Raw genomic sequence first — 121,896 nt, 5'->3', positions numbered from 1 at the left:
TACTGTCTCTTGCACTACTTGGAAGAGAAAGATCTCATCTATCACTTATTTTTTCAAAGAGCAAGGGTCTATTTGCAGTTATGCTCAATGCTCCATATGATCTACAGTATGTGGGGACATCAGGCACCTTTGTGTTAAATAGTATCAGAAAGCATGGCAAAGGCCAAAGAGACAGCAGGAAGAGTTTGCAAATCACAGCTTTCAAAGATATTTGGTCCATTGCGCTGAAAAAGGTGAACCCATTGTAAGATATGTTTGGGGGAGCGGGGAGAAGTTTACTTCTGCTGCAATATTCCCAAGAAAGCAGGCTGTGGCAATTTACACCCATCTGATAACCATCAAATCTGAACAGGTAAAACATCCAACATCCCAAAACATGGCCCATGGAAACAGCGACTATTATAATAATAAAAAATTATCTGTGCTTCTGACATTCTCCTCTCAAATCTGCATGGCTGGAGGAGGAGGAGGAGGAGTAAAGCATGTTAAATCCCTCCCCCCTCCTGTACCCAAGGCTTTCCTCCTTTTCACCAGCTCTCTTGAGCTCCCTGCTTGCCTAAAAGAACAGTAAACAACTGTGATGATTGTGATGCTGGAATCAGGCTGGAAGCGAAGGATGCTCTAAAAGCAAGGTGGCCCAGAGAGAGGGAACTTCACACCACCTTTATTTTGAAAAAGGAAGAATGGGGGGTGGAGTGAAGCAACTGTCTCTTTAAGAAGCATCCCGAGGCTTCCAAATTTGGGTCAGGCTTGTGCATTTGATGTAAGAGCAAATCTGCTCTCAAAGCTATTCAATTAAATAAGCCGCAAAGGGATTATTCCATCCTTTCTTCTGCCCTATTGTTCCCCATCAGCCCCCATGAATCCACATCTGGTGTTTGCCTTGCAACCAAAGAACTCCTCTGCCTTCTCCAGTTGAGGAAGGACAGGAGGAACTAGGCAACTGCAAAGCCGGTCCTTACTTTTAAGAACATCCCTGAGGTCCAGCCTGGGCCTATTTTTAGGAGGGGGGGTTACTCTGGATCCCCCCTGTGAGATGGGGCCCTAAAATGCAGCTTGAGCATTTGAAATGCCCAGCTGGATGGTGATGTTTTGTTACAGGGTGATACAATTTAATGTGAGCCAGTTTGGTGTAGTGCTTAAGGCACCAGGCTAGAAACCGGGAGACCTGAGTTCTAGTTCTGTCTGAGGCATGAAGCCAGCTGAGGGACCTTGGGCCAGCCCCTCTCTCTCAGCCCCAGAAAGCAGGCAAGGGCCAACCACTTCAGAAAACTGCAGGGACTTGTCCAGCCAGTTGCCAGGAGACAAAATCTGACTCAGAGGCACTAAATATATAAATAATTAAATAATAATAATAATAACAGTTACAGTACAGTAATCCTAAAATGCCAGCATTTGGAGCTTCCCCATGCACGTTCCTGTTGATTGGGCTGGGGCTTCAGTGGAAGAGCAATGGAGAAAAACGAGATGGATGGATGCTGTAGGAAGAGGAAGGCCAGTCCTCAAATAATTGTTCTGCCCTGAAAGTTTTAAAGAGTCTTGTTTCCAGTAGCAACTTCTCTTCTTCTCCCCTGATGTGACAACATTTTGAAAACCCCAGGACACCTACTGCTATGTTCCTCAGTGCAGCCAGACAGCTTCTCTCCCTGTGGATTCCTTTGGGTGCAGGACTGCAGCCTGTGCATACCAGCTGCCAAGTCCCTTAAACATAGGAACACGTTTGCACCCTTTAAATGTTCTAATTTCCAGAATTGCTTGGTCACGCCCAGCCCTCCTGCTGTTAAAAAGGATGGAATATTTGGCTAGGTAGTTGCCAGTTTCTTAACTGGTCTTTGCTGCTACACCTCTGATAGCGGACGAAATGATCTTGTCTGGTTGAAAAAGCTTTCAGCCTTGAGTGCAGAGAGCTGTATTGCTCTTTCATCAAAGGCTGACCATTCACTGAACCGGCAAATGGCTTCTAAACTAAGGGGCATAATTTCTTCTACCCTATTGTCAATTGATTAGCTCTGTAAGTAAAGATTGTGCATCCTAGCACCCTAGAAGTTGGGGAAGGGGATATCCTAGAAAATAGGAGATATAGTAGACAATAGGGACTGTTTCAAGGAAGTAGGCCCGATGGGGAAATATGTATATGTATCCTCCTCAAACCCCAGCTGTATCTTTCCACCCTGATTTTGCATCACAGTCTCCTATGGACATTTTGCTCTAGCATTGTCTTTGGCCCACAGGCCCTATGAACAGTTGGGGGAAAAGATGCTTTAGGGTGCTGAACTGGAAGGCAGCCTCTTGATTGGCTGCCAGTGATGTCATAGCCCTGCCCACATTTTCTGGGTGGTCTGTGGCCAAGCTGCTACTTAGATTGCATTCAGGATTCCCACTGCAGCATCTGCCTCATCTCCTCCGTAGAACAGCAGCAAGGGTTGGACAGAGAAGCAACCAAGGCTTGCTTTGGGAGTCTTGCCTTCCGTTTCTACATGTCCCATTTCTCGGCCTTAGGCAGGGAGGGGGAATACAAACCTCAGGGGTTTTGCTTTTTTTAAATCTCCAATACTGAGTAAATGATAACTATTTGCCAAGGCAGGTTTCCCCTGCCTGGAACCCTTTGCATATATTGGGCAATGGATCTCATGACTTAAAACCAGCAGAAAATCTGTAGTCATCCTGTATAAACATCTCATTATGGACCCAGCTGGCTTCTATCTCCCTACAATGCATTGCACAATCCAAGGCAGGGCTGCGAGTCTGTAAAAGGCAAACTAATATTTCAACAGTATTCATTTCTCCATGCTCATTCATATCTGGAAAGTCTACGCACGAGTTCTGCCCAAACAAAATTTCTCCCCACCCACCCTGAGCTTACCTTTCTGTTCTGGGACTTGGTTCAAAGATTGTTTTTTATTTTAATTAAAAAAAAATAACTTTTTTTTTTAAAAATGATGGAACTGAAATCAATGCACATAACAATGTTTTCCTAGTATTGAATTAGAACGGTCCAAAATATTAAGGTTTGTTCACACAAAGTGCTAAGCCCTGGTTGATTTTAACTATAGATTGCTGAACAGAAAAAGTTGTTGGGATTTGAATAACACACTAAGTCATCAGCCATGCCTTCCAAATCACAGTATCTAGGTTCACACAACACGCTAAGCCAACACTAAATGAACTATGGATTACAGCAATATATGGACCCACTCTAAGAATTTACATTTTCAGGAAGTATTCGATCCCGAGAAACAGTGGAATATGGATAAATCCATCAGTCAAGTTATTTGAAAAGTATTCCATGCTGGAACAAAAAAGCAAATATGTCCCACAATCAAAGACGTTCCAGGAAATGCCCCTATCCAAAGTTTGTTTAGTACAAACTGAAACTGGACAGGAGTGACTTCCAAAATTCTCCACCAGATGTGTGGAATTTCTTCAGGGGAGGAATAAATTATTTGACCATTTCTCAAGGACAGATACCCCCTTTTGGAATTATGGTAGCTGTAAAGGAATTCTCTGAGCCTGGGAATGGGAATCACAGCTTGCAAAAAATTGCAGGACAGGAACATCTGTGCATGCCTTCCTGTCAGGTGAACAGGTAGTAGCATCTCACCTGTGTCAAGAAGCAGTTAGACAGGGGATCAAGGAGGCTTTGCCTTAATGTACTTGTGGCAAGATGAAGTGCTAAAGTTACATCTTTTCCTTTCAATAAACCTGACTAATGAGAATCTAGCTTTATTGGCTGTTAGAGGTTGGCAGTAGCATAGGTACTGAATAAAAGAACCCCCACTAGTTTCCTCCTCATGGTCTTCCATGGGATCTAGGGAGGCTGTAGATCCTGTAGCTCACCCCAAAGACCATGCCTCTGAAATTTACCAGTAAACTGCAAGAAAAGGAAGGAAGGAAGGAAGGAAGGAAGGAAGGAGGGAAGGAAGGAAGGAAGGAAGGAAGGAAGGAAGGAAGGAAGGAAGAAAAGACTGCACAGTTTTCTGCTTTGGAAAAACTCAAAATAATAAGTAAAATTGATATATTAAGCCTCTAATAGGATTAACCTTATTTTAAATTAAAAGTAAACAAAAAATATTCAGATTTATGCACCACTTCAACCACAAACCAACTGTAAGTAGTGTATACTTTCGTGGACAGGTTTAAAAAGTACAATAACACAACATAACAACACATAATCAAGTCATATTGTGCTACAGAATGATGATACCAAAATAACTAACTCTCACTTAATACAGGGGGGATATCAACTCTCAAATCAAATGCCAAAGACTGGAGTGGGGGGAACAGATCCTAAAGAGTGTTCAAAGACCAACAGGATTGACGCTGACCTGATCCTGAAGGGGATGTTATTCCACAGAAGGGGGTCAACAATGGGAAAGTCCTACTTCATGGACCCTGTTGGCAGCACTTTTTAAGAGGGGACCTGAAGGGAACCCTCTCTTCCAGATCTTGTTGGATGGGCAGATACTGGCAATACTGAAGAGATCTAGGCCAGGCTTTATGAATGACAACCACACATTGAATTGCCAACTGGTAACCAATGCAGCTCCCACAGTAGAGGTGTTGTCCAGCTAAATAAGTTGCTCCCATGACATCTTGAGCCACTGCATCTTTGACTAACTGTAGCTTTAGGTGGCCTTCAAGGGTAGATCCATATAGAATGCATTGCAATAGTCAAACCAAGAGCTGCCCAAAGCATGAGTGAGTGTGAGCAGGGCCTTCTTATCTAGGAATGGTTGTTATTGGTGCACTAGATGAAATTGTGCAAAAGCCATCCTGGCCATAGCTGCTACCTGCTACTTGATGAGCCCAAGTTACCAAATTCTGTTTGGTAGGGTGCAACCCTGTCCAGAACCAAAGATGGTGTATCTGCACCCTTAGTTGGTTTCCAACTCAAAACCACTCCATCTAGCTACAATTAAGCCTGAATCTGTTCCTCCCCATCCAGATCTTCATATCCTCCAGGCACTTGGATCACATATCCCAGGCTTGAGATACACAATTGAGTATCATCAGCATATTGATGATACTTAACCCTGTGCTGATAAGTGACCTATACCAGCAGTTTTGTGTAGAAATTAAACAGGAGTGGAGATAAAGTTGAACCCTATGGCACCCCCAGTAGAGGGTCTTAGGCTCTGACCTAGTCTAGAACTCTCCCTGGAAGAAGAAGGAAGGAGAACCATTGTAGAATAGTGCACCCAACTCCCAACCCTCAGAGACAGTTCAGAAGGACATCATGATTTATTACAGTGAAGCCACTAGAAGCTGAGCAGGACTAGGAGAACTGCACTGCCCTATCCTAGTCCTGCCACAAGAGCAACCAATGTGATCTCAATACTATATCCTGGCTGGAATGAAAAGGCCATAGACTCATAGTATAGTAGAACTGAAAAAGACTACAGGAATCATGTAGTCCAGCTCTCTGCACTGTGCAAGAAAATCAATTAAACCATCCAGGATAGATGAATGTCTAGCCTCTTCTTAAAAACCTCCAGAGATGGTGCATCCATAACCTCCATATTAGACTGTTTCCCTATTGTACATATCTTACCACCATGACATGGTTTCTTATATTTAAAAGAAATCCAGGTAGTTGCAACCTGCACCCACTATTTCTAGTCCTAGATTCTGTGGCAATGGAAAGTAGTTCCTGACTATCTTCCCTATGGAACCCTTTCATGTACCTGGACATTGATACCATCTCTCCACCCAGTTCAGAGAATCTGTTTCATCCAGGGTTCTCTGTCTTTGCACAGACAATTCCCTCTTTCTCTCTCCCTTTACTTCCAGCCCTGTCGCATCTCTGTGTCACTGCCATGCCCCCTGCAGTCCTTGGAGAAAATAAACAAATACATTTTTTAAAAAAAGGTTTGATCATAAAATGTTGCTCACTCCTCTTCCAAATACAGAGGTCATGGTGATAATGCTAAGTCTAGAATCACGTGGAACTTCTCTTTCTCATTCCTTACCAGTGCTATGTAGACTTCCAGAATCAGAGCAATCTAGGCTCTTTCTGCATCAGGATTCCCTTGGCTTCAGCTGCTTCCCGCTACCCATGGCAAAGGCAAGACTGGTTCTAGCTGGATCTCCAATACAGTTCCCACCCTCTGCAGAAAGCTACCAGGTCAGCATTAGAGCTACTGTTTTAATGATGTCCTTTGGGCAAGATGGAGAAATGGTGTGTGTGTGAGAGCAAATTCCCCATCTGCACAAGCCAACAGAACAGGGTTTCTCAACCTTGGCAACTTTAAGATGTGTGGACTTCTACTCCCTGGCTGGGGAATTCTGGGAGTAGAAGTCCACACAACTTAAAGTTGCCAAGGTTGAGAAACCCTGCCACAGAAGCATGGAACTCCATCAAGTATTTTCTCTGCCACTAGAAAGTTGAAAAGAGAAGTAGGAGATGAGGGGGGTCAATGGAACAGTTAAAGTCCCCACTTAAAGTCACCCACGTGTGTGGCCATGGTACTTTCTTTTGATAAGTGAACACTATAGATTAACCATGCATTGTCCTGATCACTAACCATTGTGCTTTACTGAATTGGTTCTAACATTATAAGGAATGGAGAAAAGCACATTTCTATCTTCTTTCTCCTCTATATACTTTATTGTATACACTTCTATAAAACTGTCCCTTATTCACCTTTTGCTGGGGGGCAGGGGGCAGGGATGATCTTAAAAGCCCCTCTTATTGTAACCTGATAAGGGAGTTGCTCTACCCTTTGTTCATTTTGGTAGCATTTTGGGAGGGGGAATAGCTGTACCTGGGGATGGCTAGTGCCCTAGAGTGACTTCTGATGGACCTACTAACAGTCCGATCACGAACTCTTGCCCATCTTGATTCCATCACATTCTTACTTTTATTGTATTTATTGTATTTATAACTGTTTTGGTTTCTAATTCTATTTTATTGTAAACCACCCAGAGTCCCTCCTTGGGAGGGAGATGGGTGGTGATGAGATTTGATACATAAACAAATAAATAAAATATATTGTTTATTTAAGAATATTGTTTTATTGTATTTTAACTACTATTTATTCTTGTTTTACTGTAAACCACCCAGAGTTGCTCTTTGAGTGAGATGGGCAGGGACTAAATTTGAAATACAAATATAAATATAGCCTTAAACAGGTTTTGACGTGCCTTGGTTGAATATGAACCACATCACATGGGTTCCTATCTTATAGGCATGGACTCGCTCAAGCTAAAGCAAGGTGGGAGAAGAATTTGGATTTGCAAACAATTCTGTGGATTTGTGCATGGTGTAGCATTTAATGACACTTCTAAAAAGTAATGTAAAAAACTGATCTCTGAATCACTGTGAAAATGCCCAGTGCAAAGTGTAAGCATATTAAAGGCAAAACTGAAATACTTTGGCCACACAATGAGAAGACAGGACACCCTGGAGAAGATGCTGATGCTAGGGAGAGTGGAGGGCAAAGGGAAGAGGGGCCGACCAAGGGCAAGATGGATGGATGATATTCTAGAGGTGACGGACTCGTCCCTGGGGGAGCTGGGGGTGTTGACGACCGACAGGAAGCTCTGGCGTGGGCTGGTCCATGAAGTCACGAAGAGTCGGAAGCGACTAAACGAATAAACAACAACATGATCCGTGTATTGACTGGGAACTCTCCATGGTACTGAAGAACTGGAGTTATTCGTCGTATTTTCTGTTGCTCTGGGGAAAGGCAAGAATGGTTGATGTTTCTGTTCCTGGCTCTATTCAAAGATTGGATTAAGCCCTGCTTGAGTTTAAACCACACTTAAGAAATCAGCTTTGTTTACATAGCACGCTAAGCCATAAAGCACTTCCTTTTTTATTATTATTGTTAATTTTTATTGAAGAGAGTTTTTACAGAGCGAAAACAATACAGATTTGAAGAAAATAAAATAAAAGTGATGTGAATAAGAAAGAAAAGAGGAAAGAAAGAAAAATAAAAGAAATAAGAAATACAAAGAAGCAGCTTCCAATCTTCTTTACAGGAATTATAAATGCATTTATATTGTATCCTCTCTCTATGTACTGTAGTTATATTGTGGCTCCCTCCTTTTCATATTCTACCCTTTCTAATTGTCAAACCCATAAAGCACAAGTTCATTTTTTTCTGTTTTCAGCAAAAAGTCCATAAAGGGTTAAGCCATAAAACAGTTTCTGAGTTTACAACAGCATACTAAAGTAAGTCACAAGAGGTTTTGGTGTGTTGTGTGAATCCTTTCAATAATATCTTGTTTGGGTTAAAAGAAAAAACTTTTTTTAAAAGGAAGATGGAGAAATACTGGATTAAAGGAACTTTGGCCTGCTTTATGAACCATCACAGCTATTGGCAAATTCCTATGCTGTAAACGGCAAGGGGATTCAACTATATAGTGTACCTTTTCCAGTGTGGTGTGTTATGGATGTGTTGGACTACAACTGCTGTCATTTTGAGCATGCCAGTGAGAGGCTATGGGATTTGTAATCAAATCTATCTGGAAGCTACCACAATGGGAAAGCTGATGTCTTATAAATTAATTTACTGCTTAATTTGTATTTCTAATGTTTCCTCTGCCTATATGCATTTAACTTGATGAGAGACCATGAGATAGAGCTTCTGACATGAGAATGAGGTGATCAAATGGAGTGAGTTCCATCAAGCTTTAGGGAAAGGATTTAATGTATGCTGCCCCCCCACAACTAAATGCAAGTTTTAAAAATGTGCATCATACATAAAAAAACAGACAGAGCTTCAATCATTCCATTGCAGCTGCCATCTTGACTTAGACTTCTTCACTCAAATACCCCTGAGAAAGTGAGTGGGCTGAAGTCAGAAATGGGCATGGCCAGAACCAGAAATTGACGGAGGAACACTTTTTCCTATCTCTTTCCTCTTCATTTCTTTTAAACCATACGTGTGCATGCACATTCTTTTCCTGCCCCCTCTTCCCCCCGCTCCCTTGATTTCTAGGAAACAGCCTCTTCCTACTCCATGCTTTGAACCAAATTCTATACTTGTGGTAAAGATAAATATATGTACAATTTCATGAGGTAAAAATGCTTAAATTATGGTATCCATTCAATTACAAGGATAAAATGAGGCTTGCATCTGCAGCTGTGAATATGACTCGGAGCCAGATGCCAAGAACAAGCCAGTGGAAAGGGCCCAGTGGGCCTTAAAGTAACCAGGCCAACCAAAGCTGTTTGCCCCTATTCTGATCATCTCCCACCCTCTGGGAAGTCATTTGCCTTTCCCCCAAACTGATCATGTGAGGAACCTGTGGGACAAAATTCAGATGCATCAGCAATGCAACCCCACTCTTGGTTCAATTTCATCTTTCCATCTGCCTTTTCAAGTTGACTTCTAGGAGCCTGACAAAGAGGAAAGGAAATAGATGTGGGTTGCAGTTGACTCCCACTTGCAGAGAAGAACCATCCATGTTTTGGGGGCTTGGTTGCAGCCTCTCAACTTCCTTGCATGTGCTTGTTCTATAGAATTTCCACCCCACCCAGGTTTTGCTCATCATTTTCATTCAAGGTCATTTTTTGAAGTAGGGTGGCATCTGAAAGAGGAGGTGTGGATCAGAAGGAGGTGGGGTGTGTGAAAATGGTTCTTTTGTCCCTCTTAACAAATTGTTTTAAAGGCAGTCTTTGGAAAACAGGACAGTCCAATTCAAGGCAGTTATGTCAGTCCTTCCCCACATCAGTACTGAAAAGATGGGACATATGTATAAAGTCTACATGAAAGAGCATAAATAGGGATCTACTAATCAATGGTTAAGAGCAGCTGGGGTTTTCTGCCTCCCAATCATTTATTAGTAGCACAAAAGAGGGTTTTTTTCACATTGCATCAAACAGTCAAAAGCTGGTCATGACAGGGTTTTGAGTTTTAATTCTGGTACTAATAAACAGTTTCCTAGGCTGAGCATGAACTTCAGTGCACCCTTATTCCTTCTTTCCTCTTTGCTCTTTGCTTTGGTAAAATCTCAGGGTCTAGTCAACCACAGAGTAGCTTCCTGAAGCCTGCCCACCCCTCTATGGAACAATGGGACTCCTGGGATGAGATTGGAGTGGGGGTGGCATTACTGACAGAATGCGCCAAGTGGGTATCAAATGCTGCCTGCGCTGGTGGTGATGCAGAGTCTCTGGGCTTTGCTAATAAGGAGAGGAAGGACAATGGAAAAATTTCTCCTGGCATCCCAGGAGCAAGCTGATGCTAATGGTTGGAGTGCAGAAGGCATGCACAAAACTGGGGGTGGGGGAAAAGAGGAGGTGGAGTGTTCACACGGATAAGAATGCAAAGAGACATGGGAAAGCTGCAGGGAAAGGGTGCAGGAGGAGGACAATAGGTTTCAGAGGAGGAGCTATAGGAAGAAAGGGCTGTATGGGAGCCAAAATTGGCTCCTTTATCCCTAGTGCAAGCTGACTGGCTAATCTATCTAGATGGAAACTGATCTCAGTATTGATGATGGGGAAGGGGGGGAGCTTAGCTGGAAAAAGTATGACAATACATGCAAGGCGGGTGGGGGTTGGGTATCAGTCCTAGAGATAAAGCAATTGCTTTCGTTACTGATATATTTGGAGATGCCAAATCTTTCTAGAGGCATGCAGCTACTCCTGGGTGACACACAGGAAAGCATCTATCACCATACTGTGTTGGAGCAGCCAACATTTATCATTCAGTGCAGCTAGTGCTGACCCTGTAGCATGTCTGTATGTGCACACACAGATTCTGTCCCTTCCTTTCTCACACACACACACAGGTACTCTCCCTCACTAAAGGGCTATCAAGAAGGCTCTCTCATCCCTCCGCCAAGTCCCCTTTCTGAATCCCCAATTTATAGCTGAAACAATAGGGTATTCATTACAGGACAGTGTATAGCCATTTCTCTCTCTCTTCTGCCCCCCCACCATCATCTCTGGACTCCCTCTCCCCCTTCTTCCACCCCCCCCAACAACCGCTGAATCATAATTACCTTAATGTTTGAACTGCAGAACACTCCAAGCTGTTCCTTCTTGGTGGAGAGGGGAGAAAAAGAGAGAGAGAGAGAGAGGGAGGGAGGGAGGAGACTGGCGCACAGACAAATAAAACCCAAGTGAGAGATGATCTTAGCAGTGAGCTGATGGGTGACACCCGAGGTGTCAATGTCGCCTTGCCTTTCCAACCAAAATGAGGCCACTGCTGTTGTTAAGTGTGCCCCCCCCAAACTCATGAGGTCTGCCTGTGTGTAAATTTAACACCTTTATGATAAAGCATGGAAAGCATCTTCTGCCAGCTCATACCAAGAGCAGATGGAACAGAAGGTATACCTGAGACTATGGGTGGCAAGCAACAGAGTCAAGGACAACCACCAAGATGCTACTGGGATTCAGATCAATTTCTGATCAACTTTCAAGCAAGGATGGGGTCTCTACTTGTTCTAGTTTTGCTACTGGAGATGGGATTCCTTCAAGGCAGTGTTTCTCAACCATGGCAACTTTAAGATATGTGGACTTCAACTCCCAGAATTCCCCAGCCAGCATGGCTGGCTGGGGCATTCTCTGAGTTGAAATCTACCCATCTTAAAGTTGCCAAGGTTGAGAAACACCACTCCGTGGTATCTCAGGGTTTGGGGAGAGGGTGTATGTGTGGGGGGGGGGGGCATCATCTGCATTACCTGTTGACTGACAGAGAAATCATATATCATGAATTCTTCTTCCCTTCACCAACAGCGTCAATATTATCAATATACTGCAAGGATTGCTGTCAGCATTGCAGAGTCGTCTTGTCATAGCTCTGCTGCAGAGAAATGAGTCAAGGCCTTCGGATGCCAAATCCTATGCCCAGTTCCACACAGCTCTGAAGGGAAAAGACGATAGGAAGATGGGTAAAGAGCAGAGGATTTTTTGTGTGCTTGCTTTTAACAGATCAGGCATTGAAATGACAGCTAGAGAAGGTATGGGGTGGGGTGGGGGAAAGGTGGGGTGAGAAGATGGGCTGACGTTCAGAATATTTTAAATGTAAAAATCAACTATTTTTAAGCAACTCTTTTTCAGATGTATTTCCAGTGTGTGGGTCTGTGTGTGGGCAGGTATGTGTGAGAGAGAACAGACATGATCAGTCGTGCAATAGAAGACTCTGCCTTCTTAAAATGTATCGGTTTTAGCCATTTGTTTGGGACCAAAACAGTTGAAGGGGGGTTAAATTTATATAACAAATTCAGATTTTTTTTTTAAAAAAAGGTGGGGAAGCAAACTCTGCTTTTAACAACAATCAGGTCTGAGTCATACCTTCTGCTGGGCAGATGTATGGTTTTCATGTAATAAACACAGGACATCGTTTCTGAAAATGGTTTAGCTTAGACTACACTCTGAGAGCCCCTGAGAAAGGATCTCAGAAGCCACTGGATATTTTGAGTCTTCAAGGGTGGAGACAGAGGTCCAACCTAGAGGGAAGATCCAGACCCTGAAGCTGGTTTATGTCAACTTCCTTCTGATGGAAGCAACGAGAGACAAAATTCATATTTTGATTTGTAAAATCTTAAAAAGGGACAAGAGGGGGAAAAACTGTTTTTCCTTTCCTTCTACCAACTGGCCCAAGTCCAGCAAGGCTTTAGATAAAATAGTCCTTTGGCTTCCAAGCTCCCATCTACCTATCCTGGTCATTCTGGCTAAGGTCATACAACTTTCTGAATTTGAAGCCCAGGTTAAGTATAATTAACTTGATTCACAGAACCTGCTATGCTCACAATTGAGCATGTTATGGCTGAAAAGAGATGGCCTGTTCACCCAACATGCTGAACAGCTAACTACCCAACTCTATTTTTGCCTAATCTAGTATATGAATCCAACTAGTCTGTCTGTAATGAAGAGCATAAAGTGACTGGTGCATAGCAAAAAATTACTTCAGGTTGTGTGAATAAGCTAAAACCATAAAAAATGAAACACATCTTTATGGTGAGATATATTTCCCATTTCTTGGAGGAGTGAAAAATTCTTAAAGGCAGCACTTCCTCAAAGACTGCCCAGATTTAGAGGTGAAATTCTTTGCAATACTGGTTTGTTCACAAACCTACAGGATCATTTAATGGAAGCCAGAAGTGCAATGCTTTCTTCAAGTGATCAATCTCCCAAGGGGGATATCTTGTGATCTAGATTTTTTCCACCTTTCAGATGCCAGTAGACATGTCTGGGTACATTCCATTTGGTGAAGAGACAATCAAGCAGTGATATGATAGTTTGAAAGATCTGAAAGGCCATGGTGGAGGTGATGCAGCTCTTCAAATGGCCTTGAGATATTTCTTTAAACAGGAAACAAACAAACAAAACCTCTTAAATGTTTTCCCCTCCCAGCTTAGGAAAAAAAAAGGATCTTGAGTTAGCCAGTGTATGCAAAAGGTTTATGCTTTGCTGCCCTGTTGCTGAAACTACTGGTTGCCCTAAAAGTGTTCAATGCAACTGATCACCAAAAGGTTCCCACTTCTGTCTTGTCTTGGTTTGAAATGGAACCAATTGGTTCAGTGACAAAGGACTTAGACAAAATGTGACCAAGAACAACCTGATATAATGAGCAGTACCACAAATTGCCTTACAGGATGGTGGGCTCAGATAAGCTGACATCCTAGCAAAGATGCTAGAGCACATAATTTCTTGTACCAACAGGAAATTGGCATAGAGGGCTTTAGGGCTGAAACATTGCACTAAACCAAAATGTGGTTTTCTTAATTTTTGCTTAGGTGTCTTGGGTAAATCCAGATTTTGCAGCCTGACAGCTAAGGTTTATGCCTTAGCACAATGGTGAACATATTCATTGTGGCTTACTAAACAAATCATGGTTAAGTAAACCATGTCTTAGGGCAATGCTGGAATCCAGACCATGGATAGGCTTGTATATTATGTTAAACTTGCTAAAATGAGGTGATGTTAAGTGGTTTAGGGTTTAGGGTACAGTGGGAAGCCATTGTTTTGATATGTTGTGTGAACCAGACTTCACATAATACTATAATATGGTTTATTTGTTAAGATATAGCATGCTATGTAAATCTAGAAATTGCATGTGGTTGACATAAATCTAGTTTGTTCCATGAACCCAGCTGTTAAATGGCTTTCTAGCCATCCATCCATCCATCCATCCATCCAAGCCAATTTCTGCCAATACAGCATTTTGTGCAGAGACCTTGAGAATGGATGATGAGGAAGAGGATCAAGAAAACTGAAGGAGCAGGAAGGCATTTTGATTAAGAGTTTAAATCAACTTGCTGCCCTAATTTTCCACCCACTGAGTGACAATCTCTCTCCTTTGAGTTTGGTGCCTTCTTCCTTCCATTTGTTTTTTTGTATTATCATTTTCTGAACATGTTGATGGTGACCTAAATTGCTTGCACTGGGATTTTAATTCATTCTCAGCAGCAGTAATCACTTGAATTTAAGATTCTCTTCTCCTCCCCTCCCAAACATACAGTTTTCCCTTGCGATTTAATCTACAAAGCCATTTCCCCACTGATGGATCCTTTTAATGACACAGTTGCTCCTGCTACAGAGCAGCCCCTTCCTCCCCCATGGAGTTTTCTTTATACATTTTAATGATGTTTCAAATATTGTTGGAGAACCTAATGAACTTGGAGCCCTCTAGCTCTGGCTGGCTGGCTGTTGTATGGGCCACAAAGCAGAGCATCACACTGCTGATTCTGTGCCACTTTTGGGGGGAGGGGGCGCTAAACATTTTTATTCGGCAATTGATCTGCTCGACTTTTTCTGTCTGTCTTCCAGTGCAGACTGATTTATTTCAAGCAAAACAGTGGATCACCTGTCATTTTGAACAATATCAATGCAACTTTGGCGTAACCCCTAAGGATTTGAATCACTGCCAAGCTGGATCAATCTAAGTAAGTTGGATTTACTGGCCTGTAACAGTAAAGACTGCAGCTATAAAAATCAGTCCATACCATGGCTGGGTTCTCTCAATATGCTAAGCCATAAACCCTGGTTTGCAGATCGTGGTGTCTGGGTTCACACGTCATGCTATAGGAGTCCCTGCAAAGCTAGCTTTCAAATTCAAAGTTTTACTGACATTTCTTCATAGGACAGCACTCTAAATTTGATCGCCTACTGCAATGGAATAGCCTAGGCCAGTGCTACTCCATTTATACAGATCTGACTTTTGATCCTGGGTGCAATCTAACGCAGGTGGCTCTTGTCATAAAGCATTCCAACCACTTGGGTAATGGAACGGTTCAGCCTTGTATTTGGGCAAGTCCCACTCATTTCAGGGCTTCCTTCACTTGGAGACTCTCTTAGCAGATTTCATTCTGGGTTCCCATACTCATAATGTGGTTTCTTTGGTTTGGGATTGATGTAGTACAACGTTTTTCAAACTTGGCAACTTTAAGATGTGTGGACTTCAACTCCCAGGATTCCCCAACCAACCAGCCAGCTGGCTGGGGAATTCTGGGCATTGAAGTCCACACATCTTAGAGATGCCAAGTTTGAAAAACACTGGTGCAGCATGTGTAAATCAGGATCTATTGCAGTCTAATAACCTCACTGTGGCTTATTCCACAAACCATGCTTAAAACATTGACTTAGGATGATTTGCAAACCTTGTCATTGTCTGTACATCAGAGTTGGGGGAGTCTCCATCTTGTGTTCCAAGTGCCAGCCTCCAATGCCTCAATTTGTATGTGCAAAGCTCCGGGCTGGGCTTTTTTCCTCCTGATAGGGGTTGCATTCCCTCCAGCATTATCTCTGTGGCCTTGCTTGCTGGTGGTGCATTGCTCAATCCAGCATTGGGCAAGGCCAGAGCAGGGCAAGGTCTTCTGCCCAGGGAGCTCCTGGCAAAAGAACAAATCCCTTTGCGAGAAATGTGAAGCAATACCTTGCAGTGGGCTTTGAAATGTCTGCCAAGTGGCAGAGGAAATGAGGCTGAATGTCATTCAGAATTAGACTGAGGGCCACAGATTACTTAACCTGACATACATCCTCAGCAGTGTATCTCAGGGCATTCTAAACCCTAAATCTGGATTAACAGAACACCACTGCTGTCTTTGCTTAACACACTATGGTGAAGCAACCACAGTATGGCTTGAGTCTAATCGCCTGGTTCACACCACATGGTAAGATCCTGGCTTGGTTCCCATGACACTGAACACTAAGCTATCAAACCCAGTTTCATCTGGCCTACTGTGTTGTACAAATCCAGCCAGCCCATGTAACCAAGAACTAGGAGAAGGGGGACTGAAGTGAGCAATGGAACAGCAGCTCTTTTAGTGGGTTCTGCACAAGCTTGGGTTGATTTTATTCTGTTGAATTTGAGAATTCCCCAGTTGTAGTCCCAACACCTCTGTCCTTGAGCAAGGTGAAGAACTGGGCAACTGTTTAGCACCTTCTTCTCTGAAGTCTAAAATGCGGAAATGGGGCAGTTTTTATTTCCTTACCTCATTTAATAGATTACTTTCTGGTGCTGGGTGCAGTCCTTTTAGTTTTGATACTTTTGCTTCATGTTTTATGCTTTGATCACTGGACAGAAAAGTGGCAAATGTATGTAAATGTTCTGATAATCCCAGTCAAATCAGAAAAGGGCCAAGGTTGATTCAATTCAGAGCCACAGCAGCGTAATGACTTTGGGATGGGATAGGCAGTTCCCGGGAATCTGGGCCAGTCTTTTTTCTCTGGTCATATCTCTCTCAAAGACAGAGGATAAAAATGAGGGTTGAGTTTATGATGCCGTTTGGCCCCACAAGGAAGGCTTCCTATAACCAGACTTGATTGCCAAAAAATTGGTGGCTTGACTTCTTACCCTATGCAGGCAGGGATCACCACAACTAGGTCTACATCAGTGTTGCTTAAACTTTTTTTCTCTCAGGACCCTTTCCCACTTTTCAAAATTAGGGAGGACCCACAAAGAGCTTTCGTTTGTATGGGTTATATTGATCAATATTTACCGTATTAAAATTAAAATTGATGCATTCGGTGCCGCTACCACTTCTCACAATTGTTTGATGGGATTTTAATATTGTATTAACATAGGCTGGCAAACCATTTTGATTTTGGTGACCCCTGACAGGGTCTTGGCAGACCCCCAAGGGTCCTAGGATGACACTTTAAGCAACACTGGTCTACATCAGCTCAGCTGCAAAAATCTGGGCAACCACTAGATGAAAGCAAAGCAGCACAGAAAGCTGTTCCTCTTTTCCTCATCTAGTGATCCCCTGGAATTAGGAAGGCCAGATTTGGAAGCTCTAACTGGCTTAAGACTCAAGGAGGCTTATGCCTGATGAATGGAATGGGCTTCCTCCCATCCCCACTATTTCATTGGTGACAAAAGTTGCAAACCTCAGCATTTTTATTTGGGAGAAAACACCACTGAATCAAGTGGGACTTAATGCTGAGGTGGCCTATATAGCAGGGTTTCTCAACCTTAGCAATTTGAAGATGGGTGGACTTCAACTCCCAGAATTCCGCAGCTAGCTTGCTGGCTGGGGAATTCTGGGAGTTGGTCCACCCATCTTCAGGTTGCTAGGGTTGAGAAACCCTGCTATATAGACTTGCAACTGGAAGCCTCTCCTTGCCTAAGGTGGAGAAATTGAGCCTTGCCCGTGGCCAAGGTACCAGCTGCATCCCTAGCGTCACGCAGGTTTACAAGGAGCCGCATGGGGGAGGGGACACACGGGGAAGTTACGCGTGCGTCGGGATGCCAACAGTGCGGACTAAACTAAGAGTTACGTCGCGATCGCAGGCTTTCCTATTCCTGGGTCGCCCCCTCCCGCACCGGAAAGGCCAACAGCCCCGCCCCAAGGGCTTACGTCACGCCCCTCTGCTCGGCCCCGCCCTCCCCAGCTGGCCCGCGCAGCACGCCGGCTCTGCGAAGCGGTTAAAGGGTCGCACGTGGACGGCGGGGGGCTTCTTCGTGAGTCGCGTGCGCCGCGATGCCTGGGCAAACGGAGTTGCCGAGCCGGGAGGAGGCTCTGTCGGGCAGATCCGAGGCCATCGCAGTCCAAGGTACCCCGCGCCGAGGGCCCTCGCAGTGTCCGCGTGGAAGAGTTGGGGAGTCCCGGGCTGGTGCTTGAGAGCTCTGTTGGACTTCAACTCCCATCGTCCCTCGCTGACTAGGCACGGTGGGCGTTGAAATTCAGGGCAGCTGGAAAACACAAGGCGGGGCTGGGTGCGTGTGAATGCGCGCGCTGAGTTCGGGCTGCGGGTCTCGGGGACCCGTGGGGTCTCTGCCTCCGAAGACGCGCTGATCCGGTCCCAGCTTTCCTCGCTTGGCGCCCGCGACGCAGCCCCTGCCCCGTTGGGCGCGGGGGGTCCGAGCGGTTGGCAGCGAAGTCATGCGCCGAGAGGAGCAAAGGCGAGGCGACTTCCGGGGGCTGCTCGCCCCTCGCTCCCCGTTTTTTGCTCAGCAGGACGCTGGCTCTCTTTCCTTCCCTGCCCTCCTCGAAAAACCCCTGTCCCCAAAGAATGGAATGGGCGCCCCCAAATAAATGCACGCCCCACCCCCCGACGTGCCTTGGAGGAGTTGGGCCAGTTTCAGTTCCTTCTGTGCCCGTGTTGCAAAAGGAACCGGGCGCTCCGAATTGACTTCCAGCAGTGCGACAGCTTCTAGGTTTGCAATCCTAAGACCTTTACACTTTGTGCAAGATGCCCTGCTGCCCCCGAACTTGGGACTTCGGTCTCCCCATTCGCAGCACCGGCTTTTCTGTTCTTTTGCCCATATTCCCTGCCCCACCTCCGTTGTATGTTCCAGCAAATAAGCAAGACTTTGAAAAGTATTAGCCCTAGCAGGAGGGAAGCTGATTAGGAGGGGAAAAATATCTCCCTCCTCTTCCCAAAGAACAGCTTTAGGCAAACTTAAGATCCACTCATTTACTCATTTACAAAAGCCTTTTATTCTTGTACTTTATTCACAGACCAGTGTGAGCATTGGCTTTGTGGTGTATCCCCAAGTTTGTACTTTCAGGGGATGGGGTGTGCACTGTTTGTAAGCCATTTTGGGAAGATCTCCTGAAAGACAAGTTATGCACAATCTATATACTACTAAAACTCTTGTGTCTGTTTGATACTTTGTAACCTTTAACTGAGTGCAGTGGTGTGTCATAGGCCAACCATTTTTGAACCAAAGTACTTCAAATGGGCTAACTTACCGAATGAGTCCAAAATCCGGGACCCATGACTCCTGTGGAATTGAAGTTTGGCAGATTTCATAAACCATTTTATGACATAAAAAGTACCATAAAACATTTTATGACATAATACAAAATGACATAAAACATTTCCTGTGGTCTACTCCTGATGTTTGACTGTGTATGAATGACATGGGTTTTTTCAAGGCAGATACATCTCTGAATATCTCCCTGTATTTTTAATAATGTTTCCAGTGAAGGCAGTACGTTAGAAGCTCTGCCATTATGGAAGGCCTTGAGGAATCTGGTAAGGAAATATCTCTGAAACTATGACCCCATGGGTCAGGGTTGTCTAGTTTAAATAAATAAATAAATAGGTCTATGTCCCAAGCCAAAGTTTTTATGCTTTTATAAACCTTGGAATTTATTTTCTTCCACACAGGTTGGAGAAGTCCCACTTTGTTAGACACTCACCTCCCTGTCAGCCAAGCCTGCAACAGAGCAGGGCTCAGCAACACACAGCCCCAGGGCTGGGTCCAGTCATCCAACCCCCCCCCCTTTTTTTTTTTAAGTGGCTCTGAGATCCTCCCCTCTCAACCACCGAAAACCACTCCAAACGTACCCATAATATTGGGGCAGAAAACACAAACTCTGTAGGAGACCTCAGTGGCTTAAGCACAATGAAGAACCCACCCCAAGCTTCTGAGAAAAATCAAACATTCCTGATTCTGCCCACTTGGTTCACTACAAACCTCCCTTCGAAAGACATGTTAAATGTGGTATCTCACCAGCAAAATGTGGTCCATCCCTGCACCAAATGGTGATTTTTATTGCATATGGCACTGTTGTATACTGCCCAGTGTCTAATATAGATTGGGGCAGCTTATAAATAGTGTGAAATAAATAAAAGTAAAATAAATAAAATAAAAATAAAATAAAATGCTGTAAGTGCATACAGATACACCTGGGAAGGGTGAAGATGCTGACTCTGAAGAAGAGGCCTCTGCCACTGGACTTTGAAAGCCAAATTGAGTTATTTGCTCCTCTTCCCTCCCCCCCCCCACTCTAAAAGGTTAGTGTCTTGACCTTCAGAGAATACACCATGCATTTCACAGCTATCGGCTATTGGGAAACAGTGTTACTACCCCTGCATTCCCTCTGCAGTTGGCAGTCTCTTGCTCAGGAATGAGAGCTGTGTGTACAATATGGTGTGCGTGAATGTCTGTGGTTTGCTGATTTCCCAGCTGTTCTTCCTGACCCAAAGTCATCTCTGTTTACATTCTGAACATGTGCCAAGAGCCTATGCTATGGAATGATACCCTAGCTGCTCCCCATGTGCTGATTGGGATGGAGCATACTGCGCTTTCCATGGCAACGGATACTGTTGCTAGGAGACAGAGGAATAAAAGACTTGGAGGGATGCCCAGCAGCCTTCCTCCCCCTCCTTGTCTTCTGCTGTCTCCCCAAGTACCTTTGGAACAAGATGATTCCTGAAACATGGCAAGCACAGTTATGACTATGAGGCAGTAGCACCAGGGCGTGGAGGAGTTGGGAACAATTAAAGGCTGGGCATATTTTTGGCCCATTTGCTGTTCGTATGAGGGACCAGCTGTTTTATGCTGAGTTTATTTGAAGCAAAGGCGTGCCCATCCACATTGGGGAGGCATTTTGTTTTTGTTCAGATCGAGGATTTAATCTAAAAGAAGTCACTAGGCATGGATATGGCCGTACTGGGCTCTAAATGTAAGAAGAATCTTGCTGGATCAGATCAGAAGTCTTAATAGTCCATCATCTTGTTTATCTTGGTGAGAAGCAAGGTGCTTTGCGTTCACATGGTCCTGAATTCAGTTCCTGGCACCTTCAAGAAGGTGAAAGCATCTCTGGAATCTTGAACAGGTCATTTCCACTGAACCACACTGAGCTAGGTAGATCAAGGGTTACCCTGGTATTAGTTACCTTATTCACAAACAGGGCATTTCTGCCCCTGAGCAGGTGACATTTAGCAATATGTGCTTTCAGAAGCTGGAGAAGCCAGCCCAAATGGCCAGCAGAGCTATCCCATCTAATGATTTTTCTCTCTTTAAACCGTGACTTATGGCAGGCAGTTGAATTTCCATTTATAAATTAATATATAAAGAACTTTTTTCTTGTTTATCCTGGCTTTGATTCTCATTAGCCTAGAATTATGAAATAGGGATAGATTTTCATGTTTATCCAAAGCATGTTCAATTTGATAAACTGGCTGCAGGTCAGCAAGGGGATGTCAAACATACTTTTGGAAGTACAGTATTTGATAAAGTGGGGACCATCACGAAGAACGATTACCTCGGGTCCACACCCCCTTGACTTCCCATAAGGGCAGAACCCTGAGCATCTCCTCCCTGCATTCCACACAGATTCTGCTTGCAGGAGATGATCCCTGAATGGAGCTAGGCTTTACAGGTCAATGGATGACCCAGTGACACCATGTAGATGTTGAATCGCAGTAGAAAGAGAGCTGAACCATCTCATTGAAGCAACCATGGGTTTGACTGCTCTTCACTCATTACTAAACTTGGAACCACCCACTAAAATAGGAGTTGAACCCCTGTAAAACAGTGCCCCTGATTTCTGACCCAAAAGGCTGAGAGGTCTCAGGAGGGACACACTCCCACCCTCTAGATGTAGCTCATCTATCACAGCAACCCAAGCTGTTTCTTTCCCATGTCCATGCTTGAATCCAGAGTAGAAAGGATCTCAATAATCTCCTTCATCCCGGAGCCTCTGAGTGCATTCCCACCACCTCTCCTTTGGGAAAGAGACAGTTAAATGGCTCTTTTCCCACCCCATTAGAAAAAAATTAAGTTGTCATGTTCCTTACTAACACAGGAATAGCTAACCCATCAGTGTTTGCCAAAATGGCATTTTCTGTCATTTTTAGATTACAGGATTACATGCTTGCAGTATTCTGGTTGAATCTATAGGGTGCTGTGGATGAGAATCTCTGGGACAGCAGACTGGAAAATGTTGCTTTTAATTTCTCAGCGACTTAGCATAATGTGTGAACACAAAAGAGCATATGAGGACAGGTGAGTGAATCAAATTGTTTCTGTTAGTGATTTCCACTGCTTTGTCTTGCTTTTTGTTGCTATGTTATGTCAGTTGCTGAGATTGATTATGGGCCATCAAGTCGGTGTCAACTCTTCACAACCACATGGATAGATTTTCTCCATGAGTCAGTTGATGTAAGCTGCTCACAATGTGTGAGAAATAAGCAGCATGAAAAAGGAAACAAATAAATAAAGGGATAGGGTGGAAATTTATTCAACTAGCCATAGGTTGTTTTACAATCCATTGCTAAACATGATGTGCTGCAATAGGAACCACCAATGTAACACTTCTTCTGGACTTTGGAATCTTGTAGCAGATTGTGTGGCCTTTGCTCAATTTATCTACATCAGCCTTTCTCAACCTTTTGACCCTGGAGGAACCCTTGGAATATTTTCCAGGCCCCGGGGAACCCCTGCACATTCAGGCTTAAACATAGGCCAGAAGTTACAAAATTATTGTATTCGTTTCATGTGTAGGCCTGTATAGATGCACTAACAGAGTTCTTAAACCAAAAAATAAAGAATGAAACTTACCTCTTTAATGTGAAGATGCCTGAATTTGAAATAATTTTTTAAATAAATCATGATCTCCCAGGGAACCCCTTGGGACCTCTCATGGAACCCGAGGGTGCCACGGAACCCTAATTGGGAAACCCTGATCCTTCCCCCAAGCTGTGCAATAAAGGACAGTTCTATAATATCTCAGCCTTTCCTATTTGGCAGGTTTCTCTTGAAGAAAGTTTTTTTTTTTTTTAACTTCCTTTTCCTCTCTTCCTTGTCTTTCAAACAAGCAGAAATCTTGGTTAGCAGCACTGAATTCATTTCCTTCCTTTGCACTGTGGCTTGTTCTCAGTCTGTTAGATACTCTGCAGTACAATCCAGTCTGGAAAAGTCTCTGCCTAGTACAGCTACTGTTATTATTGCAACAGGTGTCTAAAGAGGAACTCTGGGCGTATGTTGAACATCAACAAGCAAAAAATGTTTATGTCCATGAAAAGGAAATCTTTACCTTAGGAAAATTTCCAGATATAATCTGATTATTCACTTCCTTATCTGGGGTAAGAGGTGGGAATTTTTCTTGCACATTGACTACTACCCTCCCCTATTTTTTGTAGTTTAAAAATGCATTGATGCATAGATGTAATAGTCACATTACAAATAATACAGCATCGCTCAAACCATGCAATTTTTTTATTTTTTTAATCCCACCTTTATTATTTTTATAAATAACTCAAGGCAAGGAACATGCTTAATACTCCTTCCTCCTCTTTTCCCCACAACAACAACCCTGTGAGGTGGGTTGGGCTGAGAGAGTGACTGGCCCAAAGTCACCTAGCCAGCTTTTATGTCTAAGGCAGGATTAGAACTCACAGTCTCCTGGTTTCTAGCCTGGTGTCTTAACCACTAGACCAAACTGGCTCTCAAACTGGCTCTCGATTGGAATGAGTGTGTGTGAGAGCAGCTGTTTATAGCATACAAAATGTACATGGCATAGTTTTTAAGTAAAAAAAAAAACTATGAGTTTCCAACCATGATGTTACTCTTAAATAGTGTTTCTCAACCTTGACAACTTGAAGACGTGTGGACTTCAACTCCCAGAATTCCCGAGCCAGCAGGGGTGGCTAGGGAATTCTGGGAGTTGAAATCCACACATCTTCAAGCTGCCAAGGTTGAGAAACACTGTTCTTAACATTTCTCTGTCCTTTATAGGGAGAAAGTTGCCCTGGAAAATCATTTTGGATTGGCAGAATCTCTTCTCTGGCAAACTCCCTCATGGTTTTTTTTACCAGTTCAAGCATGAGGATGGATCAAATTGAGTTGAAGGAATGCAAGAAATAGTTTCAGGCCATTCATCTTGCAGTATGCAAATTGGACTTTGACTGGTAGATAATGGCCAGGCAGAAGAGAAGAGAATGTAGTCATATTGACTCTTTGTTTAGAAGAGGAATAAAGGTTGAGTGCAGTTAGTTGATATGTCTGGAAGTAATTCTCTCTTTGCAGTGATAATCTTACCTGCCTCCAGTAGTTCTTTTTAAAAAGTATTTAACCAAATGCTCTATCAGCAAGACACTGAAAATGAAAACAACATAATTAGAATAAACAGCAAACCAAAACACACTGGAGCAGATCTTGGAAGAAACAAATACTGCATGGTTTGGGGGTTGTAAGTTTATGACTTACTCCATGGCTCTGATGCAATGTTTGTCCTAAGGTGATCAAACAAATATTTTGTTTCAAAGCAAACAACCACTAAAGAAAGTAGGGTAAGGTTTTTTCAGAAAACTTCCCAAGCTGTCTCCCAGTATCAATACCATACCAGATTCTTCATTTCCCACAATCTGCTGCTGGCCAGGAGGAATGTGACTGGTCTGCCTGAAAAGAGCTGGTATAACAGCCAGAAGGTGAAAGTGTTGTCTTGAATTTTCATAATGCGCTGCTATTGGGAGAAGAACACTTCATGATTGGCACTGGCTAATTGTTCTTTTATTTGTTGGTTAGATTTATATCCTGCCTTTCCTCCAAAAGCTCATTTTATTCCCCCAAGCGCAATGCTGGATGGGAGGTTGGGCTGAGAGAGAGGAACTGGTCCAAAGTCCCCAGTGATTTTTTGTGGCTGAGGATGGGTCTCCCCATTCCTAGTCCAACTGCTTCATCACACTGACTTTTAGGCTGAGAGAGAGGGACCAGTCCAGCGGTTGACTTCAGTGGCTGAAGGTAGACGTTGAACCTGGGTCTTCCTGGTCTTCATCAAACACTGATTGGTTCTCATTATTGATGCTTTCACCTGTTTTGCTCCAGGGTTCAGGTCACCTGGTAAGGTTAGCTGTTACTCCAGCAGAGGACTACATTTCATGCAAGTCACAAGTTGTGTGTTGTTGCCTGCTAGGCATTTAACATTCATATAAGAAGCACAGTTCCCGTGCAACCAGTGAAATAGGCAATTTATCAAGTCCTTCACAGGTCAGCATCCTTGGTTGATTCTGTCCAGCATGGCAGTCTTCCATTGTACACAACTTATTCCAGTATAACCTGTTCATTCCTAGCTTGCTCCTTCCAGTCCAATTTTGGAAGAAACTGCATAGAGAATTGGGGTAAAGCAGTTAGCAACTCCTGATGTTGAAATGAATTTCCATTTCATCTGAGCCAAGAAATCATAGCAGTTCTACAGCAATCTGGATTATTAAAGCAAGTTTAAAGTTGGGTAAATAAACTGGCCTGTTCCTAGGATATAATGTCCTGGCTTGAATTGATTGGAATATGAATGTTAATGGAAGATTTCCTAGTTCATATGAAAGAAAGAACAAAAAAAAATGCAAGTGTGAGCTGATGTCCATTCATATCCTAGCTCATGAATGGAGGTTCACTTTTTAATCTTCCATAGAAGCGGAAAACTTGAAACGTGAGTTGTATTAGAAGGAATGGTTCTTTAATTTGTACTGTGTATATTGCTGAGAGGCAACAATCTGGAATAAATAATGTGGCCATTTTTTAGTACAGGAGAGTACAATCTTTGAGTGGCCCCAAGCCAACACGTAACATTTTGGTGGTGGATAGGGAGACTGCAGTGAGCTTGGGGGAGGGTTGCTGGATTTGGGGAGAATTTTGACATTTTTTAAACACAATGCCTACTTCAGGCTTTACATTACAGGTGGTCCTCAATTGACAACCACTTGTTCAGTGACTGTTCAAACTTGCAATGGTGCTGAATAAGTAGCACTTACAACTGGTCCTCAGAGTTCCGGCCATTGCAGCGCCCCTGCGGTCACATGACCATGATCCAGAGGCTCAGCAACCAGCCTGGATTTCCAACAATCTCAGCATCCTGTGCTCACATGATCATGATTTGTGACCTTCCCTGCTGGCTTCGGACAAGCAAAGTCAATGAGGAAGTTGGAAGTCGTGGTCATGTGAGGTCCTCAATTAATGACCCATGGTGATTCACTTAATGACAGTAACTGGGGCTTGCCAGAACTGCTGTTGCTAAGCGGAACGGTCATGTGACATCACACTTTATGACTCAGTTTGGGAAAAAAATGCTTGATTGTGAAATAGCACGTAAAGGGAAAGAGTGGAGGATCCAATTTTGTCTCTACTTTGAGCTATTTGGGGAGTTAAGTTTCTCTTGCTAATTTTTCGGCTAATTTTGAACATGGATGTTTGTTTTAAAAAATAATGGAAGGAAATTGGCATCTTTAAAGGTAAATTTGTTCTCTTCTCCCTTCTATCTCCTTCTCCCTCCTCCTTTCTTTCTCCCTGTCCCATGATGCATTGCACCTCAGCAAGCTGATGCCATATAAAAAAACAAGGGGTTGTTATGCTGCCCATTCTCCTGATGGCAGAAGGGTGGGAAGAACCTGGCACCATTTGGAGACAAAAATCTCCAGCCTTCTGACAGTAGCCTCCTGGGCATGCATTGTCTGACCTCCTCCATCCCCTTCCTCACACCCCTGAGCCTCCTGAAGTCAGAGGGCACAAAGCGGGCATCCAAAAAGCCCGGGCGGGTCCTAGTCCTGAAGGGAACCGAGAACCGCCTACCCAAGGGGGTAAGCTTTTACTTGGGCTCTGTTCTTTCTCCTCTTCTCTCCTCTCTCTTCTTCTTTTTTTTGGAAAAAAAAATAAAGTAGTGGCTGTGAATGTTCGGCTCTTTCAACATTTTCTCTCTCATTTTTGGCTCAGTTTCTGGTTTCCGACAAGCAGCAAAGAAGAGGGTGGGGGAGAGGATCGCGGCCGTTGGGATGGAGGTTGGCAGGGAGGCTGTGAGACAGAGGGAGAGAGGGAGGGAGAGAATAAAACTGGTACAGGCTGGAGGCTTGCCAAGGCTGCTTGGCAGAGATGCCATGGAAAGCTGGGAGAACATGCACATGGCCATGTATATTTCAGAGGAGAAATGCAGAAGACCAGGGGGTGGGGGAGTAGAATGAACTGCAGATCCTTGATTTGGGCACCTGTTTGTTTTGTTTTAATATGGCAAACTGCTTCATCCTGGATTTTCCTTTTCTACCAAATGCAGGGAGTTGCATTTAGGGAGCACAGCACTTCCTATGCTGATTGATTTGAACCCGGGCCAAGGAAATAATGTTGACTGCTATCTTGCCTGGAAGGGGTGGGGGAGAGGGAGAGGGTGGGAGGAATTGGCCGCGAGCTGCCAAGCTGCCTCGCCGCCTCGCCACCTTGGCAGTGAAATGTCGACTGGATCGAAATGGGCCTCCGGTGCCTTTGGACTTCTCTTGGACATTGGTCTGGGGCCCCTGGATCCCCCACGTGGCTTTTTCATGGGGACCCCTTCACACCTGGAGGCAGGTAGCCCAGGACAGGTAGGAAAACTCAGGACCAGCTTTGCTCCCTTTGTCTGGATTAATTTTTAAAAGGGTGCCAAACCGGGAAACTTTTGTATCCAAAGTCTGAGTCTGTGCATGCGAATGGGCTGGCATGGGGTTTAGGATGGGCACCGGTGTGTTTTTAGGGGTACCTGTGCGGTTTTTATTCTCGCTTTGGAAAAAGAACAGTCAGGAGTCGGTGCCTGCTTTGTTGTGCCTCGTTTCTCATACCGTAAGGCATGTTGAATTTAGCAATGCGTCTATTTCCTTGAAATGGCCTTTTGGCCTTGGGCAGGGCAGCCTCTACCTTGCTGACCCCGTTTGGCACTTTCTCGTTGGTCCTGGGCACCCAGAGGCTTAAGAAAGAGGCGAGGCGGAACTGAAACATGGCTGCAGCTTTGCTGGTTTGGGATTGCCAGCCTTTCAAACTGCCTTTGGTGGGTGTGGTGCAGAAAATGAGTTAGAGCTGGCAAGGAGCTCCTGGATGTGGGCAGCTTGCACAAGATGGAATTCTCTCTCACATGGACTTGGGGAGAGAAAGAACTCCTGCTATGTCTTCACTATGCTGCTCATTTTGAAGCCTGTAATATATAGCTGCTGGCTTGCTTGGCTGCCTGTGTAGGTGTGAGACATCCTGGGAGACAAAGAAATTACAGCCTCATTGAACTGCGTAAGGATTTAAAGAAAACGAACAGGGACTGTGCTTGGGTGACCAAATTACCTGTCTGACCTTTTGCCTTGGTCATAGCATAATGTATTTTTAAAGACATTTCAGGACCATCAGCACACTGAGGTTGGAGATAGCATTCTTCAGGCTCCGACCCATTTGCCTGGATTTCTGGAAATTAATTTATTAGGTTAGGTGGGGGGTGTTTTTAATCTGAATATTAATGTGCAGTGTGTGTTGATGCATGCCTTCTGATAATTGAGATGTTTCAGGATGCACAGTGCAGCATTTTACACTGCAGCCGGCAAGCTCCGTTTTGAAGTTGAGGAAGAAACACAAGCAGAGACCTGATCTAACATACCTGTAACCTAAAAGAAGGGGACATATCCTTTTTTGAGAAAATGAGTATGTTCCATGGTGCAGACAAAGGCAACAGAAATTATTGTAGGGTTTAAAGGAAAGACCACAACATTTGTCTGTGTAGCTTAGAGCAAAGGTAGGTAAGAAGAAATCAAATAAAGATATGCACAGGTAGTCCTTGTTTAGCAACCACAGTTGGGACTGGCAACTAAGTCGTTAAGAGAAGCAGTTACTAAGTGAAACCACATTGTGCTTTTGATCTTACTTCAGCTTTCCTTTGCTTTACAGACCTGCAAAGGTTGTAAATGCGAGGATTGGTCATAAAGTTACCTTTTCATCACTGTTGTAACTGCGAATGGTTGCTAAATGAGGCAGTTTATTTATTTGTTTGTTTGTTTGTTTGTTTATCCAATTGGTTCCCGCCCATCTCCTCCCTTCGGGGGACTCTGGGCAGTTTACAGGAATCAATTAAAACAACAATTATAAAATCCACAATATAAAATTAGAATAATAATATAAATAAAAGTAAAAAATAAAAAGTCCAGGTGGCACAAGAATCTAAAGCAGTCCAAGTGTGGGAGGAGTGGTCTATAGCAGCCATCCCCATGTAGATCTATTCCCCTCTCCGCCCCAAGCGAGGCGGCCCAAGTGAGTTGCTAAACAAGGACTGCTTGTAGTCATATATGGTATGGAAAATATGGATAGAGATATTTTCCCCTACCCCCAGGGTCATCTCTAACTCAGAGTCATCTCTAACTGTATAACAATTCAGGACTAATAAAAAGAAACTCTTTACACAACATGGCCTTAAATTGTGGAATTTGCTGCCATTGCATACAGTGATGGTCATCTTGGTTTCAAAAGAAGCCTGGACCAATTCATGGAACGTCAGACAATTGGTGGCTGTTAGTCTTGATGGCCATGCACTGCCTTCTGGTTCATAGGCAGATTGCATGCCAGGCTGTTTGGCACCGCCGAACCAGAAAGTAACTCTTTTCTGAGCACTGTTCTCACAGAGTTCTCTTTAGCAAGATTTATTGAGAAGAAATTTGTGGAGTTAAAAGAATTGCAGCAATTGAATTATTTTCCTTCTAGAACCAATTTATCTCAAGGTACACTAGCAGGAAGACTTTACTGATATTTCTAACTGCCTTTCTCACACGGGGGAAGGTGAATCTCCTTGCTGATAACACAGGAGCTTTCAGCTTGTTGTGTATATAAGTAGCTCCTGAATCTTTATACATCTGAGAACTAATTAATATACCTCCTATATAAGCTGCTGGAGAGGAACTGTGGGAGAAGGTCATTCCTCTTGTCCATGTACATGACTTATCAGAATGGACCTAATTCAGCCACGAAGTGTCTCCAGATATCCAAGTTCACCTGCCAATCTACACAGCCTTTACTGAGAATTTTAGGAGATGAAGTCCATGCATGTAGGGGACCCCTAGTAACAGAATGCTGCCATAGATGGGCTGTTGGCCATACCGAAGATGGCTTATCTAAGGTTATGCTATTAAAACTAGATAGGGGTGTGCTAAATTGAAATCTTTTCAGTTAACCAAGCACACAATGGGAATTGATCACTTTTTAAAGGTTTGTATGTGATTTTTTTCTCCCCTTTCAGTATTCAGTTTATTTTTGTTACTCATTTAATTACGGATTTGTAGAAATTACATTTGTTTCCTTACTCATATATATTGTTACTGTTTCTTGAATTTGTTTTTTTCTTTTTTTTTTACTGTGATGGTGGCAACAGGATGAATGTTGATGGTGTTCTCTGTTTTTGCCATGGTAAATGTGAAGCTTGGTTTGGAGTTTCAATTTCATCAGAGCTCTAAATCTAGATCCAATAGCCTTCTGAATCAAAGCAGTGGAATGCTGCAAAGAATTGAATTGAATACAGTTGAACTGGATACATCCGACAATTGGTTAAAGTGCAAAAAGTGTTTTTTCCTAAACTGATTTGGAAGGCTGAATCACAATAACCTGCTTTGATGGTTAGATTCAGACATCTGAATCAGATGAGACCAATTTTCTGAATTGGATCATCTATTTGAATTGGATTGTTTCAGTGATGATCTGCATCCATTATTTGAACTGGAGCGGTCCCTAACATTTACCCACAATGCCCTGCACGTTGCATTGTGCCAGAACCTTGAAAAAAGTTTTTCCACTGGTAGTTGCCTCCATCTTACGTTGTGTGATGGTCACCTTTTAATTGAGCTAAAATGGCCAATTAACAGTGCAACTGATGATAGGTCTTCCAGTGCTGTTGATGTGGGACAGCTTTCCTCAGTGGCATGAATAAGGAACAAATCAGTACCAACTGGAATAATGAAAATTTTGCCTGCTGGTATCTGTTGCTGCCTCAATACATTCCTTTGGGACTGAATGGAAAAGCAAATCAATTGGTCCATGTTGATTTCAATTTTTCACTTATTCCCAACCGCTTTGCTTTCTACGCTCCAATTAAAAACTTTGCTTAAAAACTGTTTAAAATTGTGTTGGTCGAGGGGCCGCTTCAAAAGATGCCTTGGGCTGATCTGTGTATGGGGCACATAATGCATAGCGTGTGCCCTTGGTCAAAAGAACATCATCTGCGAAGTGTGTTTGGGGGGGATGTTGGTGAAGGGTCACTGAGCAGCAATTCCCAGTGGGTGCAAAGCCAGCACAGGAAACAAAGAATCTTTCATTTCTGAAGCATTGGAGGTTGTAGGCGATGGCAACAGGCTTCTGAAATTAAATTTTGGCTTTCTGAAAAGAAAAAGGAAAAAAAAAAAACCTCCCCAAAGCTAGGTTTGGTTCAAGTACATTATGCAAGTTGCACAAAAGATGATGAATGTGGTTCATTTGCATTTGTGTATATGCAGAGTATGTGCTAATTCCGAGTGGAATAATAACAGAGGAGGCTGGATGAGGCCAGTGTACCACGTACGGATCTGTCCCTTATTATTTTATGGAACAATGTACACCCCAGCAATTTATTCTTGTTTTTAAAAATATTGATTACAGTTGACCCCTGAAAAGAAGTCGCACAAAGCAGCTTTCAAAATACAGAATCATAAAAACAATAAAGGCACATTGACTGGCCAGTGCTTTATTTCATCTTCATACGGACAGGCATGTACACACAAACATACTTGTATTTTCCCCTTTCTCTTCCCCCCTCTCTCAAAATGTATGTTCTTGCACTTTTTCACACAAAGACACCTTACTATTGCAACCAGTTTCAAAAACTGAACAGATCCTCCCAAACCCTGGTAGTATAGTGTTTGTGTGTTTAAGTGAGAGACGGACAGATGCATGGATCATCCATTGCACTAAGCCACCATTTGCAGGGCTCTCCGGGTGTTTGATGGGATGCTGTAAAGGAATGTGGAAATAACCTTCATGAAAGGATGGATGAGCTGTTAAGAGGAAAAACGAGAATTTCAGGCTTGGGAAACAGAAAGCATGAGAAAAACATTGAGAATAACCCCACCGTGACTCTATCTAGAAAGGGGGCAGAGAGAAACTGTTGGCAGGCTTTCAAGACTGATGTCAGCTCTTTGAGATAGGCCAGGTCAGGAAACAGATACCATAAGGATTCCAGGAATGCTAATTTGTTGGGGTTTTGGTTTTTTGTTTTTGGTGCCTTCAAGTCAGTGTTGACTCCTGGTGACTGCCTGGACAAGTCCCTGCAGTTTTATTGGCAAGATTTTCAGAAGTAGTTTGCCATTGCCTCCTTCCTAGGCCTGAGAGAGAGTGACTGGCCCGAGGTCACCCAGCTGGCTTCATGCCGAAGGTGGAACTAGAACTCACCGTCTCCCGGTTTCTAGCCTGATGCCTTAACCACAACACCAAACTGGCTCTCTTTTACTTTATGGTTGTAGGGTATAAAAGAAGCTTCCCATTTCACCTTAAGAATGGGTTCCTCCTTGACCGCAGCTCTAAACTACAGCATTCATCTGATCTTTCAGTGGCTGTCATTTAGCCAGCTCTATTTACTAAGGTGGGGAGAGAAAACGGAGCTTTTTCTGTATGTCCCACAACATGAACATATGAGATTAGAAAGATTAATTAAAATAGAATTCTTAATATAGAGTTGTGGGTATGGGAGGAAAACAACCAGATTAGGGTTTATGTGGCCTTAATCTGGGAAAGGGAGAGATGTTTGTGAATCCAGACTTGTGGATGATCAGATTATCAGACAGTGGAGTAATTTATCATCTGGAGCTAGTATTTCTGGGTTGCCCTTGGCCAGTTTAGTATTTATTTATTTAGCTCCTGCCCTCTGGAACATCCTTCCCCCAGAGATAAGACAGATTCCACCTCTTGTGGCCTTCCAAAAACAACTGAAGACCTGGTTTAGCCACCTCACTTGGGGCGGGAAGGGAAGTAATCACCTCTGGAGACGGTTAGCACCCTAAAATGGCCCCTTTAGATACATGTGAGTGATATTCCAACTATCATCGTCATCTGGATTTTCTACTGAATTTATGCTCAATATTATATTTGTATTTATATTTATTTATGGTATCTTAATGCTTTTATCTCTGTTGTAAACTGCCCAGAGTCCCCCTTTGGACGGAGATGGGCGGTGGCAAAATTTAATAAATAAATAAAAATAAATTTAGGAAGCCTGTGGAGAGGAGCATTGTCCATATGCAAACTGACTTGTTGGCATTATTGGTACTTGGGTGCAGTGTGTGTGTACATAAAATAAAGTGGCTTAGAGATCTTTGAGAAGACTAACAAGGGTCTTGTCTTACGAATCCTTCTGAATAAGTTCCCTCCCCACACATTACCAATATTATGTCTGGTTTTGATAATATAAAGATTGCCTTGACTCCTTTCCCCACATAGCAATGGATATGTATATCCTGCAAATGTATACTGTTAACACTCGGAATTCATGTTTTTTAATACAGAGGTCCTATAAAGAGCGGACTGTATGGTTAGCAAACTTTGGAGGCGGCTGTGTGGCCAAACAGTACTCTGTATTTAAGAAACTCATTTTTCATAACTGGGGACTTCATCTCAGAATGTAACCTGGCAACGATGTGGGTCCAATAATAGTCACATTTTTCCTCCTCCTCACCTTGTTTTCCTGGCTTCTTTTTATCTTGCCTGATGAAGAATGCTTGGCTACTTGAAAGCTTGCAGCCATTTTGTAAAACTCTAGCTGACCACTCAAATGTATTGCTTTGGTGACCTCCTTTCTTTTTATAGCAATACATGATGTAGTTATGTTCCTGCAGAATATGTTGCTGTACTCTTTAAATTCAGAACTATCCAGGATGCTTGTGTTTCACAGGGATGACTAAATATGTCAACTGCAGTTTTTGTTTCTCATTTTTTGATTTGTAAGTTCATTTTGTTCATTGTTTTACTAGTTTGGATTTTTTTTTAAGTAATGCTAAAATTTGCATTTGTTTTTGTGCACGTTTTTCCCGTCTATGCACTTTTGTTTACACTATTACTTAATGTATAGTTTTTATGAACAATTTCCCCTAATATAATGTACTTTTGTGTGGGGTGTTTTTTGTACAGAATTTTCTATAACATAATGTGAGAAATTGTGGGGAGACTGGTAGAATACTGCAGGGATCATTAGATGTAACCTACCCTGTGTCATGTTCACTGATTCAATGTAGTTTATACATCGTAATGTTTCACATGCCATGGCGCTGACGCGTGTTTCTGTTTGGGAGGGAGCTTCTGTGAGACCTTGTACCAAGCTCTGTATGTGAAATCAGTACAACGGAATGTATTTGGGTTATGTTATCTGTTCAAGGCCTTTTCCTGCACACCATCAGAAACCGTTAGGAGCACCTGGGATTGTGAACTTGAGAAGATTCTATGGGGGGAGGGATTTCATTTGCACTGAGGGTTTTTAGTTTGAATTTGGTGCACTTTCATCATTCTCAGTTTTCTCTGTGATCCTGCATACTATTCTTTAATAAATCAGATATCTTTGAATTCCTACTCATGAGTCTGATGGTGTTTTAGAATAGGCAACCATTACATAAAGCTGCGAATCCCCAAAGTTGTACCGTTAGCTCCTACCAAGATCAGTCCCTTGTGAGGGAAAATAGTTAACGATGGCTGAGTCAAAATCCATGACTGAGGGACTCGAGGAGATGGCTAGCTTGGTGCCTGAGTCGACGGTCAAGAGCAGAGAACTGAATCTCACCACAGAACCTTCAGAATCCCGAGACCTGTCAAGGGATGAATCGAATTCCAATTCTGATGCAGAGGAATCTGAAAACGGGGAAGAGCCAAAGCAACCGGCACCCAGCGAATTGCTCGCAGAGTTGATCACCTTGGATGAAGTGGGAGAACCCCAACCAGGGATGTCGGGGGCGTCCTGGAAGTATCAGTTCCCACTAACCCCAGACAAAGGATCTACTACAGTGCCAACTGAGAGGAAACTGGGCACGTGAAGGAGAGGGGACTCTTGAAACCCTGAGAGACTAAGAGAGGTGGAAGCCATGGCTACCTCCCAGCCCTCAGTGATGCCTCTGGAGCGCCTATCAGAGACCAACTATTTGAATTGGGCCCTGAAGATGGAGATGTATCTTCACAGAGAGAATCTTTGGCTGCCAATTGGTGAGCAAACCCCCCCAAATCCCAGTGCTGAATGACTTAGACAGGATGAGCGGGCTACAGCCACCATTATCCTGGGTTGTTGTTGTTTATTCATTTAGTCGCTTCTGACTCTTCGTGACTTCGTGGACCAGCCCATGCCAGAGCTTCCTGTCAGTCATCAACACCCCCAGCCCCCCCAGGGACGAATCCATCACCTCTAGAATATCATCCATCCATCCACCTTGACCTTGGTCGGCTCCTCTTCCTTTTGCCCTCCACTCTCCCTAGCATCAGCATCTTCTCCAGGGTGTCCTGTCTTCTCATTATGTGGCCAAAGTATTTCAGTTTTGCCTTTAATAGCATTCCCTCAAGTGAGCAGTCTGGCTTTATTTCCTGGAGTATGGACTGGTTTGATCTTCTTGCAGTCCAAGGCACTCAGAATTTTCCTCCAACACCACAGTTCCAAAGCATCGGTCTTCCTTTGCTCAGCCTTCCTTATGGTCCAGCTCTCGCAGCCATATGTTACTACGGGGAACACCATTGCTTTAACTATGTGGACCTTTGTTGTCAGTGTGATGTCTCTGCTCTTAACTATTTTATCGAGATTTGTCATTGCTCTTCTCCCAAGGATTAAGCGTCTTCTGATTTCCTGACTGCAGTCAGCATCTGCAGTAATCTTTGCACCTAGAAATACAAAGTCTTTCACTGCTTCTACATTTTCTCCCTCTATTTGCCAGTTATCAATCAAGCTGGTTGCCATAATCCCAGTTTTTTTGAGGTTTAGCTGCAAGCCAGCTTTTGCACGTTCTTCTTTCACCTTCATCATAAGGCTCCTCAGTTCCTCTTCACTTTCAGCCATCAAAGTGGTATCATCTGCATATCTGAGATTGTTAATGTTTCTTCCAGCGATTTTAACTCCAGCCTTGGATTCCTCAAGCCCAGCATGTCGCATGATGTGTTCTGCGTACAAGTTGAATAGGTGGGGTGAGAGTATACAGCCCTGCCATACTCCTTTCCCAATCTTAAACCAGTCCGTTGTTCCGTGTTATGTTCTTACTGTTGCTACTTGGTCGTTATACAGATTCTTCAGGAGGCATACAAGATGAGTTGGTATCCCCATACCACTAAGAACTTGCCACAATTTGTTATGGTCCACACAGTCAAAGGCTTTAGAATAGTTGATAAAACAGAAATAGATGTTTTTCTGAAACTCCCTGGCTTTTTCCATTATCCATCGGATATTGGCAATTTGGTCCCTAGTTCCTCTGCCTTTTCTAAACCCAGCTTGTACATCTGGCAATTCTTGCTCCATGAATTGCTGAAGTCTACCTTGCAGGATCTTGAGCATTACCTTACTGGCATGTGAAATGAGTGCCACTGTTCAATAGTTTGAACATTCTTTAGTGTTTCCCTTTTTTGGTATGGGGATATAAGTTGATTTTTTCCAATCTGATGGCCATTCTTGTGTTTTCCAAATTTGCTGGCATATAGCATGCATTACCTTGACAGCATCATCTTGCAAGATTTTGAACAGTTCAGCTGGGATGCCGTCGTCTCCTACTGCCTTGTTATTAGCAATGCTTCTCAAGGCCCATTCAACCTCACTCTTCAGGATGTCTGGCTCTAGCTCACTGACCACACCGTCAAAGCTATCCCCGATATTGTTATCCTTCCTATACAGGTCTTCCGTATATTCTTGCCACCTTTTCTTGATCTCCTCTTCTTCTGTTAGGTCCTTGCCATCTTTGTTTTTGATCATACCCATTTTTGCCTGGAATTTACCTCCGATGTTTCTAATTTTCTGGAAGAGGTCTCTTGTCCTTCCTATTCTATTGTCTTCTTCCACTTCTGCGCATTGCTTGTTTAAAAATAATTCCTTATCTCTTCTGGCTAACCTCTGGAATTTTGCATTTAATTGGGCATATCTCCCCCTATCACTGTTGCCTTTGCTTTCCTTCTTTCTTGGGCTACTTCTAGTGTCTCAGCAGACAGCCATTTTGCCTTCTTGGTTTTCTCTTTCTTTGGGATGTATTTTGTTGCCGCCTCTTGAACAATGTTGCGGACTTCTGTCCATAGTTCTTCTGGGACCCTATCTACTGAGTCCAGTCCCTTAAATCTATTCTTCACCTCCACTGCATATTCCTTAGGAATGTTAGTGAGCTCATATCTAGCTGATCTGTGGGTCTTCCCTAATCTCTTTAGTCTGATCCTAAATTGTGCAAGAAGAAGTTCGTGATCTGAACTACAGTCAGCTCCAGGTCTTGTTTTTACTGACTGTATAGATGTCCGCCACCTTTGGCTGCAAAGGATGTAGTCAATCTGGTTTCGGTGTTGTCCATCTGGTGAAGTCTATGTATAAAGCCGTCTCTTAGGTTGCTATGCACATTGAGTTGACTTGGCAAAATTCTATCCTGCTTCGTTTTGTTCACCCAGGCCATGCTTACCTGTAATTCCTGGTGTCATCTGACTGCCCACCTTAGCATTCCAGTCTCCCGTGATGAAAATAACATCTCTTTTAGCCGTGTTGTCCAGTAGGTGCTGCAGATCCTCATAGAACTGCTCTACTTCAACTTCTTCAGCATCTGTGGTTGGGGCATATATTTGGATCACTGTGATGTTAGATGGCTTGCCCTGAATTTGAATTGAGATAATTCTATCGTTTTTTGGATTGTATCTGAGCACTGCTTTAGCCACTTTACTATTAATTATGAAGGCTACTCCATTTCTTTTGTGGTCCTCTTGTCCACAGTAGTAGATTTGGTGGTCATTTGATGTGAAGTGGTCCATTCCAGTCCATTTCAGTTCACTGGCACCCAGAATGTCTATCTTTAATCTTGACATCTCACCAATAACCACATACAATTTGCCCTGGCTCATAGATCTTACATTCCAGGTTCCAATGGTATGTTGATCCTTAGAACATCGGATTCACCATTCACCACCAGCACCGTCGGCCGCTAGCCGTCCTTTCGGTTTTGAGATAGCTGCGTCATCACATCTGGGGCTAGCTGAACTCATCCTCTGTTCCTCCCCAGTAGCATTTTGACCATCTTCCGACCTGGGGGTCTCATCTTCCGATGGTATACCGACATATCTCTGGTTGTACTGATCCATTTAGTTTTCACCCCATACTGGGGTGGGTTGCCATTACCTTCCCCAGGGATCGCATTTAGTCTGACCTCTCTGTCATGACCTTCCCGTCTTGGGTGGCCCTTCATGGTTTAGCTCATGGCATCATTGAGGTGCTCAAGCTCCAGCACCACGACAAGGTAACGATCCTTTGCTGAAGATTATCCTGGGAGTTGAGGACAATCAGCTAGTCCATGTGCGAGGCATGCAGTCTGCAAAGCAACTTTGGGACTCTTTGAGAGACTTATATGTAAAGGCAACAGCAGGGAGTACAGTTACCCTGCCAAAAAAGCTGTACAAAGCCTATCTTGCAGAAGGAGATAGCCTTCCTGAGCACCTGCATTATATTCAGCAGCTGTTTGTTGAGTTGCAGGAGAGAGGAATGGAATTTACACCTCTCACAAAATCCTATATCCTCCTGTCCTCACTGAATGAAATGTGGGACATGCTGATTTGTACCCTGGAGGCTATGCCTGAAGCAGACCTCACTCCATCGTATGTTACACAGCGCTTACTCGCTGAATGGGAGAAGAGAGAGGAAAGATCTCCCCCCCCCCATCTCTTCTGGAAAGCTGCAGTACCAGAAAACAAGGGAAAAGAAGGGAAAGGAAGCTGAGGCCACAGCGCTAGCCAGCCAGCGATGCTTCACTTGTGGTTCAGCTGGACATTTGCAGAAAGACTGTGCCTTGAGACCCAAGAGTAGAAAGACAAAGAAGAAGAACACAAGGGCAACACAGAAGAAGGCTCTTCAGACAACCCAAATTGCACAGGTTGCTGAGAAGGGTAATTCTGATGTATGGATGTTAGATTCTGGGGCCAATTGTCATTTATGTAATTGTAAAAGCTCTTTTGTGTCACTGTCTAAAACTGAAAGACAAAGTGCATCTTTGGCTGATGGGTCTGTGACCAAAATTATGGGACAAGGTGACTTGTATTTATCCTGCTTGGGAGAAACTGCAAAAGGTGTGTTGTATGTGCCAAATTTACAATCAAATCTTTTATCTGTGGCACAATTGGCTGCAACAGGGTATGTCATAACATTTAAGAAAAATGGCTGTGAGATATGTAAAAATGGAAAATTGTGTGCTACTGGTATATTAAAAGACTCCTTGTACATTGTGCAAAATGCAAGGAAGCCAAGCTGCAAGGCTGCAGTTGGCAACATGCCATATCATGACCAATGTGTATACCTGATGCACAGGAGATTTGGTCATGCTAATTTCAAGTATATAGCACAAATGCCACAGCTGTGTGCTGACCTAAAGATAAAAGCCTGTGACAAATACTTAGATTGTGTAGTTTGCAAAGAATGCAAAACACTAAAAGCTCCTGTGAGTAAGCACAGTGACAGAGTTACAACTAGACCTTTGGAAATTGTACGCTCTGACATTATTGGTCCTTTTGCTCCAAGTCTTGGACAAGCAAGGTATGCAATGACTATCATTGATGATTTGTCAAGATACACATTCATCTACATCTTAAAACATAAAGATGAGGCATTTGAGAAATTTAAAGGTTTTGTGACATGGGCAAATGGAAAATTCCCTAGGCCTGTATCTGCACTCCAATGTGATAGAGGAGGAGAGTACCTTTCTCACAAATTCAAAAGGTTCCTAGCAGAAAAGGGGATAGAACAAATTCTTTCTAACCCTTACACCCCTCAGCAAAATGGTATTGCTGAAAGAAAGGGCAGAACCTTGCAAAATGCGATGGAATGCATGCTTAAAGATTCACATTTATCTTTTAAGTATTGGGGAGAGGCCATATCTACTGCCTGTTATGTACAAAACAGATTGTATAACTCTGTGATTCAGGACACTCATTCCATTTGTTTTATGGTGTGAAACCAAAGGTAAACCATCTTAGAGTGTTTGGTAGCACTGCTTGGGTTCATATTCCAAAACAACAGAGAAGGAAAGGAGGCCCCACAACAAAGAAAGCCATCTTTGTTGGCTATGAACAAAGCCAGAGGAGCTACAGGTTCATAGTAGGAGAGAAATTGATAATTAGCAAAAGCGCTTCTTTTGCTGAACAAAACTGGGGGAGATTAAATTCTAGCTCTCCAGTTGATCTGACCACCACAAGAGAACAGCAAGGACTTGCTGATGGTGATCTTTTGCCTGATGAGGACATTAAACCAGAAAAGCAAACTGAAGATCTGTCCGATGAGACAGGTGCTTCTCAGGAAAGTGATTGGAGTCAAAATTTAAGCCCTGTATTACCTCGCAGATCTCAGAGAAGTAATCCATCACGTTTTCAGGCTGAAACAGTAAAGGCATTTCACATATTCACAGAACCTGAGTCTTTAGAACAAGTGAATGCTTGACCACCTGAGATTGCACAAAATTGGCATTCTGCAATGAAAGAGGAGTTAGCATCCTTGAAAGAAAATAAAACATGGAAACTGGTAAATCTACCTCCCAATGAACGCTGTTTAGGTTGCAGGTGGGTTTTCAAACTGAAAAGGGATGCTGATGGCAAAATCCAAAAATATAAAGCAAGGTTGGTTGCAAAAGGGTTCACTCAAAGGAAAGATTTAGACTTTGACAAGACTTTTGCACCAGTTACTAAAGGTGAATCAATTAGATTACTGTTAAAAATTACTGCACTGAAAGGAATGTCAGTTCACCACTATGACATTCAAACTGCATTTCTCTATGGTGATTTAGACCACAAATTATACATGCAGCAACCCCCTGGCTATGAAAAAGGGGAGAATCTAGTCTGTGAACTGCAGAAGTCAATCTATGGGTTAAAACAAGCTGCTAGATCCTGGAACCAAAAATTAGATGAAAAACTGCAGAATTTTGGTTTTGAAAAAGGAAAAGCAGATCCATGTGTATATATGAAGAAGGACAAACAAGGCTGTATGTATCTGTGCATTTATGTTGATGATTTGCTGCTGTTCACATCAACAGAAAAACAAAGGCTTGATTTTGAAGCTTGCATGAAAAGCCATTTCACATTAAAAAGCCTTGGAACTGTAACAAATTACCTAGGTTTAGAAATACACAGGGAGAAGGATGGTAGCTTTCTGTTAAACCAACGTAGTAAAATTCAAAAGCTCCTAGAGGATTTTAATATGCAAGACTAAACCAGTCTCTACTCCGATGATAACAGATTTTCAGAAAGATATAGGAGAAACACAATTAACTGAGACAGAGAAATATAGATCTGCAATTGGAAGTTTACTGTAGATTGTAAATCACTCTCGCCCATATATCTCAAATTCTGTGGCCATTTTAAGTAGACAGGTAGAGAAGGCTACATCTACTGGAAGAGCAGCACTGAAGAGGTTAATGAGGTATTTGCAAGGAACAAAGAATTATTGCCTGAAGCTAAATGCCTCTGGAACCGAGAAATTGCAGGCTTTTGCCGATTCTGACTGGGGAGCAGATGTCAGTGACAGGAAATCCACTTCTGGGATTTTAATTCAATTTGCTGGGTCTAGCTTAGGCTGGCATTCTAGAAAGCAAACACTTGTTGCTCTTTCCACTGCAGAAGCAGAGTTTTATTCTCTAACACAAACCTGTAATGAGGTTATATGGTTTAAACATTTGTTAAAAGACATAGGCATGGAAGTGAACCAGCCTATAACTGTTTATGAGGATAATCAAGCTTGCATTGCTATGGCAAAATCTGAAGCCTGCAAAAATAGGACAAAACATATTGATATTAGAAATCAATATATCAAAAATATGATAAGCAAAGGAGAAATAATGTTGAAATATTGTGAATCAAAAGATATGATTGCTGATATTTTAACCAAACCTCTTGCTGTACCTAGACACAAAGAGTTAACAAAGCAAATTGGTTTGCATCTTATTCTGTAGTATAAAAAGGGGAGTGTTAATATGTTTTCTACTACAGATTAAGGTTACTATGGTAACTAATCATTTTGGCCGGGTGAAGAGGCAGCATTTGAGAAATTAAAAACCCTTTTCACTGCTGAGCCTATTCTACAGCACCCTGATCCTGAGCGCCCCTTTGTGGTCCAAGTTGATGCTTCTGACTCCTCTATTGGGGCTATTTTGTTACAAAGGGATTCAGAAAATCGCTTAAAACCCTGTGCTTATCTATCCAGGAAATTTTCTGAAACAGAACGCCGTTGGCATGTTTGGGAAAAGGAGGTGTTTGCTGTAAAAGAAGCTTTAGAAACCTGGCGCCATCTCCTTGAAAGCGCTAAATGCCCTTTCAAGGTTTGGACCGATCACAGGAATTTGGAAGCCCTCCGCACCCCATGATGTCTCAGCCCTAAACAGATTCGCTGGGCTCAGTTTTTCAGTCACTTTAACTTCCAGTTAAAATTTATTCCGGGAAAGAAAAACTTTCTGGCCGATGCTTTGTCATGTTTGCCTCAGGACCTTGACCAGGTGGCAGATGTGGTTGGGACTGTTCTCACTGAACCACAACTGGGCTTCGTTGCTGTCACTCGGAGCCAGACCCGTGCGCAGGCAACCCTGCCCCCAGCCCAGTCTGGGAAGCGGAAAGTGCAAGTTCCTTGTCAGTTACAGAAGGACTTTCTCCAGGCACTGAAATCTGACACTTGGTTGCTAGCTAATAGCGACAATGTTTCTTTTGAAAACGGTCTGGTGTGGGTGGAACACCGCCTTTATGTGCCTAAAACTTTAAGAGCTGATGTTTTGCAGCGTTCTCATGATGATAAACTTGCTGGACACTTTGGTTTTGTCAAAACCTTGCATTTGGTTCACCGTCAATTTTGGTGGCCAACCTTAAGATGTAATGTAAAAGACTATGTTGCTTCCTGTCCTGTTTGTGCCATGTCAAAACGAAAAGGGGGGAAACCACAGGGGCTTCTACAGCCAGTGGCCAGCCCATCCCGCCCCTGGGACAAGATTTCTATGGATTTCATTGTGGACCTACCTCCCAGTCAGAAGAAAACTCTCATTTGGGTTGTAAAGGATTTTTTCTCTAAACAAGCTCATTTCGTTCCATGTGCATCCATCCCATCAGCCCCACAATTAGCGCAGTAGCCCCTCCCATTTAATTTCTGACCGCGGCACACAGTTTACTTCCCAATTTTGGAAATCATTTTTAAAATTGATTGGCACTAAACAAGCACTGTCCACATCGTCCCATCCACAGACTGACGGTTCTACTGAGATTTTAAATGCCACTCTTGAACAGTTTCTTAGAGCATACATTAACTACCATCAGGATGATTGGGTGGAGTTGTTACCTTTTGCTGAAGTTGCTTACAACAATGCTGTGCATCAAAGTACCGGACAAACCCCTTTTCGAGTGGTTTCTGGTCACGACTTTGTTCCCATCCCTGAACTGCCACAGCCCCCTTCCCAAACATGTTCTGCGTCTGACTGGGCTGTTAAACTGTCTAATTCCTGGCCAGTAATTCAACAAGCTTTGGCTGATGCCCAGGCTGCTTACAAGTCTCAAGCTGATAAGCATCGCTCTTTACAACACGACTTCAAAGTTGGGGATCAGGTGTATCTATCTACTAAATTTATCAAATCACCTCAACTCTCTAAAAAACTTGCTCCCAAATTCATTGGTCCTTTTCCTGTTGTTCATCTTGTCAATCCAGTTACTGTTAAATTGGACCTGCCTCACAATTTGAAATGCTTGCACCCTGTTTTCCATTGCAGCTTGCTTAAGCCTGTGCACCACTCACCACGTTGGCACCCTCAACCACCTCCTCCTGCTCCAATTATGATTGATGGCCAACAACACTTTGAAGTCAAGGACATCGTTGATTCTCGCAAGCTTCGAGGCACCCTGCAGGATCTGGTCCAATGGAAACACTTTCCTCATCCTGAATGGGTGTCTGCCCACCATGTTAACGCTCCTGATTTAGTTAACCGTTTCCACCTTGCTTATCCTTTGAAGCCTGCTGCTTAATGTATTCTTCATTTGGGGGGGGGCAGTATGTCATGTTCACTGATTCAATGTAGTTTATACATCGAAATGTTTCACATGCCATGGTGCTGACGTGCGTTTCTGTTTGGGAGGGAGCTGCTGTGAGACCTTGTACCAAGCTCTATATGTGAAATCAGTACAATGGAATGTGTTTGGGTTATTTTCTCTGCTCAAGGACTTTTCCCGCACACCATCAGAAACCGTTAGGAGCACCTGGGATTGTGAACTTGAGAAGATTCTATGGGGGGAGGGATTTCATCTGCACCGAGGGTTTTTAGTTTGCATTTGGTGCACTTTCATCATTCTCAGCTTTCTCTGTGATCCTGCATACTATTCTTTAATAAATCAGATATCTTTGAATTCCTACTCATGAGTCTGATGGTGTTTTAGAATAGGCAACCATTACACCCTGAGGTAGAAGGAGAATGAATTGGTAGCTTATTTCATGAATGACAACTTGGCCCAGGTGGTGAGAAACCTGGGAAGAAAGTATTCAAAACATTTCAAAAGACTCTACCTTAAGGAAGTCAGGAATAAAGGAGGGTTGGAAATCCCCCCTCCAATTTCCAAGTTTCAGTATTTACCACTAATTCTAGCGTTAAAGAGATCTTACTGAAGTCTTTAATTCTTGCTTCCTTGATTTTGCCCAGTTGAGTGGTGCCTGTTATATATGAGTATATTGTTTTCTTAAACTGGTGAACGATATTGCAAAATTCAGAAAAATGTTAACCTGGAAGGATAATCATGATTTGGTTTGTGTTTCCATCTGAAAATGTGAAATTAGAGAAGCCTGCATGTGCATGTGAGTTGAATGAATTTCTTCCTATTCTTACTTCTCATGCAAAAACCTGACAGGGAAATTACGATCATGCCTACACACTCCATTAACCGTAAACCTCCCTAGAGATGTTTTTTTTTTGAGTAGCCAGATTCCCTTTTCTTGACCAGTAAGATTTTTAAATATCTGTCCCTAAATTTAGGAAAGCCAAGCACATTTTAACCCACTTCCAACAGCCTGCCTTGAAGGAAAGCTCAAGAAAATCCCTTATTCTTGTTCCTGTAGTAAAGGGGAAGTTGAAAATACCATCCCTGTATTGGTGCACTGCCCATTTTATAAAAAAGGCACAGCTACATTTTGTATCCCCCTTATTAACTAAATTTCTGGGTCATTCAGATTTATTGTATACATAGCTGTTATTAGCTAACCAATATGATTTGGTTTCTTGGAATGTGGCCAAATTTTGTTTTATTGTTTTCAAAACCCAAGGCAAACAATAATATTGATTATTTAGTTGTTTATTTTTCTCTTATGTTGTATATTTTAATTTCTAAAAAGACAAAATTCCACCTTGTTTAAGTAGAATTTTGGACATTGACTGTAATAAAGGACTGGCTGACTTGTGTTTTGCTCTCATAGAAAAGAGGCCAGTGGAGGTATCTTGGTGCTTTGTAGTATTTTTCATTTTATGTATGAATATGAAGGCTAAGTGTAAGTGAAGGCCAGCCTCAATACATTTGAACCCTTGAAGAGTTCAGAATACAGCTAGTCCTCAGTTAATGATGGTAACTGGGAACAGGAATTCCATCACTAAGCAACACGGTCGTAAAGTGCAATGTCACATCACCGCACCACTTAGCAACAGCAGTTTCATCAATCCTGGTTGCTGTCGTTAAGCGAGGACCTCATGTGACTGCAACTTCCGACTTCCTGCCAGCTTCCCCATTGGCTTTGCTTGTGGGAAGCTGGCAGTGAAGGTCATAAATGGCAATCACATGACTGCGGGGTGCTGCGATTGTCGTATTTGTAAGCTGGTTGCTGTGCACCTGAATTGCGATTGTGTGACCGTGGGGACACTGCGATGGCCACAATTTCAAGGACCAGCCATAAGTGTCCTTGTCAGTGCCATCCTAACTTTCAATGGATGCTGAATGAATGGTCATTAACCGAGGACTACATCTAATGACCTTTCTTTTGCTTTTTTCTTTCAGCTGTCCATGCTGTCAATAAAAATCCAACATATCCTCCATTTCCAGAAGGAATGCAGACAGCAATATTTGGTGAGTGATGATTTGTTCATGGCCAAATTTAATTACATCCCCACCCCCACCACTCGGGGCTACTATCCTAGATTCTAATTTTAAAGAGAAAGTAAACTTTCTGGAACCACCAATAAAGAAATAATGCCATTGATGCATTAGAAAGATACTGGCCTTGCTGTTAGTTGCTTATTTGAATGACTATCATCATTTTATAGCTATTAATAGCCCATACGGGTCTGGGGCCCCGAGTGTGGGAAGGGCCCTGTTTCATGGTTATGTTAACACCATGGCTTTTAGATTGCTCAGCTGTATTTATATTTATTTTTAATTTTTGTTATTGTTTTTATTGTTGTTAGCCGCCCAGAGTCACTAGTCTGAGATGGGTGGCAATATAAATTGATTAAATAAATAAATAAATACTGACACACATCGGAAGGAAGGAATGAATGAAGGAAGGAAGGAAGGGTTGAGCTATTGAAACTTATCAGGGGGCAGTTTCCAAAGCAGGAACTTCATAAAGAGTGTCAGCCCCACTGTGTAGACCAAACCAAGAAATCAACTCCACAGAAGGCTAGAACTACTTTTATTAATATTGGGTATAGTAACCAAATCTTGCAAGTGTCTGACTGTGCTTTACTCCCCCTCCCCTCATGTGAATTAGGGAGCTCTCTGCCTGAGTCACTTGTGCATGCCTTCTTCTTGTTTTGACTTAAGCCATCTTTTTCCCTTGTCACTTTGGTAATGGATTTGGCCTATCTCTTTCAAGATCATCTTTGTTACTTTCTGCAAACAGAGTGTGACAATCCAACTTTCCATTCTATAACGTTTCCCATGATGAGAAATACACCCTCTATAAGATCCCAAACAGGCATTAGTACCTCTTCCAGTTGTTTTATGATGCCTTCAGTGGCTCATCCATGGACACCAGGTCTACTTCAAGCTGAATCTGACTCCAGGTGACTTCACAGATACATCCATGTAGGTTTTTTGACAGTAGCACAGAATTGATTTAAACTTTCCTTTTCCAGGATTTTTTTTTTACAGGTAGTCCTTGTTTAGAAGCTGCCTTGGACAGCGCCCATTTGCAGTTATGATGGTGGTGAAAAAGAAACTTTATGACCAATCCTTGCATTTATGACTTTCACAGATCTGTAAAGCACAAGAAAGCTGAAGGAAGATCATAAGCACAGTTGTGGTTTCGCTTAGCGACCACTTTGCTTAATGGCTGAGTTGCTGGTCCCAATTGTGGTTGCTAAACGAGGACGACCTATACTTCAGTCTGGCCTGCTTCCTTTGTATTCCCTGTTAGGCTCCTATCTGAGTACAGGTAGTCCTTGACCTACAACCATTCAGTCAGTGACTATTCCAAGTTATGACAGCGCTGAACAAATGGTGGTTACAACCAGTCCTCAGAGTTCCGGCTGTCCCAGCACCCCCACTGTCACATGATCTTGATCAGGGTCCTTGGCAGCACATTCACACTCGTGACCAGTTGTCAAGTGCCCCGAGATCACATGATTGCCATTTGCAACCTTCCCTGCCGGCTTCCCCAGAAACTCAGTGGGAAAGCCGGCAGGGAAGGTCACAAGTCACTGGGTAAGTCTCCTCAACCTGACCCTTCCTCACCCACGTGGCACCACTTGCGCATCCCCTTGCACCCTCCCTGACCTTCCCTCACACCCCCGCACACCCTCCCCAATCCTTCCCTGCACTCACGTGCACCCTCTCACTCACTCCCCCACCTGCTAGCAGCCACTTACCTCCTGTGGGCTGGGAACTCGCATCTTCCTGCTGGCTTCTCCACTGAAGTTGGTTGTGGGAAGCTAGCAGGAAGTTGCTTTGCCTAACAACCATGGGATGCAGTTAACGACAGCAACCAGGACTTCAGGGATTGCCATCACATCGCTTAGCGATGGAAATTCTGGTCCCAATTGCTGTTGTAAGTTGAGGACTGCCTGTATTAATCAAGCCAAATGCACTTGCCTGGAAGGAACAAAGGAGCCCTTTCATGCTTTACGTTCAATCTGCAGAGGTTTTGAAACGTATTTTACTCATATATAAAGGTACTGCTTTTCAGTTCAGTGAGGATGTCCAGGTATATGACCATTTAACACCTTTAAAAACTGAAAACACTGCATGCAGCAGGTAGAAGGTAATCTTTAAAAAAGAAAACAGGCAGAAGAATGAAAACATTTAAATTAATCTCGATCCATGTGGAATGAAGCAACTCTTCTTATGGACAAAGAAAAAGAAGTGAAAGAAGGTACTAGTCAAAGCTCCATAGCATAAACTTCCACCGTTGAGATGCCACAACAAGTAAGTCCTAGATAAAGTTGAAGAAATATATTCCTGTATACCTCAATATCTGAGATGCAACTATCTTCATCTTAGGTTGTTCTCTTAACTATCTCAAAAAGAACATCCAAGGACATCTTAGTTATTCATTCGTTGAGTTAACTTTTCTTTTTCTCTGCTTCCTTCACAGGCATGGGATGTTTCTGGGGAGCAGAAAAAATGTTTTGGAAGCTGTTGGGTGTCTTCTCCACACAGGTGGGCTTCTCAGGAGGCTTCACCCCCAATCCCACCTACAAAGAAGTCTGCAGCGGTAAGTCTCCTGCTTGAGAAGAGTTCTGGGTGGAATCTCGTTCTCTGTGAGGTTATATCCCGTGGGAGGACTTCTGCACACAAGACTCAGTCCCATGTAAGGGTCTCTTTATTTTCTCCCCAACTGAAACAAAGGAAATAAGTTGGAACTCAGTTGCCTTGATTTTCTGAAAGTTTTTCAATTTTATATTATATTGCTATGACCCACTACATGCTTAACCAAGTCAGTTACAAAACAGGATTGTGCAGAGCTTTGGCTTCAATTCCAAAAAATATGCCACTCAGCTTGTAGGAGTGGCATCCACCTGCTACTTCTTAAAGCAGCTGCATCCTTTCATGACATGAATCTGTCCTCACAATTGAATAACACACTAAGCATGTTTTGTTAGAACTTTGGTAGGGTTTTATGTTTATATGTGGTTTAACTTTTTGTGCAAATCCAACCATTTGGTTAATTTAACATTTAAGTTCAGATCTTTATTCCTATTATAGAACAGGGTAATGGTTAGTTTATTGTTCACTGTGTAAAATTTAAGGTTTTGTGTGAACACAGCTATTTGGTGATTTTATTTTTATGAACTTCCCAAAGTTCACCCATGTCCAGGACTATGCCAAGAGTTACTATGGTTCACTGTACCAGGATGCCAAGCTTGTCAATAGATGGTGCACTCCAGACCATTATTGAGTACTCACTGGAGTTTCCATGGTAGAATTCAAGACAGGGTGGCCTGTAGCCCAGATGTGGCCTCCCAATTCCTCCCAGTGAGGAAAGGCTAAAATATTCCCATTTTTATCCATTTTCAGAACTTTGGAGGGACCAAAGGAGCAAAATCTTTATAGTAAGTCTCCTTTAAGACAGTTCTCCAGTTTGGGGGAGTCTTCAGGGCCAAAATGGCTTGAGGTACCAATTTCACCCTTTAATCTACCCTCCAAACCTGGCAAAAAGGGTTCCTAAATATTCACCTGTCTACTCCAGTAAGGACATCATATTGCTGGCCCCACTGAATGGAGGTTCCAGGCAAGGCAACCCTGTGGCCTGGTTCCCTACCTACCTCTGCTATCAAGCAGCTACAGGATGGGCAAGGGAGGGATTTGCAAAATGCACCATTTGGGGAATGGAATGTTCCGTGGAACTCTGGAATGATCTGGAGAACTCCGGAATGTTCCATTCCCCTTTGAAATATGATGGACCTCCTCCTAGACCAGTGTTTCTCAGCCTCAGGAACTTTAACATGTGTGGACTTCAACTCCAACATGCTGGCTGGGGAATTCTGGGAGTTGAAGTCCACACATCTTAAAGTTCCTGAGGCCAAGAAACACTGTCCTAGACTGTGCTGTTCCTGGATCAGTGAGTTTTGAACATCCTTAGAGGCAGCTTTGCCTTTTATGAGCATCAGAGCGGAACACTTGTCTCTTCTCTTGCCTTCCACAGGAGGCAGATGCGTTTATTGGCAAAGCTAATCCTCCCTTCTCAGTCTGGACCCAGCAGAAATCAGAGCAGACAGTTTTGCAGCTTAACTGCAAAAGCATTTTGAGTGTGGGTGTGGAAGATTATCTGTCTGAAAGAAATATTCACCACATCTGTCATCTATATTCTGGGTATTAAGACAATATTGCAGGAGGGGAGACAATCTCTTTTGCTTGCTGAATGACACGCACACACACACACAATCATTTACACATCTCTCTTAAATAATTAATCTGTCCGATCGGCAGGTAGTACATATCTCCCAACCTTTATCTTGCCGCTTATATTTTCAGGTAAATCAGGGGTATACTGATTGGGGTGCTGGAGGCAACAAAGGAGGGGGCCAAATCTTTCCCCATACAATGCTATTATATAAGGAGGGGGCCACTGTGGAATAAACTCTTGTGAAGGGAGCATGATATTCCTGCACTTAATTATAGAGCGGCCAAGGGGTGTGCATGTAAATGCCCTGTATGATCTTCTCTGAAATCTGCAGCTTCCTTGGATTCTTGTGCTTCATCAGGACAGATTCCTCCCATTGAGCTTTTTCAGTAGCTCCTACTGGCACCATCAAAGGGAAGTCCTGCCTTTGAGAAATTGCTGGTGAACTTCTCCTTCCCCTGGACAAATTACAACCCCACCCCCACCCCCCACTATTTCTCTGCCCACTAATTTGAGGAAGAATTTTGAAAGGTCTTCTGCATTCAGTGTAAGTGGCAACAAGTTGTTTAGCCAATGCAAAATGGTAAAGGGACAGTTGCCACCAACTTCCATTAAATAAGGATAGCAGGGATGATTTCTTCTTTCATTTTTCTGCTAGCATGAATCCCTTTTAAGAGCCTTGTTATTCACTGTTTGCTGAAAGGGGGAGAAGGAGTGGCTTTCAGGAAAGCAGAAAAATGCCCCAGCAGGTTTGAGTTTGTCCAATGGAGGCCATGGCAACCTTTCTTGACTCAGTACTTCTTGGACTTCAAGGCAGTTCTCGTCTAGGAAGGACACTGTTGGTTGGCATCACGTTATGGGAATTTAACTGTCTGCCCAACTAGGTAGACCAGAACCAGGAACTCAACTCCCCAGGAAGGCTACAACCACTTTTGTTGAGATTGGCTATAATATCAGAATCTTGCAATTCTCTGATTGTGCTAAACCCGCTCCCCCCTTCTTATACTCCAGTGAATCAGGGTGGTGTCTTCCTCAGCGGGTTCCGAATGTTATCTGGACATTCTGGACACAGAAAATGTTTCAGCCCCTTTTGCCTAGGTAATGGTTCTTGCATATCTCCATCAAGGTCATCTTCCTTACTCTCTCTACGTTAATGGATCTGGAGAGGATCTAGTTCAGGCAGTTTTGGGATGGAGATACTGAATTTGTGACCTACCTGTCTTTTGACCCTCATCCTTCCTGCTTCCAGCTTCTTATGCCACTTTGCTAAGATATGGGATAGTTGTCATGCAGGTGTGCAGTTCCCCCTTGGGTGCAGCAGAGGGCAGAGATAACGTAGCTGTGCAAGTTGGCATGTTTGAACCTGATTGAAGCAGGCTGACTTGGGGGCTGCTCTTGTTGCAGACCTCTGCCATAGAAGAGCATGAATGCTCCCCAGGCCTTCACTGATGCAGTCCCTGGATTAGAAGGCCAAGGTCATACCCAGCGACCAGGGACTGCATGTGATGGGTTTAGTAGTCCAGCATACCTGGAAACCACTACCTTGGAACATCTCCAGTAGAATTTGGGGGGACGGGGAATGCATTACATTATTGCTTCCAGTGCATTGTGTTTTGGAGAATCAGACAGTCCTATGTCACCTCCCTCGGGTGGTCCCCTTTTGCTTCTCTTGTAGCAGAAGAGCCAGTGAGTAGAAGCCTTGTTTTTCCCACCCACCCACCACCAGTCTCTTCTTTATACTGCCTGGTGATCCCCTCTCCACCCGCTTCTCATTTGCCTGCGTATAGGGCCCAGCATAGTATGCATGGATTGCTCACTCAGCTTCTTGCCTGGTTGCCTATGGAATTGAACATCAACCCCGCCACCCCCACCCCTTTTTCCCCTCCTAATTACCATGGGAGGGTCAGCAGGCGTGCTTGAGCAAAATTAACTAGAAACCGCTCCAGGGAAATGCATCTCTGATGAGAATTTCTAAGTCCATGGGGGGATGGGGGTGCCATAGTGAAAGGAGAAGTTCCTCCTTTAGACAGGAGATATTAATCTAATGGGAATGTGTCAAGTGCTTCCAAGTGGGATGAAGGCTCAAGATTAACCCCTGCAGTGCTGCTTAATATGTGGTATGAATATCATCTGCTTAAACAAAAAGAAGAAGACACGTGGTCCATTTGGGCTTTTGAGTGACAACATTTTGGAAGGGCAGTGGCTGACAGTACTGTGACAAGACTCTGTATTTGCTGACATTAATCCTGCTTTATAGATGAGCTCCCACTGAACAAGTTCACTCTAGCTTGGACCACATTGCCTTAAATGGGGAAAAAAATGGCGTCAAGGCCTTTGGGAAGAAGCAATGGGAGAAATGGTCTTCAGCTTTCCACCTAGTTCTTATAGCTTCTCATGGTCCCTCCTCTTCCAGTACTGGGGACTGATTTGTTTAGTTAAGAAATGTGTATAATGCTGCCCTACTCATGATTTTGGACTCTGGGTGGCATATATCAATCAAAATAAAAAGAAAACAAAACATATAAAGCCAATACACTAAAGCACCATCAGACACATAGCTGAGCTCAAGCAATCATTCGCACCGTAGGATGAGCTCGTGTACCATCCAGCCGAGTGCATGGGTAAAATGCCAGGTCTTCGCAGCTCTCCTAACAGGGTCAGGGCCACCCAAACTTGGTGAAGCTTATTCTGAAGGGGAGGTGCAGCAAGGTCCCATTAGATGACTCTGCCTCAAAGCAACTCCTGCAGATATAGGCAGTCCTCCAGATAACCTAGCCCTGCACCATGGAGGGCTTTATAGGTGACAACCAGCATCTTGAATTTCACCTGGAAGCCTCCTGGGAGCTGGTGCAACTCATGGAGTAGTGGTGTTTCTGGGCATACTAGGTGCACCCTAGCTTTTGGGCAGGGTTACCACCAGCTCTTTACCTTTGCTCTAACTTTTGCAGGAAAAGGAGTCAAAAAAGTCAAGATGACAACTGCCACTGTCCTTTTTTACAATGGGTATGGAAGGGGCGGGGATTCAATTGTGCAGTTACAGCCATCACCTTGATGCTCCTGAACCTACCTTTAGTCCTGTGTGTGTTGGCCCTAATTTGATTTTTGGAGTTTACCTCTTGAGTTTTGAAAGCAAACCGATGGACTCTTTAGAGCAGCATGGCTGGCTGGGGAATTCTGGGAGTTGAAGTCCACCCATCTTAAAGTTGCCAAGTTTGAGAAACACTGCTTTAGAGGATGTTAGCCCTGCCAAGTTTCAGCTGGATATCTTTAGGGCTTTTGCCACAATAAAACTTTGAAATATGCCCCCCTTCCCCCTGCTTTTAAGGCAGAGATGGTGGAGATGAAGAAAAGGCCACAAAAACACCAGCCTCCAAATTATCCAAAGTGCAAAGAGGTGTTGAGCCAGTGCAGAAAGTGTCCTACTTTAGCTTAACAATATAATAGATCAAAGACAGCAAAAAAGAAGTTCTTTCGTACTTGCTTTTCAAGAGCACCCACTGTGCTAATAACCATTTACTTGTCCTTATGGAGTCCCACAGCTTTGCTGACTCTGATAACTGGGTTGGCAACTGTGGTGTAACTGGTTGGCAAACTTGGACCTTCCTTGGTGTGTCAGGGTTGTGGCTTGCTATCAATAGTCTGTGTTGCTTTTGTAGCATAGAATATCATTTGCAAGACAGAAGGCTCAGCAGCATCAATAGGACCCAACAACTGGGTGAACTTCCATTGGTTATAACAGCTAACAAGGCTCAAGGAAAGCTCTAATTTCATGGTTTTCTCCATTCTGTTTCCAGGGATGACAGGACATGCGGAGGTGGTCCGAGTGGTGTTTGACCCACAGAAGATCAGCTATGAAAAGCTCCTTCGATTTTTCTGGGAGAACCATGATCCAACCCAGGGTAAAACCTAGGGTCAGAGAAGGTGTAATGTGGGAAGTCAGTCTTTTGCAACTATTTACTCCTGTTGAATTATAAGCAGTATAAGCAATACTCTAGCAAATTGGGAGGAATTATGTTCGGAAGCAGTCCTAAGGCGGCTTTGCTGGTATGGTACCCTCCAGGCATCTTGGACTACAGCTCCTATCATTCTTCAATCAGCATGGCCAATTATGGGAGACACTAATTAGAAAAAGGTTGGTCTATTAACAGCCATAGTGGCTGGGAAGGAAGAGAACTATAGACCAACTGTTTCGGAGGAAATGAGGCTGGGCTGATTTTATAAGAATCTTAAGTTATCAATAGTTACTATAACTGCACTGAAGGAGGAAGAACATAATTTAGTATGTGATGAGTGTGTGTGTGTGTCTCTGTTCTCATATAATGGTACATTTTTGTCCTCTTTTCATATTTGGTTCTTAACTTCCTATTCCTCGTGTCTTTTGAACCTACTGATGGAGTTTTGCCTTTCTTAGTTCTATGATTTTATATTATACAGGATCTTAATATTATATTTTTAGATGCTTAAGGACTGATAAACACTGCTATACCTGGACCAATCAAAGACCTGTTTAGTTACGTTTAGGCAACTTATGGGTCTCGGACCACATTCTGTGGAAACCTTCTTGTGTTGGCCTTCACCAGTGAGTTTCAGTAGCACAGTTGCTGAAAATCGGTGTCATGGTTTCCCATGATTTTGAGTAGGTATGTATGTGAAATCTGTACCACACACCCCAAAATATTTAAATGCAGCTTTAAAAACCAGATTCAATCCTAACAATCAAGATTGTCCTCCGGAAAGAAAGAAAAGGGATTTCTTGTCCCACCTGCACGATACTGCGGAGTAGGCAATATTGAGCTGAATGGCCCAAGAGCAGGAAGCTTCAGAGATTCCAAGATTGCCTGCCTCTTGTTAGCCTGAAAATCTGCAATGCAACAGACACCCAGTTCTAGATAGATGCAATGCCTGAACGGAAAGCCACTTGGATCATTCTGAATACACCCCATTGAGTTGGGTCAATCTTCCTCTTCTTCCTCGTCATACCATTTTTTCATTATTATTATTTTTTTGCTGAGCTTCATTGATGGTTCTAGCCAAAGAATACCTAATTCCTCCAGGCTGACTTGCTCCAAACACCCAAGGCAGATGTTTTCTCTTAGGAAATCACATACCCCTCTTGATTTTATAAGCCAACCTCATTTTTCAGGCTACTGTGTCTCTTTAAATGGCTTCTCCCACCTCCCCACCAGGGGCCAGGAAAGGTGAAGCTCATAGTGGAGCTTCTGCTGAGATAGGAGAGGTTCAGTTGTAAGAAGAGGGTGATGGGGATTTCTAATGTTTCTCTCCTCCCCCCCTTCTTTTTTTAATAACTAGAGGAAGTGGAGGGGTGGAGGGCTGTTTGTAACCCACCTCACGTCAACACTGAGCAACAGCGGGGGGAGGGTTGAAGGCCTTAGGAAGACCGAGCATTTTTGTAATGAAGTGTAATTTTAATGAGGAAATTAGCATTCACTGTGTGTCACGGCTGGGCCCTCCTTTGGGTGTGTAATGGTGTGTTTGTGTTTTAATGAGTAACGTTGCCAGTGTAGATGGCATATTAGGGAGTGAGCACGTGGGGAGGAGAAGCATTGTGCCCCCCGCAGCCATTGTGTGCTAGATTTCAAAGGAGATGCCCTGTAGCTGGGGAACATTGGTGACTGCTCTCCCTAGTGACATTGTCAGGCACAAAAGAAAAAGGTAATTTTTTCTTTAAGTCAAGCTTGACTCCTGGTGACCTACATGGCCCCATCCGGGCAATCTTCTTGCAGTAGTATGGAAATGAGTTGCCACTGCCTTCTTGTGAGCTTTTTTATTTTACTTTGGGACTGTCTATCCTACAGTCCTGAAGCTTCCTAATGGTCTCCCATTTGTAATGGTCTCCCATCCATATCCAACCTTGTTTAGCTTTTTGAGGTCCAGGGATGTGTAACCTGTAGCTCATAGACTCACGGGGAGCAATTGATCTAATTTCAGATGTCCTTTACAAGCCATCAGTGATGACCTCTGGCAAGAGTAATCTGTTCCTTCCCTGGCATCCAGCTGTTTGGGAAGGAAAAACATCACCCACTTTTGGCTCTATCCCTTCCCACCTCTTTAGCCATACCACTGTTGGCAGGCAGCCCCATCCTACTTACCAAGAGCCCCACTTCAGGCAGGCCTTTTCCATTTACTGCCTCTGAATTTGGGATTAAGATTTAAGACTCTCCCAGTGATAGTAAATGGCAATTTTGTTGCAATGCTCTATCTGAGGATGGATCAAGTGGATTTATGAGTGAATGATATCAGTGGTTATAATTTTAATTTTATTTAATTTTATTTATTTTCTATCCTGCCTTTATTGTTTTTATAAATAACTCAAGGCAGTGAACATACCTAATACTCCTTCCTCCTCCTATTTTCCCCACAACAGCAACCCTGTGAGGTAAGTTGGGCTGAGAGAGAGCAACTGGCCCAAGGTCACCCAGCCGGCTTTCGTGCCTAAGGCGGGACTAGAACTCTCATACCACGCCTGATTGGCTCTTGGGCTGAGAGGGAGGGACTGGCCCAAGGTCACCCAGCCGACCTATGTATTCTGTTGCATTTGAGTGATTCCTACTTTATTTTCTATTTGCTCTTGAAGGAAAAGCTTGTGCATGTTATTGTATGGTACTGATCCTTTGTTAGATAAGTATACTGTATGTTCATGTTCATCTTTTGCAGCAAAAACAGTGACATCCTGTGGTATCTTATTATTGGGGAACTTTTTCTAGATCGGAGTTCATCAAATTCAAGAGTGGGTTGATCCAGAAAGGCAATAATAAATGTGTAGTCTGTAAGATGTCACAGGAAATCTTTTCTCTTTGATATTTAATTTTGGTGAAAAGCTGCAATTTTTGCTGAATTCATAGCTTTCTAGCAGATGTAGGAACTGTGCATGTTGCCACTTTGGAAATGGTCATCCTGGGTTTAGTGGTCCCTGATATTTTTCCAGGAAAGAAAAATTGGATATGGATACAGAAATCAAATTTGTGAAATAGATGACCTTTAAAACGTTAGACCCTAAATTCAGGAGGAACTTCAGAATGAAAAAAAAGTTACTTTCTATTGAGTCAAACCACTGATCCATCTAGCACTACATTTTCTGACTGTTTTCACTTATTTTACTGATACGGATAAAATGGAAATACGGATAATACTTTTTTCCCATGGAGCTGTTTATTACACAGGTTGAAGTGGGATGAAGAAAGCTCAGCAATGTGAATCTGTTGGGTCATCTTCTGTCTGATAACATGCATTGTTGTGGCCTCATTTTCTTCCAGGAATGAAGCAGTACAAAGACAGTGGAACACAGTATCGCTCAGCCATCTACACTATTGGAGCAGAGCAGTTGGAATCAGCCTTAAGATCCAAGGCAACATATGAACAGGTATAGGAGCATTATGGGATAGGTGGGGGCAGGAGATGGAGGCATTGGACTATGGTGCTACCTTTTATATGATTGTGGTTGACTCTGCTTGGCATCAATTCTGTAAGGCACAGATTTATTCCAGCATTCTAAATTGGAGATGTTGGAACTGAACCTGGGACCTTCTTCATGCAAAACCTGTGCTCTACAACTGAGTTGTAGTCCCATTAGGAAGGCAGTGTAGTTATTCCTAAAGCTGGAGTTCGTTAACAGGGGTTGGTTGTTAGAGTTAGGAAATTAACTATACAGTTGTGGTGACTATCTTCTTATCACACAGCTGGCCCAGTTAGCAGCTCTTCTGCAGAAAATATCTTCATAGACTGGTGATGCATGATCACATATGCCCCAAGTAAATGGAAAATTGCCATCTTTGATTGGATCTCAGCTGCCACACTTTTTTAAACTGTTTGTTGTTGTTGTTTATTCGTTTAGTCGCTTCTGACTCTTTGTGACTTCATGGACCAGCCCATGCCAGAACTTCCTCTTGGTTGTCAACACCCCCAGCTCCCCCAAGGACGAGTCCGTCACCTCTAGAATATCATCCATCCACCTTGCCCTTGGTCGGCCCCTCTTCCTTTTGCCCTCCACTCTCCCTAGCATCAGCATCTTCTCCAGGGTGTCCTGTCTTCTCATTATGTGGCCAAAGTATTTCAGTTTTGCCTTTAATAGCATTCCCTCAAGTGAGCAGTCTGGCTTTATTTCCTGGAGGATGGACTGGTTTGATCTTCTTGCAGTCCAAGGCACTCTCAGAATTTTCCTCCAACACCACAGTTCCAAAGCATCTATCTTCCTTCTCTCAGCCTTCCTTGTCGTCCAGCTCTCGCAGCCATATGTTACTACGGGGAACACCATTGCTTTAACTATGCAGACCTTTGTTGTCAGTGTGATGTCTCTGCTCTTAACTATTTTATCGAGATTTGTCATTGCTCTTCTCCCAAGGATTAAGCGTCTTCTGATTTCCTGACTGCAGTCAGCATCTGCAGTAATCTTTGCACCTAGAAATACAAAGTCTTTCACTGCTTCTACATTTTCTCCCTCTATTTGCCAGTTATCAATCAAGCTGGTTGCCATAATCTTGGTTTTTTTGAGGTTTAGCTGCAAGCCAGCTTTTGCACTTTCTTCTTTCACCTTTGTCATAAGGCTCCTCAGTTCCTCTTCGCTTTCAGCCATCAAAGTGGTATCATCTGTATATCTGAGATTGTTAATGTTTCCTCCAGCGATTTTAACTCCAGCCTTGGATTCCTCAAGCCCAGCATGTTGCATGATGTGTTCTGTGTACAAGTTGAATAGGTAGGGTGAGAGTATACAGCCCTGCCATACTCCTTTCCCAATCTTAAACCAGTCCGTTGTTCCGTGTTCTGTTCTTACTGTTGCTACTTGGTCGTTATACAGATTCTTCAGGAGGCATACAAGATGACTTGGTATCCCCATACCACTAAGAACTTGCCACAATTTATGGTCCACACAGTCAAAGGCTTTAGAATAGTCAATAAAACAGAAATATATGTTTTTCTGAAACTCCCTGGCTTTTTCCATTATCCATCGGATATTGGCAATTTGGTCCCTAGTTCCTCTGCCTTTTCTAAACCCAGCTTGTACATCTGGCAGTTTAACTGTTAGGGTCAAACATTCACAACCACCCAATTGTCACCAGCAACACAAAGTTTCCTTCACCCACCCCACTTCTTCCATGTTCAAGGGATAAAAAGTAAACGTAGAGACAGAATTCCTAGAAAAGCCTAATTTTTGCAGAACTGTTCTACATCTTCATTCCTCTGCCAGTGGAAAGAAGTGTGTGGGGGGGGGTTAACTCTCTCTTCCGTGTTTGTCCAACATGGCTGACCAGGAGAGGTAGTTTAATTTAAAACAATGTAGGGCTCTTCCAGGCTAAAACTGAACCCCTCAAGCCCACTACTGTGGAGGTTATGGTTTTGCCTGACACACCAATCCAGCTCATGGCGCATCTTGCAAATATAACTAGTTTTCCCCCAGAAATGCATAAATTTATTTTTAATCAGTTTGCTTGTCTGTGTGTATGTGTTTGATTCAGTATTTATTCAAGTCTGTGCAGTTTTCTTGGTGACATTTTTTTGGAAATGTTCTTTCTAGGACTGAGAGAGAGGGACTGGTTCAAAGTCATCCAGCTGGCTTTGTGCTTCAGGGTGGGCTAGAATTCATGGTCTCCTGGTTTCTAGCCTAGGGTCTTTAACCACTACACCAACCTGGTTCACTACTGAACTGTTTGGATGTTAAGAAGTTCTTATAATTGCTAGGTCAAAACCCCTTTTTTCTTCATTTCCCATGGGATTTGAATTCTATGCTCTGGAGCCTTGTTAGAGTAGGACAATTCTTCAGATATTTTCACTAACATGTTGCCTCTTAATAATCTCTTCTTCAGGCTAAATATCTTAATGCCTTCAGCTTTTTCTTGTAGGGCCTCATTAACCAACAGAAGTTTGAAGTGGCAGTCTAATTATACCAGGAAGGTATTGTTACTTGCATTCCATGTTTTCAGACATGCTTCATTTTTAAAGGAGCTATTACTTATGCTTGAACAAAATAGTATAGCTCTTGATCTATAATGCCCTAAGTGCTCTGGACTCTAGGCCAAGCTTCCAGCACTAGCTGCTGTCTAGGACTGTAATTCTCCTAATTCCCAGATGCTGGCTCAGCAATAAATTACATACAGGGTGTACCAAAAGTCAGGCCCCATAAGCCAAGCACAATATTTACTTGAGGGACCACCTTCTCCCAAGAACATCTGCCTGCCCGACACACTCTCATGATGTAATGGTATGTGGGAATGACCTTGGGAGATGGGAGAGGAGATGATGCCTAGGGAACGATCAGATAAGAGAGCGAATAGCCCACAGCTGCATAACGGGAAGAGAAAGAAACTCAGAAACAACCTTCCTAACTTCTCAGGCTGTAAAAGAGATGGCTGGAGATTTGTACTTTCAGTCTTGCAAGATTCTGTTAATGTGGCCTTACAATAAAGTAGAATTAGCTCATCTGGCCATGTTTCCTGTCTGGTCTACCTGGGAAGGTTGACCCACAGGGAGGGCATGCTCCAGGTTCCTTCTTTTAAATCTTGTCATCTTATGGGGCCTAGGAAGTGTGTCTTTTCTGTGGTTGCCCCTGTTCTCTGGGATGATCTCCCTTCCGGGATATGACAGGCCACAACTCACCTTTAGGAAACCCATTAAGACCTGGCTCTTCCCTCAGGCTTTGGGGACTGGTTGAGTGGGAGTCTCCTTGTGATTGTTTTGTTATGTATGTGGTTGCTATATTCTATTATTGGTATTTTGATTGGCAAATAAAGCCCTGATGAAAGGTTGCAACTGTTAACTTTAGAATCTGTAAAGAACAGGGCCTTTTCTGTATAGCTCCTGAACAATGGAATATGCAGATAGCAGACCTATGGACACTAGTTCTTTAAGGGGGCTGAGACAAACTTCATGGAAGATAGCTACTAACCATGATGGCTTTCTGAAATCTCCACCTTATAGATGGCAGAATTAAGAGGGAATACTGTCTCTGAAGAACAATGGAAACAAAGGTCTATTCTATGGAAGCATTTGGTTGCCCAGTGTAGGAAATGGGATATTGTCTTAGATCAAAGGTGGGTTGAGGGCCACCCTTGGCCTTCACTTGGGTCCACCAGTATTGTAGCTGCATTCCAAAAACTGGATGGGGTCAGAACATAAAACTGCATATGGTTTCCTTTCCATTTTCAGATTAAGAACTACAGTGAAGGTGATTATATCTGTTACGTATTTAATACCTTTCCTCTTCCATCACGTTAAAAACAAATACATACATACATACATACATACATATATATATATATATATATATATATATTATTAGTAACAATTTCTGAAGGCTTGGGCAGGGGATTGTGTTGCTTTGCTTTCCCACGTTATGCAGCTCTAGCCTGACAGATGTTCAGGTGGATCCAGTAGAGCTTCTTTTTCCACCTTTATGCACAGAAGGTTCTTCCTCAGGAGCTCCGCTGGTCTCCATCCTCGGGAGCTTAGCCTCTTTCAGCAGCTTCCTGAAAAACTGGTGCTTTCAGCCCCACCCCCCTTCTTGTGGCTTAACATTGCGTTCTTTTTATACAATGTGGTTCTTTGATGGGCACAATCTGTTTTGGAAACATGCTTAGAGAGACCCTTGAGGTATCACTTAAATCAGCCGTCGCCAAGAAGATGCTGAGTCTCTCCAGCATCAGATTCATGATGGAGCTTGTGGGATCTGCTTTTCTCTCTCTCTCATGCGCGCACTCTCACACACACACACACTCATACAAGCACGCTCAGGGACTCTGAAGAGCTTCTTTTTTGTTTCCGTCCCCTCCAGTGAATAGAACCTGCCCGCAACGCCTTGCCCCATAACAAAGGCAGAGAGGCGAATATAGATAATTACTCCTCCAAGGCCATCCATGCACTCTGGGTGGAAAGGGGGGGGGGAGATGTCTCAGTTTCCCTGGCAACTTGCCATGATAGTGATTGGCAGCTAGGGAGCAAAGGTCACAGGAGAGGCAGGTGCAATATCTCCCCTCCGCCTGGGCCCGTTTTGAAATGATTCATTGCCTTAAGCGGTCGCCCCCCCTCCCCCAAGCAGGACAATTAAGGGCAATCCCGCTTAAAACTGGCACGTGCTGGGTGGACATCAATGTGTGTCAGGAGGGGGGGAGGATGGGATTTCGGGAGCTTGCAGAGAGGCAGTTTGTGGGCGGGGAGTGTGTGTTGTGTGTTTCCAAGCTGCTAATGAGGTTGAAATGAAGGGAACTGGGGCAGCTTGGAAGGATCTCCTTCTTCCTGGAGGGAGATACCAAGATGCCTCAGGTGAGGGCAGAGTCATTTCAAAGATGCCAACGTTGCTGTGTCTTTATGGCAGGGGTGGGTGGGGAGAGCAGGGCAGAGCAGCCTTTGTACAGCTAGGGGTATGTTTCATTTATTGCTTCTTGGCAACTGTAGAAGGCATGGCAGAGATGGGCTGATGTCATCTGAAGGAGCAGGGATGAAACCCTCTGGAGGGTTTTCTGAACAACTCAAAAGTTAGCACCTTTAGCCTACCAGAGACTTTTCCACTCTGATTTGGTTGCTTGTTGTTGTTTTTAGTAAAATTAAGTAAAAATACAGGCAGCTGGGAATTGTTATTTTGGTGGTACCATCTGGGAGAGGGCTTCTCAAAAATGGGGGTGACATTACATGAGGTCTGAGGGTTGCTTCTCTTGCTTTACCGCTATAGAAGGTGATAAAGATGGGATGAAGCAGCCCATTGTGGCCCCATTGTGCTAGCCAAAAGAGGCAGTCCTGCAAACTAAATCAAAATATAAGAAGGGAAGTGCCCCAAATTGTGCACCTAATTTAAGACATGAAGCACAGGACCAGGTTAATGAATGAACCCATTTTCTGGATTCACACAGTACATAGAACCATTAATTAGCCAAATAGTCTAAGTTCACAGATCATACTAAGCTACAAAAAAATGAACCAAGTTTAAAACTAAGCAAGATTCACTTGTTGAGGAAATGCAACCATCAAGTCTTTCACTGGCCTGGATTAGCTATTCCACAAGAACAGCCAATGTGTACTATTTTATTAATACAGTGAAACCTCATTTTAATGGACTAATTGGAGGGAGGAAGTTGCCGTTATTAAAGATGGTCCATTAAGAGGAACGGTACCCACCCACGCTGGTTTGTATCATTTCTATAATGATGCTATTATCCATGATACAAATTACATCATTTGCATCCGTCTACATTATTTGGGTAATGACATCATTATGCAAATGATATAAATTGTGCAAAAAATTGGTCCATCCCATGTGAAAAGTGTTGCGACCAAGTCCAGTAAATAGACATTTCATTGGTTACAGAGGTGTCCATAGGGCCATGATGTTGCAATTAAAGCCCCACCAATTTTGTATGTGTGTTGTGTGGCTGCCATTGTGACTTTTTTGACCATGCCCTGCAGACATGGTTATGAATATGACAAAAGTGCTGGTTTGGGTGTAGAGTCATCCATCTCTATGTAACATTGTTTGTACCACTTCCTTGAATCAAAGGTTTTAACCCAAAGTCTTCCCCAGTAGTAAGTGGCATATCTTATGTCAAGGGAACTGATTAGAATACAACTCAGAATTTAAGGGTACAGATAAATCTACTTTTTCAGATGATAATCAGATTTCTGAAGCCTCAGAGAGGGAAGTCCTACCCCCAACATCATCCATTTTATTGTGCAGAAGAATCTTGATCAGGGAAGGCCCAGGATGTATCCTGGGAAGCCTTAATTCTTGTCAATTATTCACTTAAAAGATCCAGCACCGCATGCACACACAATGTCCCAAGATAAAACTGCTCTAGTGGGAAGCAGAAAAATGTTGGGAACAGAGCTCTATATGCAAATTTAGGTTGCTTGGGAAATTGGGTGGTGAGACCTCCTCCAAGAAGAAAAAGGAGATAGTCAGTAATGAACGGTAAAGAAGAAACTTTATTAGAGCATTGGTGGCCCGACTGAAAAAGGATTAAGTAAATTTATGAGTTGAAAAAACGTTGTGTCACTGACAAAGAACTTAAAAATGTTTTACTGAAGGGAATGCTACAAATGATGTAAGTAGGCTTATAAAGCAGCAGCATGGTTGGCCCTTTTGTCCATTTGTGATATTAATAAATTAGAACACATAAGGCTGGACCATTTGGTGTTTTGCACTTTTCGTATTTGGATTTGATCTACATCTTCCAGCATTCCACGCCACCGGTGGCATTGCTGGCTGAGGCTGCTAGAACTGGATGTTCAGCAGGGTCTGGAGAGTCCCAGGCAACTTACCCGTAATTGCCAGGATACAGACTCTGGGGAACTGCAGGCTAACCTGATTCAAGGGAAGCCTTTAGGACCTCTTTCTGTGCCTTCCAAGCTTGAGGCTGTAGTTTTCATTTCATATAAAAGCTCAAATTCAGGTTTTTGCATGGTTCCTGTGATTGTCCAGCCATGCAGAAGAGATGAGAAGATCTTTCAATCAACGCACTAGCAAGTGGGAATGGTACTGAGGAACTGCTGGCTTTTTAGTCTTAACTTATGGGTTGAGCTTGGACACGTGCTGGAACAACAGCTCTTAGCATGGCTGGCTGGGAAATTCTGGAAGTTGAAGTCCACCCATCTTAAACATGCCAAGGTTGAGAAACACTGTCTTATAGTTAGTTCAATCATGGTTATCTGCACTGAGCTCTCCAAGGTCCTGAAAATGCTTAAGCTAGTTTCCTTGTTCTCAACCAGGACAGGACAGGACAGAATTAAACCTAGAATAAGGCTTCTTGAAGCAGAGATGTGGCAGAGTTACTTCTAAGAGGACAGGACTTAGTTTCATTCTGGACACAGATCTAAGCTAAATCAAATTTGTGTAGCTAGTCTAACTTTTGGTGAACCTTCCTCATTTGGTGGCAACACCTCCCACCTTAGCACCACTGCAGTGCCACTGTTTCTCTAGCATGTGTTTGGGTACAGAGTTAAGTGTTGTTCCTTCCTTCTAGCAGTAGAGGCCACCTATAGGGCCAAAATTGTATGGGGGGAGAGGGGATTGGAGGAAGAGAGAGAATGTTTTAATGTTTTTGTGTCGTTGTGACGTAGGGCTCTGCATGGGATTTTAGCATCTTCCTGGTATTGGATAATCCACAAATCAGGTTTCTGATTTTATGTTAGTGTGTGAGATTCATCGGGTATCCAACAATCCTGATTTCTCCTGCTTGCACTGCTACAGGCTGCATTATCATTTGATTTGTACATTGGTTGTATTCTCTAATAAACTACCATATTAACACCCTCTCTCTCACCCCCCCCCATTTCCTGCCCCCCCAGCAGCCTTTCCTAAGCTAATATCCAGCAGATAATACAGTAATTGGGAGTGACTCCACAGCCAAATTGCTTGATGACTGGGGATGATTGGAGCTATAGCCGAATCAGCTGAAGACTGGGGATGATGGGTGCTCCATCTCCTCATGAAGCGTGCTGTGTTGCAGAAGGCTGAAGTGCAACTCAATTATTCTTACCCAACCTTCATTTCATTTTTAATATATTTCTATATCACTTCCTATATAATTTCATCCCAAAGTAGTGTCCTGTAGTGAAATATTCCTTCCCTGGACTGCTGAATTCAAGTGAGCAGCAGCATAAAGCACTGACCAACATCAAGAGAGGGTTCTCACCCTCTAGGGCTTCAAACCTGAGCATCTTTTTTATATCCCAGGTTCATTTGTTATGCATCTGAATTTTTTTTTTAATCCGTTCAATTGTGTCCGATTCTCTGACAAGTCCCTGCAGTTCCTTGGCAAGATTTTGGAAGTGGTTTGCCATTGCCTCCCTCTTAGGGCTGAGAGAGAGGGACTCATCACAGTTTGGGCACTTGGCAACCCGTTCAGAGTTATGACACAGCACCCCGTGGTCACATTTGACCTTCCTGGCCGGCCTCTGGCAAACAAAATCAGTGGGGAACCACGTGATTTGCTTAACAACTATGTGATTTGCTTAATGCCCATGATGATTTGCTTAACAACCACCGCAAAAAAGTTCATAAAATTGGGTCGAATCCACTTAATGACCACTTTGCTTAGCAACCAACATTCCGGACCCAATTGTGGTCATTAAGTAAGGAGTACCTGTAACATCGTAACTGAGATTAGACTCTAGCTGTTTGGGAGATTTTGACAGATAAATCACATCATTCTTCTCTGACAGGTTTCCTTCTAGTGGCCATTAAACATGCTAAGATATTCCCCACCAGGGAGGAAAAAAAATCAATAGCTCCCCTCCACATCCCAGAGGACAGGAGGAGCAATCTGTTATTTATACATTCTGTTCCTCTGTGTGGCTTAAATACCAAGCACTTGGTCTCTGCTCCTTGCTCCCTGGAGAGGCCCCTAGAGCTTTGCTCATCCCATCCTCTGAATGGGGCAGAAAGAAATAGCATTTATTGATCACTTCAAGGAAAGCAGACCTCCTTTTTGTCCCAATCCATCTGGGATCCAGTCTCCATGGTTCAGAAACTGTGAGATTTTCCTCCAAGGAAGTGTTTCCCTTCCTTACTTGCTGGCAGTTTTGCAGTACCAATTGGAAGAAGGAAAAAAACAAAGCATTATTTCCAAACAGTTGCATTTTGTGTTCAAATGTAAGGCAGGGCCCTTCTTTCCAATTTGCGTTCACAGGATCTGAAGTTTGAAGCCACCTTTGAGTTGTGATTCTGTTAGGAAAATGGGCACCCAGTTCTATCTCTTGTTCTTCCTGGCCTCTGCAGATTCAGCTGGATGTCTGAAGGACAGCTGTGCGCATGTTTGCTGGAACCTGGGTGTTCAGGCTCTGCAGATCTTCACGGGGAGAGGGAATATTGCTTCAACATTTCTTGCTCCATCTGTCCGTGGTCTCCAGTCAGGGATCTTTCCTGGTACTGCTGTTTGAGTTCACCTTCCAGGAGAAATGTCAGTGGCTGAACTTGGACACTTTGCTATGGAATCTCTCCACCCATCCACACCCTGCACACCCATTCCAGAAGTTGCTATTTGGAACTGCATACTTGTTCCATCTATCAGCCAGGAGAGCTACTATACCTTCTGAGCAGGGTCAGTGGAGAGAAGATGCCTTAGAGCTTCAGGCTGAAGGGTTCAAGGTGGAGGAGACATTTGTTTTCTCTGTGAAACCTATCCCCAATCCTTTCCTGCGATTGGAGAACATTTGAGAATACAGCATATACAAGTATTGAGCATAGCTGCTGAGTAAGCACACACTACAGCCTGGGGGTAGGAAAAGAAAAGACATCCTTTGGGAGAGCTTTCCCTGCCCTGCAACCCTCCAAATGGGTAGGAATTCAGTTCCCATCATCCCCAGCCAGCTTGAGTGGGCTGAGTGGGGATGATGAGAGTTCTAGTCCAACCCTTTTGGAAAGTCACCTTAGAACCCCTTTATAAATATAAAGGATGTGTGCTTACTGGCTGTGTTCTCATAAACCAGCCTAACTACCTCAGTTATGAACCTAGAAGGTGCCTTCACACAACAGGCCAAAATTGGTTAGTTTTAATCTTGTTTGTTTGTTTTAATGGTATAATGCAGGGTTTCTCGACTTTAGCAACTTTAAGCCAGCAATGCTGGCTGGGGAATTCTGGGAGTTGAAGTCCACACATGTTTAAGTTGCTACGGTTGAGAAACACTGATGTAATGTGTATATTGTTAATGTCTAATATCCAGTACTAAACTACTAAACTGCCCGTTTTTCAGATTGTGGTGTGTGTGTGTGTGTGTGTGTGTGTGTTACTTAAATAAGCAGAAATATAGTACTTTCTATAAACCGGGTTGGAATCCTATATCTTCAAAAGCAAGAAAGGGACATAGAATTGCATAACAAAGCCTTGTTTAAAGTACAAGAAGGCCTAACTCATGGACATTTTAAAAATACACAGTTTTCCAGATGATATATTGAAGGTTCAGATCCCCTGCCTGATTTTTTGGAGAAAACATTTACAAGAGCTAATCTCATTACCTTCTGATCGTGATTTGGATATTGACAGTTCCCCTTGAATTAGAACCAGTGAAAATTCCTAAGAGGGCTGCTCCTATCATTGTAAAATGTCTCAGATGCTTCAAGAAGCAGGAGAAGGATGTTCCGTGAACGCAGCCCTTCATTCTGCATTAGAAGCACAAGCTAGCCCTCGTTCTTCTTTCTCCCCCTCCCTCGATGCAAAGCTGACTTCCACTGCTCTTTTCCTGCCTCAGCGTCTCTGCTGACGCCAGGCTCAGCTGGGTTCCAGTTAATTAACCATGTTGTCTTATCGGCTCTCTTGCACACATCATCCAGACTGCATGCGAATTAACTCTGCCTGCGATAAGCCTCATTGTACTTAGCCCTGGAGAGCCACACGCTTCCTTCTCATACTCCCTTTCCCTGACATAAACAATCCAGCTTCCCTTGACCAAGAGCCTCCTGAGCTGTCCTTGATTCCTTTGAAGTGGGCAGGGCCATTAATGGCAAGGTTGAAAAACTGAGCTGCATTTCCTCACTCCCCACTCCACCATTCTCCCCATGCCAGTCTCCTCACCAATCAGTCTATTATTTGGCCCCTCTACCTGCCTTTGCCTCCTCTAGGTGGAGACTACCACCACCCTTCCTCAGGAGAGAAGAGAAAAACATTTCCAGCTGGTAAAGGCAGGAGGCCATCCCACTATTTCATAAAGGGAGAACGAGGTGGGAGGGCTCAGCCAGTCTCTCCTAAACCCTTCCTTTGGAAGCAAAGATAGTGGATGGCATTTTTGTCGGTGCTTCTTTCTAGACCAGTGGTGGATGGAAAGAAATGGTATTTAGCCTTCTCTCCCAGTCCAGGGAAGACCCAGGGAGGCCATGCATTTAAAAGATAGGGGATGTAATGGGATGTGGGAATGACCTTGGGAGACAGGAGGGAGAGCCACAGACTGGACAACCAGCATGTAAAAGGTGTCTCAGCCCACAGAAGGAAAGAGGGCGTGGGAAGCATTTCAGAAGGGACCCTCCCTAGTTTTCTGGAGAGTAAAAGGAAAGGAGGGGAGAAATACTTTCAGTCTTGCAAGATTCTGCTAATGTAACTTTACAGTAAAGATAGAGCTAGTGCTCCTGTTTGCGCTTCTTCTTTGGACTGCCTTGCCGGGCTAACAGGGGACCAGCTGCCAATGTTCATCCATGTCTCCTAGCGTTTTGTTCATGGACTGTAAAGAAAAAATGGTTTTCCATTGCCTGAGTAATATGCTCTTCCCCTACCTGACAGTTCTCAAGTGTTCATGGGAATACATCCATACAGAATAATATTGGAGCCCAAAGTCTATTTTACTTGACAGTTTTGGTGTATTTCTCTCCTGAAAGTGATTGGAGGCTCTGCTGCTACTGTTTAGCAGTTGTAATCAGAGAAGGACTTTGTGGGGGTGCAGAGGTGGGGCTGGTAGCCCTGGGATCTCAGGTTGCTGGTGTTAATGCTGAGTTTGTTGGGCCAGTAGCCAGATTTTGGTGTGAGGACCTTCATTATGTTCAGTGTACAGTGACCTATCGGACATTTGCATATGCTTCTTGGCCATTGCTTCTTCAAAAGATTTTCTAGAATAAATTCTTCCGTTTGAGTGAGACTGACTGAAGAAAATGCAGGAGGGTTTGCCTGGAACTAATAAAAATGAGATGTTCACTTTGGTGTATAAACCCATACATAGCTTAGGCCCGAATTAGAGGCAGGATAACAGACCTTTAGCAGGGTATCACTTGTAGGCCCCATCGTGGATATGTCTAACACCAACAGAAGAGTCTCCTTGACCGCTGTTAGACTGAGGAAGGTCCCCTCCTTAGAGTTTAACAGCGGGCCTAAAACATTTTCTTTCTCCAAGCCATTTGGAGGTGTTTAATCCTTTTATCTGTGTGATTTTTGTAATGTTCATACATTCTCAGCTGCCCAAGGCCATTGGAGATTGGGCAGCATATAAAAGCACACACACACAGACACACAAATTCCTAAGGTAATTCATGATGCAGTTAAGGAATCTCCTATATCTTGGTTGCCCTCTGTCATCAGGGACTGAATAAGGGGATCAGGAATTAAAGATCAGAGGTTGTTTCCAGCTAAACAGCACCTTCACGAACAATGGAAAGAAAGCCTGACTTGGCTATCACATCGTGTTTTTTCCTTAATGGGGTGTGTGTGTGTGTGCATGCGCGCTTAGAGAAAAGATGGAAGAAGCAGTGGGAAACTGCTTGAGGGCTAGAAGGTTATATCTGCCCCTGCCCCCACCCCCTAAAATGCTGTGAGTGACGCTTGGAGATTGCAAGATAAAAGCCTTGTCTGGAAGTATCGGTCATAGATATAGTCTGGGAGGTCACATTAAAAGATGGTGTGAACAACCAAATGCATGGATTGTGGATTTTTTTGGAGGGGGGTATTGTTGGTAGAAGTCAGGCTCATCGTCAGCAGCAAGAATAGTGTGTTTTCCATTATGCTGCCAACTCCATTCTTTAGCATTTTCCCCTGTCCTTCTGAACTCTGAATGAGTGTATCTTACTGAAGCAACTTGGGGGCTTTGGAAGGGGGCTACAAATAGACAGGGATCTCGGTGGCCCTCAAGTGGCCACATAGGGGATGGCAGTCCTTTTTCTGGGCAGTCAACTTGCCATGTTTCAAGCCAGAGGAATTCCTTAAAAACTATCAAAACATATCAAAACCCTTAGGACAACCTTCGCCAACTTGGCTACTTTCTCGATAAGGTGGACCTCGACCCCCAGAATTCTCAGCAAAAAGGGACATCTGGGAAGGGGTTCGTACATCTGCCCAGATTAGGGCAGGCTGGCATCTGATTCATAAGCTCTGATGGGTTTTCCAGGGTTACAAGCAGAGGTCTTTCCCATCAATTCCCTACCAGAGATGCAGAGATTAAAGCAAGATCTGGATTGATTCTGCATGGGGGAGATGGGCGGTGACAGAAATTTGAAATATAAATAAAATAAATAAATATGTTCCTACTATCACAGTTTCAAAAACTGAAGACTCCAACCCAGGGTGGGGGCAGGGACCTGTACTGGTTTGTGTCATTGTCTCACCCATTATTGTATAGGGCTCCTAAAAACGAAAGTCCTTGGTTACTAAAATTTTGCTCAGTTATATCTGCGTATTGCATTCGTTTTCCAGTACCTTTATGGAAGCATAAGGAGGAGGTCACTCCATTCCCCAAGCCCTGTGAAAATCCTTCCTGCCCCTACAATATCTTCAGTTTTATTTATTTATTTTATTTATAGATTTATTCACCGCCCATCTCTCCCCAACAGGGGGACTCTGGGCGGCTTACAATAAAACAAGATTAAAATATAAAACCATTACAATTAAAATACAATAAAAATATAAATATAATAAAGTTGCCGTTCGCACCTTTCCACGCCAATGTTCAGAGCCACAAGGACCAGAAACCTGTTTTCTGTTTACGAGTGCTGGCCTTCTTAAACGTTAACTCTCTTCCCCAATACCGAAATCCCAACATGAATTGGATACTTCAAGGAGGAGGGAGAGGATTGTGGATGGAGATAACCTACAAGTAAAGAATTTGAGCATAGTTTACCATTCCTTTTGCTATCCTGCAGGGAGACAAGACTTCAGGCTGTTCCATACTTTAAAAATATTTCTGTTTCCTCTTTGGCAGGAGTTGGCTAAGAAGCAATGGGGACCAATAACCACGGAGATTCGGGAGGCTGGCAAATTCTACTACGCTGAAGATTACCACCAGCAATATCTGCACAAAAACCCGGATGGCTATTGTGGCCTGCAAGGCACTGGAGTTGCCTGCCCCATAGGCAAATGAGTTTCCCAATGGGAGTATCCTTGGGCGCCATGGTAATCATAACCCTTGAACAGTTACCATGGCAACCGGGTGGCCTAGCATCTTCGTAATTCAACTGTGATTTAGCAACGGGGGCCATTGTTCCCTTCTTTTGTGTCCTGTAGGACACTGTAAGATTTGGGGATCGGGGCAAAAACAGGCAGCCTGCTGGAAAAAATTTGCTGTGAATGTTAATGCTTTGGGTGGAAGGGATAGATATAAAATTTCAGTCCAACACAGATGTTTGAGATTGCCTGACAGGGCACTGATAAATACACATTATGCATTTCTCCTTCTTGTTGTTTCTCCAATGTCCCCAAGAAAGCTGATGGACTCCTCCACCTTTGCAATGAATTTGTTTATCCAGTATTGCCCTCTCTTTGGCTTGGTAGGCCTTAGAGAGAGAAAACATTGCTCTTTTGACCTCATGAAGGATTCTATATCTGGGGCTTCTGATAAACCAAGCTCCCATGCTACCCTCAATCTACCTCTGCCTAGTGGATCTTTTGATACTAAATTCTTCAATATGGTGCCTATGAGCTGAACAGTTCTGCAGGCACTTCTTCTGGATTCTGACAAGCTTTCCCATCTCTCTTCGTTTTTTATAAAATGCATTTAAATGTTTCATTGGGTTTTAACTGGGAAACTTGCAAACCAGCTACTGACCTCTAGTACCATCCTTTATTTTCAGAAATACCTCAGGAACTCCAGTTAAGTCTTAGACAGTCACAACATGTGTGCATGGAAGTGATATTTTGCCAGTCCAGGCTGGTGGCTGGTATGTGTTTTTCTGTCATTTTGTGATACCTTCTGTTTCATTGGTGGGTGGAGATAATGTTGTGTGTTCAGTTGGGAAAACACACGTGTCTCCAACTTCAGGGATGCAATTCTCTAATCAAAGCACATGCACAGATAGGTACAGGTAGTCCTTCTTTTGCGATCACAATTGGGACCGGCAACTCGGTTGTTAAGCGAAGAGGTTGCTAAGTGAAACCATGACTGTGCTTATGATCTTACTTCAGCTTTCCTTTGCTTTGCAGACCTGCAAAGGTTGTAAATGCGAGGACTAGTCGCAAAGTTACTTTTTCATCACTGTTGTAACTGTGAACAGTCAATAAACAAGGCAGTCGCTAAACAAGGACCACTTGTACACAAAAAAGCTTGTTGGCAAAAATTCCACAAAAGTAGTGCATATATTAAGGGCATTTACAAAACATACATGTGTATTTTAAGGGTAATATCCACAGAAATGTCATATGCATCATTTGGGATGCAAGAAGCCTGACCAACCAAACCGGAAATGAAGAGAAGCTTAAATCAAGAGGGTCATACATCCGTAATAAAATATGTGTTTTGCCTTTGTGTGATATGTGTGTGTGTGTGTTTGTGTGTGTGGTATTTTGCCTGGCTGTTGGTGTGTATGTATATTTTGTCTTTTTTTTAATGTGTGTTTGGGTTATTTTGCCTAGGGGGTTACTTTCCAATGTCTCGCTGCAGTTTATCTTCTGTGAAAGTGGATCCTTGTCCTCCGTTTCTAAGCCATGTTCCTTGTTTCTGAGTCTTATCAGTTCGTCTTCTGTGAAATTGGCACAAGGGCACAACATTTCAGGCTCAAAGAATGGTTTGGTATTTAGGAATATGGACCTCACCTTGGAACAAACCATTTCTCTCTTTTTAGTTAGATTCACTTGCCTTCTGGGAAATGAGAAGTTTTGTGATCAGTTGCTCCCACAATGGGCAACTGTTTTGTGAAGGTGTAAGCCTTTCCTTGTGAATGCCATCTGGCAAGAAGTCCCACAAAGTGCCTATCAGCCCCCCTCCCCCAATTTTGGACCCTTATTCTGGTGTATTACTGATGCTACAGGACAATTGGACATAGGCCTACATCCATTCCCACTCAACAGATTGCCATGTCTCTTCTTCAGCCTTCTGAAGTTCAGGTGCCCTCCAGTTTCAACTCCCAGAGTTCCCCAGTCAGCAGTGCCAATGCTAAGAATTCTGGGGGTTGGCCCACGTATCTGGAGGATGCCCATTCTTTCTAGCCAACAGACCATGTCATACAGCCTATTCTACACCTAGGAAGTTCTGATTGGCTCTCTTATTCTTAATTGGCCATAGATGCAACTATATCTTCAAGAGTCCATGAATGAATGATAAGGTGTATTTCAGTGTGAATACCAGGTTGTGTAAATTATTAGCATGGTGTGAGGCAGGTACAATTTGCCTCAAGGAGGCCCTTCACACAATGCCACTAGTGGACACCACCTTGTCAATGCACAGAGGTGATGCTCTCCATCAAAGCCCCTGTTCCAGCTCTTAGCTTAGGCAGAAACAGATTTTGCACATGCACCAAAGTCCTTCCTTTCAAAGCAGGAAGCCGCATGATTTCACAAAACCACTTTGAGGCGGCACCAGTCAGTGAAGATGAATTTGGAAGTGAAGCATCTGTAATGATTGCCTTATCCCAACGAAGTCAGTCGCACTAGACAGCATCCTTTAAAGAAATGCAGAGCCCTGTCAATTGCCCCCTCTATTTTACCCAATTCCTGCACTTTTTGTTAGGACAATAAAATTGCCTTGTTCCCAAGCCTAAATTTTGTTTATGATTGTAACATGATCTCTCTGATGTTAATATACAACACACAGTTTAAAATGTATATGCTGTTCATGTTAACTTTTTTTAAATCTGTTCAATCATGTCCAATTGTCAGAGATTGCCTGGACAAGTCCCTGCAGTTTTCTTGGCAAGGTTTTTCAGCAGTGGTTTGCCATTGCCTCCTTCCTGGGGCTGAGAGAAAGTGACTGGCCCAAGGTCACCCAGCTGGCTTCATGCCTACGGAGAGACTAGAACTCATGGCCTCCCAGTTTCTAGCCTGATGCCTTAACCACACCACCAAGGTAAAGGTAAAGGTTTCCCTTGACATAAAGTCCAGTCGTGTCTGACTCTAGGGGGCGGTGCTCATCTCCGTTTCAAAGCCTTGGAGCCGGCGTTGTCCATAGGACACTTCCGGGTCATGTGGCCAGCATGATTCACGGAACGCCGTTACCTTCCCGCCGAAGCGGTACCAATTAATCTACTCACATTTGCATGTTTTCGAACTGCTTGGTGTGCAGAAGCTGGGACGAGCAACGGGAGCTCACCCCGCCGCGCGGTTTCGAACCGCCGACCTTCCGATCGACAGCTCAGCGGTTTAACCCGCAGCGCCACCGCGTCCCATCCACACCACCAAACTGGCTCTCTATTCATGTTAAATATCCAGTATTAAATTACATGCATGGCATTTCAGATTTTTGGGAGGCTTTTTTGTTTTTACTGAAATAAGTAGAAATATACTGTTTTCTGCAGCGAAGTTTGGAATCCTATATCTTTAAAAAAAAAAAACCTGAATCCTTATGCAGAAAAAATGGTACCCCCTAAACACAAGAGGCAGCATCAGCCGCTTTGCAAGAGCATCTTGGAGCAGGAAGGAGGTGTTACACAGCTGGTGGTTTCACCCCACTCCTTACACTATAAACCACATTTTTGTACTATGTGATGGGCTGGCAAGTCATCTTAGCTTCCTGTCCTTGAACCAGCCAGCTGGCCAAGGTAGAGCAGCAAAACTGGCAGCTAGCTGGCACCCTATGCCCATCCTTGTTCTTCTATTGGTTCATGTGCCTTTCACAGTGAGCGGGAAAGGAAACCCCAGTGGGCTGCCCCGGGGGGCACAGCCACACGCTGGGAGATCCGCAACAATAGCCACAGTGCCTTTCTGCATCAGGAAGAGAGGGCACCACGGGAGTTGGGTGAAGCAGGACTTCCTACCGATGGAAGCAGGTTCCAAAGAACTGCAGCAAAACGTGTGCCCCCTTTCCTCTGGCACGGGAGCTGAGTCAACTTCTGAAGCTCACCAGAAGTTGCCCAGATTCACGGGGCTGTGCAAGCATGGCGTCGGTCTCAGAACCACATCATCCTTCCACATGGAAAGGGCCCTGCAGATGCTCAGGCCACAGACTACTGAGTGGTTATTGGCAGAAGAAAGAGAATAGGAAGGGTATGGCCCACAATAGGGTTTGCGCAGCCAGCTTCCCAAGCCGACACGCATCGTATAGGATGGGGCTTCAGAGCAGGCCAGCTTTTGTTCATCGATCCTAAGGGTGTCCACTGCAAGGGTTGGTTATGTGACGTACCAATGGGCTCCTACTTTCCTTCTCAAAATCCACCCCCCCATTAGATGCCCTAAACCACATAGGGGCATGGCTATGCAGCCTCTCATGAAAGAACAAAGAGAATATGAAATAGGGCAATCTCATAAGATTTGGTATGTTTTTTAATTGACCACACTCCAGTAGGCAATAGAAAAACATGTAATGCTCCATTGTTTTATAGCAAGTCTGACCTGCTATTTTATCCTGTGCTCCTATATAGCATCTTTAAGTGGGAGGGAGAATGGCACAATGAAAGGACTTTAAAGATAAGACCCTTAACTGTCGTCGCTGATGAATGAGAAACATTCATTCTGACTTGCAGAGCATGTTCCGCAGACTGCCAGCTGGGGGAGCTATTTGCCTAAGTCACAAAAAGGCGGTGTGGTGGTGTAGCCTCTCTTGACTTGCACACCGTTTGGAAAAAGCAGGAAAGGAAAACAAGGAAGCCATTCCAGCAGAAAGGGGAAGAGAGACTCCCAAGCTGTTTAGCCAAGGCCTGATGCAAAAGTAAAACAGCTTAGAGCATAAACTATTGAAATTCTTGTCTCTCTCCCCACCCCCTATGCCAGCAATGCATGAATGGTTGAAGCTCAAATGAAAGGAGATGAGCTGAATGAAGACTCTAGTGCAGGCTTTCTCAACCATGGCAACTTTAAGATGGGTGGACTTCAGCTCCCAGAATTCCTCAGCCAGCATGCTGGCTGGGGAATTCTGGGAGTTGAAGTCCACCCATCTTAAAGTTGCCATGGTTGAGAAACACTGCTCTAGTGAATTTCATTCACCCTATGAGAAATGCTGGTAAAGAAGAAAGGCAGAGAAAAACAATCAGGGGCTTGGTGGTCTTTTTTAAAAAAAAAAAACAGTATAAAGCAGGCTTTCTCAACCAGGGTTCCACGGGAGATCATGATTTATTTAATAAATTATTTCAAATTCGGGCAGCTTCACATTAAAGAGGTCAGTTTCATTCTTTATTTCCAGTTTAAGAACACTGTTAATGCATATATACAGGCCTACACATGAAACGAATATGAGAATTTTGTAACTTCTGGCCTATATTTGGGCCTGAATGTGCAGGGGTTCCCCAAGGCCTGAAAAGTATTTCAAGGGTCCCTCCAGGATCAAATGGTTGAGAAAAGCTGGTATAAAGTTTGTAGCCTCCCTGAGTCTTAAGAAATCTCTGAATCATGTTAACAACAATCCAGGATGTTACTGGCAGCCTTGAGTACTCAATGACCTTCCCATTTTAAAGAAGTCTGTTAGGAAGACACGAAGTATTGACTTTCTATTATCTTTACTTATCTTTTGGCTCCTGAAGCTGCAATTTCTGAATTTGCTTCTCTTTATTCGCTCTAAACTGGAAAGCAGCTGTGTAGCAACTGATGCAGCTGTGCCGTCTCCATTTTTTATCTTTGGGTGCAAACTTGCCGTTTCTGGCTGGGTAAGAATTCTGCAAATAATTCAGCATCCCTGTTTCTCTTTTCAGGGTTAATCCAGGCAGGAGCCTAACCCAAACAGAGAACACAAGCTGAAAAAAATGAAAGGACGATTTTCTCTAGCTAATTAGGTCCAGCCAGGGGAGGGCAATGGAAGTGAAGAAGGCAACACTTTGCCAGAAAGGAAGAATCTATTTGCTGAAAATACTTGCCCCACCCCCAAAAAAAGGTGATTTGATGAAGGCTGAACTTTAGAAGCAGAACACATTCCATTGCTGATGCTGGAAAACATTTCTCCATGATTAATCATCCCCACTGCAGCTGCAATGTGTGAAAGAGTTTATCACGTGGATCAAGGCCATCGCATTTTAAGTCTCCCACATTCCATTTCTAGTAACCAGTGGAGGACAGCTGTTACAGAGTCCATTCTTTCAAAGTCCAGTGGGATGAGCAAGCTACCTGCTCTAAACCTTCAGGTGATTCACAACAGGAAATACGTTGGAAGCAGGTATGAAGGTAGCTCAGGACATAGGAATGGCATGAATCAAAAAGGGGTTGAAAAACCAGCTGTTGGCTCTCCAAATCTCTGGTTCACTGATACTGGCGGGGGAGGTCTTCAGAGCAGAAATCCAGGATCCCACTAAGAACAACAAGCAGGAAGGACCCCAGACGTAACAGGAATGGCTTAGCCGTATGTTCATGCCAGAGGAAATATTTCACATTATTGTTTAAGGCTAGGTCTGGGCAACATGCTACTCCAGAGTGAATTAAATTAGCCCAAATGCCTGGGGTTTGTGCAATACACTGATCTATAAACTAACCACATGGGGCTAGGTTTTTGTAATTTATTGCTGGTTTCTGGTTCAGTATTTTGTGCCCAGCCTTAAGAGAACCATCCAGTGCTAATCACTGAGTAGGAGTGTGCAACTTCTGTTGGTTCAAGAACCACATTGAGCCTTGGATGGTGCATTGAGGCCCATGTTCCAAAAGTGGGCAAGGGTCAAGATTATTTGAGGGTGAGTGATTTTCTGAAGGGGTGAAATAAATGCTTTAAGCATCTAAAAAGCTTAAGGCACCCATTTGCCTTTAACATCCCCTAAATGGAGACATGGGGCAGAATCTTGGGTCCTATGCACCCCAGAAGAGACCTGAGGCCATAAAAGGGGTGCTACTGAGCCTCCCTTTTTGCATTCCTGGTGCAAAATTACATCCATAAATCAGCCCTTATTCTCAACCTTTATCCCTGTTGGATCTTCTGGAGAACCTCCTCAATGAAACAATGCCATTTCCCTTGTTCTTTTCCTAGATGCAGCAGCATCTTAATGCAGTAATTGTTGGCCTAAGCATCTGGAAGCCATCTTTAGCTTTTGGTTGTGTGGTTTTTGACTCAGCCATGGTTCCTCCTCCTCTGCCCTACAATTTTCAAAATAGGCTTAAACAACAACATCAAGATTCCATGCAGACACCAAACATAACAAGCCACTAGTAATGAGAACTTATGCATTATTCTGGCCATAAATTGTGAAACTCAACAGGAAGGAAATCATCAAGATAGACTCACTTGGGTTAGAATTAGGGATGCAAAAATACAGCCCACCAACATCCCTTTTGTGTGCAACAGAGGCCTGAGGAGTAAGCGGCCCAAAACATTTGCCCCATTGTTCAGATTTGGAGGGAATTTTAGATGGCAAGAAAGGGTCTGTTATACTTTAAACCAGTTGTAGCTTCCAAGAAGTCTTTAAAGGCAGTTCCATGCAGAGCATGTTGCAGTTGTCCAAGCGGGTGATGACAGGGGCATGAATCACTATTGCCAGGTCCTTTTGCCTAAGGGAAAACTGCATCTGGTGGACCCGCTGAGGAAAGACTCCATGGCCACAGCCTCCACCTGTTGTTCCAGCAGGAGTCACAAGGCCAGGAGGAACCTAAGTCATGGGCCTGCTTGTTAAGAGCAAGTCCTTCCCCATCCAGAAGGGAGACAGAGAACCTTGATGGATGAACAGCAAATTTGTCTTGCTGGGATATAATTTCAGCCTGTTCCCTCCCATCCAGACCATCTCAGCCTTCACCAGGTCAAGACTTCAAAGGCATCACCAGCTCAGCCTGAGATTACAATCCAAAACTGAGTTTCATCAGCATACTGATGTACCAAGCCCCAAACCACTTGATGTCCTCCCCCAGTGGCTTCATGTAGATGTTAAATAGAGAGCATTGACCTCTGTGGCACCTCACAGTGGGCAACTACCAGTCTGACCCCTCCTCTTCCACCACCATGACTGTAACCATCTCCTAAGGATGGAGTGAAACCACCACAGGATGGTATCTCCCATCCTCAACCTTCTCAGATGGTTCAGAAGAATACCAGCGCTGATGATACCAAAGGCGATCTAACAGGATCAAAATTTGTGCATTCTCCCAGTTCAGGTCCTGACAAATTAGGTAGGCTAGGGAATCCTGTAGCTGCCAAGTGAGATATTTGTGGCCACATTAATATCTGTAAGCACTTTGTTACCTGTCTCTAGACTGAGCTTTGGCATCCTGAAGAGCTTAAAACTAGCTTCAAGCCATCTACTCAAGCTGGGATCCAAGATGGTCAGTCCTGAAAGAAAGAAGCATAGAATCTGTCTATGGGGTGATTTAATGTATTTTTTAAATGATATACAGTAGATGTAGATTAAATGAAAGAGAGATCCACTTTAATAAATTCCATTTGATTATCTGAAATGCCTTCTTACTCATGGGGTTGGTCCAACTGGAATACTTGTCCAAATGTTGAAATCTTTATTAAGGAGAAAAACTGGTTTGTAAGTCCCCAGCATGGATGTATCTTTGCCCCGTTTACCAATGCCTCAAGTATCTTCAGCTTTTCATGTATCAGTATGGATTATGTTCTTGCATAATTTTGCCATATCCCAGGAGAATTATGGCTCTTTTAAATTAATTGTTTGTTTTAGCTCTTTTGTTGATAACAAATGGTTGTAAATCCCACCTCTTGGCATGGAAATGTTTAATACCACATCCACACAGCAGTTTCCCATGCAGCTGGTTTAATTGTTCAATGCAAAATGCAGTTGCAGATATTCAGAAAAGTGTGAGTTATGAGTGTGTGCCATGTGGCTAACAAACTAGAAATATTTCAGAACTAAGCATTTTGGTTTCCATCTCTGGCTGCTATGCAAGCTTACAAAACCTCTTTGGATGGAAATTATGTGAACATATGTGTCATTCAATCAAAGAATCATGGAGTTGGAAGGGGTATCAGTGTTCATCTATTCCAGTGTTTTTCAAATCTGGCAACTTTAAGATGGGTGGACTGGCTGGGGAATTCTGGGAGTTGATGTCAACCCATCTTACAGTTGCCAAGTTTGAAAAACACTGGTCTCGTACAACTCCCTGCTTTGTGTAAGGTTTGTTCATTGCTCTATCCTTCCCCAAGCTGTGCTTTTCTGAAAAGTTGGCCTAATTCTCAGCATAGCTGGTACCTCTGGAGACTTGAAAGGCTGGCATTCTTTTCCAGATCCCTCATACAGAAAACTAGGCTTAATGCAAAAAGTACAGTCTGGAGCCATAAGTGGTCCATCAGCATCAGTTTTTCGGCTCCCATTTTCCAGTCAATTTTCAGGGAGGGAGCAAAGAGCAAAATAGTGCTTAAGCTTTGCAGAAGTTTAATATACTCTTTTCATTTCTTATATCTCTCCCTGCCCGCCCCCCAAAATGGATTTTGGTCTTACCTACTTCTGAAGGACAATCTTTTACATACCTTGCAAAGCTTGCTGAAGTCTGTGAGCTGATGAACGTTGCTTATTCCTGCCAGCTAGCAATGCTGCTTGATCTGACAGCATCTAGTTTAAAACAACGAATTAGATTAGGGGTGACTGTCTGTAGCTAAATACTTTTCAAGGGTAATTCAACTGGATCCTTGAACTGATTTGATTTTCCAGATTGATTCAAACTGGATCAACGATCCAAGTGGACTCAAGTACTCAAATTGGATCAAAGTCGAATAGCGCACCCCTAACAGAAAACAGGATCAGTTGTAGGGCTCTCTCCACCAATCAAGACAGCGCCATAACACCACTGAAGGCATTCTCAAGGCCACGGAGAACAAGACAGAAAACCAGAAGGCCTTTGCAGGGAGAGAAAACTCTTGTGAAGTTACCAGGCTGATTTCTGCCGAGAAGTATTTTTAATTGTGAGGGAGCAACTAACTGGATAGTCATCGATTGGGGATGGTATAGTGAATCATGCAGGATGACCTTGATGACCTCTTGGTCCCTTCAGACTCTATGATTCTATGAATTGGGGGATCCTGAAGTGGTACACTCCCAGTAAGGCTGTACCATCTGATTTTTCTGAACACAGGCTGGTTGGTTTCTCTCTTTTTGGAGCAGTCAGCTGCTTTGAGACTTGCACATTCATTACCTGCTTGCATTATTTTTTTCCCCCTTCTAATCAGTTTATCTCACCTGTTATCAGATGGCTATTGGTTGAGATTTCCTGAACAAAAGTTACGGGAGGGGTGGGGAGGAAAGATAAGTTCTGCGAATGCTGAGTCAAAACTAGCCCCTGAAAAGCTCAAGAAGATCAGAGGATCCTATTACTCCACTGAGTCCTGCTGAACTTCTGCCAGGAACATCTGGGGCTAAGCTATGACAAACAGTGGGAATTTAGCTGCTTCCAGATAAGGCTCCTTTTTTAGTGCCACAGCCCCAACTCCTTCACAGGATGATCCTTGGGGTTGGGGATCATCCCATTGTTTTCCAGTTATAATGCTTGTGTGTTTTCTCCTTGGTTGTGTTGACCCAACACAGCCAACCAGATCAGATACCAAGGCTGCGTTTACACAACAAGATAGCCTTGGTTCATTTTCACCTGGAGCGAGGGCTTTTCTGCCTCTCAGCCAATGGTACAGACCCAACCCTTCTAGTCCACTTTTGATTGAAGGGATTGTGTGAGCTCAGAAACTTGGCTTAATTTGGTAAACAGGGAAAGCGTGTTCTGCGAACAGAGAATCTTGTGTTTTCTTGTTTGGGCTCCACGTGTCTATGTCTTTCCTCCTCCTGCTGTTCTTCTCTCTCTCTCCTGCAACTGGGGCGTGAGGTCAGGTGGGCGGGTGTCGATGAAAAAACAACAGGAAACATTTGGGTCTTTTATTAGCTGCTGTGCTCTGCCTCACAGCTGTAGGTGAGTAATCTGATCTCTGCGGTGTCCTGTTTGCTGTGCCTGCACCCCATCTTTGTTCACCTGGTGCCGGACCAGCCTGCCACTCAGCCTGGCGTTGACACCCACACCCGGCTGCTCTTCCTCCCCACCCACGTTCCCTTGGCTTTGCCGCTCACAGCTCGCAAGGGTGAAGCAGCCGGCCCAGCTGTAGCAGCAGCAGCAAGGGAGGTGTTGCCCTGTTCCCCAAGTTGCAGAGCTTGGGCAGGCAGGATGCTCTGAGTAAAGGGGGAAGGAGTTTTGAAGAGGGCCCATTGCTGCACAGGGTGAGGATGCTTCTCTTCCAATATTAAGCACCCCCCTCCCCGCAGCATTTCCAATGTGGCTCTAAACAAGCCTCCACTGATTCTTCCCCTCCCGCAAGTGTGCTCTTTTTACAAACCATTCCATTCATTCCAATGGAGTTGTTAAAGCTCATTTGCTATGCTGGAGGAGGATTCTGAGCTGTGTATGTATCTCAAAGATCAGGAGATCCATGTCTATTGTCATTTAATTTGCCCTGCTGAATATGACTGCTGATGCATTTGCTGGTGCCAATTACCTGCCCAAGTGCATTCTCCATCCTTGAAATGGCTTGCTAACTAGAAAGTTCGCAAGCCATTTTAAAAAAATGCCCCAGATACATTTTTCTTCTTGTCTTGTTCTGAACTTTATGGGGGCAAATATCCCGGTTCATGGTCAGAAAGGCTTCAGGCCTGATCCAGGCTTACAGAGGAGAACGATACTTGGGGAATCATCTCTCCTGCGTATACTGGCTGCCTGCAGCCAACCAGCCCATCCTGATCCACATATGCCTGAGAAGGATGTCCAAGAGGGCCTTGGACCGGATCCTGCCTTGAGATCCATCCCCCCAGGCCCCAAGCTTTGTGGGTCTTCGGTTCCCTGTTCCCCTTTGACTGATTTAATTAAATGTTCTGATTGCGTCGGTTTGTCCTAATTAGAGTCCCCATTTTGCAGAGCTGGAATTAAAATTAGCATATGCAGATGAGAGAGCAGCAACTGGGCTTTCCCCACTCTGGGAAAGGCTAGTGGGGCTAAGCGGGGCCCAGCCAAAGAGGCCGTGTTCCTCGGCAGGCCTGCTGACTCACAGGAAGTGGCCCATCTTGATGATTCAACAGCAAAAGGGGGTTTGTTGATTTGCTTTACTTCCTCCTCGAGTTTTTCTTACCATCTTCAGCTTGCTTGTGAGAGTCACTCCTTGTCCACAAGGTCAGCAGCAGCAGCAGTTGGACGGTGCCTGTCTTGCAGCTGTCCAGATGTGGATCTTGTCCACGCCTTGTGGAAGAGTGCTCAGTGGCTACTCAGGGCTGCCCCAGAAGAGGCCACTGATTTGCAAACATTTTTGCACAGGCTTCAATGTATGTCCTGCATTTCCACCCATAAGGCACTCCATGTCAGCTGCAGTAAAATATCAACCATTCAAAAGCAGTTCAAATTAATGTAAGTGCCACTGGGAAAGTCCTAGCTGAAGACAAAGATGTCGTTGCCTATCCTGAAAGCAGAAAGAGCAGGAGCCAAAAGCAAATCACAAGGGAGCACGTTTTGTAGCTTGGGAATGGCTAAGCCAGGTTTCTAGTCCTCATGGCTTCAAGGGTGGGGTAGAGATAACATGAAGCACTTTGGACACCAGGAGGTGCTATACAAATTAGCCATCGGAGCGGCACCTCCGGCTGAACAACTTCCCTTAGAGACTGCCTTGCTCAATTCAGCAGGAGCGTGCAGTGGAGACCAGTTTAGAGATAATAGTTATTTAGTACTTCAAAATAGCAATACATCTCCCCTGAGTGTGAAGACTGTTTTAGATTCTTCACCACTCGGATTCTTTATTTTTACCTCTATTTATATTATTTATTACTGTATTTTATTCTGTGTATTTATGGTTATGGTTTTTAATCAATTGTTGTAAACCGCCCAGAGTCCCCTGATGGGAGGAGATGGGCAGGGATAAATTAGATAGATAGATAGATAGATAGATAGATAGATAGATAGATAGATAGATAATGATCACAGAGCGGGTGGGGGTGGGGAGTGTAGTTTGCTTCCCAAAAGTTTCTTGCTCCAATCCCCATCCTTAAAATTCCTTCCTGCTGCCTGCCTGCCTGCCTGCCTTCCTTCCTGTTAAAAAACAATAATATGTTAAGCTCAGGCCTGGGACCAAAGTCAGATTTTAAGAGCTTTCCAGAACCTTAGGAGAGAGGGCACTGTCCTTATCTCTGGGGGGATGCTGTTCATCTCAAATCCTCCCAAAAGAGGACAACAGAATGTAGTCTCCTTCCTCCCAGGGGTCCCACCACCCCAGTCAGTGGCCTCCTGGGGTTTCCAGAAGGTTCAGAGGCTGAATTGTTGTCTCCAAACTGGCCGAAGTTCTCCGCTTTTAGGACAGACATTTCCAAGCATCTGCTTTCCTTCTCATGGTATCTTTAAATCAGCCCTTGCTGTGGTTTTGATATAATGACAATTGGATGACTCTAGCAAACTCTCAAAGGTCATTTCCCCAATAGCAAGTTTAAGGACCAGAAAACTTGAGGGTACCCAGGCCAGGTTCATGCCAGGGCGTGCACAGCCCAGGGGGCTGCTTGTCCATCAGTCCCAGCAACCTGGGCCTTTCCTTCTGATTTCTACTTGCTGGTGTGGGCAGCTGAACCCGAAGCACAATTTGCAAAGAACCAAAAGTCAAAGAACTGAAACCTGCAAATAGTTAAGTCAGCACTTTCCCAGGGGAGAAGCTGGCCAGCCCACATTCCCTTCCTCTGCCTGCACTTTCCCTTTCAAGGTTCTCAAGGTAATTAATACTTAGCTAATGACACACCTTCCAGGCACTTGCCCAGGTGCAAAGAAAGGATTGCTCACTCTGTGCCCAGGCCATGTCCCCACAAGTCTAGGGGAAGCGGGCGTCTTGCCTGATAGAGCAAAAGAAAAAAGGTCGATCAAATGGGCTGATTGTATCTATTTCTAACACCCCCTTCCTCTCCCTTGCATGCATGCACTGCACACATGCAGTACACAGCCCCACTTTTGCACCAAGCCTTCATCAATCCCAACAGCACTTCCCCCCTGTGCTTGTTTGCCCCAGGGATATGCTCCATCTGCCAGGAAAAGAAAGGATGGGTGGGTAACAGGGTGGAATGCAGGCAGGGTTGTATCATCACTGGACATAGAAACAGTTGAACCCTTCTTCATTCCCCCTCTGGCATTTTTTCCCCTCTGGCTGTTTAGCTACCTTGCCCAGTAAAGTCTTCTTGGCAACTTAAAAGCTTGCCTGGGAATTTGCAAACTTTTTAAGAAAGGGAATGCTTTGAAAAGGATCCTGGAAGGTTTCTCTTTCTCCTCTTCTCTCCTCCATCACATAGCAGCTGCTCTGGCATTTTGGAAAACTCTGTGCCCTAGTACCCAAGTAGGGATGGGCAAGTTATTGCTACTCCTGGGAGCAGAGCTTTGTCTCTGAGCCAGACTTGGATCAATGCTTGCTGCAGCTCTGCAATCAATACATGGGAGGTGAGGTGCGTGTGGACATGTTTTATGATGACCAAAACTAAACAAGCCAGAACATGTCTTCGCATGTTGGGGGAAGCCAGCTAGAAACTGCACTAAGGTATGATTTATAGAACTATGTTTTGTGGAACCCACCATAGTTGTCTGAATTTGAACAACTTACTGAACCATGACCTATGGCTTATAAACCACAATAGCTGGAGGACCCAACTGCCAAGCCAAAATCGATGGGTTAAGAGTGGCATAATGGCAAAGGGATGAAATTCAAGTCTGCACTTGACTGGTGCTCACTAGATGGCAACTGGCTGGTTGTGATCCTCACAGCAAAGGCTTGTTGCTGTGAGGATAAAGGAGGGGAAGGCCTCCCTCCCCATGTGTTGCCTTGAAAGGAAGAATATAAATAGAATAAACACAAACAAACCACATCATAGCTGAGTACGGCGTGCATGTATGTAAATAAACCTTACATCATAGGTAGCTCAGGAACCTGCCATGTCCTCCTCCTGAAGAAACAGAATCCTGGTAAACGTTAGGACTTCTGAAATGTCTCACCACTTCCCAGCTGTTATAGGTACAGTCTTATTTCTTCAGCTGCATAAACTAGAGAGAGAAACTCCTAGATGCATGCCAGTCCTTTCTATAATACAAATCTAAAATCAACAACCCTGAAAGCAAAGGTCCAATACATGACTTTATCAGCTAAAACCCTTGAGTGTGTGGATATCAATAGACTCAGCGGAGCTGATAAAAGATGCTCACTTCCCCTCTTGAGTCAATGCAGGTGGGATCTTCGTATGTGCACGTGTCTTGTGGATGGGGCAGCAGGAAATCAATTTGGGGCTGAGGTACATCTCATGGGGGCTTTGTCAACTTCATATGCAGTAGCAAAAGCAGGGAACTGAAACTAGCAAGGTAAATATGACATGTGAGGCAGGATCCCTCAAATGTTTTCCTTCTTATATCCACACCAAATCAACTGGAACTTTCTCCGTACATCTAGGGCAGGTTTCCCTAAGTTGATATTCTTCAGCTGGCTTCATCTTCCAAAGTCCCTAGTTACAGTCTCAACAGAAGACACCAAGTTGTGGAAGGCTGATCTAGGGTGTGGATCTTATCTCAGAAGACCAGATCCCTCTCTAGGTAACCTTTCATCTATATGAAGAGGATCTGTGTTTTTTTTCTCACAGATATTCTGGCTAATGGCATACTGGGTTTTCTTAAATACAGGAGCTCAGCTTGTGTTCACACAATACACTTAACCCAATCGGTGAAAGACCAACCAGAAGCTTTCGCACAGAGAGAGAGAGAGAGAGAGAGCCAGTTTGGTCCAGTAGTGAAGGCAGAGCCTAGAAACCAGGAGTCTGTGAGTTCTAGTCCTGCCTTAGGCACGAAAGCCGGCTGGGTGACCTTGGGCCAGTCCCTCTCTCTCAGCCCAACACACTTCACAGGGTTGTTGTTGTTGTGGGGAAAATAGGAGGAGGAAGGGGTATTAGGTATGTTTGCTGCCTTGAGTTATTTATTAAAAAAAATAATAAAGGCGGGATAAAAATAAATAAAAATGTTATTGTTAGTTTATCTGTGGTTTAGCTAAATTTACTTTGTTTGACCACTTCATGGCTGAAAGTATTGGTCAAACCCAAAGAGTGGGTTAATTTAGGGTACAGCATATTATGTGCTGCAAGCGGTGAATCTCTCCTAGCATCTTCATGCTTGTCTTGGAGCAAGCTCCACTGAATTCAGTGGTGCTTACTTGTGACCGAATTGATTCTGCTTGTAACACATTGAGTTTTCAGCTGGCTGAAATGCAATCCTCAGCTTCCAGTTTCATATACCAGCCGCAGCTTTGCAAAAAAGGCTTACTACTGCAACTGCTAGTATGAAGCAGGAATTCTGTCAAAGAAGAAAACATCCAGCCACTGCATTTTCCTCTCATTTCCTTTATGCCATTTTTCCCTGTTGTTGTTGTTGTTGCTGTTGTTGCCTTCAAGTCAGTCTTGATTTCTGGCAACTGCCTGGACCAGTCCCTGCAGTTTTCTTGGCAAGATTTTGGAAGTGGTTTGCCGTTGCCTCCTTCCTGGGGCTGAGAGAGAGGGACTGGCCCAAGGTCACCCAGCTGGCTTCGTGTCCAGGACAGGACTAGAACTCACCGTCTCTGGGTTGCTAGCTTGGTGCCTTCACCACTACCCCAAAGTGGTGCCCTTTTTTCCCTTGCTTTCATTGAAACAACTATCCTTCTGCAAATCATAATCCTTGAAAGCTGGAGAACTTTCAGTTATGGACCTTCATGGCCTTCCATCTGCCAATCTAGAGCTTCCCAGGTCATGTTCCCTCTCTTTCATCCATGCCCTTCTCTGGCCCTGGTCCAAAAAACTTTCCAAAAAGTTAGGGAAGGAACATTTGGATTTTCATCCCTCCTCAACAGCAGGCTGAATCACACCTATCGGTCTTCCACTCTGGCCCCACCCACTTTTGACTTTAGCCACGCCCATTGCTGAAATGTAAGCCCGGATAGATTTCCACTCTTACAAACCTCAACAGGAAACCGGTCCCCCACCCCTGCTCTGAAGCGACAGCTTCCACACTACAGGCAGAGGAAGTCAACCAGGTGCAGAGTGGGTGGAAGAGAAGCGTATTTTGCATCACAAGCTGTGCCAAGAGTTGCTGAGGCTAGAACTAGGAAGTTGTACTTCTGGGCACACCTGCTTCATCAGATGAGCCTCCGAGGCTGTAATGCTGTGGGCAGCAGAGAGTCTCCCAGTGGCCAAATGCTGTAGCTTCAACAGGATGGGTTACAACATTGTTCTGTCTCCGCTGAGACTTTGGCTGTGTTCATACACCATAATTAACCTGGTTATGGAATTAGCCCACTTCCTGGGTTTGCACAACAGTCCAAACCATAAACTAGCCAGATGAGCTGGGAATACAAAACTTGCTAAGCCCCACAAACAGGTGAAAACCTTATCAAGGTCAGCATGTGATGCAAATCCAGCAAGGAGGTCTTTGACCTGGTTTAATTGTCTGAACAAAATTTTAGGAAGGGTTCACACCTCTTCCCCACTTTATTAGGGAAGGAAAAATACAATATTTTTGATGGTTAGCACACAGACCTTCTCTGCATCTGGAAATAGCCTTTCAAGGTAGTCTTCAACTTACGACCATTTGTTTAATGACAGTCCGAAGTTACAATGGCCTTGGAATGGGTGCTTTACAGCCTGTAAAGTACTTCTGGGCATTGCAAAATGTTGCACCCCCCCATGGTCACATGACTGTAAACACTGTCCTAGAAGAAGGCAGTGGCAAACCACTTCCATGCTGTTGCTGAAAAAACAACATTTATTGTTTGTTTGTTTTTCAAATTTTGGCACTGCCCATCTCCCCCCAGAAGAGAGACATATGTGGGAGTGACCTTGCAAGACTGGACCAAAGACTAGGGAACAGTCTGATAAGAGAGGGCATAGCCCGCAGCTGGATAATGGAAGGGGCAAGAGGCTCAGAAGGGACCCTCCCTAGTTTCTTGGGCTGTAAAGGAGACGGCAGGAGGATTGTACTTTCAGACTTGCAAGATTCTGTTAATGTAGCCTTACAATCAAGTAGAATTAACTGATTTGGTTGTGTTTCCTGTCTGGTCTTACCTGGTAAGGCTGACACTGTTCCATAAAGTCACCAGGAGCTGAATTTGACTTGGAGGAGGGTTTGTGTGGGGTTTTTTTGTTTTTTTTTAAAGAACATTGAATTTGGGCCCCTGCAGGCTGCAGAGCCTTAGATCTGTCTCTGGTTGTTCTGCTGCAGAGACACCATTGGCTCTCACACCTCCAATTTCCAATTCTTGGCTGCTACTTGATGGCTTTCCTGCAGCTTGACTCTGGCAAGCACAGTACATACAGGTTGGGACTGGCGCTTTGTTCCTCTTCAAGATACAGCATGACCGTTTTTGGGAAGGTCCATCTCTTGCCTCTTTCAGGTCTCCAATTTGTCCCAATATCTGACTATATCCTCATCCTTCCACTAGAGGCTTCCCTAACAAAAGCATTTGGAAAGCGCTTCCTTCTGCTGGTTTCTGAGTGAGAAGCCAACATGGTAAGGATTTTAGGCTAGGACTGGGGAGACCTGGGTTCAAATCCATCCTCAGCCATGGAAACCCACTGGGTGACTTTGAGACAGCCCCTCTCTCTTATCCGAATCTATCCAGGGGAGGTTGTTGGGGGGATCCAATGAAGAAAACCACCTTGTGGAAAGCTCAGAATAAATATTTCTCACTAAGAATGATAATGACAGCATGAACATTGATGTGTTTTTGCTGCATTTGAATATGCAGGGGAAGAACGTGCACAGAGGCAGGGAAGTGGCCAAGAAAAAAGATGGGATTAAATTGGGAAGTTTTGAAGGAGTGGACTCTGAATTGTGGTCCTGCTTCGGAGTTCTCCAAAACTCTTGATTGAACTGGAACCTTAAACAAAACAGGAAGCAGGGGAGAAAAGGACATGATATTGTTCCAGAGTTGGCAGGTTGTGACTATTAGGTCCTACACATTTCAAAAACTGGGGTGTGGCTCTTCCTGTCCTTCCCATCTTACTAGGTGGCTGCATCAGGCAAACTTGCTTAATGTTGCTTGCACTCCCTTACTGATTGTACCCTGCCTAGCAGGGAATTAAAAAGAATCCTGCCAGATCTAAGGAAACAAAGATGGTAATGCTGTGTTTGGGCTAGCTAAGAGGGTGACTGTATATCACAACCGCGTTAATACCATTTCGAGCGTTGACCTTGATGTGAAATGATCATTCAGGCTTCCATTCGACAAAGGTTTGACGGCCTCTTCTTGGCTTTGAAATTGCTGTTTTGAAAAAAGAAAAAGAAAAAAAATAATCTGTACTTCCCTAAGCTTTTGCCATTCGATTAGGCTTGCTGTTTCTCCATCCATCTACTGGTCTGCCTGTCCATCCCTTGCTATAAGTTTGGCAAAAAATGGTTTGCATCCTGCGCAGGGGCAGAGCCCCTTTGAGGGAGTGACATTCTTCTGGTAGCCTTGTAGCCTTGGCTCTCTTGAATAGGGGTTCCAGATGGAAGAACAGACTTCTTGGAGTCAAGCAGATGCCAGAGCATTACAGTCAGCCAAGCTGTTCTTTTCCAGGTGGAAGTTCTCAAACTCCCTTTGCCCTTAAATAAACCTTTCCTGGGCCGCTTTACAAAAATGCAAGCTATCATTCTGGAGTGTTGTCAAACAAAGACTATCACTCCCTTCCCTTTGTGTTAATTGCAAAGGCATTTGGGTACCAGGCAATAATTCAGGAGAAAGGAGGGCATTACACCTGATTCTTCTTTCTCTTCCTCTGTAAGGAAAACATATGCACCAATTCCATACCTTCTGACCATTGGATATGCTGGAGAAATCCTCGTAAAATTATTGTCAGCATCTAGCAAAATTGCATGGCTAACAGTTTTCAGATGGATTCCTCCTGCCCCATCTGGGGGAATTCCACTTTTCTTTTTTTTCAATTCCACATTGACCAAGGGAGAGAAAGCAAAACCATTTCCGCTGTCCTGTCTCAGGAGTAGAGGATTCTAAAATGAATCAGAGAATTGGTTCATCTAGTTCTGTCTTATCCAGGGACAGGCAATGGGTAAAAGGCTAATGAGAATTATGTCGTAGCCTTCCAGGCCACCTGCTACATCTGACTTTCAGATTCTTTTAAACATGTTTTAATTGAAATGGATCTGTTGCAAAGGAAAGCATCAGTTGTTAGCCTCATCTTTATTTACAAGATGCCTCTGGGGCCCTCGTTGGCCTGAGAGGCATCCTTAGAACATAAAACTGGTGGGCAAATGGAGACCATTGCTTTGTTTGAAGTCTATCCACCTGCTCAAGGAATGCCTTGCAGGATGTAGCCAGGTGGACTGGAACAAAGGAATGGTTCAGGGCAATTCTCCCCTCCCACTTAAACATCTGGCTTGATACAGAACTGTAGAAAAGAGCCAAAAGAACATTGAGCTAGAAGGGTTTTCATAATGGACCAACTCTACTTCTGACTGTTTTGTCCAAGATCACTTCAGTCTCTCAGAAAGGCAGCATTTGTGTTTTTTTAAACAACTGGCTATGCCCAAAATACTAAGGGGGGGGGGCACTGCTTTGCATCTTTAAGGCATTTAGCAGTTTCATGTCTCCTTCCTGTTGTGATCACATCTGCATCTTTTGCACCAAGGTAACTGTTTTAAATGGCCTGTAACATCTCCTGCTGGGCACTGCCAGCTGAACAGGAAAGCAAGGATGGGGGCTGAGCAAATTGGCCATTGATGGGCAATTGTCTACTTACCCTCTGGCCCTGGTTCTGACAATCCCAGATTGTGAAAAAGCTACATATCCTGAGCAGTTGCTAAAATATCTCCTCTAGACTTTAGATAAATGACTGGTACTATCTCCTTATCAGCTCATTAAATGTCCTGTTTCATCTAAGGATGATCCTCACTGTTTGTAGATAAGTGAGCAATGGTGTTGTGTGTTTCTTGCAGGGAGGGGAAATGCTGATAATGGACACTCTTGGTTACATTTTGTCTATTTGATCTCAAGCGTCACCTCAGCTGTCACTCAACAAGTGGCACCCCAGTGTAAGAACAAGCCATACATCTATGTTGAGGGACAGCTTTGTTGACTGTCATGCAACAAAGTGACATCCCAAGTTCTTACACCATCCATTTATCTTCACACTCAAATTCAGCTGGGCATATTTCAAGGAGAGTAGCAATTAATTTTCCATATTCCCACCATTCTGCTTCCATACCTATTAGCCATCTCAGGCTAATCCATGGGTGGGGACAGGTGGGGAAGTCTCTTCCTTTACAAGCAGCCTTCCTCATTCCCTGAGTCAACCATGTTTACCTGAAGGAAATTTATTTATTTTTATCCCGCCTTTATTATTTTTTTATAAATAACTCAAGGCGGCGAACATACCTAATACTCCTTCCTCCTCCTCTTTTCCCCACAACAACAGCCCTGTGAGGTGGGTTGGGCTGAGAGAGAGGGACTGGCCCAAGGTCACCCAGCTGGCTTTCATGCCTAAGGCGAGACTAGAACTCACGGACTCCTGGTTTCTAGCCCAGCACCTTCACCACTAAGTTTCCCCCGCACAATATATATTTCGAGTCACATGGCCTTGCAATCAAAGAAATAAACAAACTACCAATCTTGAAAAAAAGTTTTGAGATAGGAGTTATCAAATGAAATAGATCACACTTTTTTTTAAATATTGGGGCTTTCTGTGTTACTTAGTCTGTCTCATAGAGGAGTGTAGGTGGGGAAGTGTGGCTGTTTTGAATGCTCCTTTCTAAGGAAGAAAACCAGGAATTTAAATACCCTGCTACTAGAAAAGGAGTACAAATGGGGTGAGGCTCTTACTTTCTGATGTGCTAGATATTTGCATGCAGGGGTTCTTTGCAAAAGAAAAAAATGTGGGAGGACCATGTAATCCCCCATCTACAGCCTGAAATGATTCAAATGATTCACCACAATTCTACCCCCTTGTTTTGCTCATAAATGGAAAAATGACTTAGATACAGGACTGAATATATCAGCTGCAGATAATAACTACTTCTCAGTGGCTTGTCCAGCAGTTCACATCTGGCTGAAGGCTTATGCAGCCGTCTCTCATCTAAGGTTTGATTAAGCTCTGAAGATACTTCTGCAATTCTTTTTTTGGTTCCATCTTCCTTTTCCTCTGCTGTAGAAGATCACAGGTGCAATGCAGTCAAGGGTAGCAACTGGGATGCAGGTTAGAGAAGTCAAAAGGCACGTGCTATGATATTCATTCACGGTGCTGTCAGTGTTGCTTTAATAGTCCACTGGGCAGATCTAATTTGATGGGGTTGAAGTTCTTCTCCTTGGTTATGACAATGAGTTATGGATGTTCCAGTGTGGCTCACATCTCGTGGGCACTTCTGTATGGCACACTGTACAATAAAAATATTTTAGTTCTGCACAATGATGGTTTTATTCATCAAAGAATGACACAGTATTGTAACCACAAACAAAAAGAATCACATCTTCAGTGTTTGGGGGAAATTTGAGTTCTAGCCAGGAGCCTAGAAATTATCCAGGTAATGTCTTAAGATATAGCATGTGCCCAGCAGGGTAGTGTTTTGTAAATCCACAGCTGATACAGCCAGAATGCTGTATTTAATTCTTGTAGAAATGTGTTTAAACTCTTTGTTATTCTGCCTAAAGTGCCAATAACTAAAGGGATGGCTTTGCAAATTCTTTGCAATAATGTACCCATTTTGATAGCTAGATCTGTGTATTTTGCAGTTTTTCTGTATTTTTTTTGTTTCTGTTGTTGTTTATTTGTTCAGTCGCTTCCAACTCTTCTTTTACCCAATTCTTTTTCCTTGATTCTGCTGTAGGCCACACCTCCAAAAATTACTTTTCTCTTCAATTATTGTTTTATTGGGCTCTTGATGGCAATCAGTTTGTATGCAAAAATTCCATAAAAATGTTAACAGCATCATTTCCAACCACTTTTTGAATTCTATGATCATACCATATTCAGGAAATTTGGAAATTATAATTTCTGCATAAAACCCAATGAATCAGAGTGGCTAGTCTATTATTAAGTTGTTTATAATCTGTCTGAGCAATTTTGTAGTATCCAATAATTATATGATCCACAGTTTTTCTTTACAAATTCTGTATTTGCTGATGTTTGATAATGCTGAATCCTTGATTTCATCATGTTTGTTTGAAATGCTTGCAAATACAAACAAATCCATATACAACTGCAACAACTCTAGGACACATAAATATTAAGTAGCATCAACTCCCCAAAGCGCTAAAAAAATAGCTCAGTTTTAACTGCTTTATGAAAGAATATTGTCAGTTTAAACTCCAGAGGGATAATATTCCATTAAAAAAAAATGGTTGTTTTGTTGTTGTTGATGATGATGATGAAGAAGAAACAACTTTCATCATGGCATCAGCATGCAACTCAACCTTACTCCCTGGATCATCCAACCTGCATTGTTCACTGTGTTCAAAGAAAGAAATGAGGAAACAAAATAAGTTGAGGGCAAAAGATTTCCTGAGACCAACAGATCTCAAGTGTCTCCCCAGGACAGAGAGTTTCAAGCTCTTCTTCATTAAGAAAGCCAGGTGGGTCTTGAAGCCAGGGATGTCCTTTCCTCATCTCCTACTGCTGTAGCTCTTATCTCAAGAGGAAGCCTTCTGCCTGCTTCATTTGTTCTCCACTGGCCTAGAAGGTTGGATCCACAACATGATCAGACAAAGGTGGAAAACAATGGCCCACATGCCAGCACAGATTACCTTCACCTGCCACCTGTTCTTGGGTGGATGGACAGTTTGTCTCAGGAAGGAAACCACGTCACAGAGGCTAGCATCTTTCCCTGGGGTAGCTCAGAGAGCGGGCACAGAAGGCTACTTTGTGCCATTGGAAAGGCTGCCAAGAATCAGGTGGCAGGGATAGATTTCAGCAATTCAAATGGCCATTCAAATGATTGGGCTTCCTATGGTGCTGGATTGAAACTTTTTCACATTGAACTGCAGGTGAACAACGCTATTGCATAATCTTGCTTTTGAAAATAACAGCTCTAAAATTGCATGGCTTCCTTTATGCTCTGTGCCTCTGTATGCTGTATGAGTATGTTGCAAATACTGATTTGCCCATCAAGAAAGGTATGGTGGCAGGGTCTGTTGGAAAGGGGCAGGCTGCAGAGAATCAGTGGCAGTGAATGAGTACATGAGGCTGAGGATGGGGGCAGATCTGAGCAAAGGATCCCCTCTTTCTCAAAGATCAATATTCACACTTGCTCAGGATTTATGGACATTCTGGCATTTAGATAGGCTTCTCAACTCTGTAATCTCTCTCTCTCCCTCCCTCTCGATATAGAGCATCCCTCTTTCCTGCTACCAAGTTGCCAAGGTAGCAAAACAATAACAAGGAAAACTTGTTATTGAAAACTCCCCATTGGGGGAGAGGGGTGGTAATATAAATAAAATAAAATAAATAAATAAATAAATCAAAACTCAAACTTATGCTGTCTAGCCATTATCTGAAGCATTATATCTAATAGAAAAGGGAAAGTGAAAGTGGTACAAAACCACTCTCTAATTCAGTGTTTCTCAACCTTGGCAGCCCGAAGATGTGTGGACTTCATGACTGGCTGGGGAATTCTGGGAGTTGAAGTCCACACACCTTCAAGTTGCCAAGGTTGAGAAACACTGCTCTCATTCTATGGGAAAGGAACAGGGCAGAGTTGCTCAGCTCTCTGCAGAAATAAGACCAAGTTGACTTAATTCAAGATGTAGGGCTGCAGACCAAACTCTTTTCCTTAGGTACCTATGTAGTGGAAGAAAGAATATGATGGGATAGGAAAAACAAAAAGTGGCTGTCAAGAAAAACTCCCAGTTCCATCTTAGGGCAATCATTTTAATAGGTCAATTCAAAAGTGACACATATCCATGTGCAGGTATGTGAGAAGAAAGAGGCAACTCTTGCTGTATTAGTATAACCCATATTGTTGTTATTGATAAAAATTATACACCCTTTTCAGGCATAGCAGTCCTTAGGAAGGTCTTGTTCCATCTGAACCCATCTAAGCAGCTGATAGAACCCCACCTTAACATCTGCAATCCCTCACGTTTCATCTTCATTCTTTAATTCACTGTAGACTTTTTGGTCTTCAGTCTTAGCCTCTTTTCTCTCCCACTCCCAGGGATGTCTGCAGGGAGTGCTAAAAAAAAATCAAAATGGTAGCCATGATGATGTGATCAAAAGTGTTCCTGCTTTTATGGGTGACATGGGACCGCCATCTTGACTTCTTTCACCATATCCTGCCTCCCCCTTTTTGGTTGGTTTGTGTTTTCAATTTTCAACTTCACATATCCTTGGCTGACCAGCTCTGATGAAATTAGTCCGTCTGGCAACATGTGGAGAATGTGGAAGCTGTGGGACCTCTGCTTTAGCTTAGTACAGGCATTTGTTAATGAAATGATTATCACTGTCAGTACTTTTTGTTTTTTGTTTCCCTGTGACCTCATTCTTTGCCACTCTCCTCCCCAATTCTGCACTTCTGAGTATAACACTTGGTCTGTAGTCCCAAGAAGCTTATGCATGATCTTTGCACTCCTTCAGAAAAAAAAGGTGTTTGCATAATAACAAGGACAAAGGGAGACATTTATACCAGTCAATAGATCAGAGGCACAGAAATATATTTCATCTTGCTTGGCCGACTCACTCTGTTGTCTTCATGATGGTGAGTGATGGTTTCATCACCTCCTCAGTTTGCGGGATGGAGGCCACCTTCCTCAAACTGGGAAAGGTATCTCTTTCCTAAGCCTTTTTGATTTACCCACTAGATCCCCTCAGCTTTGCAGTCTCGCTCATTAACCAGCCATCTGTATGACAAAGGAATAATCAACCAGCAGCCACAACTACAGTTTCCGTCCTGAGGTTTGTTCACCTGTGATGGGTTATTATTCTGGAATGGAAACTATGCCATGGAGGTGGGGATGCGGGGGTGGAGGGGGGAGGTTACATGCTCCTCCTTCATTAGTTCAGTTCAGGATTCAAAATGCAGGTGAATCAACAAAGTTGGTAAACATCTATGCATAAAGCTCTGCTCCGTTTGCATGATTTATTCAGAAACTTCTCAGTTATATTTTTTATTTGGGAAATATCTTTTTCAGAAAGCATTTGGAGAAAGAGGCAAAATGTGAGAAAACATGGGCAGGGCAAGGGGATTAAGTTTGCACCCATAGAATGGAAGGATAAAATAACTAGTTAACTGTGATTTTGATCCTTCTGATTGCTGCTTTGGGGCTAATACCATGAAAGACATGAGATTTATCCAGACCCAGGAGGAAGGCCCTGATTTGTTTTAACTTAATTAATGTACTGGGAGAGAGCCAGTTTGGTGCAGTGGTGAAGGCACCAGGCTAGAAACTGGCAGATGTGAGTTCTAGTCCTGCCTTAGGCACAAAGCCAGCTGGATGACCTTGGGCCAGTCTTTCTCTCAGCCCTAGGAAGGAGGCAATGGAAAACCACTTCCAAAAAACCTTGCCAAGAAAACTTCAGGGACTTCTCCAGGCCGCCTCCAGGAATCAGACACAACTGAACAGATTAAAGAAAAATAATTAATTAATATTAATTTAATTATTAGATTATTAGATTTGTTAAGGCTGCCCACTCCTGAAGTCTCTGGGAAGCTTATAAAACTTACAAAGAGCCAGAGTTGGAGCATCTGGTTTGGATATAAGGTTGATTTTGACAACACTTTTGCCTCTTTTAAGCTTCCTTACCAATGATTGCTTGCCCCATGATTAAACACAGATTTTCTCTTTGCTGCCATCTAGTGGTTCTCCTGCTATTTGCAGCCCAGAAAGGGTAGCCCTAAAATGCGATAAATCAAATAACTAATTTGAACCTCCATATGAAGAGGCATTATGTCTCTGGTGAAAGTGGCTTTGAGACAAGCGATTTGAGAAAGATATTGACTTCTTGCCCTATTTGAAACCATATGGATTGACTACTAGTGGGCAATAGAGGCTGAGTTTATATAATGCCCTGAACTCTAATGCTGCCATGTTCCTATAACATGCAACGAAAATAGTTGGGTTTCCCCAAACACATTGACCTACAAGCTACCTCACTCCATTCTAGGCTAGTCTAGCCTAGCATGCTGTCCAAACACGATGACTGTGTTGACCTAACTACTTCATGTCAAATATCTACCCAACAGACTTGCCTGGAACAACTAAACAGGCCCAGAGGATGCAAGAGCTTCTGATAGATTGTGGAAATGCTACAAATCCATTATGAATGAATTGCTGTGCATCAAATAATTTTATACTGCAATCAGTATTTTATTTCTTGCATCTCTTTCTTCAGCCAAGTCTAAGTAAAGGGCTAGAAGCAACTCTCTCATAGATAGGAGGAACCTTTTCTATCTGTCCTTTGTTTTGAATAACACCCAATAGGTCCCACTATTCAGTCCCCACTTTTCCCAGCCAATGTGGGGTTTGTAATCTAACTGATGGGGAAAGGCTGAGCTTACCTGGCCATTGTGTTCCCATATTTTCTTCCAAGATTGTTCAAGGCTACAAACAGGATCGCCTTCATTTTTTTCCCCTAACATCCTGTTTGACAGGCTTGATTGCTAGCCCAAGGCCCATTAAGAGTCATAGTCTCTGTGTTGATTTGAACCTTGACCTGAGCAGTCTTCGTTAAATTCTATAACCATTACACTCTCTTAGTTCTCAACAGTGGTACAACAGTTCAACTTCCAGAAAAGGAGTCAGGCATAGGTTTGAATTCCCACCCAAGACCATAAACGACACCTGGTGGCCCTGGACTATGATTGTATCACCTTGAGCTCTTTGAATGAAAAGCAAGACATAAATATATATAAATAGATCAGGAATGAGCAATCTAAGGTATTCCAGATATTTTGGACCTCAGCTTCCATCAGCCTTAGCCAGCATAGGCACTGGCAAGGGATTTATAGTCCAGAGAGCACCAGAAAACCTACAATCCACCAGGAGGTCCTCCTGCACAAGTTATGTTGAAATGTGAGTTTTTGTCCTTTTATGTAGTCCCCATTTTCAGTCAGTAGGGACTTATGCAGGAAAAGCTTCTGGTGGCTTGTGCCCTTGGGTTAGTAAAAAAAAAGAAAGAAACAAAACAAAACAAAGTATTTTTAGCTGAATTTCCAAACTTCCTTTAAGTTTTGAAGCCTCCACTCTAGATCTCACCCTGGACATTTTTAGCACCTTCAGAGCAAGCCACCAGGGCAGGAAGCCAAAGTGTAACATGCAGATGAGAGTGGAAAAAAATGGTTTTTTGAGATGGCTTGTGCTTTATATCTAAAAATAAAAATAGGTTATTAGAAGCTGATAAAGACTGAGATAAAGCTGGCAACATTCTACAACTGGAGCTTCAAGGCATGCCAAAGTGATCAGCATTCAAGCCATAGTCACAGCTCGAAGTAATCAGAATGATTGCAATTTTTTAAAAAAGGTACCCTCCTATACATCCTGACTGATTGCTACAATTTATTTCCAAACTTCTTTGCATGTTCCTTTCAGAGCAGCATACGCAGGCAAGCCTCTTGAAGGATTGGGCCATGAGATCTAGGAGCCGCATTAAATTTTGAAACAGGAGTCTTGGGATGCAACATTATCCAATCTTCCCATTCTGATGTTCTCCAGATGTCTTGAGACTGCAACTCCCGTGGTTGAAAATTATGGGGGTTCCAGCCTCCACACATCTGGAATGCAGCAGATTGGGAAAGACTGGTGTTGTTTTTTAAAAGTAAATAAATATGGCCATAGGTATTTAGATCAAACACCAGAACTATTTAAAAGTTGCCTGATCTTTTCAGCTTTCTCTAAAACGTCATCCTTTGTCTGGTTACTGAAAATAATTTGTTTGCATACTTAAATAAGTCAGTATTGTGCCTACGGCATCAGATGGCTGCAAAGCTCCATTTTCCATAATGCTCTGAAGCAACATCAAACAACCCTAGAGGCATTGTGGGAAATGTAAAAAGGTAGCCAATAACCTCTTGCAGCCACTGCCAAATAAAGTGACAACCTCAACTTGACTAACATAAGGATGTTGCAGGAAATCTTCACTGGGATTCCTCTGAGTTCTTACCATGCTCTGAAAAGCTTCTAGGTACTTACAGTATGGCTGAGTGTGGTTCAATGGTAAAGCATCTACTCTTCATGTAAAAGATCCTGGGCATCTCCAGGGAAGCTTTCAAAAGCCTCCTTAGTTCTAGATTGCAACTGCTAATTCCTGTAAAACAGATCATGGCGGGTTAGAAGAACCCTGTTCTTTTGTTCCTAGAAGGCACCCACCCTTCCATAACTCAAAAAGAAATCCCAGTATTAGCTCCTCCTTGAGACCTTTAGCTAACAGCCAAGCCTAACCAGAATTTCAAGTAGCTTACATACCAAGATCCTGCAAGAAAAGTTGGCCACTAGATCCTTCCATACTGAACACAACCTTTGGATTTCTGGTGCACTGCTACATTGGAGTTCTACTAGAGAGAACCTAGTGGAAATTAAGAATATCCACTGTTACAGACCAGAACTCTGCCCTCTCAGCCAAATAAAGCCCTTCTTCATTGCAGAAGATTTACAGCCATGCTTTTAAATTATCCTTTTATTATCACCCTCTTAGGTCCGTTATCATAAGGACCAAAAAAGACAGCTGCTGGATGAAACCAGGGATCAAGCATCCTTTCATCTCACTGTCCATATGCTTCTAGTTAGCTTACCAACATGGCATAAAATCAATAATCTTCTTTCATTGTTGCTTCCCAGGAACTAGAATGTAAAAGCATGCTGTCTGAACTGGAATAACAACCACAACCATTGTAACCAAGTTTGTTTTTTGTTAATGTATCTTATTCCCTTTTAAAGCCATTATAAGAAGCTAGTGACCGTTACCCCAAACTGTGTCAGCAAGATCTAGGAACTGCATTTGCTGCATGAATACTAAAGATCACATCACAAGTTTATGCTGATAAACTTGTTATGTGCTTTCTGTGCAGACTGTATGTTTTCTGTCCCAGCTCTGTGGCCAGCCCATTTCCAGAATTATTCCTCATGCAACAGCATGTGGGCAGAATGGAGCATTTTTAAGCATTTTTCCAGTGGGAAAAGGCTGAAACATACCCAGAAACCATCTTTCAGACTGACTGCATCTCCGCTAATACATCAGAAGGCCTTCTTTGCCTGCAGTGGTGCAGAAATGCATGACCAGGCTGTAGGCAAATGAAACCAGTTAAAGTGGTATCAGAGTTAAGAGATACCCCTTTTTTCAGGGCTCTTATCTGTGGGAGTTAATGAAATTGACAGGCAGATTCTTTCATTCCTCAAGATACCTTGAGGTGAGAAATCTCCTTTGGCTCAGCACAAACTGTTGAGAATTTCCCTTCCTGATTTGTCTCTCCTGCTCCCTCTGAATCAGTGTTTCTCAATCTTGGCAACTTTAAGATGCATGGACTTCAACTCCCAGAATTCCCCAGCCAGCTGGGGAATCGAAGTCCGTGCATCTTAAAGTTGCCAAGATTGAGAAGCACTGCTCTGGACATTCCCTCCTGCCATTGTTTTTCTCCCACCATCTCCGGCTTCTTCTCTCTGGCCAGGTTTGCACAGCAGGCAAACCCTTCAAGCTGGGTGAATAAAACTCAGTGGCAGATTTTATATACTGTAGTAAGCTATGGCCTGATAACTCAACCATGTTATGGTTTCGGGTGATGGTCTGGTTTGTGTAACCCACAGGACCACAAACTACTCAACCCCACTTTAGCCTAAGCAGCATGTTATGTGAAGCCAGCCTCTCTGTCCCTTTTCTTCCCCTTTTGAGGAAGCAGCAGAGCCCATTGCTGAATTATAGGCAGTGGTGGGAAATTGGTGTGGGCTACTTAATCTGGGGAACCCCTATATTGTTGGGCCTTGACCCTCAGGTCATGAACTGGGGGATGCCAAACACTTTGTCTCTTCAGCTCTGTTTCCAGGGAAAGAGGTAGATGCAGCAATGGGCCTGGCTCTGGCCTGGGCCGAAACCCAAAGTCTCTGCTCAGGCCAACAATTCAGAGGACTTTTGACCTGGAGGCAAGGACCCCCAAGCCCAGAGAATGCAGACAGCCACAGGGGGAGAGCCAAAGCTAGCCAGGAGAAGGCTCTTGGTGGCTGTTGAAGCTTTGCAGAGCAAAATCAAGGCTTCTTAGTGTCAGCTGCCCTTGAGTGGAAGTGCAAAAGACTTGGGTATTTAAGGCTGCTTCAGAAGCAAGAGTCCTGTCTGGAACCACATGGGTAACATCCTGGCCTTGGAGTCAGCTGCTTTATGCTGATGCGGCTTCCCTGGATGGTCTGATCTCCCTGAGTATCTCACTCAATGTGGATTGTTTGCTAGCCATGGAGTGCTGCTATAGCCTGGCCCCCAACGCTTCGGCCAGAAGAGTGAGGACTGATTTACAGCTTTCTACCCAAGTGGAATGGTAAGGTGGACTGATTTAATTACTATTCTATTAATTTCCTCCTGGAGCCTTATTGGGCTGGGAAAGGCCACTCTGCTCTGCTGCCTTGATGAGCAATATGTACTAATATGTCAGTAGCTGCAGAGCAAAGTTTTTCAACCTGTATTCTGTGGAGACTGGAGGGGAGTACTTACTCAAATGCAGCCAATTTTCTATCACTAGAGGTCGGCCTCTTGATAGGTGTTCTGGGAATTTGGTTAGTTTCAGTTGTGGTCACATTTTTTTTTCCTGTGTGTGGCTAAACAGGTTAAACAAAGCCACCTGATTGGTTCCTTTATGATGAACTGTATTGTGCAAATCCAGGAAATGGGTTAAATTCAGTAACCAAATGAAATCTGTTCTGAAAAGTCAGCAAACCAGACAGGAATATACCACGGCAGCTAATAAATGTTATTAACACTGGAGGGCAAGCAGACTAAAATTAGACTTTATACTTTGGACAGTCTTTTTTATAAGAATTGTATTAATTTTCCAAATATAATTAAAATACAGAATATAGAACAGATAGAGTACAAGCCTAAAGAAAAAAAAACTATAAAAGTGCAGAATGGGGAGAGAGCAGAAACAGAAAGTGACTTCTGACCTTCTCCAGCACAGATATGAATACATTTACAAGTATAATCTCTTACCATTAGTTAAACCTTAGTAACATTATTTCTATCAAATCAAGCCATTTAATCATTAAAACCCAAAATCAAAACTTCATTTTTTTCTGACACAAGCATGCAGTCTAAAAGTGGTTGCCATGTAGAAACAAATCCAGAAACAGTATTTTCTCTTATCAACTATGCCTTGGACAGTCTTTGGCAACTACCTGCAGGTGGATGGGCCACCTAATAGGCATATCATTCTAAACACAAGGGCAGACAGGAGAAAAGGAAAATTTAAAAAAAAGGGAGAGAAGGGCCCTGGCAGGTTTCCATAGGGAAGACCTGAAGCAAGGCCAGAGAGGACAGGCCATGAACACAGGCTGAGAAAGCGTGTTGGCAGCCAGGCTGTTCTTTCCCCACAGCTGCCAAACTCTTGGGCCAGAATGGGCCTTTTCTGACCCCAAACCCATAAATATCCCAAAAGGCCTGCATAGGTATCCACCAGAAGGCCAGAAACGGAAGCTTCAAAAAAAATGAATTATGCAACAACTTGTCACTTGCTGATGGGCGGCTATAGAAATCAAATAAATAAATAAATAAAAATGCAAAAGGGGATGCAAAAGGCACAAGTGCCCCATATCTGCCTAAGCTTGGGGTTCTTGCAGAGGTTCCCTCAGCTGGCCTTATTTTCTACCCGTGGCCTGGATGCTCTAGTGAGGCTGCTAGTCCCCCAGAGGATATGGGGGGGAAGGGGAGGTAGTTCTGTTACTTTTTTCTGAGTCACCAATGGGCCAGCACCTGTGCGTGACCTCAGGCAAGGAGCTGGAAATAGACTGAGGCTAACAGGCAAACACCTGCAGGGCACTGGGTATTTTCTCACTCTGCTGACACCAAAACCAATAAAAAAAAATTTTTTTTTAAATGGAGCTTGGCTTTCCTCCTCTTTGCAGCAAAATGTATAAATTGACCTCGTTGATCCCCTCCTTGATCTCGTTCTCCAAGCTGGCCTTGCAAGAAAGCCCCCCCCCCCAAAGCTTAAGCCTGCATTTCAAGAAAGACATGAAGAAATTGAGGCTGCTCAGATGTCCTTTCTCGCTTGCTGCTGCACATCTGTATCCTTCCCGCCTTCTGAGTAGGTCACAGGCAGCTAGGGGGTTATCCTGTTTTCCCACAACTTTGCAAGCTCGCCTTGCAGGAGAGACCAGGTCTGGATTCACATCACACCAAGCTCAACTGCAGTTGGACAGTTTGTGGTTGAACGTGTGGTGGGACTCAGGCTGTTATGCTAAGGCATAATTTATGTAGTTTATTAGTTTGGGCATAGCATGTTATGAAAATATAACACTTGTGTTTTGGTAACACAGGTTTAGGGTGCCTTGGGAATGCTGTTTGTGCTTTGTGGCTGAGCAGCAAGTCTGCTCTGGAGAGGAAAGAAGACCTGGGCCTGCCCCACTGCTTGAAGGTCTACCTCAGTTCCTTTAACCCAGTCAGGTCCTCCCTCCCCATATTTTCCACCCATATTCTCTCAAGATAGAAAATGAACTGAATGCCATCTGCCAGAGGCCAGGCTTGACCCTGGAAATGCCACTTGCTGATCCACAGTGAATATCTGCAAAGAGGTTATGGTCATGCACTGTATTCAAATAAGTGGGTATATTTAAATACTGCTTGGGGCACTCTAAAATGAACACACCATTCTTTCCTTTCTTCTGTCCCTTTATTTTTTCTAAAAGAAGGCATGCCACTTTTTGTCTTTTCCTGAGCAGATGGCACTCAATCTACAGAGCTATTTATCAGCTTTGTACTTTTAAGTTTGGGGAAAGATCTGTGCAAAGTGTATGGGGCAGGGGCAGGCAAACTAAAGGGATATGGATTTTGAGATCTCTTTCCCTCTTATACACACCCACGCATATTCCTATGTTGCACCTGCACAAGAAACAGTATTTTCCCCTTTAAAAAAATCCACGGGCACCCTGAGTGTTTATTTGGGCTGTCTTCACAATCAGTGAGAGACACATACTCGTTATTCCCATTCCACAGACAAAAAATAGAGGTGGAAAGGCAGTCTCTCACCCTTGGTCCCCCAACTTCTGTTGGTTGAAGATAGAGGGCTACATATTCCTATCCCGGTTAGAATCTCACACTGTTTTTATTAATAGCTTCCTGGATTACCAGCCAATGAGATCAGTGTTTTAATGATTGGGGGTGGTGGAGAAGAGAAAAAGTACTTAGTGATATCCCCAAGCTCTCACCCTCAAATTCCCTAGCCGCATTTTAGCTAAAATATGCCTCTCATCATCTTCTAAAAATGGTAGCTAAGGGGGCTGACACGGGAAAGATAAAGATGCCAGATCCCTTCTGTAATTCAAGTACTCTGTGGACTCTTAGTCCTTATCAACCTTCACAGGTTTTTAGGAGGTGAGTTGAGATGAACCGGCCAGAAACTCCTAGCACCGTCCATCCACAGTGTTTTCCTTATCGCTGCAATGTACAAACATTAGCAATTTATGTATCAGCGTATTTTAGGCCCCATTTCATAAATCTTAAGCCAACAAGCCAACCGTCTGAAATGCAAAATAAATATAGAAATCCAGTGCCAGGTGTTGTGAAACAAAGCACCTTAAAAATTACAGCTTACTCATAATTCACACATTACAGAGAGCCTCATACGATTGTTTAGTTTTTGGCTTAGTATGGTATACCAAGCCACTTTCAGAAACTGTAAATGCAACCATTATAAAGTGAAATTGTGGTTCATAAATCCTGGTTTGTTTTAATCCTGGTTTGGTGTTGGGTCTGAACTCTTGGCTTATTCCTGGAATGTTCTTAATATTGCCTATGTTTTCTTGGTACTGGTAAAAGAAATGCAGAAATCAAACCAGGGTGGGTAAAACAGGCTGTGATTGCTTTGCTCATCTGCAAAATGTAGTCTGGCTTATTTCTGGTTTATTCAACAGGGTTAAAATCCTGGTTTTAGAGCTATGCAACTAGAGGCTTTTATAACACAGAAACATTTATAACCTTTCCCAAAGGATTTCAGATACTGTTATTGTTGAAAAACTTTAATTATCCCCATCAAGTCCTGTTGAATGAACAAGGTGGGTTTCCTGATGGGGTTTTTGCAAAATATTACATTGTAAGTTTTCTCTTAGAATTTTAGAGTTGGAAGGAGCTCTTGATGCCGCCAAATCCCACTTCCAGCTCAGTGCAAAAATTCCAGTTGAAGCATCCCAGACAGATGCTTACCCACTGCTTGGTCCCATCTAGCAACACGGTCCTTCTAAATCACTGCTTCCACTGTTGAACTGCTCTTTTTGTTAAGAAGTTTCCCCCCCCCCTAATATTCAATCTGCCTTCCTGGAACTTAAATCCGTTATTCTGATTTCTGAAACAAGAAAAAACAGGTACAGGTAGTCCTCACTTAATGACCATTTGTTTAGTGATGGTTCAGACTTACAACTGGTGCTTTCACTTACAGTCACAGTGTCCCCATGGTCACGTGATCGTGATTTGGGTGCTTGGTAACCGGTTCACATTTATGACCACTGCAGCATCCCATGGTCACATGATCACCATTTTCGACCTTCCTGTCCAGCTTCTGGCAAGCAAAACCAATGAGGAACCACATGATTTGCTTAACGGCCATGTGGTTTGCTTAATGACCACCACAAAAAGGTTGTAAAGTCAGGTTGGATTCAACTAATGACCACTTCACTTAGCAACCAAAATTCTGATCTCAGTTGTGGTCATTAAGTGAGGACTTCCTGTACTGGCCTTCTATCTGACACTGTTTGGAGTATTTGAAGAGCACTCTCATTTCCCCCCACCCCCCAATCATCTTGTCTCAAAGCTAAACATACACATTCCTTCACTCTCTTCCCAAGACTTTGTTTCTGGTCCCCTGTATCAATTTTGTTACTTCTCTGACCCTTTCCAAGTTCTCTGAATCCTCCTTAAAATAGGGTGCCCTGAACTGGACACTACTCAAAGTGAAGTCAGCCCACAGCAGAATAAAGTGGAACTACTACTACTCATGATTTGGAAATTATACTTCCGCTGATGCAGCCTAAAACTGCGTTTGTCTTTTTTGCAGCCACATCACAACACTGGCTGATATTCCTTTTGCAATCAGCTACTATTCTTACACTGGTTCCCTTCCTTCCATATAACATGTCAGTTTGAGAGCAGGGACAGATGCTGGATGATCATTTTCCTTCCTTTTCTACAGCGCTCTTGAATATATCCAATATAGTATTCCTCAGGACATTGTGGGAGCTGCTTAATATGCTGACTTGACAGAATAAACTACTCAGTACATAGAGACAATTCACACAGCTCCTTTGTCAATTCTCCGCTCTTATCCCAAGTGCAGTCTTATTGTGCAGCCGGTGCCGCGCACTGCTGTCCATACACCTTTAATGTGCAAGATTTCCAGGACCGTGATTGGTGGTTCTCCTGGCTAAAATTCCACCCCCTTCAACATCACGACCCACATAAAAACATCTCTAACGGGCAACGCTCTGGCGAGTCTGTGTGAAGCAGCACATGCAACGCATCGTTTCTTTTATTTTCCCATCAAACTGTTGACTGATGGAACCTTTTTTTGTTTGCTGGTTGGGGAATTCTGTGAGTCGAAGTCCACACATCTTAAAGTTGCCACGGTGGAGAAACCCCGAGCTAGTCAAACTTTAAGTGCACTGTCTTTATGTGTTCCCTGTTGAGGTGAAGTGAAAGGTCCCCTGTGCAAGCACCGAGTCATGTCTGACCCTTTGGGGAGACGCCACTTTCGCGATGTTTTCTTGGCAGACTGCATACATATAGGTGCGCAGGCAATCTTGTTGTGGGAGAATTCAGGTCAGCAAGATGGCCAAAAGGAGCAAAGTCATGGGAGGGGTGCAGTGGGGGGAGGAGGATTATTTTTACTTTATGGGTTTCTGGGCTGGCTGGCTGGCTGACTGAAGGCATTCTGAGGAGTTCAGCTGACCCTCTAGCAGGTCGTGAGAAAGAAGGCGCAGGCCAGTGTCCCGGTGCAGGAAACAGACTGCGCAGGAGGACTGGAGTGGCGGGGTGTGTGTGTGTGCCGGTACCACATCCCTTCAAGATGAGCCCATGAGATAGCAGGCTACAGGAAACAGCTGTCAGGGTGTCCCAAAAAACAGACACTGGGGAAAAACTGGCCACCAGCTGCTAACATTTGCTCAGCATCCTCTCCTCCTCTCCCCCCGCTCTGCCCCTGCTTCTCCCTTGTCTTCTTTTTTAACCAGGAAGAACAATGCTTTAAAACGCTTTTTAAAAACCCATCGACATAAAAGAACCTATCTGCCGCTGCATATCCCGTCAGTGATAGGTCCCTCTGTCTGAATGCATTTTTTTTCCCTTCAAAATTCCTTGATGCAGCCTGACATCTAATGTGAACCTTGAGATGCAGGCGTGCGGTGAATCACCTCCCTGGCGCCAGCAATCTGCGGCACACAGTGTTTCACATCCTGCCCCATCTGACACCCTTGTGCTTCGGCCGTTTTGGAACATTGCATTCCGTCTCGGGCAGTTGAGAGTTTGGTTATAAAAAGCCAGATTGTCCCACAGCTGCTGACGTTCCTTCCCTTTCCTCTGAATCTGGATTAGCCCTTTGGAAGGCTGATGATTCTGATTGTGGGAGCATACAGTAGATCAGCTGGGCCCGCAGTATATGTGAAGGAGACTTGAAAAAACTTGAAAAAGCATTTTACACATTCAGAAAAAGGGAGGGAGCAAAATCCTGAATTGGGCCACACTTCCGGTAGCAAAGGGAGGAATTAGATTCTGCTGATGGCTCCCCATTGGGTTTTGTTTTGGTAGAAAATTATTACATCAAGAATATTATTACAGTAAACCTTGATGCGTCAGTCTATTATCAGCAAGGGCTTTTAAATAAAAGGGCACCTTTTAGAAAGTAGCTACCCCTTCCAGCAATTTGGGAGGCAGGAAATAGAGTTAACTACCTGCTGGAAAGAAGATCCGAAGTCACTTCAACTATTTTTCTTTGTTTACTTTCTCTTCTACTTTTCTATCTTGTCTATTTTTTCGCTTATATTCTTTTCTTGTCACTCTTTTCTTTTTTTACTTTTTTGTAGCTGTTAGCTTTGTAAAAAAAAAATTTCAATTATAGTGGTTAAGGCAACAGGCTAGAAACCAGGAGACCCTGAGTTCTAGTCCTACCTGAGACATAAAAGCCGGCTAGGTGACCTTGGGCCAGTCCCTCCCGCTCAGCCCAAGAGCCAATCAGGCGTGGTATGAGAGTTCTAGTCCCGCCTTAGGCATGAAAGCCGGCTGGGTGACCTTGGGCCAGTCCCTCCCTCTCAGCCCAACCCACCTCACAGGGTGGTTGTTGTGGGGGAAATTGGAGGAGGAAGGAGTATTAGGTATGCTCGCTGCCTTGAGTTATTTATAAAAATAATAAAGGCGAGATGTAAATAAAATAATAAATAAATAAATAAAATTTCTATCCCATTGAAGGCCTGTTCTGCGGCACGTATGCTCCAGGTTCAGAGTTAGTTCTGACATCATACAAGCCACAGTTTACTGGGGAAAAGACCTCATCACCCTGGAACTTCTCTCAAGCAACGACTGAAAACACATCTAAACAGACACTGTTTTGCCCCACTGCACGATTCCCCACCCACCCCATCTTCTGATGAAAGCTGATGTGGGCGGGGGAAATTGGGTGGGACAATGCTGCGACCTACCGCGAGCATTCCTAGATGTCACTGGAAGGGAGGAATGGTCCAAGAGGCACAGGGTAGGCAAAGTTAGAAGGCTGGCATATCTGCATTCAGTTGGGGAGAAAAAAAACTGGGTTTCTGTCAAACCTGGCAGCCTTTTCTCCAGCCTGGGACCACTTTCACTTTCAGTCTTGCGTCTTTTCGGTTTTATGCATTGGGCCCGTCTTCGGGCAGTCGACCTACCCATACCCAAAGTAAAATAGGCTCACTTGAGACCAGCTCGACTGTGGGACAAGCCTGCGCAGTTTACTTAGAAACAAGGCTGAAGGCGGTGCCTTTGGGATGGTTTTGGGACTTCCCAGCCCAGCCTTCGTTCCTAGGGTTTCCTGGTAATCTTCCATCCAAATGCTAATCTGGGTAGCTTTTTCCAGATCATTCAAGGTCAGCCAGAGGCTGTCACTTGCCCTTCCCGTTTCTTTCTCATCCCTGCATTTATATACCTGAAGGCCTTCTGCAGATACAAGAATGCCTGCTGGGCGTCAGGCTCAGGAATTGGCCCACCGCTCTTGTCTTCTCTTTTTAACCAGTTTTTAACATCGCAGGGGAGGACCCAAGCCCATCTGCTTGGATGCGGGCTCCCTTCCCCAAGCCTCTGTAGGACTGCTCGCTCGCGCTCGCGCTCGCGCTCTCTCTCTCTCTCTCTCTCTCTCTCTCTCTCTCTCTCACACACACACACACACACACACACACACACACACACACACACACACACACACACACACACACTTTCCCTGTACATTTCTTACACATTCCAAGCAATACAGCGCTGCACCACGTTCCCCTTCCTTCCAAAGCCACTCCTAATTCAGCTTTAAAGACCCCCCCGCCCAGTGCCCCTCCCCCCAGAGATGGTTCCCTCCCCCACGTCTCTTTAATCTGTTGTTACGAAATAATGCCTCTTTTGTTGGGGGGAGGGAGAGAGCCGGGCCGGGGTTGGGAAGCGGGGTCGGGGTGGGGGGAAGCGGATCGCTGGGCGAAAAGGCTTCAGTGAAAGCTGCCGGCGAGGGTCTGCCTCGCTCGCTAATTATGCCGAGCCCCGAGAGCGAGGCAGACTCGCTGACGCCAGCCTGAAAAAGCCCCCGTCGCAGGCGAGAGTTGCTGGTATTGTTTTGCACGGCCTCACAAGCTCAGCACCTGGATTCGGCTTGACAATGTTGGCATCTAGGAGCCTTCGCGGGCGGCGGCGGCGGGGGGGCGGCGGAGCGGGATTGGCTGGAAACACACGGAATATCTGTGCAGCGCCGAGAGGAGGGGGATGGGGGGCAGAGGGGGAGAAAGGCCACCTCTTGAATGAAGGCTGTTAACCTTTCACTTTGGGAGGCCTGCCAGGGAAGAAGAGCTCTACCAAGGGGAGACCGGGAAAAGACGGAAAGTTCACCCCGGGCCGTGCGCAGAGTACCTGTGGGGGACGTGAGAACAAAGGACAATAGTCAGGGTTGTGCACAAAGCGTGCACACGCACACAGGCTGCCTCCACGCCGCGGGCTTCCCTCCTGCAGCAAGCCCTTGGGGGATTCGCACAAACATATCTGCGTGCATAACCTTAGTGGAAAGGAACCGAAGTTTGCCGGTTGTCTAAATGGAGCAGCTGGGTCGGGACTAACCCGGGGAGGCCTGTTGCGGGAACTTGAACCCTGGCCCTGAACCAAGAAGGAAAAAGGAGTAGGCAGAGTGTACAGGCCAAGTCCCTTGAAAACTTAGCCTGCAGCTCAGTGATTCCAACAAGCTTGGCACAGAGGCTAATAGATGAAGACAAGGGCATTTAAGGGATGTCCTGTTGGCTTGACATGCCCCCCATGGTCCATCTATCTTGAACTATTCCCACCTCCTTTTCCTCTTCCCCTCTTTCTCCATTTTTCCCTCCTCCTCGTCTTTTAACAGTTCAGCTATAAGTACCTTTATTCCACTGTAGTTTTCTATTCCATTGGTCTTGTTCAGTGTTTCCCAACCGTGGCAACTTTAAGACATGTGGACTTCAACACCCAGAATTCCGCAGCCAACATGCTGGCTGGGGAATTCTGGGTGTTGAAGTCCACATGTTGCCAACATTGAGAAACACTGGTCTAGTTCTAAGGTAAGTCACCATCAGACATGGTTGCCTGAGCATGAGCCCAAATGAACGTGGTGGGTGTTTCCAAGTCAACATGCATCAGAACTGCACCTATGAAAAGTGACTATTTGGAGAGATTTACATAGGAGACACTTTTTTTTCTTGAGCAATGGATAATGTTTTTTGCTGGGGGGGCAGTCAGTGGTATGCCTTCTTGATGGTGGCACCATACCTGGAACTACTTCCTTCATCAGTGAGTCACAGATCCTTGAAGGTGTCCTTAAGCCTACTTCTGTAGTCCTCGATATTTTGTTCTGTCTGGCTTTATTGTTTATATTTTACATTATTGCTGCAAATGCCTATGCTCTTTAGCAGAAGTTGCAATTACAGTAACCACAGTACTAGCAACAGTAACACTATTATTGTTATTATTTCCCATGGTTGCCTCTGGTTTAAAAGAGTTGCCAGTTTTCTCAAGACCTGCAGAGCAGATGCAAAACTGAGATCAGCATATATATCATAGGCAGTAATTCCTCTTCAGAGTTCATCAGAAAGCTTATTAACCATCTCCACCCTAAATTATCTGAAGTTTACAAAATTAAAGTTTAACCAAGAAAAGGACGCTCTGGTGCTTTTGAATAAAGGAATATGTGGGAGGCATCTATTAATAGTTATCTGTGCAGTGAAAGGTCTGACTCAGCCTGAATGTTTAGAGCAGGTTTATGATTCTTTAAAATCAAACATTCCGATATGAATCTGTACAACTTCAGGTCTCTTGGGTCGGGAGTTTGGGCTGTAGAAAATTAACTCAGTTTTGCTAATAGATCTGCAGCATAAAACCTGCCTAATCAGAGAGGGTGTTTTTTTTAGAATTTTGAGAAGCCTGGTGCAGAATATACATCTGAACCTCTTCCCCTCTCCTCTCGTGCATCCCATTTGTTTCTTCCTTGTTTCTCATCCACTGAAGTCCTAGTAACTAGGAGCATGTAGGAAAACCCCAAATACTAAAATAAAATAAAAATAAAAAATGCTGGGATTCTTATTTTAACCAATTCATTTTAATGCTTTGAATGGAAAAATAATAACCCATCCAATCATTTCTGATACTAAACCATACTTTGGGTGGGTCTCTGTCCTAGTATAAGATCCAGGGATATTGACCCCTTTTAAAAGCTCTTAGTGGATTATCTATATAACTACCTTTCCCCTGTTTATCCACTCTAACTAGAGTAGACACAATTAATATACTGAATCAAAGTCCAGTAGCAAGACAAAGGGTAATCAATACAATAAAAAGCAATAAAATTTAGTATGATACAGTAATAATGCTCAGATTTGCTAGCCACAAGATGTCTTGGCAAGAACTACAAATGACTCAGGATCACCAATCACAAAAGTAGAATAGCAAGAAAAGAGCAGCAGCTGGAGGAGGAATTTGGCAACATCCACTGGCTATTACTGATACTGTTTGTTTTTTTAAATCTTGGTGAAATACTTTGCCACTGTGATTTCCTGGTCTCAAAGAGTTCCAAAGTTCCTGAGATTAAATTCAGACATTGGTTCTAATTGGTATCTTGTCTCATCTGAAGCTCCCAGCCTACAGTTTGAGAAACATCAAGAGAGAGGTGATACTATAAATTACTATTATCATGAATGAAATTTCAACATTTTGGCAAAGCAAGAGCCCATTGGAATAAAAACAACTTCAACCAGGAGAAAACAGTTGGAGAATAGAACCACTAATGCTTTTTTGGGGGGGGGGGTGTTAGTTATGTCAATAGATTTTGAAAAGAGAAAGAATCAGTTTTGTCTCTGGGTCTCCCTCTCTTAAAAGGACTTTGTAGAGTCCAACCAGCTAGGTTTCATGTGGATAAGAGTTCCAAAGGCTGCAACTACAGTCATGGAAAAGGCCTTGCTTTGTCTAATTCTCCCTGTTAATATAAGCAGGGTTGTCTGCAGGGTGTGGTCAGAAAAGTTAAGATGGCAGCCACCACAGCACAATCAAAGTGCCACCTGCTTTTAATGTCCATTGCACATCACAGCTGCCATCTTGACATTTTTGACTACATCCTGCAGACATCCATGCCAGTGGGCCTCTTCCATGGATGGACCACAACAGTTGTCCTCCAACAGTGGAGGACAAATGGTATAAGCTCACTCAACTGTTGAGCCACAGTCACTTTTAGAAAAATACTCCAGCGGGAACTGTGGGGATTCCCGTAGCCTGTTTTAGCAGCATACCAGAGTTGGCCAGGAGACATTCCAAGAAAGACTTCCTTAGGGAAGGAACTGGAGAAGAGGATTGAAGCTCACTGGGACAACCTAGGCCAGTGTTTCTCAAACTCAGCAACTTGAAGACATGTGAACCTTAACTCCCAGAATTCCCCAGCCAGCCATGATGGCTGGGGAATTCTGGGAGTTCACATATCTTAAAGTTGCCAAGGTTGAGAAACAATATGCTCAAAGATGGAAGGATGCACAGATTCCCTCAATAGAGGACTGGATGATTAAGTTGATGGAATTGGTGCAAACGGCTAAACCGACAGCATCGATAAGAGAAAACACTGTAACTGGATTCGCTTCCATCTGGAAGCCACCTTTGGACTATTTGCTTGTAACACAAAAGAATGAAGTCTTGATTTTAGATTTTGATGATTGAATGGTTTGATTTTAGAGATACAGTGTTACTAAATGTTTAATTAATAGGTATAAAAGTACATAAATTAATTTATGTACTTTTATACCTGTGCTGGAGAAGGTCAGAAGCCACTGGCCTGATAGGCTTTTTTGTTTGTTCCTGCACCGTTTTAGTTTTTCCTGTTTCTTTCTTAGACTTGTACTCTGTCGGTCTTACATTCTGCATTATGTTCTTTAATTATATCTTGAAAAATTAATAAAAGAAAAGAAAAAAGAGAGAAACACTGAGCTAGGCTTTGAATTAGGGTGGCCACGTGCTCTGTTTTGGTAGGAACAGTCCTCCATCTGAAGGCAATCTTTCACTTGAAAGCATCCCAAATTTCAGAGAAGGCAAATGTTGTAGGCTGGTGGGCGCCTTTGGGATTTTTAAAGCTTCTTGTGGATTCTCTCATAGAATGACTGCAGTTGGAATGGGGTTTGCCCATTCATGAAATGACCGCCAGGACTGACGTGGCTAGTCTCCAAATAGCCATTGATCAGGTGAGACTGTCCCCAATGCCCTTGGCTCCCAAGATGTTCCCCGTTAGAGCTCCAGCTTACCTTGGTCTTCTTCTTCTGGGCAAAAGGGAATATTTCCCAAGACATATGGGAATGCCATGCAACCCCCTGCTATTTTCCAAGGAAATCTGTAAGACCCAAGGGAAGCCTACCATTTTCTTGGAAATCACAGCATCAGAAACTGCTGCTTTGCTTTGCAGTGTGCCAGCTTGGCATTTGCAAAATATTTTTTAAAGAGGGAGAACTGGGACCTCAACATTCTAATTCATAGTTAACTAAGAGCAACTGAAGTACCTGGAAGGAAAAACTTAGAACTGTTGGGGGTGTGCAATATGTTTAGCCTGGAGAAGAGAAGGCTGGAGAGAGATGTGATAGCTGTCTTCAGGTATCTGAAGGAATGTTATGTGGAAGACATGGCAGAATTGTTCATGGTTGTTTCAGAAGACACAGCAAGAAACAATGACAAAGGAGATGATTTTCACTGGACATCAATTACTAACCGTGAGAATTGTTCAACAATGGAATGAGGGTACCTCAAGGGATGGTGGACTTTCCTTCACTAGAGATGCTTAAACAGAGGCTGGATGGCCAGTTGTTGGGGATGCTGTGATAGGGAATTTATGCAGGACAGCTGGGTTTGATGACCTCTAAGTTACCCATCCCAGCTTCCTTTTGCCTTAGTTTCTGGGCAGGTGGATAATTTTCCATTCACCATTTTTATTTTCTAAGAATGCCTATGTCCCTGAAAATTGAGATAATGCTAGAGGCTGGGGCCTTGTTTTGCAGTGTACATGATCCCCATTTAATTTTTTAAAAAACAGGCAGATGGGAGATCAGACCATGGCTTGTGAATATATTATGTCCATGGATATACTGGCTAATCCTGCCATGAAAAGCTACCACTAGAAATAGACTGTCCTCAATTAGCTAGATCCCAATTGTCTAAACTAATTGAAGATACCTTCCTATTGGTGTTTACCAAGCCTAGCCATTGTCCTTTCTGCCTTTGTGACCTCCAGATTAGACCAAACATCATGTGCTCTTCATGTGACTGCCTGCAACATAAACCAGGTTCTCTGATATAGAGTGTGACACCTCACCTACTGGCAACAAGGTCACGAGAGCATTATCAGTAGCAGGAGAAGGGTGATGGCTTAAATTATTCTGCTCCAACACCATGCCTCAGCCTGATGGATTCCTGACCGCTGCAAGAAGATAAGGCTGTGTCTTCCTTTGGAGGCAGAGAATTTACAAGAAAAAGCAAATAAGCAAATTCATTCCCAAATCTTGGAGGTGGAGGAGGAAGAGGAGGAGATGACAATGTTGATAGCAAGGAGAGAGGAAAGATCATCCATCTTCATTGTGCACGGAAACAAACACAATCAATTTCAGGCAGCCCCCCAAATTAGAAGTTTGATTTACTCTCTTAAGGAGAGAAACAAGCACTAAATTCCCAGTCCTGGTGTTTCATATTTCAGTGATTTCCCATTGCCCAACCTTAGGTTGAATCCAACTTTTTGTGTCGCTTTCCTGTGTCTTGATCAAGAGGCATAGGCAGAGAGACTACTAAAAGAGGCTTTGCAGAGACTCATGGGTCTTGAAGCACAACTGGGAAGGGGCGTTTGTTGCATCTTGCATGTGACAATTTCTCCCACTCACAGTCTTCATAGGCAGTTGCCCACTGGTATGGATATGTGTTCTTCTTAAACTCACCCTTTCTTGGGATGCTTGATTTTACCTTGCAGAGGAAATAACCTACTCTTTCAAAATGTCCTGCAATACTCCAGACTGGTATGACCTTGGAGCATTTGGGGTGACTTGCAACTGCCCATTTGGGAAAGGGAAGAAGGAGGGGAATTGCATGAGGTCTCTGTGGTGGAGCTTCTTCTCCAACCTCAATTCATCTCTACCAGGTTCATTCTTGTCTTTTTGGAAGAGTGCAATGTGCAGATTTGTGCTGAGACAACACATTTATCTGTCAGTCTATCATCTCTCATCTGTCTCTCACCTGTTTTATATGCCACCCATTTCTATTGGATTCCAGGCAGATTACAAAGCAAAGAGAATATCTGTAGCTCAGGGTTGAACTGTGGAGTCCTTGGTGCTCTCTGAGCCTGAGCTTGTTGTTTTCTTGCAGACATTTCATTGCCAGACTAGGCAACATCTTCAGTGTGAAAAGGGAGTGGGCCTTGCTCTGTTTATATACTGTGGTTTGTCCAGCTTGTGTTGGTGGGGGTGGTGTTCTCTCCTTGGGAGTTCCTTGATTGGGCTGTTGTTTGTTCTGTGGTTGGTTGACTGAGTTAATAGTTCCTTGATTAAGGTATAATGAGAACAATACCCCACCAACACAAGCAGGACAAACCACAGTATATAAACAGAGAGCAAGGCCCACTCCCTTTTCGCACTGAAGTTGTTGCCTAGTCTGGCAATGAAACGTCTGCAAGAAAACCACAAGGCCCAGAGAGCACCGAGGACTCCACAGATTACAGCCAACATTAGATCACATAAACCCTATGGGGCTCCAAATGCTTGGCGGAACAGGCAGGTTTGGGGTGCTGCATATCTTGGGAGGCAAATGTGCCCCAGCATAGGGCAGCTATAGAGAAGGCTCATTGCTGGACCCCCAATTCCTTGACTTCATATAGGGTGGGAACCTTGAGAAATCAATCCCTGTAGGAACATATGGAAGAAATGGTTCTGTAAGTATCTGGGAGCCAAGCCATGTAAGGCTTTCAACGGGTGCTGAGTTGGACTTGGAAACTTGCTGGTAGCCACTGTGCTAGGGAGCTAAATCTGCTACCTCTAGTTAGCAGACAGGCTGCTGCACGTCGGGCCATTTGGAAGTTTTCAGGTGGTCTTCAAAGGCAAATCCATGTAGAGTGCATTGTAGTAGTCTATCCACCAGGTAAGGGTATGAGTTGCTGTAGCCAGGGCATTCTGAGCTAGATAGGCCCAAAATTAGGCCAGTTACTAGCACTTTGTGGCTGCATTTACCCAATGTGGTCAATGAGATTAGTTGGAACCTTTCATCTTTTTATGGCTGGCTATGTCACGTGAACCTCAACCATTTGCTTAGCTTACAGTTCAGTGCATTGTGGACATAGGTAATTCAGTAAATAGGTTAAGCATGTTGGGTAAATACAAAGAAGATGGAACAGTGATAGATCCAGAGGTAGGTTTGATCTTTTGGAATTTGACTGGTTTACAGTGTCCTGGAGGACAGGCCACATAGACAGATTATTGCTGCCATGCATTGCTTGATGAAATAGCGCTCTGGGTTTTTCTGGAAAGAGGTTAAGTAGGTGTGCAACTCTGGTTGGGTCATGTTGGTCTTACTGAAACGTGTTAGGAGTTGCACATAGATGCTCAGGTCTGACTGTAGGCATGTGCAGCGTTACAAGTGAGCAAGTAAGGTCTTCTCTGCCACATGACTGGGGGCTCAAAAAATCCTTCCAAGCTAACAGATTCTGCCATAGAGTTTGGAAAGAGAGAGATCCCTTTCTTCATTTCATCCTCATAAGAAAAAGCAACTGGTGAAAAGTCAAGCAAACCCCATAGCTGAGTACTGACTGGGACCCAGGTCTCTCACCCAAGTTTCAGAAATGGGCAGTGGTGTCTCCAGATGTTACTGAACCACAACCCTCAATATCCCTTATTGCCAGTGCATTATAATTCATCCACATTGGCAATGTTACGGTTTGCTTTAACCAAAGATGGATGGATGGATGGATGGATGGGAGTAAAAGAACAATATTCATCTTTACAAGAAGCTGTGATAGAAGGCCATGTTACATTCTCTGTGTACAAAGAAAACCAGGATAGCTTTCCAGCATACACGATAGATGGTGATGGGAACAGCAAGAAAAAGCTGGAGGCAATCACTTATGCTAGACACTATAAAAGCACATAAATAAAACACTAGAGAACTGGCTGGTGCAGAAATGCGTATGAAAACAGATTGGCATTCATGAGTCTTGCATTTAAAGGAGCCTGCAGGCCAGGTGTTCTTGCCCTCAGATCCCATCACCAAGACCTTAGTCTGGGACTGCTGACCATTGTCTACATCGCACCAGCTAATGGAACTGATTTGAGGTCTATTTCCATCCAAGCTGCCCATTGGGAAAGGACAGGGGAAACTACAGCATCTAAATCTTGCTATATTCGTCCCTCCACCCACCCACCCTTGCACTCCCCCCCCAGCCCGTGTTTTGTGAAGGGTTAATCCCCTCTCTAAACAATCTGCTTGAAACTCTCTCTGGGAAAAGATCTGACATTCCCCGAGGCTAGCTCTGGGTTTCCCAGAGACGGGATAGCCTTGGCCATCTTTTTGGGCCCAGGGGAGATAATAACAAGAGTGGATGCAGCTGTGCGACATGGATGGGAATAGATGAGGCTCATCATAAAGAGACTGAACCACCCGAGAGGAGAGGAGAAGGGAGGGGGGCCGAGACAGAATGGCTGTGGTTCAGGGCTGGAGCTGGCAGTGTGAGATTTCCAGCTACGAGCGACTCAGGATGACAGTCTTGGATGCCTAGGATCCATCTCTCTTCATTTATAGGGGAACAGAGGGGGGATCGTTCTGCAGTTATAAGAGCCGTCTAGCGATGGAGAAAGTTGCTGAATGGAGTCGCGGCTTTCAGAGATCATACTGAATGTGTTCTAGGGTTCAAGGAGAGATAGGATTTATTTTTTATTCTTATTGATTTAGCACATTACTATAGCCGCCTATCTCCCAAACACATGACTCCGGGCAGTGTACAACACAACAGTTAAAAACTCCTTAGCAATCTAAAAACAATCAAAATTAAGCCGGCTGGGTGACCCTGGGCCAGTCCCCCTCTCTCAGCCCAACCCACCTCACAGGGTTGTTGTGGGGAAAATAGGAGGAAGAAGGAGTATTAGGTATGTTCACCACCTTGGGTTATTTATAAAAATAATAAAGGTGCGATAGAAAATAAACAAACAAACAAATAATAAAGTAAACTGATAAGCAGATAAAACCAAGAAAGCAGGAGAACAAATATCACTTACAGGTAGTCCTCGCTTAACGACCACAATTGGGACTGGAATTTCGGTTGCCAAGCAAAGTGGTCATTAAACAAATCCGACCTGATTTTACTACCTTTTTTGCAGTGGTCATTAAGCAAATCACTGTGGGTGTTAAGCGAACCATGTGGTTGTTAAGCAAATCACACAGTTCCCCATTGATTTTGCTTGCCAGAAGCTGGCCGGAAAGTCGAAAATGGTGATCATGTGACCATGGGATGCTGCAATGGTCGTAAATGTGAACCTGTTGCCAAGTGCCCAAATAGTGATCACCTGACTGGGGATGCCACAACAGTCATAAGTTTGAGGACTGGCTGTAAGTCAGTTTTCCCAGCACCGTTGTAAGTCTGAACTGTCACCAAACGGTTGTTAAATGAGGAGTACCTGTAATCTCATACAGCCACCTTGCAGGCTCTCCCTGGGCTCCTAGTGAAAAAACTGTGTTTTTAGGGCCTTCCTATCAGAGGTAGGGCTAACCTCACCTCGGGGAATGATGTTCCAGACAGCGGGGGCCACAGCAGAAAAGGCCCGCCGTCTGGGTCCCACCAGATGGAGCTTCTTTTCCAATGCTAACAATGGGCAGACTGTAGCTTGCAGTGGGGACTTCAATTTTCACTAGTTGTCTCAGGTGCCACCCCCTTATTAAATCACTAAGTTGCCTAAAGTTGTGGTCCCCCATTCCTCACCCACCCGTTGTGCACGAGTGTGGCGGAG

General features: G+C 43.8%; 1 protein-coding gene across 1 annotated transcript; it reads left to right on the top strand.

Moving 5' to 3' along the window:
* Positions 1 to 17,774: 17,774 nt before the first annotated feature.
* On the top strand, positions 17,775 to 73,524 carry LOC134503707 (mitochondrial peptide methionine sulfoxide reductase-like). Its single transcript, XM_063312608.1, has 6 exons — positions 17,775 to 17,950; positions 46,092 to 46,160; positions 48,628 to 48,747; positions 54,171 to 54,275; positions 57,651 to 57,757; positions 71,986 to 73,524. The coding sequence occupies exons 1-6, from the start codon at positions 17,878 to 17,880 to the stop codon at positions 72,142 to 72,144; spliced, it is 633 nt and encodes a 210-aa protein (XP_063168678.1). The 5' UTR covers positions 17,775 to 17,877; the 3' UTR covers positions 72,145 to 73,524.
* Positions 73,525 to 121,896: the final 48,372 nt, after the last annotated feature.

This window comes from Candoia aspera, chromosome 10 (genome assembly GCF_035149785.1).
Source record: "Candoia aspera isolate rCanAsp1 chromosome 10, rCanAsp1.hap2, whole genome shotgun sequence".
NCBI classification, from domain to species: Eukaryota; Metazoa; Chordata; class Lepidosauria; order Squamata; family Boidae; genus Candoia; species Candoia aspera.
The sequence above is the reverse complement of the archived record's forward strand: the minus strand, read 5'-3'. Positions and strand labels throughout refer to the sequence as shown.

Bases quoted from the DNA above. Each gene is read 5' to 3' on its own strand.
- LOC134503707 (XM_063312608.1), top strand. From the start codon at position 17,878: ATGCCTGGGCAAACGGAGTTGCCGAGCCGGGAGGAGGCTCTGTCGGGC. The intron at 54,276-57,650 runs GTAAAACCTAGG...ATTTTCTTCCAG, and splicing joins GAACCATGATCCAACCCAGG to GAATGAAGCAGTACAAAGAC. The intron at 57,758-71,985 runs GTATAGGAGCAT...CCTCTTTGGCAG, and splicing joins CCAAGGCAACATATGAACAG to GAGTTGGCTAAGAAGCAATG.